General features: G+C 44.1%; 5 protein-coding genes, 1 long non-coding RNA gene and 1 pseudogene across 9 annotated transcripts; 5 read left to right on the forward strand and 2 right to left on the reverse strand.

Moving 5' to 3' along the window:
• Window positions 1–9,366: 9,366 nt before the first annotated feature.
• Window positions 9,367–10,318, forward strand: LOC308351059 (olfactory receptor 10V1-like; the record flags this gene model as incomplete). Its single annotated transcript, XM_080816542.1, is given in 2 exon segments — window positions 9,367–9,375; window positions 9,377–10,318. Coding segments are annotated over 2 exon segments (951 nt in total).
• A 7,039-nt stretch (window positions 10,319–17,357) lies between these two features.
• On the forward strand, window positions 17,358–47,999 carry PATL1 (PAT1 homolog 1, processing body mRNA decay factor). 2 transcript variants are annotated; one of them, XM_080816485.1, is made up of 19 exons: window positions 17,358–17,480; window positions 19,559–19,670; window positions 26,559–26,776; window positions 27,070–27,150; window positions 27,737–27,931; window positions 28,872–28,973; window positions 29,427–29,516; window positions 29,735–29,955; window positions 31,177–31,266; window positions 33,921–34,101; window positions 34,578–34,701; window positions 35,393–35,490; window positions 36,048–36,107; window positions 37,145–37,293; window positions 39,008–39,167; window positions 42,589–42,744; window positions 44,838–44,929; window positions 45,029–45,178; window positions 45,488–47,999. In XM_080816485.1, the coding sequence occupies exons 1-19, from the start codon at window positions 17,466–17,468 to the stop codon at window positions 45,507–45,509; spliced, it is 2,316 nt and encodes a 771-aa protein (XP_080672611.1). In that variant the 5' UTR covers window positions 17,358–17,465; the 3' UTR covers window positions 45,510–47,999. The 2 variants fall into 2 exon arrangements, with proteins under 2 accessions (XP_080672611.1, XP_080672612.1); XM_080816486.1 differs by lacking the exons at window positions 17,358–17,480; window positions 19,559–19,670; window positions 26,559–26,776; window positions 27,070–27,150 and adding an exon at window positions 28,313–28,386 and having other exon boundaries at window positions 27,900–27,931.
• An 18,074-nt stretch (window positions 48,000–66,073) lies between these two features.
• On the forward strand, window positions 66,074–99,895 carry OSBP (oxysterol binding protein). Of its 2 annotated transcripts, XM_080816483.1 has the most exons (14): window positions 66,074–66,487; window positions 71,030–71,238; window positions 73,726–73,976; window positions 78,279–78,477; window positions 78,710–78,812; window positions 79,137–79,191; window positions 79,373–79,504; window positions 84,505–84,750; window positions 85,027–85,147; window positions 93,853–93,956; window positions 95,429–95,524; window positions 96,291–96,472; window positions 97,224–97,444; window positions 97,541–99,895. In XM_080816483.1, the coding sequence occupies exons 1-14, from the start codon at window positions 66,126–66,128 to the stop codon at window positions 97,681–97,683; spliced, it is 2,424 nt and encodes an 807-aa protein (XP_080672609.1). In that variant the 5' UTR covers window positions 66,074–66,125; the 3' UTR covers window positions 97,684–99,895. The 2 variants fall into 2 exon arrangements, with proteins under 2 accessions (XP_080672609.1, XP_080672608.1); XM_080816482.1 differs by having other exon boundaries at window positions 97,224–99,895.
• Window positions 99,896–102,496: 2,601 nt separating this feature from the next.
• Window positions 102,497–102,805, forward strand: LOC308351193 (U6 snRNA-associated Sm-like protein LSm3; annotated as a pseudogene). The gene has a single exon. The product of its transcript is annotated as a U6 snRNA-associated Sm-like protein LSm3 (transcript).
• Window positions 102,806–111,259: 8,454 nt separating this feature from the next.
• On the forward strand, window positions 111,260–113,203 carry LOC308351196. Its single transcript, XR_013967559.1, has 2 exons — window positions 111,260–111,754; window positions 112,517–113,203. It is a non-coding gene; the product is annotated as an uncharacterized lncRNA (long non-coding RNA).
• A 14,862-nt stretch (window positions 113,204–128,065) lies between these two features.
• Window positions 128,066–129,016, reverse strand: LOC308351186 (olfactory receptor 4D9-like; the record flags this gene model as incomplete). The annotated part of the gene is made up of 1 exon (XM_080816649.1): window positions 128,066–129,016. The coding sequence occupies exon 1, from the start codon at window positions 128,999–129,001 to the stop codon at window positions 128,066–128,068; it is 936 nt and encodes a 311-aa protein (XP_080672775.1). The 5' UTR covers window positions 129,002–129,016.
• An 8,956-nt stretch (window positions 129,017–137,972) lies between these two features.
• Window positions 137,973–138,908, reverse strand: LOC308351113 (olfactory receptor 4D9; the record flags this gene model as incomplete). Its single annotated transcript, XM_080816594.1, has 1 exon — window positions 137,973–138,908. One exon carries the CDS (start codon window positions 138,906–138,908, stop codon window positions 137,973–137,975), a length of 936 nt encoding a protein of 311 aa, XP_080672720.1.
• Window positions 138,909–142,848: the final 3,940 nt, after the last annotated feature.

The raw sequence follows: 142,848 nt of genomic DNA on the forward strand, positions 1-142,848 counted from the left end.
AAGGAATGTGCTGTTGATATGAACTCAGTGTACGCGGAATTAAAAATCTTAAACAGCTTTCTAAGCTCTAGTATGACATTCCTGTTTTAAGAGTGCAATATACTTACAGTAATAATGTACTAGGCACATTTTCAAATACTATCTAGGCCTCCGGATTTTTTAACTCTCATTTCTAAATTTGCCAATATAAGTTGCTAGTGGAGGACATAGCGCCCCAAATTTAATATTTGTTAAAAACCAGGTGCGCCTGGGTGGCTCAGTGGGTTAAAGCCTCTGCCTTCGGCTCAGGTCATGATCCCAGGGTCCTGGGATCAAGCCCCGCATCACGCTCTCTGCTCAGCGGGGAGCCTGCTTCCTCCTCTCTCTCTGCCTGCCTCTCTGCCTACTTGTGATCTCTGTCTGTCAAATAAATAAATAAAATCTTTTAAAAAATATATTTGTTAAAAACTTAAGGTCTACAGAAAGATAATTATCATATGATCTCCTGATATGTTATTAAGAAACAAGACAGAAGATCATAGGGCAAGAGAGGAAAAAATGAAACAAGATGAAACCAGGGAGGAAGACAAACCATAAGAGGCTCTTAAACTCTGGAAACAAACTGAGGCCTGCTAGAGGGGAGGGGGTTGGGGGATGGGGTGGATGATGGACATTGGGGACAGTATGTTTTGTGGCAAGTGCTGTGAATTGTGTAAGACTGATGAATCACAGACTTGTGCCCCTGAAACAAATAATGCCTTAAATGTTAATAATTTTTAAAAATTTAAAAAAAAAAAACTGAAGGTCTACAACGGCATAAGAAGGATCACTGTCAAATCTAGTGATGGCTTCTATAAAACAGAGATATTAGAACTGGTAAGCACTGAAATGCTCAGAAAAAGTTTGTTTCCATGGAAGCAAGAGGTATAAATATTTTATAAGAAATTATTAAGACAAATTCCATATGATTTCACTTATATGTAGAATATAAAAAACAAAACAAATGAACAAACAAACAACAACAAAAGAGAAACCGACTCATAAATAAAGAGAACAAACCCGTGGTCGCCACAGGAGAGTAGAGATAGGGGGATGAACAAAACAGGTCAAGGGGACAAAGAGGTAGAAACTTCCAGTTATAAAATAAATAAGTCACAGGAACAAAAAGTACAACATAGGAAATACAGTCAATAATATTGCAATAACTTTGGGGGTGCCTGGGTGGCTCAGTCAGTTAAGCCTCTGCCTACAGGTCAGCTCATGATCCCAGGGTCCTGGGATGGAGCCCCTGCTCAGCAGGGAGCCTGCTTCTCCCTCTGCCTCTCCCCCTGCTCATGCTCACGCTCTCTTGGTCTCTCTATCTATCTCATCTTGTCTTTCTCTCAAATAAATAAATAAAATCAAAGAGAAAAAATATTGCAATAGCTTTGTATGGTGACAGATGGTGACTACACTTACCGTGATGAGCATTTGTTAAGATATGTAACTATCATATCATTATGTTGTACACCTGAAACCAATATATGTCACTGACATTTCAATGAAAAATTTCTAAATAACACTTTAAAAATTATTATACCCAGTACATATTTATTGTAGTTAAAAATTTAATTTTTCTATTATTTAACTTCAATAATTTGATCTGTATACTTTATATAGAATTCATGTTTGTTCTAATTACGACTGAGAAACAGTGTGCTCAGCTTAACTTTTTAACTTGAAAAAGTACTTTTTTCTACTTCAAAGAAGCTTTATAAGCCAAGCGACCACGAAAATATTCCTCTTCTAAAGTTTATATGATTAAGAAAAATATAGAATAAAAAAGACAAAGGGTGGAAAGAGAAAAGGTTACTAGAAAGTTTTAATAAAATTAAACCAAAAAGCTTAATTAATAATAAGCAGTAACAATTATAGTCACAATAATACAGACTAAAACTAGCTTAATATAAACAAAATAAACAAAACAGGACTTTATGTTATGAAATCTGAATTTCATCCCTGGCTCGAGCACTACCCATTACTTAGTCTGGGTGAGCTTCTACTGACCCGTCTGTAAAATGGGAATGATCACTTCAAGCTAACAAGATAGTGTGAGGAATAAAAGAGTAATGCAAAAGTACTTAGAAAACATTGCATATTATGATATGTGCATATTTTACACATACTTTACATTATTTTTTAATGACCATGTGTTTAAATCCACAAAAATTTGTTCACCTCTTTTTCTCCAACTTTCCCCTCTTTTTTTCAAAAATTTGAATTCAAATTAGTTAATATATAGTGTATTATTAGTTTCAGGGGTACCCCCTTCTTTAATAAAGAAAATTTTTGTTAAATTTTTATTTTTATTTATTTTCAGTGTTCCAGAATTCATTGATTATGCACCACACCCAGTGCTCCATGCAATCCGTGCCCTCCATAATACCCACCACCAGGCTCACCCAACCTCCCACTCCCTCTCCTCCAAACCCCTCAGATTGTTTTTCAGAGTCCACAGTCTCTCATGGTTCATCTACCCCTCCAACTCCCTTCTCCTCTCCATCTCCCCATGTCCTCCATGTTATTCCTTATGCTCCACAAGTAAGCGAAACCATATGATAATTGACTCTCTCTGCTTGACTTATTTCACTCAGCATAATCTCTTCCAGTCCTGTCCATGTTGATTCAAAAGTTGGGTATTCAACCTTTCTGATGGAGGCATAATACTCCAAAGTATATATGGACCACATCTTCCTTATCCATTCGTCTGGTGAAGGGCATCTTGGTTCTTTCCACAGTTTGGCGACCATGGCCATTGCTGCTATGAACATCGGGGTACAGATGGCCCTTCTTTTCACTCCATCTGTATCTTTGGGGTAAATACCCAGTAGTGCAATTGCAGGGTCATAAGGTAGCTCTATTTTTAATTTCTTAAGGAATCTCCACACTGTTTTCCAAAGTGGCTGCACCAACTTGCATTCCCACCAACAGTGTAAGAGGGCTCCCCTTTCTCCACATCCTCTCCAACACACGTTGTTTACTGTCTTGTTAATTTTGGCCATTCTAACTGGTGTAAGGTGGCATCTCAAACTCAACACACATAAAGAAAATTTTTAAGTCTCTTGAAAATAATGGTGACATTCCCCTATGGTGGTAGTGGTACTGAACCAATTTTTGAAAGAAGAGATAATAATGATTTAAGAAGTTTAAAGACAGGGGCACCTGGGTGGCTCAGTCGTTGAGTGTTTGCCTTTGGCTCAGGTCATGATCCACGGTCCTGGGAGGGAGCCCTGCATCGGGCTCCCTGCTCTGCGGAAAGTCTGCTTCTCCCTCTCCCACTCCCCCTGCTGTGTTCCTTCTCTTGCTGTGTATCTCTCTGTTAAATAAATAAATAAAATCTTTAAAAAAAAAAAAAAGAAGTTTAATTTTTTTTTTTTTTTAATTTGACAGAGAGATCACAAGTAGGCAGAGAGGCAGGCGGAGGTGGGGACAGGGAAGCAGGCTCGCCACTTAGCAGAGAGCCTGAAGTGGGGCTCAATCCCAGGACCCCGGGATCATGACCCGAGCCAAAGGCAGAGGCTTAACCCACTGCACCACCCAGGCGCCACCCCCAAAGAAAAAGAAGTTTAAAGACATAACCTAAAGATACGTCTACACAACTTCAGAATATAGGAACAGCAATGAAGTATGCCGTTAATCCAAAATTTTGCCTTCATCCTACAAAATGTCAAGGGGCTTGCCTCAAAATACTCAAGTATTCCAGAGATAAAAAGTGCAGCATAGGGAATATAGTCAATAACACTGTGATAATGTTGCATGGTGACAGATGGTGACTACACTTACAGTGGTTACAGAACTGTCCAATCAGTATGTTGTACATCTGAAACTAATGTAACACTGTTAATTATACTTCAATACAAAATAATCAGATGTCTGTCTGATTCAATTTCTCCACTCTTCGTTAGATATATTACTTAGTATGTTTTTTCTTTATGAAAAGGACACCTTTTCATAAGGTGTAAGTAAGGACATCTTACTCCGGGAGAAAGACTATTCTGGTTGTTGGTTTTTTGGCTTAATGACACTAACAAGGAAAATAACACCCAAGAACTATTTTTAAAACAATTGAGAAAGGGGTGACTTCATCAAGGCAAACTAAACTACCCATGAAACATAAGTCAAGCCTTTAAAGGCTACTACACAGTGAATGATAAAGGTTGTTTTTCTTGCTTTGAATTTCTAAGGGCTATAAACCCCTGTTAGAGATGAAATTTGACTAGATTGCGAAACCCTTCTAAGACACCAGACTCTTAGGGTTAAATGCCTCCCTTGAACTAAAACACAGCAAGGTGCAAGATTGCTGAAGAGACACCGTGCTTGACAGAAACCCTGGATGGTGAGTGTGGCTTCAGGGAACAAGGAGCAATGACAAAGGTCTGTGCCACAACCTGGCACTTGTTTGTGGACAGGGATCTGGGGACACCCAGGGGAGGTTGGTCCCAAAGATCCCTGCAGAAACTGTAAAAGCTTGAGGATTGAGGGAAACCTTTAGAAATAACACTTGGATTAGAAGATAGTTCCTCCTTCCAGAGGAAGGTAAGTTCTCAGCCAATTCCAGCATCTCTCTTTGTTGCCTTGTAGGGCATCAGATTCCTTACCTATGTGCTTAAGAGCCAACTCTGAAGATTATAGCAAAGGCAAGATACCAACAGAGTTTTTGATAATAAGATGATTCTAATTAACCATTAGAATAACAAATATTCTGTCTCTGTCTTTGGATTTTGTAACATCTGTAAAAGTCTGGAAGACTGGCTCTACCAGGAAAATTTTGATATATGTTTTGACTTTCTTTCCAGGTAATTAGTGACTTACAGACCTGCCATTTATCATGGGTCCTTGTTCTCACAATTTAGTCCACGTGAAGACAGACAAAGGGGATCAAAAGAGCTTCACTATGCATCAAACAATGAACATTCCAGTTTGGGTTAAGAGCAGAAAAACATCTGACAACTTCAAAATGAACAGAACTGGGAAGCTATGCATCTAGTCACAAGAATGGCAATGACTATTTCATGGGCAAACAGGCTAACTCCTTAACATACCATTATTTAACATAAATCTGAATGGTCCTAAGGAATGAGGTGGGAATTCTTTTGGTTCCAGCTCCAAGATTCAAAATATTCTGGATAAGTTCCCTACTTTTTTTTTTTTTTTTTTTACCTCTTATGAGGATTGTAATAAGGCCCTACATTGAACTACTCCTTACAAGAACATCAAAATATCCCAGACAATGCTATATGCTCTCCCTTTCCCTCGTATATACCAGTAAGAAACCCTTCATTCATGCATGCATGCCTTCAGTCTTATATTTATTGTCTCCTGTATTCCGATACAATGATAGGTGCTGGGTGTACAATGGTATGCATGAGATATGAGAGCCATGAGCCCGTCCTTCTTGGAGAATGTGAAATAACAGAAATACAATATTAATAGCCTAAGTCATTGGTTATAGTAATTAAAATTCAGAAAGGTCAAGATACCCTGGAAAATTTGGACAGACTTGGAAATACCTTTTTATAGTCACTGGATTTCCTCACGGGACTAGATTGTCCTGGTTCAAATTGGAGTAAAGACAATGCCATACCAATGTACTTACACTTTGTCCTGTGGAGGTAAATCAGATGCAGGAAGACATGTAATTGTACAGAGAGAACTAAAGCAGGAAAACATGATCATCAAAGGTTTTTATATCAGAATAAGAACTCATGTTATCTATGGCAAGACGCACACGGGGCCATTAGTACAACTTTTCAAAGATCAGTTATGGCAATAGCTAGCCTGGAATGACACCACCACTAGATGCTGTATAAATCACTTTATAGTCCTTCTTTCATTTAATCCTTACAACTTTGTGGGATAGATGTTGATATAATCTGCATTTTGAAGATGAAGAAGTGAAGTGCATAGAGAGAAACTTTTCAAGGTCACACAGATGGTAAATAGCAGAGACAGGGGATGGTGCCAGGTCTTCTCAACTCTGGTCCTCAAATTCTTAACTCTGCTAGGCTTTCCTGCCAATTCTGTGGACCAATCAGTATTGATGAAGTTCTAGAACCTGGGTGAGGTTCGGTGGGCTGAGGTCCGGAGCCGATGACCAAGAAAAAATTCTTGAGACATCTTTGGTGCAAAATGGTGGTTTATTAAAGCACGGGGACAGGACCCGTGGGCAGGAAGAGCTGCTGCCCCGGGTTGTGAGGGATGGCAGGTTATGTACCCTGCGGTTGGGGGAAGGTGAGAGAAAGGGAGGTTTCAACGGAGCTTTCATATGCTAAAGGAGGCCTCCAAGGCGCAGGGATAGCAGAGGCTTGATCAATGTTGTCTTTTGGCAAGCCATTAACATCAAGATGGTTGGGAGATTCCTGGTGGAATGTCATAATCCTGCTATCAAGCATCTTTGTTAGTGAGATTTAGGTATAGAAGAAACCTAACTTCCTTCTACCCCAGCCTCCTTCAGTTTTGTTTATGGAGGGGAGGGTAACATTAAGGCTTGAGGAACTGAGTCATTTGCCTCTGGAAATTGTGCTATTGATAATGTAACGTCTTTGTTCATAGATCTCTAGGACATTTGTAAATCAAGGGAGACTCCTGTCTTGCAGGATTGTGAGTTAACTATTTGTTTTGGCAGTCAGGGGTACCTGAGGAATGCCACACACATCACCGAGGGGAGCGGATGGAGAGGGGGGTGCAAGGTGCCAGCTTTTGCTTTGTCCTCAGCCAGCCTCCTGCTCCCTCATCAGTATGACTGTGTTTTTAGGAACCAGGGATTGATGCTTTTGGTGCCTGTAAACACTGCTTTAATTCTGAGATAATCTGACCTCCTTTGAGGCTAAGCCAAGTCTCACCAAGTTTCACTTGAATTAGTAGTATTTTTAGAGTAGCCCCAACTGTATAAACCTTGTAGATTCATGGAATTAGCTAGAAATTCTGAATAGAATTCTCTTTATCTTTTCCTATAGCATCATTAAGAACATTCTTCTATAAACTAAGAGCCTTACCCTGAGAAAAGCCATTTGCTGGCTTGTTCTGAGTTCCCTGGGATGTTAGTGACAAGATCCTAGCTAGCTCACGGTCCTGCAACAAGAATCAAGGTAAGATTTGAGTAATCATTGATAAGTACAAGGAGATCTAAATGCTAGTCTCTCTTCCACTTCTAAACCCCTGAAGGATAATGGGTCAGTTAATTACCTTTTCTGTGCCTTAGCCTCAAGATGAAGGTCTTAATAGCTACCTTCCTACCTGCTGGATATTTTAAGGCAATCAAATGAGATAGTGGAACAGAAATACAATGAAAAGGCATAGAGTGGTCTATAACAAATTGTCCCTAAGTTGCTATAAGACATCTAGTCGTTCTTCAAGGTTTATTTCCGGGTTATGTCACTTTTTCCTCCCCTATGCACAATGCTCTAAAATGTTCCCCTTTTAAGGGTTCCTAGGCAGCTCAGTTAGTTAAGAGTCTGACTTTTGATCTCAACTCAGGTCTTGATCTCAGGGTTGTGAGTTCAAGCCTGGTGTTGGGCACCATACTGGGGGTAGAGCATACTAAAAAAAAAAAAAAAAAAAAAAAAAAAAAAGGTTTTAAATTAAAAAAAATTAAATATTTCCTCTTTTCAGGGCCTGAAAGAGAAGTTGAGTTGATTCTGGCAAATAAAATCAGGTAAGGTGCTGCTGACAGATAAAATGGCATTATAACGGACTCTCTTCATTTACACTCACACCCCCATGCATCTTAGCTCACATTTAGCTGGGTACATTTTTCATTTTACCAGGAAAAAAAAAATAATTTTATGAATGAGAGTCTTTACAAGGCCTTTCAACTCCTATCCGTATGGTAAATGTCTAACCTTACTTCCTGGGGGGAGGAGGCTGACCCAGATCCAAGCAGTAATTAACAAAACCGTCGGAGTTTGGATGACTTCCTATGGGATGACTGTTGGGTAGAGGGTGTGTTTATGGGTGTGGCAGTAACTACAAAGAAGGTGAATCAAGGCCTGGCTGTTTTAAATCCTTTACCCTCCTATTGAAAGTCTATTCTAGCCCAATGTACTGCCAGTAGTCTAGAGAAACTCTACATTTGGTACTTGGTCCTCTTCAGTGGTGAGGCCCAGAGGAGGGCAAGGCCCAGACCAGAAATGTACATCAGTCTAATCCTCAAACAGAGATTCAGGAAGATGGAGAGAGAGAATTATCTTCCATATATAGGAAAACAGTTTGAGATTTGAGCACTGAATTTATTTGAAGTCAAACTAGTAAGTACTAATAAGATGCACAAATTTTCAGTGATAATATTTTCTAACAAAGGAACTACGCTGCACCCAGCTTGTAAGAGGAATGTTTTCTTCCCATGAACCCTTAAGTCACACTTTACAAGACTATGTGCTCTGCCTAAATGAAAATCTACCCAGGTTGTGAAAAACTTATTTATTTATTCATTCTACAAATGTTTATTGGTCACTATAGTAGGCATTAGAGGGGGAGGAGTAAGATACAGTCCTTATCCTGCAAAGTTCATATATCTATGATAAATAAGACATACATAAAACAAATTATCACAAAAAATAGAATAAAAGAAAAAATTAAAAGTTTGTTTTAGAAAGGTGTACAAGATATCGTACTTGATACTTTCTCTGCCATATGCAAGAATGTGGACATTGTCCATTTATCATAGTGGGAAGAATTTTCTAAATGTTTATATGGATGCTGTTTCTAAAACTGCTGTACTTCTCTTGACTCTTGGTTAAAAACACAGGGAAAGTTTGTAAAAGGTATGGGGTGCTTACAGTTAAGGGCCAATGTACTAGAAGGCTCAGAGTTTTTTCAGCAATCACAAAGCAGTTATGGGGCCATCATGCTCAGTGCTGCTGCACTGGCCCAAGTTGACCTCTTTTTTTCTGTCTAGGAACCTAACCCTCAGAGAACAATGGAGCATTGTTTATATGGGACAATATGATCCCAATGTATATTATAGGACTTGGACTCAAGATCATTATGACTCCATATTTGACAGCCAGTATATTATCGCCAGGCAACATGTATGTTTAGAAGCTCAGGGGTTATTAGTTCAGCTGGTTCTTGCAAAACAAAAGTGAAGTCAAAGTCCTGAGCTCAGTTGCCACATGGGGCAAATTAACTTGGCTCTTACTCAAAGTGACAGGCTTTCTAGTTAACCTGAGCCAACTCTCTTGAAAATGTGAGCTGGCAAACACAAGCAAGACTAGAGAGCGACGTGCCCAGTATAAACTCGACTTCAAGATTATTAAAGCTAGAGGTGCTAACACAGTATCACCTTCATCCTAAAGCTCAAAGCACTTTCTTTCCTAACATAATTTTTCTTTTGTCCTAGAAAACCTGATGTGCCACTTTTATGGGGGATGAAAACCAAACCACAGACATCCAGTTCCACTTTCACCCATTTTCGCCCATCCTGGAGATACAAATACTTATTTTTGTGGCCTTCCTGCTGATGTATATCGGCAGTCTCCTTGGTAATGCCACAATCTTCCTCACTGTCTGGGCAGAGCGTTCACTTCACACTCCCATGTATTTCTTTCTGGCCAACTTGGCAGTTCTGGAGATCTTCTACTCTTCCACTGTGGCTCCTCTCGCTTTGGTCAACCTCCTGACCATGGGGAGAATACCCATCTCTTTCACTGGCTGTGGCACACAGATGTTCTTCTTTGTCTTTCTGGGCAGTGCTGATTGTATCCTCTTGGGGATCATGGCTTATGACCGGTTTGTAGCTATTCGGGATCCCCTGCGGTACACCCTCATCATGAGATGGCAGCTGTGTGGCCAGCTGGCAGTGGGAGCCCTGGTCCTTGGCTTCATTCTAGCCTTACAACTCACAGCTCTGATTTTCCACCTGCCATTTTGTGGCCACAACAGGATCACTCACTTCTACTGTGACGTACTCCCGATCTTGCGGTTGGCCTGTGGAGATACTCGAATGCAAGAAGCCATGATCTTCATTGTCAGTGTTATCATCCTTACCATTCCCTTTTCCCTGATCTCCATCTCCTACATCTTCATTGTGGCTGCCATTTTGAAGATCCGCTCTGCAGAGGGGAGGCACAAGGCCTTCTCCACCTGCTCTTCTCATTTGACTGTGGTTCTCCTCCAGTATGGCTGCTGTAGCCTCATCTATCTACGCCCCAGCTCTAGCTACAACCCAGAAATGGGTCGTGTGGTGTCTGTTGTCTATACCTTCGTCACCCCTGTCTTGAACCCCTTGATCTACAGCATGAGGAACAAGGAGCTGAAAGACGCACTAAATAAGGTAATGAAAAGACGTTTGCTGCACTAGGAAATGTGGACTCACATAAATGATAACTCAGAAAATGATAAACTCAAGGGAACTGGTTGACTACTTCCTCAGGCCCCAGTTCCTATTTCTAGCTCCTGAAAGTTAGATATTAACATTTAAAATAAGAGAGAGTAAATTCTTGATGGGCAGGTATTTTGTTTTGTTCACTAAATCTATCCCCAGTGCCTAAAAGAGCTAAAGCAGATAGTCAATACCTGTTTTTTGAATTGATTAATTCCTTCAAGTGATGTCAAAAGACATTCTATTTCTTTGTTATCTCCCCCACAAGGTTATATACTGAGATTTGCTGCTGGCATTCCATAAATACTCACAGAATAACTACAAGAGGTTCCCTTTAAGAGCACTAATAATTCTTCAAGTTTCTACTCATAAAGCCTTATTTTTCTTCTTTCCACTGAGTCTTGGGAAATGTTTATTGTGAGACCTATTATTGTTGAAAAGTTATAAAAATAATACCTGGTATGTAATAAATATCTGGAACATATCATCATTTTGAAAGTGTAATTGGTGATGCTTCAAAATCATAAACAATATCTTCACCCCACTCAGAATGGGAAATTTCAAGAAGGGGTCAGAAACTAATGGTTATTTGGCAGAACTAGTATGAGAACTTCTTTCCTCTGTTCTTGCCAATCTGTCTTGCTATGGTTCTTCTTTTAAAATAACATTTTTCCTAGGTGCCTGGGTGGCTCAGTTGGCTAAGCAACTGCCTTCAGCTCAGGTCATGATCTTGAAGTCCCAGGTTTGAGTCCCACATCAGGCTCCCTGCTCAGCTTGGGGAGTCTGCTTCTCCCTCTCTCTCTCTGAAAATAAAATCTTCCGAAAAAAAATAAGTAAAATTTTTCCATTTTTAAGTATATTACATGCCAATTTTAGAAAAATTGGGAAACGTATAAAAGTAGACAGAAGTTAAAAATCATTTCTAACCCCACCAATTAAAATAAACCTCAGATAGTGTTTGGGTACTTTATACATTATGCATATTATATTTTGAGCTTTGGTTCCCTGCTTCATTCTCTTAACTTATAATATAAACATCTGCCTTGCTGAAGTAGCCTTCTAAAACACGGCTGTCATAACATTTCCATTTATTCTTATTGGCATTTAAACGGCTACCTATCTTTCACTATCACAAGTATCACTGTGGGTGATCTTTAAATATGATTGTTTGTTAACTCTAATTACTTCCCCAGGGTTAAAATACTTTAAACCCCTATTTACACACACACATTGCCAAATTGCATTTCTGAGACTACAAATTTATACTCCCACAAACTATTTACAAAGGTATTTGCCTTATAAATTCACGGTCAACACTGGGTTGACTTCTTTCCTTTCCTCCTCCTTTCCATTCTTTCCTCCTTCACACTCTCCCTTCTTCCTTCCTTTTTTTTCCTGTCCTTAGTTTTTTCTTATCCGCCAATTTGATGGCTTCACAATCGCAACTGTTAATCTTGTCTACATTTATTAAATTCATCTTTTTATATATTCCATAGCTATTTAAAAATTTTTGTAGGCTTTACTAAGATGCTTAAAGAATTTTAAAATCTATTTTTAAGTTTTTGTACTTTATTCAACACTTTCCCTATGTGCTGAAAATATTTTGAAAGTTTATTTTATACATATACTACATATTATATATACTATTTATATATATTATGTGTATATGTTATTATAAAATTCAGTGTTCAAATTTTTGTTTTGTGATTTTTTCATTTTTATGGTAAATAAATTCTGAAAATTTATCCTAAAATCATACAAATATTCATCCATATTTTATTCTTGCTGCTTTATGTTTAAAATTTACATGGAACGTATTTATCATTTTGGAATTTAATGTGTTGTATGCTGTGCTGTAAGGTTTTAACTTTTACTTCAAAATAAATAACCAATTGCTTCAGTATAATTTTCAAATCATATTTTCTTTATCCATTGAATTGAGACATCATCTTTATCACATAGTAAATTCACTTTTCTGTCAAGTTCTACTTCTTGGGTGCTTACTCTGCTCCATAAATTGGTCCGTATATTTCTGCACAAATACCACCTTATTTGTACCACTGGTATTTTATGATCATCATCGTATTAGAATCTATTTATCTTTCCAGAAATTTGTCATAATTAAAAGCTTTGGAGTCTGCCTTCAAACAGGTTGTGGTGGTTTCAAAAAATCCTTTGATATCCCTCCCTTTACAAGTCAAGCCTGATCCCCCTCCCTTTGAGTGTGGGCTATACTCAGTTAACTTATTTCTAGCAAATAGTACGTGGCAGAAGTGATACTTATGACTTCCCAGACTGGGTCATAAAAAATACTGTAGCTGCAGCCTCTCCCTTATTACTCTGGGAGAAGCTGCCACGTTCTGAGAACAGCCAAGAAGCTCCATGGAGAGATCCATGTGGAGAGAAACTGAGGCCGCTTGCCAACAGCCATGTGAGTAAACCATCTTAGGCACACACCTGCCTTCAGATGACAGAGCCCTAGCTGACGTTTTTGACTGCACTTCCTGAAACACTACAATCCAGAACCACCCTGTTGAGCTGCTCCTCCTAGAATCCTGACCCTCCAAAGCTTTGTAAGATGAGTGATTTTAGTTTTCCGCTGCTATGTTTTAGAGTAATTTTTTGTGCAGCAATAGATAAAATAGCCCCCATTATTGGAATGAACCGACGAGCTGCATTTTAGGGGGATTCTGCATGCACATGGCCTACGTTCCACCACGAAAATCAGGGCATGTCCTTACCAAAGATTTTATAAGCTCCAAAACTGCAAAAATTTCCCAGATGTCCTTTGATTCTGTGCCAACCTCACAAGCCATCATATAAACCCAGGTAGCGGTGGTGGTGATGGTGACTTTTTAAAGAGAGGAAAAATACCTGCCTTGTAAGATTTGACTTTTGTTTCAAGAGATTTCTTGGCTCTCTTAACCAAAAAGCCTTGTCTCCTAACCCTTAGCCCCAATTTTCCGAAATGACCACAATGACATATCCCTTCCCACATGCTCTCCTCCCACTGTGACACTGACACTCTTTCCATCCAGAGGTGAGGTCCATCTTTCTTCCCCTTGAATCTAGGAAACTAGCAGAAGTGATGCTATGTCACTTTCAAGACTAGGTCATGACAGGGGATATGCTTCCAACTGGCCCTCACGGAACATTTGTTCTTGGAACCCAGCCACCAGGCGGTGAAGAAAGTAAGAAACCACATAGGAAGTCCACATGTTAAGTGCTGAAAACCCCTCGGAAGTCTCAGCTGACAGCACCAACTGCCAGGTAGTAAGTGAAACTTCAGATGGTTCCAACACAGAGTCATTCCCAGCTTCAAGCAGTACTATGTGATGCCACCTGGAACAAAGATGAGCTGCTCCCCTTGTGTCCTGATCGAACTGAGATTCATTGGCAAAATAAATCATTATTGTTGTTTTAACCACTGAATTCAGATGGTCCGTTATGTGTATCGAATAACTACAACATTCCAAGTTAACCATCAAAGTCCAAAATATCATGTGTTTTACATTTTAAGTTTCCTATCTCGCTAATAGAGGGAACAAAAAAAAAAGAATACCAGAATCCAAGCACCTCTTCAATCAAGTGTCCTGACTTAAGTTGTTAGCTAATGGGTGAGGGAAACAAGTGTGCCTGAATTCTTAAACATCACTGTATATTTTACATCAGGCTTCTGTGTATGTAATAGAATGCCTCAAGACAGTTAATGGTGTTCATGAAACCTTGACTAATTTTCACACTTTGTTGAACAAAACTTTTTCTTTTGCAAGGTTTGCCCAAAGGAAGAGATAGAGCCAAGTTCCCTCCAGTATAGCAGTCTCCACGGAGAGCCTGAAATCTCTCTCTTTCCCCAACTGTCTCAGGAAAAGGCCAGAAACCTGAAGCTTACCTGCCTCCTCTCATTTAGACATGGGGAAATACAGAAGACCCGCTAGTGCCAGAAACAGATTACCACTGAGCCCATGGCACAGGGGACACCAAGGTGTTGGACAGGGAGTTAAGCTTTTCAGCTTTCACAGGATTTCCTCCCTTACTCCCTACTCTTCTGCTTAGTCCTCTTCTACCCTGCCCATTTCCTTAGCACCAGCTGTTGCCAGTAAAATGGGCAAGGATATATTCTGAATGGGATGCTGCCACCTGACCCTGTTCCAGTAATTCTATGGGAACTGTTTTAAACCAAGGCAAAGAATCAAAAAATTGAAATCTTGCCATTTGCAACGACGTGAATGGAACTAGAGGGTATTATGCTAAGCGAAGTAAATCAATCAGAGAAAGACAATTATCAAATAATCTCTCTGATATGAGGAATTTGAGAGGCAGGGCGGGGGTTGTGGGGGTTAGGGAGGGAGAAAATGAAACAAGATGGGACTGGGAAGGCAGACAAACCATAAGAGACTCTTAATCTCAGGAAACATACTGAGGGTTGCTGGGGGGTGGAGGGGAGGGAGAAAGTGGCTGGATTATGGACATTGGGAAGGGTATGTGCCATGGTGAGTACTGTGAAATGTGTAAGCCTGATGATTCGCAGACCTGTACCCCTGAAACAAGTAATACATTATATGTTAACTAAAAATAATAAATAAAAGAAATAGTCGCACAAGAAAATGGATTGTTTTACCTCAGTTTTTTAAAAATAATGTATAGAGCCTATAAATACCAAAAGGGATTATTTGTAGCTTTTGGAGAAAGGACAGACAGCGCTAAAGAAAACTCAGTGGCTTTATCTAACTGATGTCCTCTCCCATCTATCAAAGCCTCTTCTACCTACCTGGCATGTAAGAGACTTTTTTGTTCACCCACTCAAGGGACACTCTCCAGAGACATCATACCTTATCTCTAAAGAATCACTTGTCAAAAAAACTTGTATCCTCCCCAACTTAATAAAGGATAACATTACACAACTTTTTAAAAAAAAATGCATTATTCTCTTTAGGGAACTCTCAATCTCCTTCATGAACAGGTATTAGGTGAGGGGAAAAAGGACAATTTTGTTAATCCAATGACACCTTGACTTCTGCTTAATTACTGCTTATTCTTTCTTTCTTTCCCAAGTTCACCCACTTCACTTATATTCAGACTTTCCTATTTTCCTTTATAAACTTCTTTAGCTATATCCTGAATCTCTTGATATCTTTTATCACTCAGTTCTAAGTAGTTTCTGCTTGCCATTATATTTTCTTAAGTAGTCCATGAATTAGAGATGTGTTTCTTTTTAACATCTGATTTCTAACACAGTGATGAGAAGACATGGTTTGTAAACATTTTCCATAAAGAGCCAGTGAGTAACTATTTTAGCCTTTGCTTGCCGAATGGTCTCCAGTCTAGTACTCATCTCTGCCTTCCTTGCCCTAAAGCAAAGACAATTTATAAATAAATGAGAGTGACTGTATTCCAACAAAGCTTTACTTAAAAAGGCAGGCAACTTGTCTGATTCAGCCAAGAGTCATAGTTTCCAACCGCTGGTCTATAGTACCAATGCTTTGGTCATTGTTAAGACTTGCTGTTACCTAATACTGTTTTGTAATGTTCAGTGCATGCCTGAAACCCAACAATCACCTTATTCTCTGGCTGCTACTCTTCTTCAAGGTTCAGGCCTGGCCCACGCAAGCACTTGCTTTTGTTAAACGATCACAATGCTTCAGATACTAGGTTTTGGAATCAGAGTCCCCAGCTGACAGCATTGCCGCTTGCCATTGGGTGGTTTGGGGCAAATTACTTAACATCTCTAATCCTTTGGTTCCTCACGCACAAGAAAGAGAAAATAATAGTACCTACCTCGTGGGGTTGGCATAAGGAAGGATATAATGAGATAATCCATATACAGCACCTAGCAGAGTGCCAGGTAGACCTCAATCGTTATTATGCCATTGAACCACTACTGTGAGGCAGGTACCATTAAACCCATTTCACAAAGAAATTAAGGCTCAGAGATGTTTTGGTAACTTGCCCAAATCTGATGGCCATTGACAAAGCACCGATTCCCACCCAAAACTTCTATTTCCAAATCCAGAGTGTCCAGACTCGGGGTCTGATTAGCATGTAAGGAATTTACTGTATGCCATTCCTAGGCCAGGCTGCATTTTCAGACACGCGGAGAAAGGAGTTGCGAAATGCACAGGAATTAATTCTTCGCGGTTGAAGTTTAGTCCTTAGGGGAAAAGAGTGAGTTCCATGAGCTCTAAGGGGCCGAAAGGGCCTGGGCGGTGCCTGCACGGATGACGAACCACCAGAACCCAGACAAACTCTTTCCTGGGCTCGGTCCGCTCCGGAGGCCGTGTCCCCCAGCGGCGCAGCCGGGGTGGAGCTCGGCGGCCTCGCTGACATTGCTGCCCACGGCCGCGCTGCCCTTTCTGGCTCCCCCGCGCCACGTGCCCCGAGCGCCTGGCGCCTAAAAATATCACCCCGGTTGAGCCTCCCGGAACGAGCCTCCGCTTTTTAAAAACCCGGCGCCGTCATCACCTCGAGACACATAAATCACAGCCCCGACCTGCTGTGGACTCAGCGGGTGGCGTGCCGCTCACAGCGGCGACGAATTCAGCCCCTTTCGAGGACCTGCACCTGTCGGGTTTTGCCCCCTCCACTCCGCGCACAGGGTGTCTCGCCAGGACCACCGAGCCCCCCGAAGACCGCGCTGGTCGCTGGAAAAACAGCCCAGGAACCTCCATTTCTCCCAGCCCAGAATCGGCCTGGGACTCTCTAAAGCCATACCCTGTGACAATCACAGGGGTTTTCTCCGCCCCGTCGGTGACGGAAAACTCGTGACTCGGACCTGAGCGCTGGGCGGGCGCAGAGAAGCCGGGGGCGGAGCTGCGAGTCGGGCTCGCGAGGAAGCCCCCGACGGGCGGCGCGTGCGCAGTCTCTCTCCACGGGACCTCCTTCCCGCCGCTGAGACTAGGAAGCGGGACGCCAAATCTGTCCCCGCGCAGCCGCCGCGCCGGGCGCCGAGCGGGGCGGCCGCCCTCCCCGAGGCGCGCCTGTGCACGTTCCCACGCACGCTCCGGCGTACGGCGGCGGCCAGGGGTCGCGAGCCGGTGGAGGACCCGCGCGCGGAGGAGCCGGGGAGTCAGCGCTTCTTCCCTCCCTCCCCCACTCCCCTCCCCGCTCCCTCCCCCCCTCCCCAAGAATGTTCCGCTACGAGGTGAGCTCTTGCGACCGGAAGTGACCCCTCCCTCCCTCCCGCGCCCCCTTTCCTCTCTCACCCCCAGCGCGTCGGTCCCGCGCCCCTGGGGAAGGAGGGGGCTGGCGGCGGGACCCAGGGGACCGAGTAGAACGCGTGGGGCCTGGGGTCGCGGGTTTAATCCGAGGGCGGTGAGCCGGCTGCAGGGGGCGGGACTGTCCTATCAGTTGCCACTGGGGAGAGTTGGCCTCTGTTTCGGGGTGGGGAGGGCCCGTTAAGTGCTGTAACCAGGCCATCCCCCACCCGCACCCCGGCAGGAGCCGCGGACGGGAGAGCGTTGCACCCATCCGCTGGCTCTTCTTGAGGGAGAGTCTCCCGGGAAAGCCTAGAGACGCGTTTCCCGCCCTGGACCCGGAACCACCTCCTCTCCAGTTACACACACACCCGTGCGCACGGGCACCCAGCGGGTCAGGGGGGGCCTGGACTTGCCCTTTACTGGGGCCCGAGACGGTTTACCAAAGAGGGCTCCGAGTTGGGAGGGGGCGTGTCCCGTAGAAGTTCCGGGCGAGGGGAACGAGATGTGGGTTTGGTGACCATCCCGGGAATGTAGCAATAGTCGAGAGTCCTACCCCTGCCACTAACTCGCTGTATGACCTTGAGCTACTCCTAGTCTCTGGACAGAAAGTTTCTAGACTTGTAGACTGAAAGGGCTGCTCTGGGTGATCCCGAAGAGTCTTTCTAATTTAAAAAAGCAGTGATTTGGTTAAGTTGATCTTGGCGATTTGGAGGGGAGTGCCGCCGGAAGCTGCCTCTGCTGTAGAGGCTGTTGCATGCCTGCTTTGTGGAAGTTTGGAAGGGCTTAAGACGGGGAGAATGGCCTTTTGGCCTAACCTTGCCTTTGGGAAAGCCTATTTAAGGAGGTTGCCTGGCAAGGTGTATCACAGACCTGCTATTGATGTGTGGTATTGTGATTCTGAGTCTTTGAAAATTGGGGCCACAGGTACTTGATTCTTGATAGGAATGGTTCAAGACCAAACTGACTCGATGTAAACATGGAGAAAGATGATGAGGTGTGGTAGGCAGAGTTTCCAAAAGAAGAGAACTTGGAAAATAAATCAGTTGAAAACTGAAAAGGGGGGGGTGGTACTTAAAATAGAACCGACCTAAATTGTTGTGGTGATAACTAGCATTGTTTAGCAAATCTACAATCTTTGCCTCCCTTAATCCTTACACCTCTCTAAGGTATTGTCCCTTTGTTGCCACTCTGAGCAAATGCAGAGCTGGAGACACACTAGGTACTTAGACGTGTTTAATGAGTTAACCAGAATATGACTTAGCCAAGTTTGCACCACTTATAAGAATGGGGCCACAACTTGAACTCACCATATCATAGCTTTTCCAGAGTTCACTTAATTGGGTTTGAGATTTTAGCTTTCTGTTTCATCACCAGAGTTTGGGCCTACAGAAAACAGAAGGTGGGAAATGAAGAGAAAGCTTTAAGAGGACATAATAAAATAGTTGAAATTTTGACATGAAAATGAGGAACATGATACTTTTGAAAGATACACATAAAACTCAAAGTAATGATAAAGTGTGCATTTTGAGTTGTCATTACTATTCTAACCAGTGATGTCAAGAAAGTTGGGGGCCTAATTTCTTGGTTGCATGAAGAAATACTGTTATTAGATTCTTGATAGAGAAATGGAGTGTTTCGGAAAAGAGAAACTGAAAGAAGATACTGCCATTTTTCAATGTCAGGGAAATTGGAGGTAGAAAAAATGATGTGTTTACAAGAGGTCATAAGCTATTCTGATGATTAGGAAGACAAAATGAACATTTTTTTAAAAGATTTTATTTATTTATTTGAGAGAGAGAGAGAATGAGAGAGAAAGAGAGCATGAGAGGGAAGAGGTAGAGGAAGAAGCAGACTCCTCGCCAAGTAGGGAGCCGGATGTGGGACTCTATCTGGGGACTCCAGGATCGTGACCTGAGCCGAAGGCAGTCACTTAACCAACTGAGCCACTCAGGCGCCCAAATGGACATTTTTTAAATGAAGGTGTGAACTTCATGAATAGCTAATCTCTTTTCTCTTTTTTTAGTCTTTAGAGGATTGTCCTCTGGATGAAGATGAAGATGCATTTCAGGGCTTGGGAGAAGAAGACGAAGAGATTGATCAGTTCAATGATGATACATTTGGGTCAGGTGCTGTTGGTAAGTGACATCTTTCTCTTTTAATGTCATCTAGGTCTCTTGTTCTTCCAGTGTTCTCTTTTGTAAGTGCTTTGTCTTAGTAGGAATAACTACATGCACAAATTTAGCAAAATATTCTATTCTCAGTCTCAGAATAGTTCAGTCTTCACTGGAAGCATCTACCTCAATCCCCTGGGCCCCTTTTTTGCCTCATTTATATATAAAACCAGATGCTTTCTGAGCCCTGTGCCTTCTGGCTATATTATCTATAGCTCTAGGTTGATGCTCTAAGGTATGCAAGTCGTTAGACAAGTAGACATTGTATAAAGATTTAAGATAATCCTAGAAGAAGGAAATTTTTATTTATGGAACATGTAAGTTTTGGAAAATTAGTAGACTAAAAGAAAACTTGGCCTTGGGTGTGTATGTTTTAAAACTCAGTTAACCATTGGTGTATTGCATGACCCCGCTATTGCCTTACATAGTATCTTCAATAAAATAAAAAACATTTTGTTCTAAGAATTGTGGTGATAGGAAGTCTTCATAAGTTAGAAAAGTGCTCGCACAGATGAAAGTTTCCCATCCCTAGATATAGATAAATATTTCAGGAGTTAGAAAGGGCAAACAATTAAAGAGTCAGGCTAAACTTAACATGGCTCAGAGTTATAATAATCTAAAATGGGAAACTTAGGCAACAGATTTATATGATAAAGTTTGAGAATTAGAGATCCTTAAGCAAATATACTAATAAAATGTATTTCAAAAAAAAAGTAGGTAAGAGTTAATGCAAATATTTTTGCTTTAACCGTTGGTGTAGAAAAGTAGCAATAAGAATGTTTCTGTTGGGATGTGTAAATCTGTGTGATTTCTTTGAAATCAGCATTTCTGTCTATGCAACAAATATTCAAAGTTAAGTAGCAAGAGGAAATTTCACAATAGTGACTGATCTTGAGATGTTTAATATCAAAAACAAAAGGTTTTAAAGGTGTGAAAGTGGCTACTCGTTTTGCAATGATGTGACCCACTTGAATTTATTAAAACTTAGACCAAGTTGAATTAAATGGAAAAATGAGAAAGCATAGTATTTTTAGTCAAAGTTTACAAAATTCGGTAGAGATTAAAACTGCCGCTCTCAGGAACAGCAGGAGAACCACTTAAGGTAGAAGTGAGACTGATTACAGAAGGAAACCAAAGACCTCTTGGATCATAGCCATAGTTTAGGAGATGAGATCCTCCAAGAAGATGACATGATCTAAGATGCTGTTCTCTCTCCATGGAGATCACTGGGAAAGAGATGTTGACTAGAATTGCAAATGCAAGAAACTGATGTGAATTGCAAATTGTATTTGGAAGTTAGTTTAGTAATAACCTATAGCATACAGTAGAGGTTACAGACATTGTGTGCATGTTTCTAGAACTTCTTTTGTCTTAAAGTATTGTACTGAATGTTACTATTTTTTTAAGCAAATTCCTCAGTTTTAAATAAAGTTGGTGGGATTGATTTGTAGATACTATATTAAAATGAGACAGCATACTAAAATGTCCTCAGTTTTGAACCTGGACAGAAGAGTAATAGTTTCATCTCTTCTCATTGACTTCCAGCGTGCTATGAACAGTCTTTTTAGCTTCTGTGTTCCTCACAATTTAGGGAAAATATTGTCTTAAAAGGACATTAGAGTGTACAGAACTGTATATGATATGATGGGAAAAAGGAAAAGTGCACACACGTTGAAAAAGCCCCCAGGGTTATACTTTAAAAGAACAGGTAGCAAAAAGTAAAGGCAGTGAAATAGCATACGGTTAGCCCACTTTGTACCCTAGGGTGTAAGTGATTAAGAAAGACTTTTCTTGGTCAACAAAGTTTGTAATGGGGAAAAGATGTCCAAATATGAATCTTTATAATATACACTAATTATAAAGTTAAAACCTTAGGAAGAGAGAGCACACGTGTGCATATGAGTTGGGGGGGAGGGGCAGAGGGAGAGAGAATCTTAAATAAATAGTCTTGGTGCTCAACAGGGAGCCCAGTACAGGGCTCGATCTCAGGACCCTGAGATCATGACCTGAGCCGAAATCAAGAGCTGGACACTTAACTGACTGAGCCACCCACGTGTCCCTCAAGTTAAAATCTTAATTCTTCAGGGGGCACTGGGGTGGCTCAGTTGGTTGAGTGTCTGACTTTGGCACAGGTTGTGATCTCAGGGTCCTGGGACCAAGTCCTGTGGCTGGCTCCCTGCTCAGTGGAGAGTCTGCTTGGTCTGCGTGTCCCTCTTCCTTTACCCCCAAACTCCCCCCCACCTCCGACACTCATGCTCTCACATGCTTGTGCATGCTCCCTCTCAAATAAAATCTTTTTTTTAAATTAATTCTTCATAATATCTTGATACAAATATTGTACAGATTTATTTATTTAAAAAATTGCTAAGTCAGCCTGTGATTTGTTTAATGCACCGTATAGGTAGATACATAGCTGGTGTGAAGAATTTAAATCAGGAGGTAAAATGTCAGACCTTGGACATATGTTATGGTTTGAGAGTTAACTCAAAAGAGTGAGTGTCTTGAATGATACTTGTTAGTAGTTATTTTAAGTCACTGGCTACTAATGCTCTGATGTCATCTTTCCTTAAGAAACTAGTCCTTGTCTTCTGCATGGAAAAATGTTTACATCATCTTAGAGCAGTAAATAGCCACAGTAATCTCAGCTCATTCTCCAAAAATATAAAGTTTACACTTGCAGAGTGCTTATTATCTGCTAGGCACCATTCTGAATGTTTTATATTTATTATTAATCCTCACAAGAACCCTGTGAGGTAGGTACTGTTATCCTCATTTTAACAAATGAGATAGAAGACTGTGAGAGAGGCGAAGTAACATAAATGCAGTCAGGGTAAACTACCAGTTATGTTTAAACAGTCCTTGAGGAATCTCTGAGAATCTCCTGCCTCTGCTTGGAAGAGCCCCCCATTGTTTCCACTTCCCTTCTATTGATAGCTGCTATAATCTTTAGGGACTTAGGTTGTCTTAAAATTAAATCACCTGTACTGCCTTTTCATGTGGTATTTATTCAGAATTACTCCTGAGATAGACAGTGGGCGGGGGTGGGAGGGTGGGAGGGTGGGCGTGGCTAGCTGTGGGTGGATTCAGCAAACCGTCACATCAGGGTAGAGATTAATTAGTTGAAGGAAAACAAAAACTTCTTTTTCTTCATTTTTCTGGTATACCTTTGCCTACCCTTTGTTATTTTGACCATTGTGGATCAGGGTCAAGCTTTGTTATATCTGAGTAACTTTATTTTTAGGTCATTCGAAAAAGATATGAGTGAAGTATCCTCTAATAGTAGGGGCTTGTGATCTCTTGACATTGCTTCACATGAGTTTTCACAAGAGCAAGGAAAACCCAAAATGATAATGATGGGATTCTGTGGCTTAGATTCCTTTGCTTACATCGTTCAGACGGTAATAGTTAATTCACAACTGAGCCCTTCTCGCAGAATACGGCTATTTAACGAGTGTTTTTTTAAATTAAGGACAAACTGTTCATCTTTGGTAGGCTCTGACAAACTTAGTAAGCATGAGTATGGGAGGTGGTGAATGAAGACAACACAGGTTTAAGAATCCTTCTGCATTAGAGCAATCCACTAAGAAATTAACTTTTTTTTTTTTTTAAGATTTTTTAAATTTATTTGACAGAGAGATCACAAGTAGGCAGAGAGGCAGGTAGAGAGAGAGGAGGAAGCAGGCTCCCTGCCAAGCAGAGAGCCCGATGTGGGGCTCGATCCCAGGTCCCTGAGATCATGACCCGAGCCGAAGGCAGAGGCTCAACCCACTGAGCCACCCAGGCACCCACAAATTAACTTCTTAAATTAGGGAAATAAATGTTTAAAAAAATCCCCTCATTCAGGATTATAGAGTCCCCATTTTTTTGGCATCACTGAATTAGTAAAATTACAAAAAACAATCTGTCCTTTAAAACGTACTCAGCTTACTCTTCCTTAGCAAAGATGACACAAATATTAATGTCAACATTGATTTTTTTAATTTACATTTAAGTAAATTACAAGTACATTAAAATATACCACAGTGCCCAAAGACTAGACAGTGATTCCAATCATACCAAATTATACATCTGGAAGTCTCCCTTCCCTTGTGTTTTGGATCACTAGTTTTATTTGATACATTGTTATAAAATAAAAATCATGAATTTTAAAAGGGACTTAAGCTACTTAATAAATATTTGCATAAGATGTTAAGATATATTACAGTATTAATCATTACATTGAAAATTTGCAAATAATCCAAGTTTCCATCAGTAAGGGATAAGTTAAATTAGTATATCAATAGAACAGAATTTTAAACAGCATTAAAAAGATTGAGGTAATGTTATCAGTAGTTACACGCAAGTGTATATACATGAAAAGTGTCCAAGATGTATTGCTTAAATAAAAAGAAACAAGTTGAACTTTATAGTTTGCATTTTGAAAAACTTAACATACCTGTAGAGTTCTGGGGAACTTTCTAAGTTACATATTTGTGTGATGTTTAAATTTTTCATTGATATGATCTTCTTTGTAAGCAGGGAAAAACTTAATATTAACAAGTTGTACATGAGCCCCTCAGAAAATTGTCAATAAATCTAAAGAATCTCTCTCTCTCTTTTTTTTTTTTTTTAAGTGGCTACCATTTATTATAACCTTGTTGTATACCAGACATCTTTCTCTTTTCTTGTTAGGGTGCCTCCAGCTCTTCTTTCCTCTTTTTTTTAATGAGGTACATAGAAAAACTATGTGAGAAGGATTGCCATTGAGGACACTTGCAGAAAGAATGCTGTGTTTTTATGTTAGTTACAAAGAGAATTATCAGGGCACCTGGGTGGTGCAGTTGGTTAAAGGTCTGCCTTCGGCTCAGGTCATGATCCTAGGGTCCAAACCATCTAGTCCTGCCTTGGGCTCCTTGGTCAGTGGGAAATCTGCCTCTCCCTCTGCCTCAGCCCCTGCTTATGCGTGCTGCTTGAGCAGTTGCCGTCTCTCTGACAAATAAATAAATAAAATCTTTAAAAAGAGAGATAAAAAAATTTTAAAAAAATTAAAAAGAGAGAGAAGAATGATCGCTTACCATTTTCTGTTGAATTTTATAGGGCATAAAGAATGAACTAAGAATAAAATATATACAGATACATTGGGTTTTTTTGGAGTTTGAAAGTCTTGCACGGTTAGATGAGGTGAAGGTAGCATTAAGATGAAAAGACTATTTAGGGAATGTTTCCATGAGGAGGGAAAGGTATCTGAATTTGAATGCCAGAAGGGGAAAAGCATTGAGTCGAACTTTTGCAGTGGACGCAGAATGGGGGAATGAGATGGAGGAGCCCTGGAATGACAGAGTGGTGGGAATAAGGTCTGGTTCTAGAGAAGCTGACGGAGCTTTGTGAAGATTTTTACCTATGCTATAGCAGGACTCCAAAATAATGCTGCGTCGGCATCCAGAGTGAGAAAACAAGCCAGTGCTAGAGCTACAGACCGTATAGGAGTGTGCGGGAATAGCGAGGGCATTGTCAACATGGAAAAGGACTGGACCCAGCTGCGGGTCGCCACCACCTTTGCCCTGGCGTTGCTGCAGTAGCCACCCGGCAGGCCTCCATGCCTCCGGTGTTTCTGCTCCTTGTCCCGCCCACCCCTCACATACCAAATCTGTTCTCAGTACAGCAGCCAGACTGTTTGTTTCAGAAAGGCCACATCAAAGCCTCCAATGGCCCCCCATTTCAATCAGAGTGACCCAAAAGGCCCAGAAGGAGCTCCCTCCTACTACCTACTTGGCCTCACTCTTTTTTCCTGCTCTTCCTCTTTGATCGTTCCAATCCAGACACAGTCCTAGTTGACTCTCAAAATTATCCCTTGTCTTTAAGTCCTTTCTACGGACTGGCCCTCTATGTGGAATACTCTTCTCCCAGATAATCCACACGGCTAACTGTCTTACCCTTGAATCTTTGCTCAGATGTCACCCTCGCAATGAGGTATACCTCTGTCTGTCCCATTTAAAGTTTTCAACCTGCTTTTCCTCCATATACCTATATAGTATTTCATCTTGTACAGTATCTAAGTTACTTATTTGTTATGTTTATTATCTGTTATCTGTCTCTTCCCTGCTTGAAGGAAAGTTGCAGGAGACCAGGGATCTTTCTGTCTTTTGTACACTGATCTATCCCATGTGCCTGAAACACATAATAGGTGCCTTAACACATAATGGGTGCTCAACAATTATTAATTGAATGAAATGAGTAGATTTGAGAGTTCGTAAAGAAGATGGCAGGTATAATCTAAAAGAACATGTATGCTAACGCGGTGGGTTTTAACTTCCCTTTTTTGCCTGATATGTCATAGAATCTCAAAACTAGGGATGCCTGGGTGGCTCATCAGTTAAGTGTCTGCCTTTGGCTCAAGTCATGGTCCCAGGGCCCTGGGATCAGAGTCCCTCCTTGCTCCTTGCTCAGTGGGGAGTCTGCTTCTCCCTCTGCCTGCCACTCCCCCTGCTTGTGCACTCACATGTGCACGGTCTCTCTGATAAATAAATAAAAATCTTTTTTAAAAAAATTTAAAAAAGGCATCTCAAAACCAATGAGCTGTTGTGTACATACCTATCACCGGCTTAGAAACTGTTTTCAGAATACAGTTTGGATGCCATTGGTAATGTATTAAGCTGTCCCTCTAAGTGTTGAATTATATTCCTGGTAGGATGTTATTAGTCCTTAATAGTGAAAAGCCCACTTTCCTATGACCCTTAGTTTAAATCTTATTTTGTTTCTCTCAAGTGGAAATTTACTATCTTCTGAAGTTAGAATTACTCATTTCGTTAACAGGAGAATTTCATCCAACTTTTAGTCTCAGTATAAACTATGTTTCTTATGATTTTCTTATAGATGATGATTGGCAGGAAGCGCACGAGCGCCTGGCTGAATTGGAAGAGAAGCTGCCGGTGGCAGTTAATGAACAAACAGGCAACGGAGAAAGGGATGAGATGGACTTGTTGGGTGACCATGAGGAGAATCTGGCAGAAAGGCTCAGTAAGATGGTGATTGAAAATGAGCTAGAAGATCCAGCTATCATGAGGGCAGTGCAGACCAGGCCAGTTCTGCAAGTAAGTTACTCTGATCTGAGAACTATAGCCGACTAGTAATTAAGGTGAAGTCCTGAGCTGTGCCGTTTTGTTTCATCGGCTACCCTGAGAAGCTTGCATATACCATAGAAAATTGTCGATATAATTCCTGATCGTAGCAGGTGAAGAGGGGAGTCAGGTGTCGTCTGGAGCACTGTAATTTCATCTTCTCAGGCAGTTGAGACTCTCTCGGAGCCTTGTTCATCGAAAGCAGTTAGAGCGTCCAGAAACCTCTCACTGCTCCAGACTTTGTGTATGTGTTTCCTTTTTTGTAGCCCCAACCAGGAAGTCTGAATTCCAGCATCTGGGATGGGTCTGAAGTTCTGAGGCGAATCCGAGGGCCACTGCTTGCTCAGGTGTGAAACATTTTCTCCTTATACAAATTCCTAGTATCCGAAAACTCCTGTCTTGACCCTTTCCTTACTGAAGCAATGTGTTGATGTATATCATTTGCTGTTATTATGTTGATTACTTAACCTCCTCATAGCTGTACCTGTTAATTGTACATTTATTTACTCAGCCTTCATGCAATGTTCATTTGTGCTTTATTTTGAAAGGTTGAAAGGGAGCCATTAGAATTCGAATTTGTTAGCTTATAATTCAAATTGCTTAAGTCGTTTCTAGGCAGAACCATAGGAATGAAGAACAGGTCAGTGTCTACCAGTGGTTGGAGGTGATAGGAGGGGTTGTCTGCTAAGGGACACTACAACAGGAGTTTGGGGAGTGACAGAACTGTTCTGTTCTTGATCGTGGCAGTAGATCCATGATATGTATTTTTCAGAATTCAGAGGGCACCCCAAAGAGAGGGAATGTTACTGGATACAAAATAAAATTTAAAAATAATTTCTCAAGATGCTTTTGGCATCTGTACAGATAATTAAACATTTGTTATGGACTAATTTTCTTCCCTTTTTTTTTTTTTTAAACTATTTCATCAATTAGGAAATGCCTACAGTATCTGTATTAGAATATGCCCTGCCTCAGAGGCCCCCGCAGGGTCCAGAAGATGATCGAGACCTTTCTGAGCGCGCATTACCACGGCGGTCAACGTCACCTATCATTGGGAGTCCTCCTGTTAGAGCCGTCCCCATAGGCACCCCACCTAAGCAGATGGCTGTACCCAGCTTCAACCAACAGGTACCTCTCATTAACAGGCACTCAGCCCAGGATATTGGGAATCTGGGCAAAATTATTTGGGAAGTTGGCGATGCTGGGAGGAGGGTGGAAGTTTTGGGTAGGCGTTAGATTAGAAAGAGAAATAGCCAATTAGAGGAGAAGTTAGTACAAGTAAGAGACACCTTCCCTAATGCCCTTTTCTGGTGCTGCTCCTGTTGCTGCTGCCTTTTAACTGGGGGAGAAAAAGGGTAGTTAACCACATTTAGTGTATATATCCTTTTCAAAGTGTTTTGCTGGCTGCCCACAACATTGGCAGAGAGGTAACTGAAAGCTGGGGGGAGTGGGAACACACAGCATTGTCCACATCCCTTTTTACCTTTAAGATATCCCTGCTTTCCCTAGAGCCTGTGCAGTCCTGTTCCATAGACTTTCCTCCACCTGAAACCAGCAGCTGAAAAGGAAGGCCAATTTGGAAGGTATGGGGGGAGGGTTGGTGTTGGTATGGCCCTAGTTAGGCTCAGTATTCTATAAAACGGTGGAGTCCCAATGTATCACAAAAGAGCTGAGCATGGCGGCCATATCACAGGGGCTTCAGAATAGGACTTAGTTAATCCTCCAGCTTTCTTATCATTCCTTCTCCCTCGCTGCTACCAAAATAATATCCTCTTGCAGAGAATTTGCAAGTCAGAATATCTGTTGGTACCTCCCTCAGATAGCATGGAAGGGTGGGGATAACTGGAGAATTAGCTAAATCTTCCTCAGTTACAAGTGGCACGTTGCTTGGTGTTTACGAGAGGAAGTGACCAAAGGTTCTAACGTGAACCCATAGCCGTAGCAATTTGCTTAGAAGTAGGGCTTTGCATTGAGTTCTGTGTCTCTACCAGTACTCGAGGGGAGGGAGAGTAGGTGGAGGAAAAACTGACTTCATTGAGTGTAGTTGTGTATATGTTTGTCCTGATAGATCCTGTGTCCGAAGCCTGTCCATGTCCGGCCCCCGATGCCACCACGTTACCCTGCTCCCTATGGTGAGAGGATGTCTCCAAACCAACTCTGCAGTGTCCCGGTATGTGCCTTCACGACCTAATGAAAACGTACAGCATATGGTTTCTGATCACCATTAGTATATAGAGGTCTCCTAAATTAGGTGCGCTTATTATAGTCTCCATACTTGAATTTCTACATGTTATGGTCCCCAGGTCAGAAGACATGGTTTATCATGTTCAGTTGTTTCATACATGAGCTTTTTTTTTTTATCTTTAAGAATTCACACCCTGCATGGTCATCTGGTTTCCTGCTAGTTCAGTCCCTCATCCTACTGCCTCCTTCTTCAGCTTACGTGATCATGGTGCTTCCTGATGTCTAGCATTGCTCTCTTTCATATTCCTTCCATCGACCGCTTTTTTATATCCAAGTTTTTTATATCCAAGTTTATTCTGCATTCCTACTAAATTCCTTTATATCGATTTACAAATTTCACAGAATGTGTATAATTTTTTGTCTTTTTTTTTTTTCCTAGAACTCTTCCCTGCTTGGTCACCCTTTCCCTCCTAGTGTTCCTCCTGTTCTCAGCCCCCTCCAGAGAGCACAGCTTCTTGGAGGAGCACAGGTAAGCCTGTGATGAGCCCAACCCATGAAGAGCTCTCTTGCTTTCCTAACATTCATAGGTAATACCTCTCTTTGCTGTTAATCAGTCTCTACTGCCTCTTATTTTATTCCTTCACTTTTTCAAACAAAGTTATTGATGGAAACAGTATTCACTTTTCTGTGGATAAAAGCAAGAGGCTTGCTGATTCACTAAATCTGAGATCTTGTCCCTCTTTCTAGCTACCGCCTGGACGGATGTCTCCCAGCCAGTTTGCACGGGTCCCTGGATTTGTTGGTAGTCCGCTTGCTGCCATGAATCCCAAGTTGCTGCAAGGGCGAGTAGGGCAGGTGCTTCCCCCAGCACCTGGCTTCCGTGCCTTCTTTAGTGCTGCGCCCCCTGCCGCTCCGCCGCCTCCGCAGCAGCACTCCCCCGGCCCAGGGCCTCACCTGCAAAACCTAAGGTGTGCAAACTAATGCCACTCTTTACCCATCAGTCGCCCAGGGCTCTTTATCAGTGAGGCTTCCATGTCTGCAAGGGATGTGTTTTGAGATGTTATTGGATCGTCGTCTTGTCAGACACAAAAGTGTTTGACAGTCTCCAGGCATTCTTATGAATTAACATTTTCCTAAAGTCACGTGCTTCCTGTGTAATTTGCATATTGCTAATCACCCCTTTATTTCTTCTAACATTTCTTAGGTCTCACTTTATATCCATTTTATAAACATCCACGTGCACAAAGTGCTTATTATTTAACAAGAATTACCAAATGCTAAGGACCAGAGGTGTAGATGCTGAGAAGTCAGCTCATCTCGGTGCTAGCCAAGTTGCTCACTTCTAATCTGGTTTCATAATAGGGGTTCAAGTTTCTGCTTCTAGTGAGATTGTATTTTATTACATGTCATATAGTATCAGGATTCCTCAGAGAAACAGAACCAGTGAAGTATTTGTACAAATACACACGTACATATGTATATATGCACATACATTTTTCTTTATATAACGAAAAGATTTATTTTAAGAAATGGCTAAGGAAATCCATAAAGCAGGCCAGAAAAGTGGAAATTCAGATGAAAGCTGAACTTGCATTCTTGAGTCTGAAATTTGTAGGTTAGGCTGGCAGGTTGGAAGCTCAGGCAGCACTTCTGTGTTTCAGGCTTGAGGCAGAATTGCTTCGTGTCTGGGAAATAGCAGGTTTTTGCTCTTAGTGCCTTCAACTGGTTGGGTGAGGCCCACCCACATTTTCAAAAGTCCTCTTTTTCCTTATTTCTTAATAACAATATCTAGACTGGTGTTTGACCAAACAACTGGGCACCATAGCCTATGGCCAAGTTGACATAAAGTGACTATCACACATAGATTTTCAGTGTGATTCCCAAATAGTTGAAACTAAACACATTAAATCTTTTGAGACTTCTGTTTACAGTTAGGAGGAAGAAGAAAATAGTTACACTGCTTCCCTGCGAATTCACTCAGATTTTATGGTCCTCTTCTTAGGAGTTGAGAATTAGTCTTTGTAGAAGACATGTAAAAGTACTACAGTCTTTTCCTTCTGAAAGATCTGAGGATAGACTTGAATATTCCCTTGAGTGCGCTGTGTGAGGTTAGCTTGTATTGACAACATTCTCTAAAGCTTCAGATCACAGAACAACAGAATTAAAAACCTTTCCCTTTTTTTTCTTAGATCTCAGGCCCCAATGTTTAGACCAGACACGACTCACCTCCATCCACAGCACCGTCGGCTGTTGCATCAGAGACAGCAGCAGAACAGAAAGTAAGGACTCATCCTGCTCCTTGGTGGTTTCTTAATTCAGTTTTTTATTTTGACAGTGTAACAAGGTGCTACTTACTTAGTTTACTTTTTAAGTAAATTTAATTAGTACTAAGTTTATTTTACTGGTAAAGAAGATCATATGTGCTGTCATTTTATGCTTTTGATACACTAGCTTTATTTATTTATTTATTTTTTCATTTTTGGTGGGGGGAGAAGAGAATCTTAAGCAGGCTCCACACCCAGGACAGAGCCCCACAAAGAGCTCGATCTCACAACTCTGAGATTATGACATGAGCCAAAATCAAGAGTCAGACGCTTGAACAGTTGAGCCACCCAAGTGCCTTAATACACTGGGTTTAAATGACAAGATTTTTTATCAACTAATTTCTAAGATTCTATACATCTGTTTATCATACATCAGAAATATAGATCTGATTTTTTAAGTCATTTTTATACTCTTAACTACCTTTGTTTATCACCTCAGCTCAGAGGTGACTTTGAAATATAATGGCTAGGTTTGTATTTCGGTCTTACGTAAAGCCAGCAGTCACTCTGTTTTTGCCTGTAATCTAATCTTTATTTAACAGATATAAATATGTACTTATGTGTGCAGCCCCGGCTGCATATCGGGCACTGTGGTAGGTTTGGGGGACTGAAAGAAGAACGAGGTATGTCAAAGTCCTGCCTTCATGGGGTTGACGTTCTATAATCATTTATAAACCAAAAATAAGAAAATTAAACATAAGTTTGAGGTTTCTTTAACCTTCAGTTTTATGGTTCTATGTGTGTAATTCTTTCTTACTTTCAAAGAAGCTCTAGAATATTTTTTGCAGGGGAAGAACAACATAGGCTCTTAAAATAAGACACAAAAAGTGCAAACCATAAAGGAAAAGATTAATAGGTTTGTGTTAAAATATGAAACTTCTAGTGCCTGAAGTTAACAATATGGTTTTATGTATTTGAGAACTTCTAAAGAGGGGGGTTCTCATTTATATAAAGTGTTATATTACCACCAAAAAAAAAAAAAAAAAACAATGGGAGATACAGAAATTCTGGTGGGTGTTGAATATATCTATTATCTTATGTGTGGTGATGGTAAAGTAAGTGTTTGCATGTCCAGACTTATAAAATTGTACACATTAAATGTGCACAGTTCTTTGTTATGTCAGTTACACCTCAGTAAAGCTGATATGACTTTGCTTATATGTGGAATCTAAGAAGCAAAACAAAAGAACAAAGGAAAAAAGAGACAAAAACTCTTAACTATAGAGAACAAACAGATGGTGACCAGAGAGCAGGGAGGGTGGGGGATGGGTGAAATAGATGATGGGGATTAAGAGTACAATTATCATGATAAGCACCAAGTAACATTTAAAACCATTGAACCATTATATTGTACACTTTAAACTCAGAGGAGGAAAAAAAAAGATTTCAAACTTGCTTATAATCAGGAAAATACAGATTAAAATTAGATAGCTATTTTACATCATCAGACAAGTAAAATTTGAAATGTCTCAACACTCATTATTGGCAAGAATATTGGTTAGTCTCAGCCTCTTGTAAGAGAATTTGGCAGTAAATAATAAGGTTGAAAACATGGATACACCACATGCCAGCGGTTCTTTTTGGTATATACTTGGCTATGCTGTCAGCACAGATAAATGAAGAGCGTAACATTGAATAAGAACCAAGGGGCAGACGTAACATGTCTAGTAGCATTTATATAAAAGTTAAAGGCACACAGAATAATACCGTATAATATTTAAAGATGGATACATGAGTCATGAGTCTTAAAAACATTGCAGGGAGGGGTGCCTGAGTGGCTCAGACGGTTAAGCATCTGACTCTTGGTTTTGGCTCAGGTCATGGTCCCCAGTTGTGAGATCGACCCCCACATCAGTATCCATACTCAGTGTGGAGACTGCTTGAGTTTCTCTCTCTCTCTCTCTCCCTCTGCCCTCCTTCCTGCATGTACATGGGCACAGAATGTCTCTCTTTCTCTCAAATAAATAAAATATTTTTTAAGAAAAAGAACATTTCAGGGGGAGTGCATACAAAGTCAGGATAGTGGTTCCTCTGGTAAGGAAGGGAGGCAGGAACCCAGGATCCAGACAAGGTGCAAAAGGGCCTCAACTAAATACAACAGTATGTTGCTTTAATACTCCTGTTAAAACCCTGAGGCAAATTGGGACAACTAAATTTTTTTCTTTTTTTTCCACTAAGTCTGGGTGGTGGATAGAGGAATGTTTATTGTGGGCTTTTCTCTATATTTGAAGTATTTCATTATTTTAAAAAAAGTGTATAGACTGTGAGTCAAATTGGCCTGCGTTCACTTCTCTTTGGCCTCGGTTTCTTGTCTACAGTGGAGAAAATAAAACCGCCGACCTCTTTGGGTTGTTGCAGGGCCTAAACAGAAGTCCGTGGGTGAGAGTGCACAGTACAGGTGATGAGGCACTCAGGTCTCTGGGTTATTTCTTTCAGTGTGTATCGCATAGCTCTTTGTTCTCCAACATGAGTAAGATTCAGTTCTTTTCACTTTGTTAACGAAAGCAAAGTGGAATCTTTTTTTAACCGGCCGGGCTTGTTCCTGTGTTGTTACAAGGCCTAATGAATACTGTGACTTAGAGTGAATGCGCCCCTGTGTTTGTTTTCAGTCAGCATCGAAGTCTCAATGGTGCTGGAGACAGAGGAAGTCACCGGAACAGTCATCAAGACCATCTCCGAAAGGATCCCTATGCCAATCTCATGCTGCAGCGAGAGAAGGATTGGGTCTCTAAAATCCAGATGATGCAGCTGCAAAGCACTGATCCCTACCTGGACGATTTCTATTACCAGGTAGATGACCATTCAGTCCCTTACTCTGGGGAGGCGCTCAGAGAGATACTGGTAGACTTACATGCTGACAGAATCTGCTTTTGATGTAGTTTTCAATTGGGTAAGAATTGACTAAGCAAATTCTGTCCTCTTCTGAAGCTGGAGAGCCTCTCACTGTTCACTAGAAGGTTTCTATGTTTGCCTCTTATTCTTTACAGAGGCTCTCGGGCCAATGTTTTGAAATCTCTTTGGCATCAATAATCTGGTTTTCTCAGTTAAACATATTGGCAGTCTAACTTTAAAGATATTTTCATTGATGTTGGGCTTTTCTGTAGGCTGGGATTTTTTGAGAAGTAAATATCTGGCAGTCTAGCAAAAATTAAAGATCGATGCATATGTAGAGTCCCAGTTGTTGCTGCCGCCAGTATAATCATGTATGATAAAGAGCAGCCATACTCTGGGCTTGTGTTGCAACTGAAATCATCTTCGTGTGGTAGAATTACTTTGAAAAACTGGAGAAACTGTCAGCTGCTGAAGAAGTACAAGGCGAAGGCCCGAAGAAGGAGCGCACCAAACTCATTACCCCGCAGGTGGCCAAACTGGAGCACGCGTATAAGCCAGGTAAGGCCCTTATCCCTAGGCCCACGATAAAAGAAATTCAACCTGCTGCCCATACGATAAATAGAAATAACTGTGGAGACGACTGGATGCAGACGTTCAAAGCTCATTCGTAAGGACTATTGTCCTTAAATGCAGAGGTCTGCCTTTATTGCGTGGAATGAGTGGTTTAGTAGATGGACTTTGTAAATCCTTCACTGCTTGGGATTCCTTAACTTCTAATTTTTTTTTAAGATTTTTATTTATTTATTTGGCAGAGAGAGAGACAGCGAGAGAGGGAACACAAGCAGGGGGAATGGGAGAGGGAGAAGCAGGCTCCCTGCAGAGCAGGGAGCCTGATACGGGGCTTGATCCCAGGACCCCGGGATCATGACCCAAGCGAAAGGCAGACGCTTAACGACTGAGCCACCCAGGTGCCCTGAGATTCCTTAACTTTTTAAAATGTGTTATAATTTCTATATAATAATTTCTATATAATTTCTATCCCTGTAATAAAAGGGAAATACTTCAGATGTTTATTACCATTGCAACCAAAAAATGGGAAAAGATAGATTTGGGTAAGAGATCATATTAGATACATAGATTTCTGTACTGAACCATTAGACTGTGAGGAAAGAATATAGACCACAAAGGTCTTAGAAAGCTGCCTGCCTACACTGCTGAGTTACTTGTTGAAAATGTTTTGTCCTTACAGTGCAGTTTGAGGGCTCTTTGGGAAAGCTTACAGTCTCCAGTGTGAATAACCCCCGAAAAATGATCGATGCTGTTGTGACGTCTCGGAGTGAGGATGACGTAAGTGTCAGCACAACTGTGTGTAAAGAGACTCTGGGTTGTCACAGGTGCCTAGGGGTCACTGTGGGAGGGAATCAGGCACAACGAAGTTTGTTGTGTGACTGGGAGCTTCCCCACCACGTGTCCCGGCGTTCTGGTTTCCTGCAGGTGGGCTGAGGTGCTGACACGTTCCTCTCCAAGGCAGCCAGGCTAGACTTGGGGTGGCAGGAGTCTTTAAACTGGGTAACCGGCTGCAAACAGCACTGGGTTATTCATTCCAGTTTCAAAAACTACCATTTTCTGTGTGTTTTAAGATTTTCCTGTGATTATCTGCATCTTTACTGCATTCTATAATTACCTTTTGCCCACCTGTAAATTCAGTTTAATAGTCTGTGTGGGTTAATTCAGTCTGTTCTATAACCTTTGTCCAGTTAGTGTTGGTTTAGATTATTAACTTTCGAAGAGTTAAGATTTTTTTCACAGTATTGTCACAAATGGAAGTACATATGCATACTTAGAAAGTTATTTTTAACAGAAGTGAAGAATTCACACTGAGTAGTCTTGTCTTTTTTTTTTAGGAGACAAAAGAAAAACAGGTTCGGGACAAGAGACGAAAAACCCTTGTCATAATTGAGAAAGTAAGTTTAGAATTTGTTGCTATAGTTAGTTTCAAATAAGGAACTGTCACATAGATGTGGTATGCAAGAAATGGAAAAGTGAGCAGTCGGTGTTCTGTGATTTTAATTAGTGAATATGTTGTTCTTACATGTCTGTTATGTACCAGAGCACACTAGAAAAGAGTGTGCCGTGCCTCACCTCCGGCCTCGTGGAAAGAACACTACAGTTGCAGTGAGAAGTCTTGGGTCTTTGTCCAGGCTTGGTCAGTTAACCACTAAGTGTTTGGGAGCAGGTCACCTTTCTAAGAAAATGAGAATAAAAATTACATTGTTCCACCTGTGAATTAATTGAGTTAATTAAGTCAGTTCACAGGTATTTACTGGATATCCCCTGGATGCTGGACACTGTGCTGGGTGCGAAGAAAAATGTGGTACTCTGTAGGCAGTTCGTTTGTTAAGTGTAAATACTGTGTGTCTAGGCTATAGGCATGGTGAGGAAGAGCACGGAGTATGGAACGAGGCTGCAAATCACGTCTTCTGCATTTCTAACTGAGTCTGTGACTTGAGGCAAGCTGCTTAACCTTTCTGTGCTGTCCTCATTTTCTTTGTCTTCAACAGTGGAGATGATAACGTCATCTTTTTCTGACTGGGTTGTGGAGAGTGTCTGGTGAATGAGTATAAGCGTAGTGCCTAGAACAGTGCCTGGCACCCAGGAGTAAAATTACGACTGTTTATAAATAGAAGGCATCACTTGAAGCAGCGATGCAGATCGTTTCTGTTCTAATGCTATTCTTGCTGCTGGAAGGTTTGCAAAGGGTGTAATCATTCACTGTCGTCACCTCCTGGGTTAGTGGTCAGGAGGGACAACAAACAGGGAGGAATTCTTTAAGTTCTTTCATTATGTTTTTCTGGATTCAAAAGAGCACCTTTTTCCTCTGTCTTACTACAGTTCGTTTTCACTCTTTTGTCTTTACCTGGTGGTCTTAAACTGTGAAATTGTTTATCAAATACTCTGATCCTGACCCAGCATGCTGTGGCCTGCTTTGTGTCTCACTTAGACCTATAGTTTACTCCTGGATGTGGAGGATTATGAAAGGCGGTATCTCCTAAGTCTAGAAGAAGAGCGACCTGCCCTGGCGGATGAAAGAAAGCACAAAATTTGTAGCATGTATGACAACTTAAGGGGGAAATTGCCTGGACAAGAGAGGTAAGAATTGTACACTTGGAGGGACATGTGAGACCAGCTGGACTCCTTACTTGGCTGACCTGAGCTTTCCACATTTCTGTCTTTTGGATATCTTCCTTACCATCCCAGGAAGCTCAGAGTCTATCCTTCCAGCCTAACTCAAATGCCGCGTCATATAAAGCATTTCATAATCCTTCCCAGCCAGGAAAACAATCTCTTTATTCCGGATTCATTTATTTGACACCTACCTATTCACTCTCTGAGAGGGACTATCCTGGGCACTGGAGACAGAGCGGGGAGCATGATTTGGTGTCTGCTTTTGAGCCTATAGGTTGTACTTCCTTTGTGCTTTATTCCAGCCTGTTCAGCCTTTTAATCTTCATGTAGTCTCTTCTACTAAGTTGGAAAGTACAGACTTTATACTTTCTTGGAATTTCCATAGAATGCTTATACACTATCGTAGCCAATCAGTCTTCCAGTGGGGACTAAGCTCCTTAATGTATCCTTCTATCTGTATCTGTCATCTGTCCCACCCAGGATCTTGCAAACAGTAAATGTTCTATAAACCCCAAGTGTTTATTTGTTGAATGCAAGAGGACTCTGTCCCGAAAACTCCCTTTCCTTTGCCCATGCAAAAGAATTGGTGATTCTTCTAAGCCAGGACACACACAAACCAGAACATAAGAATAAACCCCTTCTTTTCAACACACCATTTCTGGAGTCAGGTTGACAAGCAACTGGTTGAATAAATGTGGGCTTTCCTTAACTGGGGATGTTATGGGGCCATCAAATCAACGTAGTTGAAGTATATCTATTGAGATGGAAAATTGTCTTAAGAAGTTGTCTGGTGAAGAAAGCCAAGTACAAAGCCATATGAATTCTCTGGACTCTTTTTTTTTGTTGGTTTTTTGTTTTTGTTTTTGTTGAAAAAAATACACAGTGAGTGAGCACGCAGATCTAACAAAGGTTCTTAAAAATGGTAGCAGTAGGGACACCTGGGTGGCTCAGTCAGTTAAGTATCTGCCTTTGGCTCAGGTCACTTGGGATCAAGTCCTGCATCAGGCTCCCTGCTCCGTGGGGAGCCTGCTTTTCCTCTCCCTCTACCACTCTCCCTGCTTCTGCTCTCTTGTTCTCTCTCTATCATACAAATAAATTTTTGAAAAATTAAAACAGTATAAAGTTAATTCTGAAATGATTGTTTTTATATTCTTTTTGCTTATGTATGTTTTCAGATTTTGCTGTATCAACCATGTTGTTTGTCTAGTTATATTTTTTTTTTTTTAAAGATTTTATTTATTTATTTGTCAGAGAGAGAGAGAGTGAGCACAGGCAGACAGAGTGGCAGAGGGAGAAGCAGGCTCCCTGCGGAGCAAGGAGCCCGATGTGGGACTCGATCCCAGGACGCTGGGATCATGACCTGAGCCAAAGGCAGCCGCTTAACCAACTGAGCCACCCAGGCGTCCCTGTCTAGTTATATTGAACTTAAATGAACATCTGTAGTTTGAACAAGTCTATTTAATGTACGTCCGTGAAGACAATTTTCTACATTTGCGAAACTTGAAAAATGACTTATTGTTGGGTAGAGAGTTGGAGAAGTAATTCCCATTATTTTGTAGCACAGGTCATCATAGGGTGAAAATAAGCACAGCATGTTCATTCAGTAACATGTAAGAGGAGAAAAAGGATGTGTTAAATAGTTCTTGCTGACCTAAGTGAGCATTTCCTTCCCCTGCAGGCCAAGTGATGACCACTTTGTACAGATCATGTGTATCCGAAAAGGGAAGAGAATGGTTGCCCGTATTCTTCCTTTCCTCTCCACAGAGCAAGCAGCTGACATTCTCATGACAACAGCCAGGAATCTCCCTTTCCTTATCAAGAAGGATGCACAAGATGAGGTGATCCCTCATGTGGGACTTCTTTCCTTTGGGTCTTCATGGTTGATAAGGTTCCTAGAATCCAAATTTCATTCCCTCCCCTCTTCCTGTTTCTGTTGTTTTGTCTAAACTTCAGCAGTAGGATTTGACTGTTTAAAGCAAAACTCTACTCTAGGACTATACTTTCAACCCCATTTTTGCTCTAACAGACCAAGTTCCTAAACTGAGGAAAGCAGTAATCCTATCGTATTTGTCATAGTCATGAAGCTGTGTTGTGTATCAGAATTTCTTGGGAGGCAGATAATTCAGCCCTACTCCAAACATTCTGAATCAGAATTTACAGAGGAACGGTCAGGGCTTCTGTATCTGTAAGAGAATCCCCAGCTGAATCTGATGCTTACTAAAATTTAGAGATGTATGGTCTTGGTTACTTTGCTGGATGTAAAGTATTCGTCTCAGGAGCTTAACATTTAGCTGCAGATTTAGTTTAATAGTGTGCCACAGGAATCAAGTCAGTGCTTGTAAATAACGTTTATCGTGATCTAAACTGGGCTGGACTTTGAAACATGATTTTCAAGTTTATAAGTAAACTCTTGGGAAGAATTGCTCTCTATTTACCCTTGTCCCAACACTTGAAAGATTAGCGCTATTTAGAATCATTCTAGAAGTTCAGAGCAAGCAATTGAAAAGGGTAGTACAACAGGTAGTTACTACTCAGTGTGAGGTTCAGAATATTGAAACTTACGAGAGTGAGCCTCTCACAATAGATGATGCTTAATCAATAACCAGCTGGTGATGATCCACAGAAAACATGATGCCAGGATACAGTGTAGGTGGTATGACATGAAAGTTGGAAATTACTCCTTCTGAAATCATAGTGAGTTGAAAAAGTCCTTTGAAATTGTAGCACCGGCAGAAGAAATTAATGCAAAGTTGAGGCCTCATGTGGAAAAGTGAATTGGGATGAGACAAATATGTTTCTTAAATATCTTTAAGAAGGAAAAACGGGTTGGAAGAAAGTTTAAGAATTTGAGGTTTATCCTAGAAAATGGAAACCAGACAATAACCGGCAGCTTCCTTACAGCGTGTAGATTATTGTAGGTCATGGGGTGGACGCTCGGTCCTAGAGGAACTCATCAGTGGAAATAAGTTTGGGAAAGCTTTATTCATTCAGTAAATATTTATTAAATATTTATTACACGTCTATGTACCAGGTGCTGTTTTGGGTCTTAGAAATATAGCGTGTAGGGCTAGGAGCTTGGAATTCAAAGACGCCTGCCTTAGTGGAAGGGCCTGCTAGTGAGGAAAACTTGGTTAATTATAAGGGCGGAGTTTCTACCTATGTGTGTTAAAGAGTAATAGACCACATCTCTGAATACCATTTTTTGAAGCAATAACTGGTTGCACGTCTGAGGCATAAGATATACAAGGTAATCCTGGAATATCTTGTGCCAGAAAGTGAGGAAGCTAAAAGATCACTAGGGTCCCACATGAAAGATGCACAGACAGCTGAAGGGACTCCTGTTGGCCAAAAATGGGATCATTTGCTTCAGAAAGAAAAGTTACAGTGGTGGATTGAAATATATCAGATATTTTTAATTTAATGATACAAAAAATATTTAATCACCTTCAGAGATTGCGAGGCCATCAACTCATTATTCTGAAAATGGGTAAATAGGGAAAAGACTCAGACATTTATCCTGCCTTTTCATTACAACTAAATATGATGGTAACCAGAAAGTTGATAATAGAAAGTTCTTCCTAGAAGAGTTTCAGCTAATAAATGCAAAAGAAATGATAAAATTAGAAAATCTCCTATTTATAATACCTAATGGAAAAGCAGTCGGTCAGTCAGTCTGGACAGCAGTCCTTACTGGTGCAAAAGGCATCAGGTTAAAGGTGAATGGGGAACTTTATGGTGGTTGGGGCAGCAAACAAATGATCACCGTCTAAGAAGGGGGACAGCCAGACACTGTGTGCTTCTTGACATAATGCAGGAGTGAGCACACAGATCTATCCGCGATGTTTTCTTACCCTTGCCTTCCCCTGATGAACTTAAATTTTATCAAACGTCTGATTCTAACCATCAGTTTTTATTGGAAAGACAGAGGATAGTAGAACCTGTTAAGCGACACCACAGAGGTGCAGTTAGCCAGATCCAAACTGTGGAATGTCAGCAATCAAATAGCATGAGAAAAGAAGATAGGCAGTGGGCAAGGCACCAGCTCACAGATTTTGAAAGCCTTACCAGCCAGATGCTATGTGTGGGTCCTATTGGAATCATGATTAGAATAAATCAGTTGCTAAAAGATCTTTTTGAGACAACTGGAGAAAATGAATATGGAGGAGCTATTAGGTGATACTGAGGAATGGCTGTTAATTTTGTTAAGTGAGAGAATTTGTTAGAAATACAAGCTGAAGTATTTATGGATGAAAGGATAGGATATATAGGAGGGACAGATTTAATTTTAATAAGATTGGTAGAATGTGGATGATTTAATTATTGAAGCTGGGTGATAGGTACACAGACTTCATTATACTCTTATGTATGATTAAAACTGCTTTTGTTGTTAAAGCTTTGTTTGTTTAGAGTGGTAGATCACTAAAAGTCTACTCTCCATCTTTGAATGCCATCTGAAGTAAAACCAGCTGTCACTTTTTGTACCGTGGGCACTGAGTGCTGGAAGTACCTTGATTTCCTTTCCTGTGTTACAGCCTAGTTAACACTGGTAGCACTGTGTTTTAACCTTCCAGTCTGGGCCTCATGACCAAAAGGATTGAATGACTCGCAGGCCAGAATTCAACAGCCTTGGATTCTGGTTCTCACTACTAGCTATGGAACTCTGAATGCCGAGCATCTGCTCACTTAGCTTGCCTAATATCTGCAAAATCTATCATTTTCTACTTCCTCATTGAGCCTGTATAAAGATCAGACAAGAGCCAGTTAAGTCTAAAAGTACATCAGGGTAGTTCCGCGGCGCTCAGGATTTACCGGTCTCAGAGTCCTTCTCACAGTGTATTGACAGTCCCAGTTTACTCATGACTCCCCACTCAGCTGTAGATCCCTGCAGGCCTGGGCTGTTTACCATTTCACTGGAGCCCACAGTGCCTGACACACTGTAGACATTGAAATATTTGTGGGATGAATCCAAATACTGCTGTTTTATCGTGAATCTTGCCATTTGAGAAGTGATTTTATAACCTTGGTTCACACAAGTCATGTTTCCTGTGCAAATGGAGTTTTAAAAGTTCTCAGTAGACACCTCAGAACCCATTGTTGAGACTCGAGTAGTACCTGCTAGACTTGACAGCCCTTTTGTGTTAAATCTTGCCTGAGGCCATTTGAGTGTGCCCCTGGGCATCCTCCTGTCCATGCCCATTGATGCAGGCTGACTGAAGTCACAGTTGCCAGGAAGTAATGCTTTTCTTCATTTTTTTGTAGGTGCTGCCATGCTTACTGAGTCCCTTCTCTTTGCTCCTGTATCACCTTCCGTCAGTGACTGTCACCAGCCTTCTGCAACAGCTCATGAACCTACCTCAAAGCGCAGCTGCACCAGCACCCTCCAACCCTCACCTCGCTGCTGTGCTCCAGAACAAGGTGCTTGCACCCTCTTAGGTCCCTGAACTTGGCCATCCTTCTAGATTTGAGTTACAGATACAGATATTGGCTGCTGTGGCAACTTGTTAAAAAGGTTTCTTTCAGGAGTGCCTCGGTGGCTCCGTGGGCTAAGCGTCTGCTCTTGGTTTCAGCTCAGGGTCGTGAGATGGAGCCCTGTATCTGGCTCTGTGCTCAGTGCAGAATCTGCTTAAGTCTCTCTCTTCCTCTGCCCCTTCCTCCCCTTGTATGCGTGTGCCCACGCAAGGCCTCTCTCTCTGTCTCAGTCTCTAGAATAAATCATTCAATCTTTTTTGGAAAAGGTGTCTCTCAGCCAGGAGTTACATTAAGCGCCTAGTGTCAGAGGCTAGAAATAAGTGGTTTCAACAAAATGGGATTTTTCTGTGTCTCACATGGAATGGCTTTGGCATAGTGTCCATGTGTCATCAGGGATATAGGCTCCTTTGGCTCGCCTTCTCCACAGCCTCAGCAGTGGCTGTCACCCTCATGACCTCTCCGGCTCCACTCTGTTTCAGGAAGAGAGGTGCCTACAGAGGGGCCAAGCATGCGGATTAGCTGTCTGCCTTGTTGGGACGTTTTCCAAGAGCTGTAACTGACAACTTCTATTTAATTTCAATGGCCAGGTTTTCCTCATGAGCCACACGTAAGTGCAGAGAGGGCTGGAAAACATCTTTGAGTTCACACCACTGTAATCTCAGATAAAATCCAAGTACTGACGTGAGGAAGGAAACAGGTAGCCCGCACTCTGACTTGTAAGACCGTAAATAGGAGAACATCCAGTCCCATGTTTCATCTACGTCAGATCACGATCCAGAGACTTGTTGGGGATGCGTAACATAGAAGAGAAAACATGAGCTTTCAGAGCAGCTTTCCGTTCCTTGCCTGCCAGTCTCTAGGTTTGTGACACTGAACACATTCTTTCACTTTGCTGAGCCAGTTTCCTGACTTGTAAGGGAAGGTGACAACGGTGATTTCAGAGCTGTCCTGTTACTCAGATGAGCCTACGGCTGTGATAGTTCAGCGTAATGCCCTTCCTCATTGGGCGCTTGTGTGAGCACAGTGAGAAAGTCAAGGCCTCTTTCCCCCTGACACCTGAAAACCTGCCAAAGCAGGACTCAAGGGCAGCTGAGAGGTGACAGAGATGGGGTTTCTGGAGTGACAGGCTGTGGGCCTTCTGTGTTACTTGGGCTCTGAGTTTAAGGTTGAGAAAAGCAATAGAAAGCCACAAGGTCAGACAAGTGATTGTATGTGCAGCCCAGTGTTGTTGTTCTGACAATGACATGAGGGTTCTCCTCTGTGAGGGGAGCTCAGAAACGGGGGTTCCCTTCAGATCCACTGTTGCTGTGATTCATACGTTTAATCTTGTGCTACTTGTCCCTGTTTGTGTTCCGTTCTGTGCCCCTTTAGACCACGTGTTTCCTGCCAGTACTGCCCATTGAATAAAACAAATCTGTAATCTCTAGAGCAGGTTGCTTAAATTTTAATAGTCCTATATATATGAATGTATCTGTGTATCCCTTCTCTGCTTTGAACGTCTTACATAAAACTTTATCTGTCCGCTAGGGGTGTGTTACGGAAATTTTGTTAAGGGAACTTTTTTAGGAGATTCAAGGAAGTCTCTTCATAGCCTAATCGTTTCAGTGACTTCTCTTTGTACATTTTCCCACCAGTCTTCCCATCTTTTTTCTTAATTCAAAATATCAACCTATTTAACGTTTTTTCTTTTTCTGTGAACTTTAATGTTCTGTATCAGAGTTTATCTTCGACTTTTTTTAATCCATTTCTGTTGTAGTAAATACAAGAAAAACTAAGTCCCACATTACCTATGGCAGGGAAAAAATTTCATCTCACTTTGGGGTGGGGGAGCGGAGAGGACGCTGGGCCCTGGGATTTCCCCTTTTCGTTGGTGATGCTGTTGCTGTTCTGCCTGAAGTAAAGCCAGGAGAAGGACGCGACCTCCCCGCTCATGGTCGTCTGATGTTTGCTGACGTCAGAGTGCAGCAGCGGGGTCATTGTGGGCTAGTGCTGGTCGAGGATCAGGAGCTGAGTTGGATTCCGTCTCTCTCCTCTTATAGTTTGGCCTGTCACTGCTCCTCGTCGTCCTGAGCCGTGGGGAAGACCTCCAGAGTTCAGACCCCGCTACAGAATCAACACAGAACAACCAGTGGTCAGTCCGGGCTGTGTTTCTTCTTTCACATTCTTTTAGATCATTGTTTATTCTTTTTCTCATATTGTTCTTATGTGTCGTTAACGGTTTTTCTTTCAGGACAGAGGTGATGTTCATGGCAACCCGAGAACTTCTGCGGATTCCCCAAGCAGCCCTGGCCAAGCCAATCTCTATACCCACAAACCTGGTGTCCCTCTTTTCTCGCTATGTTGACCGACAGAAACTGAACTTGCTGGAGACGAAGCTGCAGTAAGTCTGAAACAGGAGAGTTCCACATCTTACTAAAGTTGGCACTTTAGACATAATGAGGAAATCAGGGGCATAAAACTGAATTTAGTGGAAGACATTAAAGACTTGTATCAACTACGTGAGTATCTACTAGATACGAGATGCTGTACGGGGTACAGAAGCACCCTTGAGTTCAGTAAGGAAAGGTAGAGACATGTAGCTGTTTTGTTGAGAGAATTCTAACAAGGGTGTAACTTTAATGCAAAATAATTGCCTTCTGTTTTAACTCATTTATACAAGTTTCCTTTCTCTCTTTCTTTATACCCATAGGCTAGTTCAGGGGATCCGATAAAAGATCTCCAAATGTGTCCTGTACCTCCTTTTGGCTGCCACCTGCACTGCCGCCTCACAATGGAGTGTTTTTAATGAGGGAGGGAAGGTAGCTTATTTCCCAGAGCGTCTTGTGGGACCGATTCCTGTCAACGGGTCGGCTCTCAGTGCCAGATGTTTCCCCACTGCTCTGTGGAATTTGGCTGGGTGATACTTCGGCTGGTTCCTTCTTACCTTCTGTGTTACAATTCTGCATGTCCTGCTTTTCCTCAATTCTTCTGAATTTTGCATTTTCTTTGCCCTAGAGACACAAATATAATCTCTCCCCTCTCCCACGCCCAGTACTCCAGTTCAGAGTAGATCGTAGCCTGCCAAAGGATTCCTTCCCTCATCCTGTTAAAGTCTTCTTCCATTGCCCCATATTAATACAACTATAGGAGAACCAATTAAGTAGAAACCGATATATATATACACATACATATGTACGTACATATGTATGCACACACACCCCCTCCACACGTTCATGTGGTCTCCAGAGGATCCTTAAAGAATGAGTTTTAGATTGAGAAATACATAGTCGACACGTCCCTCCTCTGAAATCAAACCAGCTGATGTATTTTTAATCTGTTTCTAGTCCATCTTGTAATTAATTTGGTGGGTTCTACTTGTTTTAATATAAATACAGGGTATGCAGCACATTAATAAAATCAGAACTCGTAATTGGCTGACGCCCAGCTCTAGGCTGAGAAGTCCTTTATCTCCTCCCCGCCGTATTTCCTTTGTATCTCTCTGCCTTGGCGATACGGCACACGGTTAAGCCCTTTTCCTGCTACAACTACAGTGCACTTGAGCCTGTCCCCTCCAGGGCGTGCAAGGTTGCCCCAGATGAACCGGACTTAGAGCCTCCTTCCACAGTGTAGTGTTTGCACACTCGCTCTGTCTTCCTGAGACGTCAATAAAGCCATGCTTTTACTTCCCGCTTCCCCATTTTTATTTGGTGTCCTGGGTAGCAACCTCCAAAGGTAACCACGGAAGCTCAGTTCGGCTTGCTTTGCTCTGCAGGCTCCTCCACACCACAGGCAGAAGTGCTGCCCTTCCCCCTTGTCTCCAGGTCCCTCTCCCAGGCAGCCAGGGGCCTGGCTCTCAGTCCTGGCAGGGACAGCCCACTGTGGTCCTTTCCACCCGTCCCCCTCCTCTGCAGCAGCCGAGCAGGACAAGGGGTTTGATCTCCAGGGATTACAGCCCTCCGGAAAACTTAATCACAGTCAGATTCACATGACTGTCCTGTTGATAAACTTTTTGCTATTCTCACCTTTTCGAATGTTAGTGAGGGGACAGGTTATGATATTTAAAGAGAATCAACATTTTGCACAAACATGTCTCGTACAACAGTATAGTCCTCCATTATAACCGGCTGTCCTTGCTCTCCATCTCTGTCTCTCCCCATTCTGGAGCCCCAGCCCCGCCAGCTGCTCCCGGTGACATGACCTAGCTTCCCTCTGCCCTTCCCTACTGACTGTTTCCACCATGCGCCTTTCCTCCCTTCCCCTCACAACTGATCAAGTGAATACTTGACTATTATTTCTTCCTTTCTGTGCTTTATCTTTTTTGTTTGGTTCTAATTAATAAAAATTAAAGTTTCTAAATTTACATTTTTATAGGGTATTGTAAATAAAAACAAATTGTATACTTGAAGAACTGAGTGCCTGCATTTCTCCTTGCTACTTGTCTGAATGTGATTGCCATTGTGTCTCTAGCCTGTTTTGACGGACTGGCAGACGTCTTGGTGTTGGGGACAGACGAGGATTTTACTTTTATACTGTCGTAGGCGAGACAGATCAAAGACCTTATGTTCACATGGTGACCTTCCTTGAAAAACCTAGGTGCTTTCAGTCCTCCTCCGTTTCCCCCCAACTACAGAACTAGACTGTGAAGCGTGGGGACACACCGTGCAGTCCCTCTGCATCCGCGGCACCTCCCGGCACATGGGACTCGCCGAGGCTTCAGAGAGCCTGGCCAGCTCTGCCTCGCATCGCGTGGTTCATCTTCTCACGGGATGGGGAAGTGTTGATAATTCTTCGTAGTAAATTTGTGTTATTTCAGACGGGGGTGTAGTTTTTACTCTAACATGCTCCAAATAAGAGACTGTGCCCTCTCTCCCCTCACGCCGCCATCGTGTGTGCACTTAATTCTTCCTCGCTGGGTCTTCTCGTGAGACGTTCAGGATCAAGCGATTTCTGGCCAAAAAACAGAAACAGAGTCATCCCATGCCCCAGTGGGTTCAAATGGAAGATAGTACTAAAAGCTCCTTCCCAAGGGCACCTGGTGGCGCAGTTGGTGGGGCGGGCAGCTTTTGGTTTCAACTCCGGTTGTGATCTCCTGGTTGTGAGATAGAGCCCCGCGGCAGCCTCCTTGCTCAGCAGGGAGCCTGCTTCAGAGTCTCTGTCTCCCTCTCCTGCTGCCCCTCCTTTCCCACCCCCGTTCACACTCTGTCTCGCTCTTTTCTCTCATAAATCTTAAAAAAAAAAAAATCAGTGAATATAATCCTCTAAGAAAAAGGAGACCATATTAAGTAGTAGGTAACAGAGCTGTGATTAATAATTTTTATAAAGGAAGATGTAAGTGAGTAATATTGAGAACTTCACCCTTACCCATAATAGAGAAATAACAAATAAGGTATTTTTTCAACCTATCAAATCAACAAAATCTTTAAAAATAATGCTAGTGAGAGTTTGAGACTGCCACTCATACTGGTAGGAGAAATTATATTTCTGGAAGTGCTTTGGTCACGTGAAGACCTTCAGAAGTTTTCACAGCGTCTGACTAATTAATTGGGTTTTAGAAAGATTCCAAAGGAATGGGGCGCCTGGGTGGCTCAGTGGATTAAAGCCTCTGCCTTCGGCTCAGGTCATGATCTCAGGGTCCTGGGATCGAGCCCCACCTCGGGCTCTCTGCTCAGCAGGGAGCCTGTTTCCTCCTCTCTCTCTGCCTGCCTCTCTGCCTACTTGTAATCTCTGTCAAATAAATAAATAAATAATCTTTTTAAAAAAAAAAAGAAAGATTCCAAAGGAATGATATGTATATAATGAGAAAACGATGTGGCGAGGGGAGGTTATTATGTTCCTGTTGGTTACTGGTGTCTGTCTGTCTCCAGGTGATGGGAATACGGGAAACTAATATTTGCTTTTCAGTGTTTTCCAAATTTTCCATAGAGAAAACACATTGCTTATATTTTTGGGAGAAATATTTTTAGGAAAAATAGCATTTAAAAGAGCTCAGTTAACATGGGAAAATACTAAAAATACAATGTTAAGTGTATGTAGATGTATGTATGTGACTTAGTCTTACAGAGGGGAAAAAAATGGGGAAAAGGTGACAAAGTAGCTGTGGTGACCTTTAAGGGAAAGGTGGCAGGGTATTGTGTCAGGGGGTGATTGCTCCTTTCTCCGTATTTTCCAGTGTCTTCAGTGACCATGCATTGCTACTATAACCAAAAGGGTGATTCCTCTCTAAGAACTAAAAATAGTAGCCTTCTGTTTCTAGTGAGAAAATAAGTCACAGCAGGGCAGAAGCATCTGATCTAGTTGTGCTTGACTTGAGCCAAAGGGTTTGACTTTGCAGCCCACGAACATGCTGCATGAGAGCAAGGCAGTTACCTGAGAACTGTGGCCCGGTGTTCCGTACTCCGTAACTGAGATGGCCTACCAACTGGGGGGGGGGCGGAGAACCGCTTCAGTAAGCCCGGGCTGAAGCTCCCAGCAGCTTCTCATTTCCTCTAAGCTGCATTTTTTCCAAACTGACTTGAATCAGGAAGGATGCCAGGTCCATCTCCAGGAAGATTAAGTGTCAGCCAGCTGGCTTGCACCGAAGTTGTCCTGTCCGTCATTAGGAAGGCCAAGACACGACTTTCTGAATTTGATACAGAGAACTGGATGCCATCTACCGTCTGCTTTTGGAGGGCAGGGAAGTCCACTGTGGGAGAAGTGAAAGTAGGGAGTTGAAGGCAACTTCTGCTTTTCCTCTGTCCAGCCACGTTTTAAGTATATTAATGTTGTGACCTTTGAGAAACTACCGTGAGGGTGTTTAGGAAGCAAGTCTTTAATCTGAGGAATCAGCATCTTAAAATCAGCTAATAGCATTGTTTTGGCGTTTTTCCTTCTTCCTGCAGAAGCGCAGCTGTAAATCGCTCGCAGGTCTCCTAACAGCCTCTGCTTTCCGTTTGCTTCGTGACTTGCACATAAGGCTGTTCTGTGACTCCGCCAGCTCCCACCTTAGCCAAGTTGGTTCTCTGAGGCAATATTACCCTCACTCAGACCTGAGGGTTGGGAAACTTCTAGAAGCGACCTAGGGAATCAGTGGTGTATGTACTTGGCCAGTTATGAATACGCTGTCTTAAATTACTTAGATGTTAAGTCGATCTAAAGAAGTGCAGAGAAATCCGCATATAACACAGGAAAGTGTCAAGATTTCACAATCCTGGCCCCAAAAACATATTGATAGGGACGCCTGGGTGGCTCAGTTGGTTAAGCATCTGCCTTCGGCTCAGGTCATGATCCCACGGTCCTGGGATGGAGCCCCACATGGGGCTCCCTGCTCAGCAGGGAGCCCACTTCTCCCTCTGCCTGCTGCTCCCCCTGCTTGTGCTCTCCCTCTCTCTCTCTTTCTCTCTGGCTAATAAATGAACAAAAACACACTGCTAACCGTTCAGTATATTGTCCTCCAAGTGATTTTTTATGCATATACATCTGTAATTAGAACTATAGATACTCTTACCTTTTTTTCACATGATACATCATGGATATCTTTCTATGTCATTATATAAGAGCTCCCCTGTTTTGTTTTTTTAAGATTTTACTTTTTTAAGTAACCTGTATACCCAGCATGGGGCTCTAACTCAACCCCAAGATTGAGAGTCCCGTGCTTACTGACTGAGCCAGCCAGGCGCCCCCAGCCGCCCTTTTTAACAGTCGTGTAGTGTTCCACTGTGTGCCATTGCACCATGACTTATTTAACTGCTCCCCTATTAATAGGATTAGATCTTCAGATACTTCTCGTCATTGTTCATCCAACAGTGCACAAAGGTGATCACCTTATAACTCTTTTGTGGTATACAAAGAACACTCACCTTTTGGAGTAGGATGGGCCGCTCTGCGGGTACACTGCCACAGCTGTGTGTAGCTCAGAAGACCGTCTCCAGCTGGTGAGGGCTGACAGTGGGATGTTTTAGGCTGCTATGTCTAGTGACCCGGCCACTAGAAGGCCCCTGTGCCTGGTCCCTGCTCTATCCAAGAGCAGTGGGAAAGCTCCAGGCATTTAAGGACACATCTGCAAAGTCTTCTGATGGGATCTTAACGCCTTCATTCTCAGTAGGCAAATCAAGCAGTTGCCTCTCAGGAACATCAAAGAAGGGGGTGGTTGAGGGGGTCGTTACTGGGGCCAGCTGCATTATTGTAAAGATCAGAGTTATGGCTGTCCGGCATCCGTATGGTCCTTTACTGTAATAACTTGGTCTGCCTGTGCGATGCCTGTCAAAGTGCATTTTCCCACACTCTATCATGACAACCCTGAGGTCAGGAACAAGCTAGTAACCTACGTCAGGCCAGGACCAGCAATGCTGCAGGCCCGGTGGTGACAAAGACAAACGGAGGCCCCGCGCCACTGCAGCCTGAGGTCTCTGGAGGACACTCACAGGTAGTGACGGGCGCTCCGAGAACAAAGGTCGAGGGAGTCGAGAGAGGGGAAGACAGTTACTCGAGACAGTGGTCAGGAAAGGCTTTGACGCGTAGGTGCACGAGTGTGACAAGAGGACAGCGGTGCGAGGGGCTCAGAAGAGCATCCGAGGCAAAAGGAAGAAGACGGCCGAGACCCTGAGAGGAGAATGAGAAACTCATGGACCACAGGCGGCTGAAGTTGCTGGAATGAAGCAGGGATAGAGGGACCACACAGGGCCTTGAAGGGGTTTGCTTTCATCTGCAGAGTGTTTGAGGAAAAAGCACAAAACAAGGCATGATCCGATTTGTGCTCGTGAAAATCACTGCAGCTTGGAGATGGAAACAGGCAAGAGAAGGGGTCGCTTGAGAGAGGGCCTCACAACACTATTCCTGGTCTGCAGAAGACGAAGCCTTTAGCAGGCAAGGTGACCGAGAGAGTCATTTTTTTTAAATTAGGTCTAGGACAGCGCTTACCTCCTGGGAGCGTTTAGGGGAATGGGATTCAGATAAAGTTGTAGGACACCAGTTGTTGGGGGGTGGATTGGTGGGTGTTCGCTTTACTAATGTGCTTCACAGCTTTTGTGTATCGTTTTGTGTATCAGCATTCAGTATCTGTTAGGGACCAAATTGTGTCCCTGGAAACTCACGTTGGAGTCCTGACCTCCAGGGCCTCAGAATGTGGCCGTATTTGGAGATGGTGTCTTCAAAGTGAAGAGGTTAAGTGAAAAATGAGGTCATTAGGGTGGGCTCGAACCCAGTATGGCTGTCCTTTTAAGAGGACATTGGGACATGGGCACAGAGGAAAGGACCATCTAAAAGTGAAGGGGAGATTTCAGAAGAAGCCAGTCCTGTCCATACCTACAACTTGATCTCAAACTTCTAGCCTCCAGAATTGTAAGAAAATGAATTTTCATTGTTTAAGCCCCCAAGTCTGTGGTCCTTTGTTACAGTAGCCCTGGAAAACTAGTAAGTAGAGGTGTCAAATATTTCATCTTTAAAAAATTTTAATTATCGGGGTGCCTGGGTGGCTCAGTCATTAAGCATCTGCCTTTGGCTCAGGTCATGATCCCGGGGTCCTGGGATCAAGCCCTGTATCGGGCTCCCTGCTCAGCGGAAGACTGCTTCTCCCTCTCCTACTCCTCCTGCTTGTGTTCCCTCTCTCGCCATGTCTCTCTGTGTCAATTAAATAAACAAAATCTTTTAAAAAAATTTAAAAAATAAAGTAAAAAGTTTTAATTATTTTTAAAAATCCCGTGAGGTAGTAGAAGAATATATATCAAAATGTTAAGAACGGCCATCTCTGAAAGGTGTGATTATGGGGAGTTTTCATTTTCTGTATTTACATTTCTGAAACTTTTTTTTTAATTCTTTTTTTAATTAATTAATTTGACAGACAGATCACAAGTAAGCAGAGAGGCAGGCAGAGAGAGAGGAGGAAGCAGGCTCCCCGCTGAGCAGAGAGCCCGATGTGGGACTCGATCCCAGAACCCTGGGATCATGACCTGAGCCAAAGGCAGAGGCTTTAACCCACTGAGCCACCCAGGCGCCCCCCATTTCTGAACCTTTTATATCTTTCATAATGAATATAATAGGGGTTTGTATTTGAAGGAAAACAAAGAGAGCATGGACATGACTTGTCCAAGATTGCGGTGAGTTGAGAAAGAAAACTTGAATCACGTGTACAATCATTTCCCATTGCTTCTTCATTAACACACAAGTAAGCAGACATACTGTGTGAGACATCCAAAAATTGCTCCTTGGAAGGGAACCCTTTTTTCCCTCCTTCCTTCTTCTTGCTGCCGAGAATGCAGTTGTGATGGCTGGAGCTCTGGCTGCCACCTTGAGGCAAAAGGTAATATCAATAGCAGAGAAGAAAGAGTCAGGCAGAGTCTCTGAAGACTTCAATGAGCTACTCTACCAATTCTGAGCTGCCTGCCTACCTCTGGATCTCTTTTATATGTGAGAATAAACTCTTATGTGTTTAAACCAACATAAATGATGTCTTTCGCTTACAAATAAACCAAATCCTAATTATTACACAGTTTTTTCAGTCATTTCATATTAGAGTCAAGTTACTGAAGGGAAAAGCAATATTGAATAATCTTTTAATAATTTATCATAAATTGGAGGGATGGCAAAAATGGTATCTTTCCTGGGAGTAACAGCGGCAGGACCAGGCTGATGATACTTTTTAAAAATAGAAGAAACTATGTTTATTTTCTGTTATCAAAATGAAACCAAATGTCATGTCGTTTTATTGATGACACTGGCTGCAACTGTTTGAGTTGTTTCTGTTATAAAGAAGAGAAGAGTTTTTATGGCACCTGTGGTACAAAGGACAGCCTGCCTTAGCTGTGGGTCTGTTCAGGGCTTTGCCCTTACAAATTACCTACTTGTCCAAGTCTTTTTCTCCATCTGTAAAAGGGGGCATACAGCAGCTGGGATTGTGACAAAGAATAAATGCAATTATATTTGTGAGTGTGCTTAACAATCAGTAAAAGCTGTGGGGCGCGTGGGTGGCTCAGTCACTTAAGCATCTGCCTTTGACTCAGGTCATAATCTTGTGGTCCTGGGATCCAGCCCCTCATCGGGCTCCCTGCTCAGCAGGGAATCTACTTCTTCTCCCTCTGCCCCTCCCCACCCCTGCTCGTGCTCTCTCTCAAATAAATGAATAAATAAATTAAAAAAAAATCATGTAAAAGCTGATTCACTTTAATAAAGCTTCACACTATTAACACATTCCTGCATCATATGAAGTCCCAATATTTCTAGGCTTCTCTATGGCATGTCTAATACTCCCAAGGAAGTCTTGGGCCCCACTTGGGTTAGCTCTTCTGTGCTTCAAAGATAGTCTTGAATAATTAATAATTACAGTTAGCATGTACTGATCATTTACTATATGACACATTTCATTCATGCATTTTCATTTAATCCTTCCCCCAAAACCTTGAGAAATAAATGCTGTTCACATGGTCATTCGGAAACTGTTGAGAGGTTTAAGTAAATCCTCCCAAGATTGTATTCCCTTCGCATAAGCAGAACAGGGACCCCATTTGATCAGGGTCCCGAGGCAGAGTAACTCATCACTCTTACAAAGCCTCAGTGAGCCAATGCCGCCTCCTGCTGGGGGGTTAGAGATTTTCCCAGATAGTAGGCGGGTCCCATTTTTTAAGTATACAATTATTCCCTGTGGGACTGTCTACCAAACAGATGCACAATGTGGTCTTCCTTTCTAGGACCGACCTTGGTCACCCCAGAGCAGAGGGCTGAATGACCTCCCTGGAAGTTCTGTTGAAGAACCTGTTCTGATATCCTGGCATTTCCTGCCTCACTTTTGTGTCTTTCTACTTTCGGTGAATTTCATCAGCCTGCTGCACGAACGGGATCTAAAGTGGAAGAACAATGGGCTCAGATGAAGTACTTGCTCTGGGGAAAGTGAGACAGCCAGGCAGACCACTCCTTGGTAACCACAGCGAGAACCATTCATTCCTCTTTTAGACGCTCAATGCAGCCCCCGAAACTAGTAGGCATTAAGCATTGTTTGGACAAAGCGTGCACGAGTGGCTCTGACCCCCGTGACTCTACGGCAGTCCCAGTCCAGGCTTACCACCAAGGGCAGTATCTGTCAGGGGTCCAGCCTGCCTTGCCTTTCCTGTGGGTTGAGGGAACCACATAATGTGAGCCTGACCTATGGGGGGAAATGGTTTCCTGTTGTGGGTGCCCTGGAAACACCCTCTTTAGGAGCAGATACTCGATCCAGCTGCTGACAACATCAGTGGCTCCCGGCTCTCCGCTGAGCCTGTCTCCCTCTGGGAATCGCCCTCGCCCCAAGGGAATGCCTCGGGCTGGGCCGCCTTCTTGGGCGCAGCCTGGAATCAACAACGGACTGTGCTGTGCGGCGAGTGGCCCCAGCCACCTTGTCTCAAGGGCGGAAGCCTGGGATGGGCTCGTCACAGCCGAGTGCCTCTCAGGTCCGCTTCTCCCTCTGACCCGGTTTCCTCTGCCTGCTCACAGTGAGCCTCTGGAACGTGTGTACCTGCCCCCACATTCAATCCAGACTCAGCATCTCTTCTAGAAAGCTGCAAGTGGTCCCCAACTGCTGGTTCTCCCCTCTTGTGACTCCGGTGACAATTTTTAACAAAAATTGGGGTCACTTTAATCCCTAATCACTCCCATTACACTTTGAATAGAACCCAAACCACTCTGGAGGCCTGTGCCCCCCGCCCTTCATCCCTCCACCTCAGATACTGCCTCTCCTCTCCTCCTCCGGCCCTCACACAAGAGTGAGCATCTTTGGGGCCAGTCTATGACTCAGAGGGAGGGGTGTGAGACTCTTGATCTCAGGGTTCTGAGTTCGAGACCCACACTGAATGTAGAGATTACTTAAACAGAAAAGTCTTTTTTTAAAAAAATGACTATCCTGTGTGCCTGGGTGGCTCATTAGGTTAATCGACTGCTTTCGGCTGGTCATGATCCTGAAGTCCTGGGATCAAGTCCTGCATCAGGCTCCCTGCTCAGCAGGGAGTCTGCTTCTCCCTCAAACCATCCTTGTCTCATGTTCTCTGTCTCAAATAAATAATCTTTTTTTTTTTAAAAAGTACTATCTCTATTCATTCTTTCCTTCTCTAACTCCTCTCCAGTCCCCAGATCTTAGAGAGAGTTCATCCCTGTTTGAAACTGGTCACACCTGTTAATTCTTTGATTGCACCTCACCTGCCCTCCACATTACTGTGTATATGTATAGGATTACATCTTTTCTCTATGAAAATACTATATATATTCATTTCTGTGTTTCCTGCTTAATACCTGTGTGTTCCCAAGATCCTCCATATTCCACGAGGAGCGAGAACCTACTTGTACATTCACTATCCTGTCCCTAACACCCGGCTCAGGCCTGGAGATGTTCTAGCAGATGCTCAATAAACATTTGTTACATGGTGAATAGGCTAGGCTGTGTGCTACCCGGCATGCGGGAACTAAGGATGACAGACACAGATCTACAGGTCACATGCTGGAGGAACCCGCCCTGTAGCAGCTATCGTATGTGGAGAACACAAATGACTTAAGGCGAGACAACAAATATCACCGCAAATCCTTTAAGTCCTGCGGAGGGAGCATTACTTCAAGGCAAGGAATCAAAGGAGACGCTGTGCAGGGGGAATATTGTGCTGGGCATTGAAAGAAGGGGAAGCATTCACAGAGGCACCCATGTGGGAAAGCACAGGGCAAATGTGGGAACAGACATGGGGACCAATTTAACTGGAGCACGGAATACATCAAGACATTAGAGCAAGAGACTGCCTGAAAAGAAGTGACTACAGATTGTCCTGATTTGCCAGGCTAAGAGATCTGGGCTATATTCCGGAGGCAGCGGTGACCGACGATGACTCAACTCAGCCTTTTAAAACATTAAGAAAAATGCTCTTTTCAGATATACAAGTAGAAATAATAGTACAGTAGACACCCATATGCTTCTCACCAACATCCAACAGTTAACATGGGGCTCTATTGCTTTATAGAGATATACAGATACATAGAATAGATACACAGATATAAATGTGTGTGTGTGTGCATTCCAGAGTATGTATTACTTTTTCTTGGCTCATTCTTTCTTTTTCTTTTAATCTTTCTTTCCTTTTCTGAACAATTTCCAAGGAAATTACAGACATTATGACTCTTCATTCCCAATTATTTCTCCAAATATTAAAGGTGCTTTTCCTTCAAGGCATCAATACCAATATCACATTGAACAAATGTAGTAACTGCCTAACATCATCTAATACCAACCCTTTTTCAAATTTCCCCAGTTATCCCCCAAATCTCTAAAAAGCTGTTTTGTTTTGTTTTGTTTTTCAGAAGCAGAATCTAATTAGGTATGAGGTTGTGTCTTTCAAGTTTGTTTGTTTTTTTTTAATTTAGGGCCATCACCCCCTGGCCCTTTTTTATGACATCAATTTCCCTTAATCTTTAGGTCTTGTCTTCTAGAAAACCAGTTGTCTTTATAGAGTGCCTCACATTCTTGATTTATCTGATGGTCTTCCTTGGGGGTGTTGTTTAACTGGTTCCTCCAGCTCCTATAAACCAAAGGTTAGATTTGAAGGCTTGTTTGCATTCAGGATTCAGCATTTAGGGCAAGAAATCTTCATTAGCAGTGCTGTATACTTCATGCTGCAGCACACCAGGGACCTCATAAAAATATTGATTGTCCCAGGGTGAATGATGCTTACTAAGGTGGATAGCTGACTTAAGGTGGGAACAGCCAGGTTTCCCTACTATAAAAGTAGCTCATTATCTTTTGTGACTGACAAGTAATCTGAGGGATGTGCCTGGCAGCCCAAGTCACATTTTTGTAGCTGTTTAGTTTTAGCAAACATTTCCAAGTGCATTTAATCACAACAGCATCCCGGTAAGGTTTTATCCCCATTTAACAGAAGTGAAAACTGAGGCTCAGGGGGACTGCATGACTTTCCCGAAGTCGCAAAACCAGTAACTAGCAAAGGCAGGACACAAACATAAAGGGATTCACTTTAATTCAGTTTTATTTTTCTTTTTAAAAATATCACAATTAGGGTGCCTGAGTGACTCAGGTGGTTAAGCGTCTGCCTTTGGCTCAGGTCATGATACCAGGGTCCTGGCATTGAGCCCCGCTTCAGGGTCTCTGCTCAGTGGGGAGCCCGCTTCTCCCTCCCCCTCTCCCCCTGGTTGTGCTCTCTTTCTCTGTCAAATAAATAAATGAAATCTTAAAAAAAAAATTAAAAATCACAAATAATCTACATCTAACTGCAGATTTTCAAAGTGTATCCTCTCTCCAGAATTCAATAAATATTTCTCTCTTTTGTATCAACATTTTCTGAAAAAGAATATTCTTCACTTTCTTGATACCAGAGAGCACAATGCCACGGAAATGCAGTTTGTTTTACAAGGGCGTTACCGGCTATTTCTGTGTTGCGGAATTAAACTAGCAAAATGTAACAGGTGCTGGATTCCCCAGAGCTGAGTTTGTAACAAGAGTTCGCAACATCCCCATGTTCAATGAGCTACTGACTCTGAGACTTTCACAAACCTGTGAACCAACGCAATGATGCTAAAGCCAACCAGGGCCCTCTGGTCTGGAGGAGACACCCACCTGGAGCAGCACACAGAAAGCCAGGGCCTCTCAAGTTGATTTTCTCCTCATAGCGGGGTCAGCAGCCTGTGGACCAGAATGAGGAGTGTTGCCAGGTGGACTGGGGAGACCAAGGCCCTGAGGCTTCCCCCCATCCCATTCCAAGGATGCCCCTGGAGGCTCTTGGTCTCCTTACAAGAAAAAATTCGAGAGACCAGACACCCCAGGTGAGGGGTGCGAGCAGGAAAGTTTATCAGAGTGCGAGAACACTCTGCAGACGGGAGAGCCCATCGGCCCTAGCACACTGGCATTTGCGCTTCTACCTCTCCCTGACAGCTGTATGGGGAGGAATGTGACTGGAGGCAGAGGTTTCCTAGAAGCAGGATTTCATACTTTTTCTTCCTTATTTGGTCAGGGGTTTCCGGCCTTCTTTGTTAGCCAGCTTGGTTTCATATGGGTTTGGGGCAGTGGCCAGGACGGGCCTCCGACCTTCTGATGACAGAACTGCCCATGAATTCCCCTTTTCTGGTCTCTGGGTATTCTGTTAGAATCTGACTAGCTGCTTCCTCTAACATTTCTTCCTTCAAGGACTCTGGGCCCTTAGAATCTTTGAAGGGAAAATTCCCTTCATGCTGGTCTGGGACGTTCACCCTGCCTGAGGGTTCCAGAAGTCCTTGCTCTCTAAATTTCAGGACACCTGGATGGACAGTGGGGAGCAGAAGGAAGTCACGGGCTTGGGGCAGAGGGTGTTAATAGGTTTCATCTTTACGGGGGATGGGTTGGAATCCCTGGTGCGCCATCATTTGTTAATGAAATGGTGGGGACTCTGGAAGAGAAAATTTGACAAGAAAATTAAACAAACAAGGTCCAGAAGGCAAAAGTAACAATATAGCCACTAGTGGTCCTGAAAAGGTCAAGGATGGGGTTACAGGTGGGAAGGTCTTACGTCCAGCATCCCAAATATTAATAGCAGGATCAGCCCCTTTGGCCATTGGATGTAGCCATTAGACTGGGGCTTCTAATTCTGGGATGTTTTCTTCCCACCTGGCCAGTGGTGTTGATGTAGGTGCAACACGTTCTGTTAATGACAGCACATACTCCACATTGTTCAGCCAAAAAGTCAATGTAAGGTCAGCTTGTTGTTTGTAAGTACATTGGCCAAAGACAGGTATGACTTGGGAGAGATCTGAGAAATGCAATACAATGGGGAACGCTGTTATCCAAGGCTGCTGTCAGATTTCTCAGGGTGGTGCCATGATATGCAAATCCCCAAGGAGCTAATGCACTTCCAGCCAGCAGAAGGCCTATTGCCCTTCTGGTTCTGGCATGGGGTGGGCAGAATTATCTATGTGGATTCCAGGGTGCAACTGCCCCAATGTTTGAGGTTATCAGTGCACTGAAATCCTAGGGCCAATATGGGCTGAGTAAAGATGGGTCCCTGTGGATTGCGAGAAGGACGTACACGGATAAGGAGACAGTTGGTAGAGGTACATAAGGTCATGGGATAACTTGCTGTTCCTAGCTCCTGGAGCTGTTGGGCCCACAGGGAAGAGTTATTGTGTGTGCATTTGGGGAATCAGGGCCTCGCGCCCCCCCCCCCCGTATCCTAGGGAGTTGGAAAGTGGTTGTGAAGGGAGAAATTAAACAGTAATGCTGAATGGTGTCCAGTGAGGCCATGATCCAAAACATGGATGTATCGAGGTTTTACTAGAAAGCATGGAATTGGCACATACCCAGTGGGTGGCATTGTAATGTGTCAGTTATATTTTCTAAGCAGGCATGCCGCATTCCATGCCTGGAATACTGAATTGAGACATCGGAAAATCATCTGACGGTCCAAGGGTCACTGGCAAAGTGAAGTTCAGAGGCTGCCCCTGGAGGTGATGCTATTTGGCGGCTGACCCATCTTTCAGGTCTGTTTTTATGGGTTGAATTATTGGAGTTATCTGTAAGTGGAGCTTAGGAAATAAGCAGGGTCCACTACCTGAAATATCAGGGTGGTAGGAAGGGGTAGGTCAACACAGATTCAATTAGGGCTGATGAGAATCCCTTCTAGGGAAGGGGCACTGGGCCTGGTAGTATTTTTGGTGAAGACTTATTTTAGGAGAATGAACAGGATGAAAGAGGGGGTAAGAAAGATCTTTCTGGGGATGAAAGTGACAAATCCAGCAGCTGGAAAAGTTATTTCCCTTGGAGATTATGTTGGAACTCCTTCATGGATCTGCCCATGTTAGAGCAGTAATGAGAATGAGAAAAAATAAGACTTCTAGAGCCATATCTGAAGGTTAGATCCAATAGGAAAGATGTTTTTTGTTTTGTTTTGTTTTGTTTGAAGGAGGGGGGTGGCTTAAGGACAATAAGAAAAACAACTCAGAGGCCCAAGTAGACAAAGCATAAGAAAATCCAGAACTCCTAACGTTATAGCTTTTACACAACCATAAAGCTGAAACAAATGTATATATTAAATACAAGGGGAAAAAAACTACAAAACCAATAAATTCAAATTTATATTTTTTTTAAAAAATCCAGGCAATAGCTAAATGTATGAAGAAATATTCATAGTAGGATGTCAATCTTTTTAAGAAGTAGCGTAGATTTTCCACTGGCTCACGGGAATGGGATGGAATGTCACAGTTTTCAACTGTGGGCAGCCTGGACCCACAAGTTTATTTCTAGACAAATGAACCCAGCTCATTACACCTTAGAGCTTAGCTGCTGTTGGGTGCTAAGAAAAACCTGGTAGGGTCTCTACCACTTGGGGTTTAACTGATCTGAAGGTAAACCCTCCTTCCGTGTCTTTAATAAAACCATGTCTCATGGCTTGATCTGGGTAGAGACAGGCTCTTTCTTGGACACAGGTTAATTTTTATTGCCATAGTCAAGGATAGCCTGCTGAACCTTAGACTGATTACATGTTTTATAAATTTGTGAGCTTCTGAATCAAACAGCACATCTGCTATTAAGAAAGGCCTCATATAGCATTTCGCAGGGGCTGAGTTCGAGGTTCCTTTTTGAGGCCATTCTCATTCTCAAGAGAGCTATGGGCATGAGTTTGGCCAAGATTTGATTAACCCTCTTGACCTTTCTCAAGAATTGGGCTCTCCAGGCAGTGTGAAGGTGGTAATGAATTCCCAGGGCAGAAGACACTTGCTGAGTCACCCTTACAATAAAGGATGGGCTGTTACTACTCTGCTGAGACTTTGGAGGCCCAAAACGCATGATAATTTCCTTTAACAGAGCTTTTGCTACCTCTTGAGAGCTTTTTCTGTTCTAGCAGGAAGAGCCTCTATCCAACCAGTGGAAGTGTCCACAAAGACCAGGAGGTATTTATGTCCCTGAGATGGGGGTGTCTGAGTGAAGTCTATCTGCCAGTCCTCTCCAGGTTATGTGCCTTGTCTTTGGATGGGCTAGAGAAGTGGAGGTGTTCTTGTGACATAGGTTACAGATCCTGGTGACTTCCTTGATCACCCATGACAGGATAATTCCTGAGAAGACTCTAAGGAGGTTAACACATCTCTTTCCAAATGAGAAAAGTCATGTAGTCTCTTGATGATTTTCCATCAGGATGCCTAGGGAAGCATCACCTTTTGATGTCCACCGTCCCTTGGGATGGAGCTGGTAGTCTTTCTGCCGAGTCCAGTTTATTTTATTTATTTTATTTATATTATTGGTATTCTTTCTGCTGAGTCCAGTTTACTTCCCTCTTTGTATAATGGGACCTTTGTTGGAGGATTGGCTCATGAAAGAGTAAAGCTGGCTGTATTGGGAGTTTGGGGCCCTAAAGCCATCTTTTGGAGCTTTCTACAAATATCTGGACTGCCCTGACTTAAAAAATGAGTTCCCAGGACCAACATTCCCTCTGAGGTATCTGGATTGACACTGGTGAACTTTTGTGGTCCTTCTACAGGACGGGGCGGAAAAAGAGCAGGATTGTCATTGGGTCCTTGGGTGATCTCCCTCACCCTATCATAGTTTACTAGCTTGATACATCTTCTCATGCTCTCTAGGAGGCACAGTACCATGTGGTCCCTGAGGTCTAGTCCCTGCTGCCCAGGCTGATAATTCCAATTAGGGTCTATCTGACGTATGACAGTCATTCCAGCTGGGGTATCTGTTAGGCTGGGTAGCATGAAGTTTTTCTCTTCTGCCTGAGTACAGAATTGCTCCTCCGGATGGTAGCGATGAAACAGAATGACCTGAAGGTCCTTCCAGGTTAGATCAAAAGAGTGGAGTCAGGCTCCTGAATTCCTCAGTAAATTTGTTAGGATCCTCAGAAAACTAGCTTAGCACTCGTGGCACTGCCTGAGATCTAACATCAAAAAGGGGACATAGAGTCTTTGTGGTCCCCTAAGGTCCACTCACCACATCCTGGAGGGGGCAAAGGAACTTTTTCTTTTGGTCTGAGTCTGGTCAAAGAGGGTAGACTGGTTGCTAGGGTGAGGGACTTGTTGCTTAGGCTGGAGCCAATGGTGCTGAGGTATTTTTGAGGGCAGCTACTACAAGAATTCCTTTCTTGGGGCCAAGACCTAATAACCCCCCGCCCCCACTGTGCATGTTTTATATTTGTCAGGGGCATCCCTGAGGGCCATAAAGGCCTGGATGAAAGGGATCTCTACTCTTTTCTTGCATTGTATGGAAGACATCAACTTGCAATATGGTTTTATAGGTAAGACTATCATTTTCTGACCAGACCTCCCCTCTAGCTTATATGGTGGCCAAGCAATGTTACAAAAGAAAATGAGCATTTTCCTATTTAGGCTTTCTAATAGAAGCTGATCCCAGTGTCTCAAAATACATCCCAGGGGGGCATCTTTGGGGATAGAGGTGGAATTTCCCATTGTCTTCAGGGAGAGAGCTGACACCTGTAACAAGAAAAGGAGCAACTAAACCAGGGTTCCCATTACCAGAAGCCTGGAGTCCTATTTCCCTGAGGAGAGTTAGTTCTCTCTCTGAAACCTGATAGGATCTCAAGTGGTTACTCTTCTAGAAAGTTCCAATGGCGAGTGGCTGTGGGTGATCTCAGCCCACTGTCCATCCACCCCTGAAATCACGGCTATGGCCAGCATGCCGTGTGATGACCCAGCAGCCCTGACACCCCAGGGCCCTCACCTTTTTCCTGCACCTGCTGTCCCAGAAGTGATGGCCTTCCTGAAGACCCGACAGAAACGATGCCTGATAATTAACCCTGATGTCCCAGGATGGATCCTTCCAAAACGGGCATTATCACGATTTCAAGATCTCTGAATATCCCACCTCCCTTGCTCTGATATGCCTCTTAACAGCTGGTGGCAAACAACAGCTACCAAACAGGGATCTCTTGGGTGGTCTAAACATTTCTTGTCTGACCTGTTGATCTCTCCCCCACTTTGTGGGTAGTTCTGGTGAAACTAACCTCTATTTTCCAGTTCTCTTTGCATCCCTGAATTATTTGGGTTGAGTCACATTTAATTAAGTGGTGGATAAGGCATACCCAGAGGGAGAGATCTCAAGGGTCCTTTGCCAGGGAGTAAAATGGTTTATAGCTATTTTATGGTGATCACAGTTTGAGCTCGCAGTAGTGCAGGACCTCTGTGATACGGGAAAGGACATCTCACAGGCCTCCATGCCCCACCACCAACAGAGGAGAGTGCAGAAGAAGGTAGGAGAGGAAACAGTTGAAGGCAGACACTTTAAGCGGGTCAGTGTCCCATGACCAAGAGGCAGAGTCCTATAAACAGAGTCAGCCTGGGAATCTCAGACAGTCACCTTGGGACCAGGGAAGAGGATCTCGGTGTGCTGCTGTGTCACCTGCACGGGTGACCATGGAGCACTCTCTTACATGTCTCAGTCTCTCCCACCAGAAGTCTAAGACATCCAGAGCAGCTCGGAGCACTGGAGGATCAGTCCTACGTGTGCATACCCAAATGAGCCAAAGTTTTAATTACTAGTGAGATGCAAACCCCATGGGACTCTTGCACATCCTGAGAAATAATCTCCGACACTTCCATAAAACTTTTAGTCACCTAAGAGTGACTTTTGGCTGGAAGGAGCAAGTGTCCCTTGATTCTTTGGAGCTGAAAATTAATCTCTCATAAATGCCACCGGACCATCCGGTTCCCAGGTAGACCAGAGAGAGGAGAGCAAAGGAGGAACTCTCCAGCACAAAGACAGGCGAGAGCTGGAGGCTCACCAGGGTGGAGAGGGTCGCTCAATGCGCTGTTCCTTCCTTCTGGCGGGCTCGCCAAAACGGTGCCGCCCATAGACTGGGGAGACCCTGGCCCCTGTGGCCCGCGCCCAGCCCATTCCAAGGATGTCCCCGGACGCTGCTGGTCTCATAGCAAGAAAGAATTCAAGCACAGACCAGACACAGTGGATGAGCGGTGCAAGCAGGAAAGTTCATCAAAGTGCAAGCAGGTTCCGCAGATGCGAGCGGGTGGGCTCGAGAGCCGCACGCTCGGGGCTGGGGTTTCTATCCTTTACTGACAGGTGCAGTATCTATTACCTGCGGCGGGGAATTCTCAAAAGCAGGGCTTCCCGCCTTTTCTTCCTTATTCCGGGGGTTTCCAGCCTTCTTTGTCAGCCGGGGGGCCAGTCTGGTTTGGTCCGGTTTCCCGCGGCTGTTTTGGGAGGGCCGCCAGGTCGGGCCTCTGACTTTCTAACTGCGCTGGCCGCGATTTCCCCTTCTCTGGACTCTTAGAGCCTAACGAGCTGCCTACTCCAACACGGGCAGACGACCGTCCGGAATCAAGAGCTAAGGGCTGTGGTGCGATGAGGAGCAAAGCGGGGAAGGGAACTGGGAGCATCTTGGACCCGCGAAGGAACTGGGGAAGCGGTTTGTGGACGCCGCCGCAGTCCGGGCTTCCAGCTCAGAGCCAGCTGCGAGGTGGACGCCCTCAAAGAGGGCTTCCCACAGGCAGTGCCAAACTACCGAGACTCGCTCCTCCCAACAGGAAACGACGGATGTTTTTGACTCAGGAAGAGAGACTCCAACACCGCGCCGATGCGAAAAAACGCTTCTGGGAAGAGGACTCCGCTCGCCTACCCCGACGAGCAGGCAGCAAGCAGACTCGCCCCCAGGCGGGCTTCCCGGGTCTTATTGGTTGTCTCCAGTCAGCCCCTCTCTCAATTGGTCAGCACTGCCTAGGTCAATTGTCACAGACGCTATCCGGAACCAATCATCTCTAACCTCCACTCTGGCTCTCCTCCAACATGTGAGTGACGTTCAGACGAACCAATAAGATAGGGAAAGTGAGGATGTGAAGCCGAGACTCCGTCCCTTTTTCTTCCTCTCGTTCAGCAAATGGGAGCTAAGGCTGAGCAGCTGACACCAACCACCAATCCGTAAGGGCGGAACTGGGACGTACAGAAGAGTGATGGGAGGGGGTGACGTGGCAGTGACGGGATCATAAACTGAAATGAGTGGCGGAAACCCTGGCCAATCCGTGATCGAATTGGCCGGGCACTCTGCATTCTCGGGTCCTCCCGGAGCGCCGGAGACTCCGGGAAAGCACCAATGGGCTTGTACGTGAGTCTGATTGGCCTTCAGCTGAACCAGTCAGCGGCGTGCCTGCAGGACGCGTCCCACCCCGGGCTCTCACTGGGCGGTGTGGGATGACAGGCCCGAGAGAAATGCCAATGTCCTAGGGGTCCTCCGCAAGTGACGCTCAGGAGCACCAATCGACTGTCTCCTTCCCGGCGGCCGAGCCCTCCTCCCGCGGCGGGACTGGCGGGGCGGGGACGCTGCGCGGCCGCTGCTGATGCGCTAGCCGTGTGGGGCTCTCCGGGCGGCGACGGCGGCTCTCGTAGGCGGTTCCGGTCCTGTATCTCGGGGCGGCGGCGGCTCATGGCGGCGACGGAGCTGAGAGGGGTGGTGGGGCCAGGGCCGGCGGCCATCGCAGCTCCGGGCGGCGGCGGCACCGGTCCCCCCGTGGTGGGAGGCGGCGGCGGTCGCGGAGACTCGGGGCCAGGCTCCGGGGCCGCGCTGGGCACGGTGGCCGCGGCGGCGGCGGGCGGCCCGGGCCCTGGCGCCGGGGGAGTGGCGGCTGCGGGCCCGACCCCTGCGCCGCCGGCGGGGGGCTCCGGCGGCTCGGGCGCCGGGGGTTCGGGCTCGGCTCGAGAGGGCTGGCTCTTCAAATGGACCAATTATATCAAAGGCTACCAGCGGCGGTGGTTCGTGCTGAGCAACGGGCTCCTGAGCTACTACAGGTAACTGCTTCCGGGGCGCCGTCCCCCACCGCAGCCCACAGTCCCCGCGCCGTCACCCTCTGGAGCCGGCACCGCAGCCAAGGTCGCCCCAGGCCCCTTTTCGTCACCTGCGCGCATTGACAGCCCGCGACGCGAGCCCACCACCACGAAAGTGAACGCCCCGGGTCTGAGCCCTCCACCCGGGTTACCCGCCCTTGGTGCAATACCTTCCCCTCCGTCCCTGGCCTTTCCAATTGTTTGGAGAGCATCTACTCTTCCATTGTGTTTCCACCAGCACAGAGGTGCAGTGATGAATTCTGCAAGGAAGGCGCTGTTGTGGGTGCTAAGGGACGCATGTAGGAGAGCAGAGCCTAGGCATGGCTCTCCAGGAACTTGCTGTGAAAGTCCCAAGTCTTAGCTGTCTGTGCCCAGTCTCCAGAATTCAAGGTTATTAGCAGCCCTTGATGTACCCGCCGTTGTTCTCTCCACTTTCAGGCACAAGGACGCCAGGCACAGGGTGGCCTTGGTATCTACCCCCTGTTTTCCTTATCTCTCCCAGACTTGGCATATGCCTTCACCTTCTGGACAGCCCAGAATGGAGATGAGCACTCCAGTGCTGCTTTTATTCACACTGATCCCACCTGCCCCCCATGGGAATGGTTTAAGTGGTTTATCTAGTATTTCTGGGGTTTCTTTGGTTGGTTAGGTTTAAGTTTTATTAAAAGAAGAATGCATGTCTTTGGTATGATTACTTCTGTTCCACAGTGTTTGTTTTGGAGTGTTTAATATATATTTATGGTGACTCACAGTCTTGCCGTAAACTGCAGCATGCTTTTGGCTACTTGAGTTACTAGATATATGATACTGGATTTGGGAAGAGACATAGACGTTTTCCGAGTGCTGGACAGTTTGGATAGTTCCATTGACTCCTGACAATAACTCTGGGAGTTAGGAGATATTCCCATCTTACTGATGAGGAGACTGAGACCTAGCTGGGCAACTTTTCCAAGGTCTTAAGGAGTCAGGATTTGAAACTAGTTCTCTTCACACCAATATAACCTAAAACTCAGGTTAGTGTTACATCAGATAATAGAGATCATTGCTTGCCTATAGCAAGTACGTTTCTAGATCACAGTTACTATGTGTCCTTTATACAAAATATAATTAGTCTGTTTAAGGGAGACTTTGCTTAATAAAATGGCATTTCTAATTGAAATTTTTTTATAAAGACCATCCTGTTTGAGACCCCAAACGCTGTGAAGAACAGCTCACACTTTTTCTCTTCCTCTGCAGGTAGTCATTCTGCCACCAGGAGAGTTAGAGTGAATGAATCTCTTGCATCAGCTCTTAGAGAATTTTGAGGGGAAATTGAAGGTGGGAGTTGGAGGTTGTTGAAGTAAGAACACATTCTTATCTGGTCTCTAACAGTGGAAAATGCCTTAGCACATCCTCACTGCTTCAGCTATGTTGTGAATAGTTGTGTATGTCATTTGCATTATTATATGTTCAGAATTGATTTTAATTTTAACCCTCTCTACGTATTCATCCAGGATGATCAGTGGAGGTTTAGATCACAAGTCTGACATTTTAGTGTGTTCCAAAACTTTCCCCCTCCTCAAGTCCTGCTTTCCTGTTACACTGACCATCATTCTAATGTTCAGTTGATTCGTATCCTAACTTAGCTTGTAAGTCACTGTTAACATTGATTCCTTGTCTTCAGAAGTTGTGTCACAGTCAGCTGCAGGCCTTACTGTGTGGCCATTTTTCCTCATCCAAGTTCTTACCAGTTCCACTTTACAGGCCGGTTGATTCTTTGATCAGTTACAGACTTAAACAATGTTGATATTGGCTGGACATTAAGAACTTAAATGTTGCGGTCTCTTCAGGTATTTGCAATCACTTTTAACTTGTCTCCTTCAAGAGCTAGTGGCACCTGTCTGACTACAGATCAAACTCCTTCCAAAGCATACCAAATCACATATTGGGAAATGTGCATATGCCTGTCTTTGCCAGCTAAGATGGTCCCACCCACAAACCAACCAAGCAACAGGAACCAGGGTTATCAAATCTGTGAATCTGTGCACTGCCTTCAAAAATCACACTGAAGTACTTCCTACCAACTACACTGGTAGTTTATTCTTCTAGACAGGGTTCTTAGGGTTCCCATCTCCTTAGAGTTATTTAGCTAAATTGTCATTCCTCCCACTTTTTGTGTCTCTGTAACCTGTCATCTCCTCTATATGCCTTTTATAAAATGCTGTTTTCTTTTTAACTGAGGTCATGTATTTCTTAGACCCATCCTGTGATGAACCATCCCAATGGGTTTTAGCGGGCCACTTCCCTCTTTTTACCCATCCTCTTCTTCCTTACACACACAGGTACGTGGATGTCCCATTACTTAAAACCATAGGTAGAATCCCAGCTTTCCCAGACACATGGTGATAGGGCCATATAGCATTAATTTTCCTGACTAGCTTCCGGAGATTAACTTACTGTTGTGGCTGGCCTTTTTAGGGAACTTTCTAGACAGAAAGTACCACCTAATTGATACGTAGTGACCGAAGAACGTATCTTGCACTCCGAAAATCATATCTTTCCAGCCTCTGTACTAATCATCTATAAACATAGGTGTATCTGCCCAAACCCAAGAGCTCCTGAGTCAAGCCTGCCTTATTCCTAGGGTTCCTTGGTAGTTCTAGAACTGCTGTGGACTTATGGGATTTGAGAAACTCCTTAAGTTCGTGAAGATGACCCAGGCAGAAGACATTCGTATAAGCGTGTGGTGAAAAGTATCAACAGATAGTGAGGAAAGTGGTACAAAGTCCAAGTAGCACCCTTGGAGTAGAAAGCAAGGGTGAGCTGGTCTGTCAGCCGCGGGTCTGAAATTTGGCCTGCATTATTCATAATGTAACTGAAGCTTGGGGGCGGGGGAGGCGGGGGAGAGGAGGTAAGAATAGAAAAAACAGGGATTCACGTTACAGTGTAGCAGGTGCAGGGGGTGGAAAATGGCCCAGTCCATTGAGACCCCGCTGGCCATCCCATACTGCTCATTTGTGCATTTGAGGAAGAAAAACCAGTTTCATGTGACACACTGAACAATAGCAAATCTGTCTTCCTAAGCACAGTAAACAGACTTTCTCAAACATACCAAGTCTTAGTTTCTGGAGATGGGGTGTGTGTCATTTCTGGCATGCAGGAATTCTGGATGTGCCAGGTGTGTGGGGCTGCTTGGCGCCAGTGAAAGGGAAATGGCTCCGCTCTGCACTGTGGCAGTTGGCAAAGGACTTTGACCTCTGTATGTTCCAAGTTGGTCAGGGAAAACTGTGGTCTCAACATGCAGGTCTCTGGGCATAACCCAGCGGGTGGCAGGGAAATTAGCTCAGTCTGCAAGGTCTATGCAGTTGTGCTAGCAGCTTGGTATTTTCTGTGAAGTAGCTTGTCACCAAGTGGTGATGTAAAGTTCAAAAGTTAGGCTATTAATAGAACTGTCAGTAGAGATGGGGAAAATTTTTACACCCAGTCCTCTGAGAACAGATTTGCTGAATCTTTCCTAGCTATTAATAGGATGGCTTAGGAGTTCCTACCAATAGAGGTCAGTGGATCTTTGGAAAGAGCATATTCCCAAAAGATTATACTACCTGGTGATTCTTTTATGATTATTCTTTCTTTACTCCTACAGAGAGCTAGTTATTCCTTTCATATCATCTGAGCTGTAGTCAATACTTAATACCTAAGCATCTCAGTGTACCTTGCACTGATGCAGTAGAATTCTAAGCGTAGTGTGACAACTCTCATTTGGGCTGAGTTGAGGTGAAATGCAGCTATTCTTTCTCGGAGGGAGTGAGATTGTTATAAGAAATTTTGTTGTGTGAGTTTATAAATCACTATTTTATTTTTTTTTAATTTTATTTATTCATTTGAGAGAGAGACAGAGAGAGCACAAGCAGGGGGAGAGGCAGAAGGAGACTCCTTGCTGACCTGGGAGCCTGATGTGGGGCTCAATCCCAGGAACTGGAGATCATCACCTGAGCTGAAGGCAGATGCTTAACCATCTGAGCCACCCAGGCACTCCATAAATCACTATCTGTAACTGTTGACAAATCCATACACTAACACCATACACATTGCTAAGTAAGAAGTAATTCCTGACTACAAAAAGGTAATGAGGGAACTTTTTTTGGTGTGATGGGCATGTTCTACATCTTGATTGTGAAGGTGGTTACACAGTTGTGTACATTTGTCAAAACTCACTGCATTATACACTTAAAATTGCTGAATTGACATAGCCTTCCATGAAGGCTCTTTCTGAAAAGCCGAGGGTGAGAGGAACAGCAGAGCAATACAGTCTGACTCTGAAACACCACTTAATGGCTGCGAAAGGAAATCCCTGCTGATTGTTTCTGGAATTTTAGGGAGCCATGTGAGGGAAATAGTAGAACTTGCTGTTTCCTAAGGCTGCCGCATTTTCAAAAGGCTTAGAGCTATGAGAAGACAAAGAAAGTGGTGAAGGATAAACCACCCGTCCGCTTTCTACTTAAGCTGGTCTTTGTCTCATTATTGCAGGTCAAAGGCCGAAATGAGACACACCTGCCGTGGGACCATCAACCTCGCCACGGCCAACATCACCGTGGAGGACTCCTGCAACTTCATCATCTCCAACGGCGGCGCTCAGACCTACCATCTGAAGGCGAGCTCAGAGGTGGAGCGGCAGCGCTGGGTGACGGCCCTGGAACTGGCCAAGGCGAAGGCTGTGAAGATGCTGGCAGAATCGGGTAGGGAGCAGAGAACACCACGTGTGGGGAGCTTCCTGTTTGCGCCTCCTCGGCACATCCCTTATTTTATCCCTCACTCTCAGTCAGTTATCACCCATCCAACTGACTCAGGCTTGTCATCATCATGTGACATTTCTCCTGGAGTGGTGGCTTTCACCTGTCCACAGTTCTGCCCTGCGAGGTGTCTGGAGATGTTTCTGTGGTCGTAGCTGAGGGTTGCTGCTCCTGGGGGCATCCGGTGACTGGAGGCCAGGGAGGCTGCACGGGACAGCCGTCACAACGAAGAGTGAACTGGGCCCAAACGTCAGTAGTACCGAGGCTGAGAAGCTCTGTCGTAGAGGTGCAATGGGTGTCCTTTTGGCTTTTAATGCCATTTGGCTACCTTAAAATTTGGGGAAAGAAGTATTTTATGGCTAGGTCCATCTTAAGATCATTACAGCTTGCAGTTCGATTCCGTTGTTACTTTTTTTCTTTTTCTTCTGACATTTTCTTACCTAAGTATCTTCTGAGTTGAAACAGACAATCTGGGATGCCTGGGTGGCTCAGTGGGTTAGAGCCTCTGCCTTCGGCTCAGGTCGTGATCCCAGGGTCCTGGGATCGAGGCCTGCATCGGGCTCTCTGCTCAGCAGGAAGTCTACTTCCCCCCTCTCCCTCTGCCTGCCTCTCTGCCTACTTGTGATCTTTGTCTGTCAAATAAATAAATAAAATCTTAAAAATAAATAAATAAATAAATGAAAATAAAGAAACAGACAATCTTTATAGGTTGCCAGAAACCTTATAGGGGATACTGCCCATGAAAAATCTTTAGTTTGCCTTAGTTTCACCAGAAAGAGTGGTATACACATGTTTTGATATTTCTTCAAGGAAAATGGTGGGATTTCCCCTGCCCCACTTGTTGATAGTTTAAGCACCCTGAGCTTGTCCACTCAGAGCTGACTGGGATGGTCACCTGCTGGCTTTTGTTCATCTCTTGTTTTACTTATCTGCGGTCATTTCCCACACTGTATTTAAAACCTGGTAAACAGTGAAAGGAATATTTACTACATTGTTAGCTTTTTTGGTAACAGGTTATATTTTGGGTTTAGTCCTGCCTCTCGAGCTAGCAGATAGGGGAGGTCTTTCCTTATTTCTTTTGTTTTGATTTTAGTGCTGATGTTCCAAAGGAAGTGTCACTGCTAGGAAAGCATTTTGCAGTTGTAGGACTGATAGCGAGAGGTGCAGCATGGTCCTCTATTTGACCTGCTGCTGGAGGGTCGCTTAACAGAACACCTTGCATTGCTTTCAGTGCAGGGGTGGCTTTAGTGTCAGATGAATTTATCACAAAGTTCCTGAGCCCTCCTTTGGAAAAGGTAAATTAATGAGTCTTTTGGTGATGTGGACATTGCTTACAAAGAGCCAGACTGCAATTCACAACCCATTGCATACAGGGCTTACCCATCATCTATAGGATGGTGGTGGATTTGTAGTAATGATCAGGTTGGACTGGATTGGAACCCTCAAGCTTGAGTTACAAGGCTCTACAATTCATTCCCAATCCCAGAAGCCATTGAGCTTCTCCGTCCTGTCTTCCAGGGGTCATTGGTTCTGAGACTTCAGTGTGCATCAGAATGGCCTGGGCAGCTTATTCAAAATGAAGGTTCCTGGGCCTGGCCTCACATCAGCCAAATCAGTTTCTGGGGTGGGGCCAGAATGTTGGCCCCTTTAATAAGCCCAGGGTTGGGAGGGTGGGGAAATTGAATGTAGGTGGACGAAAGGTACAGACTTGTAGTTATAAGATAAATAAATACTGGGGATGTAACATACAACATGATGACTATAGTTTTGTGTTGTTGTTGTTGTTGTTGTTTTTAAGATTTTATTTATTTATTTGACAGAGCGCGTGAGCACAAGCAGGGGGAATGGCAGGCAGAGAGAGAAGAAAGCCCCTGCTCCACAGGGAGCCCAATGCGGGGCTCAAACCCAGAACCTGAGTAGAAGACAGATGCTTAACCGACTAAGCCACCCAGGCGCCCCTACACGATGACTATAGTTAATACTATATGGTATATTTGATAATTGCTAAGAGATTACATCCTAGAAGTTCCCATCACAAGGAAAAAAACATTTTTGAGACGATGGAGGCTAACTAAATTTATTGTGGTGATCATTTGTCAGTAGATATAAGTCAAATCATTATGCTTTGAGAGTGCTGTATGTCAGTGATGACTCAATAAAACTAGAAAGAAAAAGAAAAGCATGAGCAGAATAAATGCTTCTTGTTGTATGTCCCAGTGGGAAAAAAAGGAGGAACCAGCCCGGGTGTTTGTGGTGCGGGTGGGCTGTGGACCGCATGAGAGCCCAGTTGTCTGGTAACGGCAAGCTCTCAGTTGGTCACAGTGCCCAGCGCCGGGAGTGCTGGTTTAGCTGGGGACAGAGTTGGTGGGTTTCCAACTCACAGCTCTGGAGTCACGTAACCGGCGTCCTGTGATTCCCCTTTTGGCTGTACAGATGAGTCCGGAGATGAAGAGGCTGTGTCACAGACTGACAAGACGGAGCTGCAGAATACCCTGCGGACGCTGTCCAGCAAAGTGGAGGACCTGAGCACGTGCAACGACCTCATAGCCAAGCATGGCACGGCGCTGCAGCGCTCCCTCAGCGAGCTCGAGTCCCTGCGGCTGCCCGCCGAGAGCAACGAGAAAATCAAGCAGGTCAACGAGCGGGCCACGCTCTTTAGGATAACATCCAATGCCATGATCAACGTGAGTGCGGCTGGCGCCTGGGTCGCTCTTTCGTTCTTTCCCCCAGAATGTAGTTCTCCCCATGTGCCGTGCCAGGGACCATTGGAAATGAGAAAGCAGGGAACTGCTCAGGGGACTTAAGTTACATTGTTTGTTTCATGAACAAGACCAGGCCGCGCAGTTGGAACGACTTTCCTGCTCTGTTCACACGGTCCATGCCAACCTGAGAATTCGTTAGGAGGCCAGGGGCCCAGTCCTCCTTCTGCAGCCAGGAGGACATCTGATGGTGATGTTAGTTGAGTCCCTTAACCTCTCTGGGCCGCGGTTTTTGTTTATTTGTTTTTATCTAACCTGATCCGCTGGATCTGAGAGGTCTCTGTGGGTCTCTTCCGCTGTCGTGTGTGAGCTTCAAGTTGGGAGTCTTTCCGTCCTTTGCTAGTGTGTTCTGGCCTACAGTGTGGTAAGTGGGGGCCGTCCAGGTACTAGTGAGAACTTGATAATACTAGTTAGTCCCATCTGTAGTCCTTGATCCCAGGGGTAATTCTGGGTGATAAGACAGACTACTCAAATTTGGATACTTTGCTTTCAAAAAGAAGAGACCAGTGCTTCTATCTTATTGTGACTCCAGCCTCGGGTGGCTGTGTGGACCATGTCAGCTGCCTGGGTGCAGGGCTCCAGGTAAACTCAGAGCATGGCGGGCGTAGGGATGTATTTCAGAAACTGGGTGTTAGGTGTGAAATGAATACATGGTTTAAATAGTGCAGTTTCTCCTCTCCTGGTGACTGATCCTCACCTGGCGGGTTGTTTCAGTTAACTTACCTAGAGGAACACCAGAGGGTATGTCTTAAGGCAAGTGGAATGGGTATTCTGAGAAAGGGGTTACGCTGGTTTTGCCCCTGTCCAATTAAATGGGATGAAATTACCCTACCAGGGCCAGATTTTCCCTTGTTCAGGGAGCGATATAGTAAGATACCTGCTTAGAACTAGTTTAGTTCACATGGCTTCTAGAGATCAAAGGTCTTTTCTTGTGACCAGGGGAACATTTAGTTTTTCTCACTTAAAACCCCTTTGTTACTCAATAGGAAGTTGTGATAACCTTGATTTTCATATCATTTTCTGAAGCCTGCTTTCCACCCACCTTCTCTGCCTGCCTTTCTGCCTACTTGTGATCTCTGTCAATTAAATAAATAAAATCTTTTTTAAAAATTTTTTAAAAGATTTTATTTATTTATTTGATAGACAGAGATCACAAGTAGGCAGAGAGGCAGGCAAGGAAGCAGGCTCCCCTGCTGAGTAGAGAGCCTGATGCGGGGCTTGATCCCAGGACCCTGGGATCATGACCTGAGCTGAAGGCAGAGGCTTTAACCCACTGAGCCACCCAGGCGCCCCAAATAAAATCTTAAAAAAAAAAAACAAAAAAAACCTCTTGATAAAAAAATTCTCATAAAACTGAAACTCAGTTTGGATTTTTCTTTTGAAAAAAAAAAATGCTCATCTTTGTTCCTTGGGGCAGTTCTTCCTCCCCAAGTTGTAAATGTTCAGAGTTTGTGTCAAAGGGAATGATCCTTTGGCAATCAGAGGTAAGTTATGTGTTTTCATTCTGTTCTCCCCAGTGTACTGCCTATGCCTCCTTCATAGGTGGGTGTTGCTTGAAATGGGTTTTTTATCCTTGTGTTTTTTCCTTGGTATCTTTTCGGTGATAATGGCAAGGCCTTAAAATTAACCTGCTAACTTTGCATCCCCAAACAGGCAAAGTTTTATCAAAGGAAGAATACGTTTCGCTCAATTTCTTGATTGTTTAGGGCATAGCTATTCTTACCACCAAAGTGAATCTAACCTGAGAAATACATTTGATACTATTAGTGTATCCATTTGCTTATCCAGGAAACATCCGTGGAGCACCATCTGTGTTCTAGGCACTGTGCTATGGGATATAAAATAAATGTGGATACGGTCCCTGCCCTCAGGGAGATTCTTTAGTGAAAGGACAGAGAAGTGACAGATCATTATAGTGTGCTAGGTGTCATGATAGAAAGGAGCACAGGCTGCTGTGGTGTATCTAGGATATTGGAGGTGTTCAGCTCAGGCCAGGAAGATTACAAGATAGAGAAGGTAACTCCTCAACTGAGTTCTGAAAGACCAGAGAGACTCTTCCTATGAAAAAAGGCAATATAGAGCTTGGGGGCCTGAAGTCCAACTGCTTTGTCTATCTACATAACCTGCTTCCTCTGTGAACGCAATTCCTTTTCGGTAAATGGTGATGATACCAGTAGCTGCTCAAAGAATTGTTGAAAGGCTTCTATAGATAATTAACGTAAAGGGTTCAGCGAAGTGCCTGACATAATTGCCTTTCATTAAACTTGAGTTATGATCAGTATTCTTACAAGAAGTGAGGGAGAAGCACTGATCTGGATATGGATGTGGCTTACGCAGATCCCTTCCCTCTCTCCCAGTCTGAAAACTAATTGACTGTTAGAATAAGGAAGTAGCTAGAGATAAGGCTGGCCAGGGATTAAGTGTGGGGGAGGGGATGGGGTACAGATCCTACTAAATGGGCTTGGTAGAGTGGATTAGAAGGGGATAAGACCGATTTTGATGCAGGCTTAACTATAATAGCTAACACCTTATTGAACGCTTACTGCGAGCCTCAGATTTCTAAGTGCTTTACAGGTAAAGCGACAACTCTTTGAGACAGTTGCTGTGGTGGTTCTTTGTTTACATATGAGGCACAGATAGGTTAAATAAATCACTTGCCCCAAATTGCATAGCTAGATAGTGGGATGGAGCTGTGATTGAGCCCCAACAATGGAACTCCTCTGAGTCTGGAGGATGGAAAGATGTGTACACAGATCCCAGAAATATTAAAGAAGAATCAGTAGGACTTGATAATTGGAAGTGGAGAGGGAAGAAAAATGTAAGAATCAAGGGTGCCTCCTAGTTTCCTAGCTTGGGCAGGGGGAAGGGCCCTGGTACTGTTCTTGGTGTGGAGAACAAACACCAAATGGAGAGGTAGAGTCAGAAAAGGAACATGGTGAGTTCACTCTGGGACCCCGGGATTTTGAGATTACTTTGAATTATTGGATAGACAATTGGATACCCTGTCTCCATGAATGCAGAGCTGGAATTACTGATTTTGTAGACATTAGCCTATAGGCAAAGGTTGAAACCATGGGAGTAGATGTTTTCTGTTTACTTTTTAGTTTCTCCATAACAGGGCATAGACTTTTAAGCTTGCATTGCTTCCTTCCTTCATTATTTATTAAGCAGACTTTATCAGGCTCCTAAAATGTACAAAGCAACTAAGTTAGGAGCTGTATATAAATAAGATATAAATGGTGTGTTCAAGTTGCTTGGAATCCACCTGGAGAGACTGAAAATCAGTTACAATGCCACTGTGGATGGTATAAAACAGAAAGGGTGTGCAAAGTGCCATGGAAATGCAGAGGAGAGATTGGCTGCTTATGAAATCATCACATAAGAAGGAACATTTGCCATAGATCTTAAAGAAGAAAGAGGACTTGGCCAAGTCGAGGAAGTGGGTAGGAAAAGGCATTCCTGGCAAAGCAACTAGCATATGCTTGTGGCAAACGTGCCTGGGAGAGCAGGTCAGTGTGGCCCCACTGTCGGGCGCAGGAGCAAGTCCAGCTGCCTGGGGAGGAGGATACAAGGCAGGTGATGGCCACACCTGAAGGGCCCTTGACGTTCAACCCAATAGTTAGGTTCCCAGTGGGGGGCCCGTGAAGGGGGTAATGGGAGCAGGTCTGTGTTTTGTCTGTAGATCCCTTCTTTGATGCCTCATGTAGGCTTCTGGTTTTTAAGGTCAGTTGTTTCTCTTTGTGACCAAAATAAAAACCAGCTGCTTTCCCCCATTTTGATCTAATTCAGATCTAATTCTTTTCTCAGCGTCTGAATTCCTCAACTTTAGGTGACCTGAGTGTGGTCAGGAATGTATTGAAAGCAGTTATCCTCTGCTTGTCCTCATCTTTCTTTTAGTCAGTACATTGCTGCTTTTGGTTCAGTTCACACAGTTGGCCTTTGCGACGTTGCCACAAATACCTTGTCTGGGTTTACTGCCCACTCGGCATTTGTTTCGTCCTCATGACCAGGAATATGTAAAGGAACCATGACAGCCATGTCCAGTTTTTTCCCTGGGGCTGACCTTGATTGCATCACGGAGCTGGCTGTCCCTGATACTGTGGAATAAAAACGAGTCTTTCACCGTAATTTGCGAAAGTTCCTAGAATATGGTTACTTAACGGGCTCACAGAGGCCTGAGGGAACTCTCTGACTAGTTGGGTTGAGCATAACTCTTTTTCCATACAGGCCTGCAGAGATTTCCTCATGTTAGCCCAGACCCATAGTAAAAAGTGGCAGAAGTCCCTTCAGTATGAAAGAGACCAGCGTATCCGGCTGGAAGAGACCCTGGAACAGCTGGCAAAGCAACACAATCACCTGGAGAGGGCCTTCCGGGGGGCCACGGTGCTGCCAGCGAACACCCCTGGCAGCACTGGTTCTGGAAAAGGTAAGTCGCCTGGCTCTGGGGTGGCCCGTTCGCATAGGAGCCAGGTGGTTTTCTGCCATTGATAGCAGACCTGCAGACTCTCCAGGATCAGGGGCTTCTGTGCCAGGGAATTGGAGCTGTTTACTTCTGCCATGTGTTGCTGTACGGTAGTCGCAGTGTGGTCAAGATCCTGCTGGGCCGGGTTTTGGTAAATTGAGCCAAAGTAAACGAATGGCTTTCCTTCTCCTTGCAGATCAGTGCTGCTCTGGCAAAGGAGACATGAGTGACGAGGATGATGAGAATGAGTTTTTTGATGCTCCTGAGATCATCACCATGCCCGAAAATTTGGGCCACAAGTAAGTTGTCCTTGACTCCAGCCAAAAAGAACACATCAGGCCATCAGAGTTGAGAAATGTTTCAGTGGGACTGTCATAGTTGTCGGTGTTAACTAAGATCTGGACTCTTTCCCTCAAATGAGTGGAAAACTCACCTTTTTTCCATGAGTGAGTTCTCCAGAGATGTTTGAATTCATGCATATTCTAATCTAAGTATTGTCGTTCAGTTACCCGTTACTAACTTTGTGCAGTGTGCTTTGCACTCCACTTTGTAGAGACCTGGCGAGGACCAGACTCTAGCTGTTGATCCTTGTTCTAATTCCCATATGTTTCCCACCTATGTAGACGTACTGGCAGCAACATCAGTGGAGCCAGCAGTGACATCAGCCTGGATGAACAGGTAACATTCAGTTGGGAGCCATCGGATGGGAGACCTGGGCGTGATTCTCCAGGATTTGCTTGTAAAGCCCTTGTGAGAAACAGAAAATGCTCATTCTTTTTTAAGATGGGGGAAGGGAGGCATAGAAATACCGGCTTTTCTGTTCTTTGTGGGTGATTGAATGGCTTTGTTTTGCCCTTAGTACAAGCATCAGCTGGAAGAGACCAAGAAGGAGAAGAGAACTAGAATACCATACAAGCCAAACTATAGCCTCAACTTATGGAGCATCATGAAGAACTGCATTGGAAAAGAGCTCTCGAAGATACCAATGCCGGTGAGGCTCTTGCACACCTGCGCTCTGCCAGGAGGGCCTCTCGGGCCACAGTGGGAAGAGTGCTCCTGTGACAGCCCCACACACTTGAGAGGCAGTTCGTTCGTGTGTGGCGTGGTCTTTGTTACCCTTATCATCATAAAGTGTCCCTTAAAATTAGCTGCTTTAATGTAGTCTGTGGATCTGGTGTGTTTCCAGATCACGTCGAATCAGATGCATTTGTTTAATGACGTTGATGAGCAGATTCCTAAGCTCAACATGCTGGGGGCATGCATAGATAAATGCAGCATAGTTTGTGTTCAAAAAGCATGTAGTTTAAAGGAGACAGACATGAAAACAGGTAGAAAATTTTACTCTCTACGGTAGTGTTACGGGAAGTACTAGCCATACACAGGCTTGGGGAGCACAGAACAAAGACAGTCCGTTCTGTCTGGGAAGATGACGACCATCTCCATGGTGACATTGGTGTTTGGGCTGACCTCCCTGCCTCCCTTCCTGCCCTCCTCCAGTCTGTCCACACTGTTGCCAACATGGCCTTTTTAAAATCACAAATGTAGTCATGTCACTCTTTAGCCTAAAATCCTTAACTGAATCCTTCTTTGCTTTGAGGGTGGTCCAGATTCCTTAGTGGGCCTGACACTTCTCCCTTGGACCAGGCTCCACCCACACTGCTGATCTAGTCATTCAGAGTTACGTTCAGGTGTGCTAGAGGCATCTTGGTTTCTCCCCTTCAGGGCATTTGCGCAGACTGCTCTCTCTGCCCAAACTTTCATCAGCTCCCCGTGCACCCGTGCCTTGGCTAATCGCCTTGAGGATTCAGCTACAGCATTATGTCTGTTAGCAAGCTTTCACCCATGCATCCAGACCGGGTGAGAAGGCTCTCCCTTGTGTTCCAACAGGTTCCATTGCTCAGTCATTACACAAGCATTTACTGAGCTGCCTCCTGTCTGCCTGGTGTTATACCCGTGTATCAGTTATGTTTAGGATCAATTTAAAGAAACAAATCCAAAATCTGTTTGTCTAAACCCAGGGTCAGCAAACTGTGAGCCTCAAGGCCACCTCTGGCGGCCATCTATGCAGCCTGCTAAGAATAGTTTTTATATTTTTAAATATCTCAAAAGAATAAAAAAGAGGATAATATTTCGTGATGTAAAATTTATATAAAATGTAGATGTTAGTGTCCCGTAAGTTTTATTGGGACACGGTGATGCTCGTTCATGCATGTATTGTCCATGGCTGCCTTCATCCTACAGCAGCAATGTTGAGCAGCTGTGACAGGGGCCATATGGCAGTGTCATATGGGATAGTAAATATTTCAGCTTTGAGGGCCATATAAATATTTACTATCTGACCTTTTATAGAAAAAGCTGACCAACCCCTACCTTAAGCAAATACTAGCCTAAGTCATTCTCCTGTTAAAGTCCAGAAGTAGGGGATCCCGGGCTGGTACCATACTCCACGCTCTTGGGACCAGGCTTCTTTCTATCCTGTTGCTCTACTATCTGTGGCCTCGGTTCCTGGGTCTGAAGTGGCTGCTCTAGTGGGGCCCATCAGAGTCTCATCCCAGTCAGCAGGAAGAAGGGAAGAGAAGAGTACTTCCTGGAAATTGCATGAACTATTTTCACTTCAGTCTCTTTGGCCAGAACTTAGATGGCCACAGGTGGCAGGGAGGACTCCTACCTTCAGTGGCGTGGCTTACTTAAACACCGGGGGGGAGGGGGGGGCTTCTATTTTCTTGCAGAAAAAGGGAAGAATGGAGAGTGGGAATAGCATACAGAAATACGGAAAGTATTCTCCTCCCCTCTTGGGTCTTACGGACCAGTGTGTGGCTTCTACTTCTCCACAGACTGTGTTCCTCATGGGCAGAGACTGTGTCTTACTGCCCTTCATATCTTTGTTGCCTAGCCAGTGCCCGGCACATGTATATCAGTTAGCAAACGTCGAAGTCATTAATTAACTGGGTCTTAGACAACAAATTGATTCATAGGTTAAGTGTGTAGGATTTCTGTTAGAAAAGTGTTGACCTCCGGACAAGAAAAGGCCATGGGTTAGCACCCTGGAGACACACAAAATTACTGGTTTACTGGGGGCCTGAAAAGAAGCCTCACTTTTCTGGTGCCTTGCAGAAAGTAGTGGGAGGTGGGCTGGAAGGCGGGTCACTGCAGCCTCAGAAGTGCAGTTCTTGCTTAAAAATAACTTCTGTGTCTAGGTGACCTCTCTGTCTCCTTTACCATTAGTTCCTTGTTGACATTGCCACTAGGGGTGTGCAGTCCTGTACCTGTTTGCCCAAAGCTCAAGTCCTCGCCCTTTGCCTGCCCTGTGGGGTGTCACAGGAGAGCTGGTTCCTCCAGGCTGTTTCTCAGGTTCTGTGCCTTGGCTGCTGGCTGCGCTCCACCAGTGCAAGGCACCAGTAGGAGTTGTGGGGGAGGGCGTTGGTGGGGAGAGGAAGGGAGGGACCCTGGCCTTGCATTCTCCTGGGCAGCGCTTTGATGGTGGCCACGTGGCTCTGGTTTCCACTGGACGGGCCCCCTGAGGCTTCAGCTGCTGCTGGGTGCCTCTGGCCTCTGGGCCATGGTTCTACCACTTGCTTCTCTTTGTTCCTTCAGCGCTGTGCTCACGGCCTCCTGCTGTAGTGATCTCCAAGTTGTCTAAGTGTCTATCAGCTGTGTAATGAATTCCCTCCTTTCTTCTGCTTTAAATTCGCAGGTTCGTTTGTTTCCCTATTGGGCCTCTGGCTGATAAAATGACCAATATGAAAAGCTGGGTGCCTTTAGAGAAACTCTGGTTCCTGGAACAGTGATTGAGGGCCAGGGCTGCATGTGTGTAAAGAACAGCGAGGGCTTAAGGATGCACTGATTCCAGGCCCAGGATGTGCCCATATATGTCTTGTAGCCATCAGTGGAGCACACTCTTTGTCCCATGTTCCTCAACATGCATGGAAGCATTACTTCATGTTGCCTGAAATTCTGCCCATGAGAGATTTTGTCAGCATAGTTTCTAAGTACCTTCTGTAAAAAAGACTCCGAGGATTAGAGCTGTGTTAGTCCATTACCCCTCAGTGTGCATTTTTTCTTCTGCTGTTTTTCTCTTAAGTGTCTCTCAGCATCAAGAAGATGGTTTTGGAGGGTGGTGCCCTATTTTAGTTGAGGCAGGTTAGAGGAGTGCCAAAAGAGGAGTGTTTTGTTTTGTTTTGTTTTGTTTTAAGATTTTATTTTATTATTTATTTGAGAGAGAGGGAGAAGAAGAGGGAGAAACAGACTCCCCATTGAGTGGAGAGCCCAACGCGGGGCTCGATCCCAGGACCCTGAGATTATGACCGGAGCCAAAGGCAGACATTTAACCGACTGAGGCACCCAGCCACCCCCAAAAGGGAAGTGTTCTGTTGTTGGTCCAGTGACTCTGTGTTCACTGGGAAATTTTCACAGAGATGCTGGGTATATTTCCCAGAGAAAAAGCAGGCTGTAGCCTGTATTTCATTTTTTAAATGTATACATGCATAGACATAAACATGGCAATATAATGGGTATCTTTGGGTAATGGCATCTCAGGTAGATTTTTTCCTTTTTAAAGTTTGTTGTAGTAAAAAATTACAAGACACTTCACGATTGGGAGGGCAATAAATATTGGGGTACTATGTGGCTCAGAGGTTGGTGGGTAGAAGGTTGGACAAAAATGCAGAAAAAGAGGTGGGACCACAATTGTTTGTTTTAACTGAAATATTGCTCTAGGCCAGCTCAATCAATAGAAAGGGAATTGTTTTCCTCCTCCCTCTGTTCTTTGGATTCAGAACTCAGGCTAATGATATGCAGGCTTGTTCAGCGAGATTGCTGTATTGTAAAGCTATAGTAAGCTTTGTGGGCTAGCCTGGAAAGCTAACCTGTTTTTACAGTAATTTTTTGAGTAGTAAAGTCATCGTAAATCCCAAACAGTCAACTTAGAAGCTAACTCTTTTTCGGGAGATGGAGAGATAACGTCTCTTTTGTTCACTTCTCTCTCTACCCAGTGGGTAGTATAGGATCTGACACACATAAGGGCTCAATAAATATTTGTGGAATGCATAAGGGAACAAACGAACGAATGAACACCTCCCCTACAGAAGCACACATAAACTTGCTTCATCCTATGGTTGAGAGCCCTAAGTTGGCTCTGAAACTTGAAAGGCAGAAACACTCGAAGCCCCCAGTCAGCCCTGATCATGAGCACTCCTGTCCAGAACACAACTGCCCAGACTCAGAGAAGAAACCAGAATCCTGGCCTAAGGTAGAACTGAATCAGTAATTAGCAATTGAGGGATACTTGGGTGGCTTAGTAAAGTGTCTGCCTTTAGCTCAGGTCATGATCCCAGGGTCCTGGGATCAAGACCTACATCGGGCTCCTTGCTCAGTGGGAGTGGGCTTCTCCCTCTCCCTCTGCCCCTCCCCCTGCTCCTGCTCACTCTGTCTCACCACCCCCCCGACAAAATCTTAAAAAAAAAAAAATTAGCAATTGTCTCATCCAGGAGTAAGAAGCTAACTTTCGTAATGTTTTCTTTTCACCAGTCAGGACAAGCCTGTACTTAAAATTCACCTCCCTTTCTTTTCTTCCTCAAGAATTTTAAGTATCTCACTTCATTTCTGGGTATACTTGTGCTAAAATACATTTCTTCTTTTATTCGTTCTTTCTATACCTATTTGATGATGGTTTCCTGTGGGTGAGGCATCGATGGCTCTTGGATATGCAGGGATGAACAAAGAGGCACGGTTCCCATCTCAAAGAGCTTACAGTCAGTGAAGTGAATGAAAACATTGATTTATACAGCTCATCAACATGGGCAGTTGACCAGGGAGGGTGCATCGCTTGTAGGTTAGATCTTAGAGCCGGTCTCCTGAGCAAAGGCCTCTTTTCTTCCCAGTGATTTGCTTTATCATCTTAACATCTTGATATGTCTCTCTACCTGCAGAAACATTCAACTGTCTCTCATAGATGTGTGGGCAAAGTTTTTAAATCTGTTCTTTTCCTGACAGGTGAACTTTAATGAGCCCTTATCCATGCTTCAGCGCCTTACCGAAGATCTGGAATACCATGAGCTGTTAGACCGAGCTGCAAAATGTGAGAACTCTCTAGAACAGCTCTGTTATGTTGCAGCTTTCACCGTGTCCTCCTACTCCACTACTGTCTTCCGTACCAGCAAGCCATTCAACCCACTCCTTGGGGAGACTTTCGAGCTGGACCGATTAGAGGAGAATGGGTACCGATCCCTCTGTGAGCAGGTAAAGGGGCTTCAGGACTGGGACACATTTGCTTTGAAGAAAGGGACCGTTTTGGTTGATACCTCTAGGTGTTACTTTTGCAGAAATTCCAGTCCCTGTCATCCCAGACTGCTTTCTTTTCCTTTAGGGCTTCAACACCGGAGGCCCTGGTATTCACCTACTGTTGTGGGTATACAAATGTCAAGTGTGCATTTTGGGTGTTTCTCACCAATTCACAGGCAGAATCTTTTCCTTCTCCTCTCCTCCGTCTTAATTTGAACCACTGATTTCTCCAAGGTGAGTCATCATCCCCCTGCTGCTGCACACCATGCCGAGTCCAAAAATGGCTGGACGCTGCGTCAGGAAATCAAAATCACCAGCAAGTTCCGAGGCAAATACCTCTCCATCATGCCCCTCGGTAAGGCTGCCATCTGTGTAAGAAGGAAAGATTTTCTGGCTGGAAAGAAGTGGTCACTGGTTTGACAGTCGGAGACTGGAGGTCAGATTTGGGTACTGAACCTTAACTCGCCAGCTCTGGGCAGGTCATTTCACTTCTCAGCTGTCAAATGAGTGAGGAGGCATGAGATTCTTTAAGGGTCCATCCAGTCATCAGTGCTTCTTAGTTATATCTAATCTTTAAGTATCATTTTAGAATATAAAAACTGGCATGCTTAAAACTCTTTCTGTTAACCAGTGTTGTTGCCCCCACTACCCTAGCAATCAGCTTCACTCCATAAACCACAACTCCTGTGACTGCAAGGTTAGGTTTCTTGGGCGGTCCCTTCCCTTTTTGTCTCCTTTCTCCCCTCTCTCTTCCACCACTGGAAAGGTGAGGTATCATCTAGGTAATGGCTGAACTCCAGGTAAGAGGAAACTTCATTTAAAAGACCTTACTGGATTTCAAGTTAATTGTGCACCAACATCAAAAAGATCAGGCCTGGGAATAGGAATCCTAATATGGAGTATTAGAGAGTCTGTACTTTAGGGGAAATGAGGTTACAAAGTGTCGTAGTGATTCTCGAGGGTCTCTTGAACCAGAGCAGCCACATTTGGCTGTGCGTGTCCAGAAGAGTGAATGCTGAAAAAGATACAGAGCAGACAGACAGAAGCCAAGTAGCTGCCTAGAGACAGAGCGGTCAGTAACTGCCTGAGCTCCTGGTGGCCTTCTATTTCCTGGTTCTAGTCTGTCATGAGGTGTGGCCTTAGTGCTGGGTTAGAGTCATCTTCTTTAATAAATTCCCCTTTCCTCTCAGAAATACAAAACGTAGCAGGTATAGAAATGAGAAAGTGTCTAGAAAATAAAAATTAGCCAGAAAACAAGTGCAGGAATGTTTGTAATATATTAAAAGGAGAAAAGAAACAGGAGTGTTAGCTCTACTGCCTCATGGCTGATAGGCAAAAGACTCTTAGAAGAAAAGGTCACTGGGTGATTTTGGTCTTGATGTTTACTGAGGACCTTAGAAAAGGTTCAAATTGCTAACTATCTTTGATGCTAACAATTTCAGAAGTATCTGGTTAAGAGTAGTTAAGCTTGGGGTGTTCTAACCTGATGTGCAGAACTAGGATGTCAGTGGTCATATTGCAATATGACTTTTACCCACGGAGAAGTTAGAGGCCCCCTGAGGATCTCCAAAGGGATGGGTTATTTTTAACGCTAAGGAGGGTTGTATACATTTTAAAAGTAGCAATAGGGGTGCTTGGGTAGCTCAGTCGTTAAGCATCTGCCTTCACTCAGGTCCTGGCATTGAGCCCGTGTAGAGCTCCCTGCTCAGTGGGGAGCCTCCTTCTCCCTCTCCCTCTGTAGCTCCCCTTGCTTGTTCTCTCTCTCTGACAAATAAATAAATCTTTAAAAATCTTTAAAAAGAAAAGAGTCAAAATTTATGTACATAGTATTTATTTACTTGTTTTAAGATTTTTATTTTTTTTTTTATTTTTATTTTTTTTCCAGTAATTAGCAACTTTTATTTTGCCACCCAGCACCCGCTCCTTTTCTTCTGATAACAGTACCCTGCTTCCTTTTGGGACTGCGCCTCCCCAACTGTCAATCCAAAAGGTTTGGGAAAGGCCAAGGCACACCCCCTTCCAAAGAGCAGTCACATGACTCAAGCCTGACCAATGAGCGTATTCCATCCTCCTGGCCATAATAATTGGCTCAACAATGGGCGTGTGACCAGTGGTAATCTAATTAAAACCAACGCCATAAGATTTTTATTTTTAAGTAATAATTTAATAGATAATTTTCTCTATACCCAGTGTGGGGCTCAACCTCACACCCGGAGATCAAGAGCTACATGCTCCACCAACTGAGCCAGCCGGGGCCCTAAAAAGACACATTTAAATGGGTGTTATTTTACAGTGTTGGCGCTCTCTAACCCGAGGAGAATCACAATTAGGGAATATGAATGAAACAACTAGTCATCCTGTTGATCTCTGTGTCATTGACACTACGGGGCTCCGTGAATCTTGAATTTTGCTCCCAAGTGGCATTTTAGTAAAAAAAATTCTCCTTATATATTTTATTCATTCTTGTAGTTTCTACTTTTTGACTAGAGTGATTACTTATAATCAATTACTGATTAGGTAGGATTTATTTATATCTGCCATTTTTGTTTTTTGAGTTTTTTGTTTTTGTTTTCTGTATATCTTCTTTTTTTGTTCCTGTCTTCCTCTACTAGTTCCTTCTTTTGTGTTAAATTAGATATTTTTCTAGTTTACCATTTTAATCCTGTTATGTCTTTTACTATATTTTTAAAGATATTTTTGTAGTGGTTATCCTGGGTAGTATAGTTAACATCTAAGTATCTTGTTCAGATTAATACTAATTTAATTTCAATAGACACAAAAACTTGGCAACTATGTAGATCCAGTACTTTTTCCTCCTTTGTGTTTTTATTTTTATGTAAGTTATGTTTTATACATTATAATCCCATCAGCATAGTTTTATGACTTGCTTTATAGGTGTGTCTTTTAAATCATACAGCAGAAAAAAAGTTGCAAGCAAATAATACATTTATACTGTTATTTTTTTAATACTGTAATTATCATTACCTTTCTTGGTCTCTTCTTCTTTTTTTTTAAGATTTTATTTATTTATTTGAGAGAGAGAAAGAGAGAGTGGGCATGGGGAGGGGTAGGGGCAGAGGGAGAAGCAGACTCCATGCTGAGTAGGGAGCCCGATGCAGGGCTCAATCCTAGGACCTGGGGATCATGACCTAAGCCGGAGGCAGATACTTAACTAACCCACCCAGGTGCCCCTTACCGGTCTCTTCTTTTTTTTTTTTTTTTAAGATTTTATTTATTTATTTGACAGACAGAGATCACAAGTAGACAGAGAGGCAGGCAGAGATAGAAGGGAAAGCAGGCTCCCCGCTGAGCAGAGAGCCCGATGTGAGGCTTGATCCCAGGACCCTGAGATCATGACCTGAGCCGAAGGCAGAGGCTTAACCTACTGAGCCACCCAGGTGCCCCTTACCGGTCTCTTCTTAATGGAGATTTAAGTTGCTGTCCAGTATCTTTTCAGTTCAGCCTGAAAGACCTCCTTTAGTATATGTCTTGAAGGGAAGACCTGCTAGCTATGAATTCTTTTAAGTTTTTGTTTGTCTGAAATGTCTTAAATTCTTTGTTTATGAAGGATAGTTTTGCTGGCTATAGAATTCTTGGTTTGATAAATTTTTTCCTTTCAGCATTATTGGATATGTCATCCCGCTGCCTTCTGTCCTCTGAAGTTTCTGATAATCTTATTGAGGATCATGTAAATGTGATGCATCACTTCTGTCTTAGTGTTTTCCAGATTCTTGCTTTGTCTTTCAGTAGTTTGATTATGATGGGTTCTGGTGTGGCGCTCTTTGAGTTTATCCTGTTGGAGTTCAATGATTATGTAGATTGATGTTTTTCATCAGATTTGGAATTTAGGGCCATTATTTATTAACTGCTCCAATTGTGGGGTGTTTTTTGTTTGTTGTATGTTTGTTTTGTTTTGTTTTAGAGAGAGCAACCAGGGAAGGGACAGAGGGGAAGGGGAAGAGAGGATCCCGAGCAGGCTTCATGCTCAGTGCGGAGCCCAGTGCAGGGCTCGATCTCATGACCAGAGATCATGACCTGAGCCGAAACCATAAGTCAGATGCTCAACCAACTGAACCACCCCGGGGCCCCCTTAACTGCTCCAATTGTGAACACCACCTTGGGCGGCTACTGTGTTAAATAATTCTTATTGGCTGCTTTGATTGTCATGCCTGGGAAAAGGCTGCGTGAGGTGAGCAGGTGCTGAGTCAGGTCAGATAAGGAGAAGCCCTCATGCAGGAACCATCAGACAGGTCAGATAGTGACCATTCCTTGGAGATTGAACTGGGAAGCTTCAAACAGTCTGCTTCCTCCAGTGGTTGCTAGGCTGCTTGCGGGTTTTCATCTCTACCGTGACCGTGAGGCTGCTGGTTTTCAAGGCTACTGCCAAGCTGGGGAGAGGAGGATGGAAATAGGGCAAGTTAAAATGCCACAAAGCTCATTTTTCTTACTAGAATTCTGAACAAGTTGTTTTGGTTAGTTTTTGCCTAGTGTTCTTAACTCATTTTATGGAGGAACAGATACATAAAGTCCTTATGTGAGCATTCTGAAGTGCCTATCTTCCTTTTCATATATTTTAAGCACTTCAATTTTTAGATCTTTATCTCACTGTCAAGTCTCCGAGACACAAATATTATATAAAGGAAGGCAGTCATAGGGCTTTCTTTGTTTTTCCACTATCCCTGGGAGCTGGAAAGGATACTTTACAGAAAAACAGGTGCATCAGCAGGATGGGACATAAGGTTACAGTATTGGGGACTACAGATATTCTGAACTTACTTTGAACTTCATCTCTGGCCCTTACTAGCCGTGTGACCTTGGGGAAAATTACCTCTCTGAGCTTAGAGCCTTTGTTGTTAAAAGGGGGATATGGTAGGCTAAATAATGCTTCCCTCCTCCCAAAATTATGTCCACATCCTAATCCCTGGAAATTGTGAATATCTCACTTCTCATTGTGAAGGGAACTTTGTAGGTGTGGTTAAATTAAAGATCTTGAGATGGGGAGGTAATTCTGGAGTATTTCTATAGGCTCAGTACAATCATGAAGGTTTTTCTGAGAGGGAGACTGGAGAATCAGAGGCAGTGATGACAGAGGCAAGAGTGACGTTGGGAAGAGACCACAGGTCAGAGAATGCAGGTGGCCTCTGGTAGCTGGAAAAGGCAAGGAATGGATCTCCTGTAGGGCCTTTGGAGGGAACACAGCCTTCTGATGCCTTGATTTTAGATTTCTGACTCCCAGCCATGTAACAATCTTAACAACCATGTTGTCGTAAGCCGTAACGTTTGTGGCAGTTGGTCCCAGCAGCAGTAGAAACAAATACAGGGGATAACAGTACCCATAGCTGAGGTGTCAGCAGGTATTTGCGTGCCCACTGTATGCTGGAAACCGTTCTCAGTGCTGTGGGTATGTAATGGTGGACAAAAGCCACTTTGCCCTCACTTAGCTTGCATTCTTTCCTTTTCTTTCTTTCTTTTCTTTTCTTTTTTTTTTAGAGAGAAAGAGTGTGTTGTGAGTGGGAGGTGGGGAAGGACAGAAGCAGGGGAGAGAGAATTTCAAGCAGACTCCATACCCAGCACAGAGCCCGACGTGGGGCTCAATCCCAAGACCTGAGCCAAAGTCAAGAGCCCGTTGCTTAACCAACTGAGCCACCTAGACATCCCAGCTTGCATTCTTTTCTTAAGCAGACAAAAAAGTAAACAAACACCTAAATTATAATTATTGTCAATAATTATTTCATTTTATGTGGTGGTGATTCTATGAAGAAATAGAGCAAGGAGAGATGGGGGTGAGTGGCAGAGAAAGGAGTGGAGCATGTCTGTGGTTCCTTGGACAAGGTCACCAAGGAAGTTCTCTCCGAAGAGGTTACATTTGAGCAGAGACCTATCTAATAAAAAGAAGCCAACCTGAAGATCTGAAGAGTGTCCCAGCAGAGAGAACCCCTTTAAGATAAAGGCCCTTGAGAGGGGGGCAAGCACAGCCCACCCGAGAAGCACAAAGGCCACAGCAGCTTCCCAGAGCGATCCGAGCAGTTGGCAGGGGCCAGATCTTGTAGGGATTTTGTACACCAGGGAAAGGAGTTGAGTTTTGTTTTCATTGCAGTGGGAAGAAACGGAGAGATTTTATATAGTGCGGTACATTGACTTGACATGTTTTAAACAGATCGCTTTGCCCAGAGACTCAAAGGTGACTATGGTAGAAGCTGGGACCAAAACAGAGTTGTTAGCTTCAGGCAAGAGATGATGGTGGCTTTATTATTTTAAGTTTTTTAAATTTATCTATTTGTCAGAGAGAGAGAGTGAGTGAGCAAGCACAAGCAGGGGGAGCAGCAGGCAGAGGGAGAAGCAGGCTCCCCACTGAGCAGGGAGTCTGACATGGGACTAGATCCCAGGACTCTGGGATCTTGACCTGAGCCGAAGGCAAACGCTTAACAACTGAGCCAGCTAGGGTCCCTGATGGTGGTTTTATTTATTTATTTATTTATTTATTTATTTAAAGATTTTATTCATCTATTTGACAGACAGAGATCACAAGTAAGCAGTGAGGCAAGTAGAGAGAGAGGGGGAAGCAGGCCTCCCGTCAAGCAGAGAGCCCGATGCGGGGCTCGATCCCAGGACCCTGGGATCATGACCTGAGCCAAAGGCAGAGGCTTCAACCCACTGAGCCACCCTGATGGTGGTTTTAGACAGCAGTGGTGGTGGAAGAGGTACTGAGCAGGAAACTTAGCATATATTTAGGTGGCACAGATATTTGAAAGGTGGTTATGAAGATTAAATGAGCTAATATTTGAGGAGAGCATAGCCCAGTGCCTGGGACACAGGAGATGCCAGCAGCAGGGCAGCTGCCATTGCCCATGGTGTCATCGTCATCACTGCTGCTGCAGCCATCAGGGCTGTTTTAATCTCTTATACGAGAAAGACAGAAAGACACATAATTAGTCTTCTGTGCATCAGTGGTTACAGAGGGAGCTTAGACTTACACTGGTCCTGTAACTGTATTAGTCAATATGTATATAAAGATATACACATAGGGGCACCTGGGTGGCTCTGTTGGTTACGCGTCTGACTCTTGATTTTGACTCAGGTCATGATCTCAGGGTCCTGGGATCGAGCCCCGTGTCGGGCTCCATGCTTAGTGAAGAGTCTGCTTGAGATTCACTCTCCCTCTGCCCCCACACCTCCACTTGTACACGTGCGTGCACACACTCTTGCTCTCACTCTCTCTCTCTCTCTCAAATAAATAAATAAAATATTTTTAAAAAGATATACATATATGTATAGTTCTTGTATATATGTATAACTTCTTAATTATTTTGGATCTCTAATCACTTCTGTTCACCTCATTTTTTGGTTTGGTATGCGAAGTGAACTCAGAGGGACAAGAGAAGATTGTATCTCCTGAGTGCCCGTTATGTTTCAAGCATTTTACTGGGCAAATAAACAGTATTTACTGTACAACAAGTTGTGCTTATTCCAAGTCTACAGATGACAAAGCTGAGGCCAAGGAAAATTACAAATCATGCAGGATATATTACTCGAATGCAGTTCTTTGCTAACCATTCAGATTCATGCATACCCCGTAAGTCAAGGGCACAGGCTCCAGCAAGACTGTCCTCACCGCAGGGGCCAGCCACAAGTTTGGGGGTCCCCAGGCCCTCCGTACTTCTGACCAACTGGCTTTACTTTTGGTAATTTGCTAGGATGACTCATAGAACCCAGGAGAGAACTATCCTCACTATCATAGTTTCATTATAAAGGGTACAAATCAGGACCGGCCAAGTGGAGAAACACATAGGGCAAGGTCTGCAAGTGTCCTGCACTTAGAGCTTCCATGCCTTCGCCCATGGAATCAGGGCCCATAATCCTCCTGGCACATTGATGTGTTCACAAACCAGGAAGCCACACCAAGCTCCACTGTCCAGAGATTTTACTAGGGTTTCATTAGGTGGGCACGGTTGAACTGTTGGCCCCATGACTACACTCAATACCCAGGCCTCCTTTCCTCTCTGGAGGGAAGGGAATACCATTCCCAAGAGATCAGGAAGTCCATTTGATAGCAAGTGATTCAAGGCCCCAAGTCTTTAACACATAGTTGACTTTTCTGGCCTGGCTCATCCTGAGCATAAGCTATCCAGAGGCCCATCATGTTACCTCACTGACATAAACTCTTAAGGCACCATGAATAACAAGGATACTACTATCACTTGGGAATGTCCAAGGGTTTAGAGGTTCCCTCCCAGGAACCATTTTCAAAGTCAGGCAAATTCTTTATTATACAGCCCGGGGTCACACCTCTAATGAGTGCTGGATCTGGGATTCAGTCCATTTCTGCCTGATTCCAAAGCCCCTGCTCTATCCACTACTCCATTACTGTTAAGGCCCTTAGAAAAGTGGTTTACGTCAGGTCACACAACTAGTCACTAACAAGAGGGCCTGGCCCCCAGGCCTGACTACCCACGTGTGCTCCTTTCCGCAGTTCACTTTTATTTTTTCATGTTGGGGCAGATTTGACCTGTTTTTGTACATTTTGCAACTTGTGTGGCAGGCACAGTTGGTGAAAAGATTGGAGCTTTTGCTTTCATTTCTCTTTCTACAATTGCAGAATATGCTTCCTAGCTACGTGCTACCAGTTGTCATTGTTGGTCATCATTTAATTATAGTTCATTCATAAGTTTAAAAATGAAGTGAAAAAATTTGATCAGTGCTTCCAACATTTAAGAAGATTATAGGGGCACCTGGGTGGCTCAGTGGGTTAAAGCCTCTGTCTTCAACTCAGGTCATGATCCCAGGGTCCTGGGATCAAGCCCCACATTGGGCTCTCTGCTCGGCAGGGAGCCTGCTTCCCCCTCTCTCTCTGCCTATCTCTCTGCCTACTTGTGATCTCTGTCAAATAAAAAAATAAAAAATTAAAAAAAAAAAAAGATTATAAAGCCCTTTTGGTTTATTGTTTTCCTTTTAAAAGTAAGAAATGTTAATAGAAGAAAATCAATCCATTGTTACTTGTAGCGAACATGGTGGTATTATTCTAATACTTGTCTTAATTTGTGTACCTCTCTCTGTTTCCAGGTAGCATCCACTGTATTTTCCATGCAACTGGGCACCACTACACTTGGAAGAAGGTTACCACAACGGTGCACAACATTATTGTGGGCAAGTTGTGGATAGATCAGGTAAGCAGAGGTGCCCACAGTGTTCTGAAGTTCAGGAGAATATGTTCGTAGGTACATCTGTGCAGTATCAAGGACATGTGAACTGGCCCCACACTGTTGTTACTGATTTATCCATTTCTCCTAAGGAATTGCTCTCAGCCAGAAGCCCCACCCCGACCTCCCAAGTTTCTGTACCACAGATTATTTCTTATGAAGGACCAGTTTATAACATTCATTCTGTAACTACTCTACCAGGACTGTGTTAGCTACGATGAAAGTACAGCAAAATAATAAACACAACTCCTGCTCTTCATCCTTTCATTATTTATCAGACATGACTGCTAGGCAGAGGGCTAGGTCTTAGGGATACAAAGCCAGATAAGACATTGTCCTTCAAAGAGTTATTGTATCATTGGCGACAACGTGACAAATAGGTATAGATTGAAAAGTGTTAACAAAATATGCTAGTGTTAAGAGCTGTACTAAGGGGGCACCTGGGTGGCTCAGTGGGTTAAAGCCTCTGCCTTAGGCTTGGGTAGTGTGGGATCGAGACCCGCATCGGGCTCTCTGTTCTGCGGGGAGCTGCTTCCTCCTCTCTCTCTGCCTGCCTCTCTGCCTACTTGTGATCTCTCTTTCTCTGTCAAATAAATAAATAAAATCTTTAAAAAAAAAAAAAAGAGCTGTACTAAGATAACATCTAAATAATTGTCAATCTGCTCTTATAAGATGATGGTTGCAATAAATTCAGAAAAGAAAGGGAATGCTCTCTAGCAGTCAGGAAAGCCTACATGGTAGATGTGAGAATTAAGCTGAGGCTTTGTTGTTGCTGTTGTTTTGTTTCATTTTAGATTTTATGTATTTATTTTAGAGAGGTGGGGGCAAGCAAGGGGGAGGGGCAGAGAGAGAGAAGTGGGGGAGAGAGAATCTCAAGCAGATTCCACACTAAGCACAGAGCCCAATGCAGGGCTTTGATCTCATGGCCCTGTGATCATGACCTAAGCTGAAACCAAGAGTTAGTTAACTGACCAAGCCACCCAGGCGCCCCAAGCTGAGTCTTAAAGTGGTTTGGGATTTAGAAGATAGAGGAGAAAATAAAGTGTATAAAGGCCCATTATATGTAACCTTGTAATTGTGAGTAGAGTGCTTTGATTTAACCACAGAGTTCATGAAGGGTATGAGTGGGGGGTTGGTTGGGAAAGGTAAATTATTATGTGAATATCAGTATATGTGCTGAAAGGCAAATCTTGCCACCTAACATGGGACACATGATTGACAGAAAACCAGAAGGCCATTTGATCTTGATCCCAATCTGGAATACCAAGGTTCTGAAGGGATTTCATGGCTTGTTGGGGTCGGCTGAGACTGGAATCCTTAAGCAAGGGAGTCTGAAAGTATACGATGGAAAAGTGAAGAATTATGAGGCGTGGGGTCTGGCAGATATTCAAGTCCTCCGGTCTTAATAAAATCAATCCATGATGCTTTTTATTTTATAGTCTGGTGAAATTGATATTGTGAATCACAAGACGGGAGACAAGTGCAATCTTAAATTTGTTCCTTATAGCTACTTCTCTCGTGATGTAGCAAGAAAGGTAAGAGAAGTTGGAGTTTAAATGTTTTTCTTTAGTGTGTGTCTCTTAGAAAGCCTACTCTTTGGGGGCTGGTATAGATGATGGACCAGGAGATAGTCTAAACATATATCTCTCCTAAATATGTATGTGGTGATTTAAAAAAAAAAAAGGCGAGGTAAAGGAGAAAGTCAGCAGGAAGGGGGACTAGATTGCATTACCAAACCAAATCATTGTCTTTTCTGGTAAAGACATTAAATAAGAAAGTAAAAGTCAAGAGCAAGGAGAGATTGAAAATGGGAAACACAGAGGAAGGACCAATAGAAGGATTTCAGGAAGAAGGATGGGCAGTGTGACCGCTGTGAGGTCTAAGCGCGAGTCCTGTGTCAACACCATAGCGGAATTGTGCCATGCGTTTGATGGAGAGTAAAGAAGAGCTGGGGAGTTAAATCTGTTTGTGGCTGTCTCTGAAGAAAGAAGAAAATACCAGAGAGAAGAGAAAACCATAGGAAGAAGAAAATACCATAATTCTGAGTACCATTCAGATCCTTTTCCTGCATATATCATTGCAACGAAAATCCCTATACAACAAAATGATGAAACCCCAACTCATGGCTCATTTATTTTAAGCAGCTCAAAAAAGTTTACCAAAATAATTTTGGTGTTCCATGGTGTTTGTCGTAGCAGAATTTAACCAGTATTGACCATAGGACCTTTGTTTCCAGAATAGTCAGATAAGCTAACCCACAGTGAATGCTGTACTCCAAAGCCCTACTCTCCATCATTGTAGGTGACAGGGGAAGTGACAGATCCATCAGGAAAAGTTCACTTTGCCCTTCTGGGGACATGGGACGAGAAAATGGATTGTTTCAAAGTACAACCAGTCGTTGGGGAAAATGGGGGTGATGCTCGGCAGAGAGGCCATGAGGCAGAAGAAAGCAGGGTCATGCTATGGAAAAGGAACCCTTTACCGTGAGTATCAGTATGCATGCTGTCCAGGTAATACTTTGACCTCCACCTTGGAGCAGTACTGATGGCATTTCTGCCTGCCTTCCCACTTAATTATGTGAGGGATCAAGCCAGGGAAATAAGAACCTTTGGAGAGATTACCAGAAGGCCATCACCATATGATTTGGGTTGTAATGGGCCTTGTCAAGAAAACTGAAACTAACCAAGTCACATCTGCCAAAAAAAATTCATAATTTAGAGCAAAATGACTCAGAAGCAGCTAGAGGAGGAAGACGCCTACCACCTGTTAACAACTTAGCCCGAGACCCAGTGGCAATATAAAGGTTCCTGAGGTCATATACTGGAATTCGGAAAGAGGATGGAGGCCATTTGTCTCCTGTCATCTCCTATTTTCAGTCTATAGTAAGAGCCCAGATTATCCCAGAAGGAGGTTACAAAGAAAGCAAAGGAAATAAGAATAAGGAATTTTCATTCGGTAGAAGGTTTCATTTTTCCTAAGGCATTTCTTCCTAATCTCTGCTGAGCACAGCACAAGCCCAGCAAACTCCTGTAGCGAGTGATGTCCAGGGAGGGGATGGGGATGGTCCAGTCTGGGTCTTTGCTGCACAAGGGGAACCTGCCACCGTCTTAGAGTCTGTCCATCTGTAGAACAGCTTTGAGGAGGCCGTCTTTTGGCAGGGTGCTTGGTTGTTGCTCCTTAACAAGGGCCTGGGCTCTGGCGTCACCCTTCATCTTTCTCATCCTTGATTTGTAGGAAGAATGCGGAAAACATGTACTACTTCTCAGAGCTTGCTCTGACGCTCAACGCCTGGGAAAGCGGCACCGCCCCCACAGACAGCCGATTGCGGCCTGACCAGAGACTGATGGAAAACGGGCGCTGGGATGAAGCCAATGCTGAGAAGCAGCGCCTGGAGGAAAAGCAAAGACTTTCCAGAAAGAAGAGAGAAGCAGAAGCTATGAAAGCCACAGAGGACGGTAACGAACCCGTCTTCCACTCTCTCGATGGGTGGAGAATCATTTGGTGTGTTTCTGGCTCTCAATCTGTTTTTCTTTACCTGCTTTCCCTTTTAGGCACACCCTATGATCCCTATAAGGCGCTGTGGTTTGAGCGGAAGAAGGACCCTGTTACCAAGGAGCTAACCCATATTTATAGGGGAGGATACTGGGAGTGTAAAGAAAAACAGGACTGGACCTCATGCCCGGACATTTTCTGAAGTGGCAGCAATGAGAAGGAGGAGGATCCAAAGGAGAAGAGGACAGAGGATGTGCGGGAAAGCTGGCGTTTGGGACTCTGACCGAGCGCCTTCCTCCAGTTTGTCTGTCTTAACCAATCATTTTGTCCAAATCAATCACCAGAAGCAGACACCAGTGGTGGTGATTGGCTGGTTGCCTTAGCTGATTGAAACTGAAATCGACTTACTAGGTACCTGTGTGTGTGAGGGGGAGGCTTAGTGGCCGGAGCAGGGCGCTGCTCCGCTTCTGCAGTCAGGTGTTCCTGCTCGTCCTCCTCCCTCTGCCCCCACTTTAGGATGACGTCATTCACCCTCCCCTGTAGCATCCTGCTCAGCCAAGGTCTGCGTGAGGTGATGATTCGGGGGCATTTTGGTGCTGTTCAGAGCGAGAGCTGAATTTAGAAGCTCCTTGAAAGGAGCACGTAAGACTTAACCAATGGAGGCATCGTGAATGACCGCGGCGGAGCTTAGGCATGGCGTCACGAGATGGGGTCCCGCACGGGGTCAGTCTCATGGGGCGTCCGCCCCGAGATAACTACAGTATCAGGACAATTGCAAGGGGACTTGTTCTGTAAGATTGGAACATTCAGACTGACATTTCTTGGAAGTTTCTATCTTCATTTGTGTAACCTACCCTTCCGCTGTCCTCTCTCTTTGACAGCAACCGGAGGCCACTTTGGGAGTTGGTAGGAGGGTTGTGTTATCCTCACAAGGGAGTTTTGTGGACTTCCTCACACGGGGAACTTGTGAGAACATAAGGCAGGGTGGAAAAGACTGCTAGCCACTTTGCTTTCCCAGTTCCTCCACCCCGCATCCTTCATTGCCTTTCTTGCTCCTCCCTCCCTCTCTCCTCCCTCCTCTCTCTCTCTCTCTCTCAGCGCAATACCAGTTTGGGTCTGTGCCCCAGTGTGGAGCAGAGCATTACCTGTCCCACTCTGATATGTTTCAGAATTTGAGAGAAGGAGTTAATTTGAAACAAAAGTTTTCACCATCTCTCAAACCCCATGGACTGGAGCCACCTCTCGGAATAATGTGTTAAATATCTGTATATTATATATATGTAGAGAAAAATCTAATTTTTTTGTTTGATTTTCCTTCTTCCCATTAAGAATCTTGTTTTTTGATATCCTTTATCTCCCTGGGACTCTCTCTTGGACACACTGATATGGAATGGAGCCTCCTCTGTCTTCCCTCTTTTAGGGGCAGACAGACTCAGACCCTGAGCAGGATCACCTCCGGCGGTTACTGAACAGGGACTCAATCCCGGGTCTGTATCACGGAGTGCCCACTGCTGTCTAAGTTCTGGTCTCCTAATGACCTGAGTCTTGAAAATGAAATCCCAACTCTTTCCTGCCTTTTTTCCTTCTTTTGTTAGGAAGAGCATGGGTAGAGAGTCAGGACGGTAGTTTCCAGTTTAATTCTGCCTCTGCCCAAATCCCAGCACACACAGCTGATTCCCAAAAGACACTTCTTCCTAGGACGTGGGGCTGAAAGTGCTGTCACGTGGGGTGGGTAAGAGAACCACTCCTGTCAGGCCCTGGCTTCCTTCACTTTGTGTTCTGTATTTGTTTCAGTTGTCTTGTTCAGGAATCCACCCCTGTGCAGCCCACCCTTGGTTGAGGATCACAAATTGAGGTGCCTTCCTTGTATGCTTTCTGTTCGTGTTTTTCGTTTCTGTTCCTTAACTGCTGAGCCTCAGCCAGTGTGGGTCCTGGGGGAAATACCATTCCAGAGGAAGCCATCCCTGCATGGAAATTGGATTTATACTGGGTAAATTAGTACTTCTATTCCTTCCTCGCCATTCCTCCCTTCCTAGCTGTGAGGCACTTGAGAGACGGGCAACCACTGGGGAGTTTCCTCCTAAGACCCCCGACTCCCAGGCTAAGCACGGGATTGTGCTGGGGCTTCTTTCAAGGAGGCCCGCTAAGGCCGTGACCTTATAGGGGGCTTTAGCCAGAGCAGGAATTCCTCAACCAAACTGAACGTCTCTGCTTTATCCCCCACCTTTTTTCTTCCGCCATCTGCACTACATTTCCCAGCCTGATCCCCAGTCCGATTCCTGCTAATGGAGAAGCTCTGAGTCCTTCAGGTGAAATGAAGTCACATCAAGACAAAACTATATATATTTTCGTTTTTTTTGCCTTATTGTTTTTTTCCAAGAAAACTACTAAATTAAATAATTTTTAAAAAGCCATATCGTTTGTCTGATTCACTTGACTCCTACTAGATAACAAGTTGGGGGGGGGTGCGGCTGGAGAACCAGCCAGGTGCCGGTTCGTTCTTGGGAATCAGGCAGCTGATCTTTGTGAGCAGTTGAAAGAAAAATGGGGCACGGGTTTCCAGATGTCTCAACTGTTCGACAACATTCTCAAGGGCCTGTGGACAGAAGAGTAGTGTTGTGTTTTGTTTTTAAATTTATTTATTTGTTAGAGAGCGAGCGAGCACAGGGAGACAGAGTGGTAGGCAGAGGCAGAGGGAGAAGCAGGCTCCCCGCCGAGCAAGGAGCCCGATGCGGGACTCGATCCCAGGACGCTGGGATCATGACCAGAGCCGAAGGCAGCCGCTCAACCAACTGAGCCACCCAGGCATCCCCAGAAGAGTAGTTTTAACAGCCCTTTCCGCTTTAATGGAATGTAACCATCAGTGCCCTCCCCCCTTGGTATAGAGGAATGGTTTCTAGTGTTTTTGATGTTGGACCAATTTCACTTCAAAAAACAAAAGTTTTCTTGAATTTAATTTTTCTCGTCCATTTAGATTTTCAGATTCTTAGCTGTTCCATGTAGGGATTCAAATTCTGTACTTTGAAATATAAGCAATTGAGTACTGATTTGAAGGCCTTGGGAGAGAATTAAGGACTGGGAAGATGGTTGGTCAGTTTTTCTCTATAAAGTTCAGGGAGAGGGTCGGGGTGGGCAAAGGAATCAAAGGGGCCCAGAGAGGCTACACACAGGTCCTGCCCTGTGGCTGAGCGTCTGCTTCTGCGTCCAGCATGCTGAGTTAGGAATTCTGAACATTGTCCAGCTTACACTTGAACAATTTTAAGAGCTAAGTGTTAGAATCATCATGTGAGATACAGAGAAGGCACGGGGGGAAAAAAAACAACCCTAATTTAAATAAATTCACTAAGGTTACACAGCTGATTGATTAGTCACTGTGTTGGAATTCAAAGCTGGGTTTGTTTGACCCCCAAGTCTGTGACCCCTACAACCTTGTGTTCTAGGAGAAGCTGGGTTGGAAGGCAGCTGACAGTGAAGTCATTTCCTCCTCACATCAAGCAGTAATGCACACTTCTGTTTCCAGAGGCTTAGTGATGTGGGTAGCGCCACTTTGGAGGTCTGCGTGAAGGAAAGAGCATCCTTGAAGTTCAGCCTCCAGATGCCTTGATTTCTTAGGGCGGTCGTGTCCACAAAATAAGCTATGTTGCCAGAGGTGATTTTCCTAGCCTGGTTCTTGGGAAGGACACGCATCTGTTCAAGTCATTTGCCTGATTCACATTGCTGGGCTTGATGGTAAGTTTCAGGACCTTAAGGGGCTTTTTTCTAGCAAGCTAAAAATCATTGCAGTAGACACCTGCTGTTTCTAACAGTTATATCTGGCTACCTTGAATAGCCCTATGCCTTATAACTTCCTCCAACAGGGGCAGTCAAATGTACCTGAGACATTTTAACAATCCCTTCTTTAGTCCTTCCATAGGCTGCTATGACCTGATGGGTCGTGATGTGGATCCCCAAGGGCCTACCACACTCACTCATGATTCAAAATGATGACCCAGCAAAATTATAACCCTTGTCAGGGACCTCTGAAGTCCCATAAAAATGGTAAACCTTTAAATTTCAAGGCCTATTCTACTTTTGGCAAGATAAGTGAAAACCAACCCCCAAAGGAGATGTAGAAATCTTTGGAAGTTATTCACTATCAAGTATATACCCTGTGAAACTCTAAGACAGTCATCAAAGGGTAGAGCTTGCTTCTAAAAGTTACAAAGCTTTTGCCCCGTGATCTGTCCTGCCCTGTGGGAAGTATTTCAAGCCTCTCACGGTTTTTCCCTCCAAGTTCAGACAATAATGTTAGTATAGTCTCCTCAGGCCTTCCTCCAGACTAGCTTTTCGGTTCACATGGACCCCTCAGGCGAAGGAAGCAGGGCGGCCTCAGGAGTTATCTTTAAAGTCAAGAACTAGAAAGCTCGATCCTCTATAAATAGCTTTGCAGAGATCATACTTGAATTTAACCAGGTGATTTTAAAAGTTAGTAAAGAATCAGTAGGGCCCGAGATATGGTTTTCTCTCTCTCTTTTCTTTCCTCTGTCTCTCTCTCCTTTTTCTCTCTCTTGCAGCATTGACTCTCATTCAACAGTCTGTTATGTAACATACATTAGGGTTATGACAAGATATGACAAGATGACAAGAAAGAGCTCTGATAAACAGGCAATTACAGTCTGGTTTGATAAATGGTGTAAGAGCACTGGAGGGGGCCACCAGCCTGTTATTGGGAGTATGAGAGGGACAGGATAGAGGCATGTCCGAGAAGGCTTCTGGCACTAGGAGAATGTATCTGCATTAAAAGTTGCAGGCTTAATAGGGGTTAGGGAAGGGCAGTGTATAGAAAGCAGCATGGACCAAGATGAAGAAGAGCGAAGTCTAGGAAAGCATCCTGAGTTTGGATGGCTGCATGAATGGCTAGAGTTCAGAGTCCAGGAGGAAGCAACGAGAGGAATGAGAGGAAGCTGGAGAGAGGAAGGGCCCAAGTTCTGGAAATCTGTATACCATATAAAGAGAGAAGTTTTGGGTTTTGAAACATGACAGATGACATGGACCAGCAACAAAAACCAACACCGCAGTAGAGCCCCTGGATGTCATCAGGCTCAGCCCCGATGAGCGAATTTAAAGTGAAAGTGAGAAATGACAGAGAACTTCAAGGCAGATTACATGCTTATCATCAACACTTAAATGTGATATTGGGATATATGGAAGAAACTGTGACTACTATAGAAATTGATGAGGAAACATACAAGGAGATATATAAATTAACAAAATGGAATATGCTGATGCTTTTTGTCTGGGGAAATGGTGTCGTATTAGTTGCCCCTCCACTGAGAGTTGGCTGAAACAAAAGAATTTATTGTGTATGGAATATAAGAGATTTAGTAGGATTGCCTCTTTAAATGTAGAAGACATTCAAAAGAGAAACCTGTGCAAACTGTGGTATTAAGAAATGACCAAGGATTCTTCCACTCCTGAAATGAGTTGATTTGCAGATAACAAAAAATCCCCCCCCCCTTTTTTTTTAATTCATTCAGGGCACCTGGGTGGCGCAGTTGGTTGAGCAACTGCCTTTGGCTCAGGTCATGATCCTGGACTTCCAGAATCGAGTCCCGCATCGGGCTCCCAGCCCCTTGGGGAGTCTGCTTCTCCCTCTGACCTTCTCCTCTCTCATGCTCTCTCTCACTCATTCTCTCTCAAATAAATAAATAAATAAAATCTTTTTAAAAAAATTCATTCATATTTTAGAGAGAGCGAGCACAAATGGGGGAGTGGCAGGCAGAGGGAGAAGCAGGCTCTCTGCTGAGTAGGATCCAGTAGGACTCAGTCCCTGGACCCTGGGATCACGACCAGAGCTGAAGGCAGACACTACACTGACAGAGACACCCAGGCATTCCAGGTAACTCAAAAATTCTTAAGCTAAAGGGCATTTTAGTTTTTTCCAATCCTTTCAATAAATGTGATCACCAAGATGAGAATTCTTTTTTCAGGGATTGATTTGTTCTGTTGTTTTTTTCAGACAATTTCTGATTTTTTTTCCTTTAAATTAAATTTGATGTTTCTTCTTTTGACAAAAAAAAAAAAAAAGAAGAAGAAGAAGAAGTAGTAGTCTTGGTTTTTGCTCCCAACTAGGGAGCACGTGAAGGATTTTTAAGCAGGGTGATGTGTTCCAGTGTGGACTTACAGGCAGGAAGATAATGAAGAGGTTGGGGAAGATACAAGAATGAAGAGAAGTAAGGATTCCAGAAATACTGAACTGGAATGAACAGCACTTGGATCTGATTATAGGTGGAGAGCAGCAGGAGATGCAAAATTGTGAAACAGGAGGAGGTGAGATAAAATCAGCTTTGGGGGGGGAGGCCCTGGGTGGCCCTGGGTGGCTCAGTGGGTTAAAGCTTCTGCCTTTGGCTCAGGTCATGGTCTCAGGGTCCTGGGATTGAGTCCTGCATCAGGCTCTCTGCTCAGCGGGGAGCCTGCTTCCTCCTCTCTCTCTCTCTGCCCACCTCTCTGACTACTTGTGATCTGTCTGTCAAATAAATAAAAAAAAATCTTAAAAAAAAAATCAGCTTTAAGGGGATATGATTAAACCACAGCTTGCTTCTCAGAGTTTGGGAAAGGTCTCAGCCAATTCTACTTTTTGACAGTGTCTATATATTTGAAAGTTTAAAAATGCCAAGGTGGGGTTACAAAAATTGAGGTATATTTAAAAGATTTAGGTTTAGCAAACCGGTGCTTTTAACATACAGATGCAGCGACTCTATGCACACCTCTGGGGGTAACATGGAAAAGTCACGTTTGACTCTTTTACAAATGGCCTTCCTGTTCAGTTTCATACATTTCTTGAGTCCAAACACCCGAGCAATGTAAAATTATTTGTCATTTCTGGCTTATAAACAGAAGCTTGGCTTTATCACCTCTCTAATATTTGCTAAATGCTGACCTCCAGCTGAACTCATCCTGAGCTCTTTTGTGACAACCAAACAAATTAGTATTTCATTACGGAAATACAGAAAGCACCTCCAACAAGCAGCCGAAATAGCTCAGTTGGGAGAGCGTTAGACTGAAGATCTAAAGGTCCCTGGTTCGATCCCGGGTTTCGGCAGTGGTTTTAGATGCCACCATCAGTGGCATCCCTTCTCACTAGGTGGCACCAGTCTCATTACGACACAATCCCCACCGGTCACAATTCTCACCCACACGAACTTGGGGTGGACGCAGAACTACTCATTTCTTCTTTTCTTTCTTTCTTTCTTTCTTTCTTTCTTTCTTTCTTTCTTTCTTTTTTTTTTTTTTTTAAAAAAAAACCTCTCCCAGAGGGAGGACTGAAAACCGAAAAAGGGATTTATATCGTTTCTAAACTGCTCTGTATTAAGTCAGGCTCCCTTCGCTGACCTTGCGTCTGGCTGAGACCACGCTCTCGCTCTCCCTACGCACCGCGAGCCGCTCACTTGCTTCTGGATCGCTCCCGCCCTCTCGTTCCAGTTTCCCGCGACGTTCTAGGAGCTGCTGGCGCTGGGACCTTTCTCCGCGGGTCCGAGCCACCAGCGCGCCCGGGCCCGGCAGGGGACTTGATGGCCCGGCGGCCGCCAGCCAGATGCAGAGCGCAGGGCGCGGGGCTCGGTCCCGGGCGTGCGGGGGCTGGGTGGGGATGGCGGGCAGCCCGGGCCCCCTCTCGGCCAGAGAAGCCCTCTATTTCGGTTTGGTCCAGCTGGTTTAACAATAACAAAGACCTAGAACGGCTTTCGGTGGTGGTGGTGGTGAGTATGGAAAGCCCTTTCTGGTTCGTGTCTACACCACGGTTACCAAATCAAATAAAGGACGCCTAATTAAATTTGAATTTCAAAGAAACAATGAATGTTTTTTTTAGTATAAGTATATCCCAAATACTGCGTGGACCATACAAAGTACACACTCGTTTCTCAGAAATTTAACTTTAACTGAATTTGTATTTGCCAAATCGCAAACAACTATTGAGTATCATACCTACAATGCATTCGCTCTGAACGGGCTGCGCCCCCTGCCCCACCGCGCCCCAGCAAATATACTGAGAAACTACCGTCTGGACGATCCGGTTTCGGAACCCCTGGTAGGTTCTTTTTCTCAACATCTCGCCACATACAAAACGCGTTTGTGCCCATCACCGAAGCTGCCTGTGGCAGAGACCCCCAGGAAACGAGCCTCAGGGAATCGGCCCTCCTACCTGGCCCAGGCTTCCAGAGCTGTTTACATCGGCCTGGGATGGGGGTGGGAGGGAGGGGAATTTGGAGGCTCTGGGCTGGATCCTAGTATTTGTAATAGTAATAATAGTTGTAGTAGTGGGAATAATAATAGTAGTAGTAGTAGTAATAATAATAGTTGTAGTAGTAATAATAATAATAGTAATAATCATTACTGTTATATAATATATAATACATAATACATATTATTATAACAGTAATAAGTATAAAAATACTTACATATTATTATATAATATACACTATATTATTAATACTTATTACTTGTTAAGATGGTGAATAATACTTATTACTATATTTATTGATATTATACTTGTTAAGATGAATAATAATATTACTCATACTTACTATTACTTGCTAAGGTGATGAGTCACTCTGTCAAGATAGTGCAATGGAACAACACACACTCAGGGATGCCTTCTTTCTGGCTGGACACCAGGCTGGGACGTGGGGAGAGAGAAGGGAGATTCAGTTCTCATGTTCTAAAAACCCTAGGTGTGGTGAAAGGCAAAACGAGAAGTATTGCTTTGGGACCTATTTATGTGCCCTCCCCCTTCTGCTCGTCTGTGCCAATACATTAGCTGATGAGGGGCTTTGTCCCCCAATTCTTTGTGTTCTTGGGTGGAAGAGTGCATTTTGATGAGGGACTCTTGAAATCTAATGATGGCCAAAAGGAAGGAACACAAAATGATGTACTAATGCATAGAGGACTTCCAAGTTCGCATGATGTATGTCAGCATGTGTGACAGCGAGTTTTATAGGTCACCGTGGCTAGGCTGTGGTGTGGTGCCCGGTTGTTTACTCAAACACCAGTCTAGGTGCTGCTGTGAAGGTGTTTAGATGTGACGAACATGTAGATCAGCAGACTCTGAGTAAAGCAGATTATCCCCTGAAAGGTGGCTGGGCCTCATCCAATCACCTGAAAGTTTAAGAGCAAAGACTGGGGTTTCCTGACGAAGAAAGAACTCTCTTCAAGATGGCAAAGAGAAAACCTACCTAGGTCTCCATCGTCTGACTCAAGCCCGCAACACCAACTCTTACCTTAATTTCCAGTCTGTTGGCCTACCCAATAGGTTTTAAACTCGCCAACGCCCACAGCTGTGCACCAATTTCTTAAAATCTCTCTCTTTCTCTCAATGTTGGGCCTTCCCAGTTTCCAGCCCGAAGAGAAAAAAGTTGAATCCCCACGGGGTGGACTTGGGATCCAAGCAAGAAGTGCGAAGGTTGGGTGTTTCTGCCAGCTTCTACTCTGCCTGCCTTCTGGTTGTCCGTCTGTGTTACTAAAGCACACGTATTTTCCTCTATCAAAGCATTAGATTAGGAGGTTCTGAAAGGTTTACTGTCTGTCTGCTTGCCTGCCGGACCTGTAGTAGATCCGCAGTGTAGCGGAGGTGAAGACCAGGGATGGTGCGGGTCACCAGAAGGTACTTCCCAGGGAGGATGGAGGTTAAACGGAGTTCTCACAGACGCTTGGGACGGGCGGGGGGGAGGAATGAAAGGGAGGTGGTAGGCCAGTTCGAGGGAACAGCCTGCGTAAAGGCACAGGGGACCGAAAGGCAGCAAGGGATCTGTAATATGCAAATAGTGGCGTGTGCCGCCCAGAGGTGGGGAGATGCGGGTTTGCCCGTGCAGGGCGGCGGGAGCACGCGTGCGCGGAGGCCCGGCCAGTGGCTGCGGGATGAGGTGGGGTGGGGGAGGGGGTGGGAGGGGGGAGGAGGAGGAAGTGGGGGAAGGAGGGGGTGGAGCGGGGGCGGAGGGCTAGGGGCGTGCTCTCCAGGCCCGGGCGCAGGTCGGAGGTGGCTGCTGGCGCTTCTGGCCGGAGCCCGCCCACATCATCTCTTTTAATTAATACGCTTCGCGCTTCTTTTGAGGTGGGCACCTGAGATGGGGACCAGAACTGCGAAGGGGTGCTTCTCGGAAGAAGGGGTACTTGATACCTTTAACACTGCATTGTGGTTGCCGACCCCGTGCTCTTTGCTTTTAGGGCAAATAATATGCGTGGCGGGATGGGGGTGGGGGTGAGGGTGGGGGGCGGTGAGTAAATGGCTTCTCCTCCTTTCCTCAGGCTTTTGCAGAACTCAAGATTCATGTTTGCCAAGCACTTTCTAAATAAAACGGGATGCTTTTTATTTAAGAAATCTGCGTGCTGCTGCCAAAGAACCACCTGACACCTTACCCCCAGGGCAGTGGGTCGGAACTGGGCTAGATCACAGTCCGAGGAGGAGTCCCGGAACTCTCGCAACGAGGTTCTGTTAGCACGCAGCGCAGACGGTAACAGGGCTTTCTACCACAGCAGGGAAGTACTCTCCGCGAGCCCGGATAGCTCAGTCGGTAGAGCATCAGACTTTTAATCTGAGGGTCCAGGGTTCAAGTCCCTGTTCGGGCGAATGTTTTTTGTTTTTTTTTTTTTTTTTTTAAATTTTATTTGAGAGAGAGACAGAGAGAGCATGAGAAGGGAAGTCAGAAGGAGAAGCAGACTCCCCATGGAGCTGGGAGCCTGATGTGGGACTCGATCCAAGGACTCCGGGATCATGACCTGAGCTGAAGGCAGTTGCCTAACCAACTGAGCCACCCAGGCGCCCCAGTCTCTTTTTTTCTTAATAACTTAAAAATAAGAATAAATTTTCGTCATCCCGGTTGCCTTCAGAGAAAGGAGTAAAATCCTCGAGCGCGTGGGTTGCGAGTTCAGACGCTTCCGTGAAAAGCAAGGCCTCAGCGAGGACTGACACTGGGACCATTTGTGCAAAGGCCCTGCGGAAAACTTGCGGTGCACTGCTCCAGGTAATTAAATAGGCTGCTTTATTCTGCAACCACTAGGCAGGCCCCCGGTTCCCAACTACTGACTGCTGTATCCACAGGAAGAGGGAACAGATGCCTTCCAGGATGGCCCGGGCACCGCCCTCCATCGCTGTCTGGGGCCGTCCCCGCTGACCATATCTCTGGGGTTCCCTTCTGCTAGGTGCCTGCGACTATGGCGTGGATCTTGCACTTATACGCCACCTTTCTATCCTTCTAGAGAATATGTCTGCACTCTGAAAAGGAAGAGACCACCATCTAGAAACTCACGCACCAAACAGAGCAGTCCCCTCTTTAAACGAAGGCTTCTCTCTACCCTCCCCTTGCAAATTGTGACCCTGAACACAGGGAGGAGTTGAGGTGGACATGGCAGCTTCTGCTGTGGGAAAAAGAGGGTGCTTATTGGAAAGACTTCAAGAGGCTGGAGTGGGGCAAATCCTGATGTTGCAAAAACAAATTAAGTAAGCTAACAAAGGAAGGAGTTAGCTTCTGAAAGGTATTGAGGAAGTTGGGTTGTGGACACAAGAGAAGCTTAGGCACAGGTTCCTTGGGAGGTAGAGGGAAGGTGCATCCTTGCTTTGCTAGAGATTGACCCTATCACTAGGCAACAGAGGAGAGTCTGCATTGATCTCCTTAGCAGGATGGAGGTGTGGGTTGAGTCACCTGCCCTCTTAGCTGATGGATGGTGGTACCCGGGGAGTCCTGATTAGTGTGGCATATCCAGGATGGAGGGAGCCCTCAAGAGGGAGGCTGGGCCTTCACCCTTCACACTGGAGTGCCTTACCCGGAGCCTACACAGACCCACAATTACCTCCCAGTCTCCACTGTGCAGCTTCCTCATCAGGAGAAAGCAAATCAGAGCAACAGCATCCATCTTATGAACTTGTTATCAAATGAGGTAACAAGGCATACACAGTGCTTAGTAGAGTTTTTCCCCAAGGTAAACATTCAATATACTGTAGTTATTCTCATTATTATTATCCAATATTTAATATTGCTATTATTTTGAATCTAGGGAGGAATCAAAAGATACCTGTCGAAACAGTAAGGAACCATTCCAAAGAAACAGACTCCCAATAAGCCCAAGATCATAAGCCTATCCATATTCATGTGATTTGTGTTAGTTGGTATGTGCTGAAGGGACAGCAATGGTCACTGATCCAACTAAGAGCAGAGTGTACTCATTGGGCCAGTCAGGCTTCTTTCTTGAAGAAAGTGAACCAAGGGGTTCAGATGGCATCTCAGGGAGAGAAACAAGGTGAGGAGCTATGTCAATTTTTCTTCTCTTTGAGGGAGTCCTTTGGAAAGTGATCCAGTGCACTTTTGGTAACCTTGAAAAGTGAAGTGTCTTTGCTCCAATCATTTCCTGACTGAACAAGAACAGAGTGAGCTGGGACAAGGAGAGGACAGGGGTGGAGAGCATTACGATCTCCTGGTTCCTTCCTCCCTCCTCACCTCAAGGTCACTCCCTCTGTCTTTCACCAAAGAGGGAAAAGTAAGAAAAAAAAAAAAAAACCCTATGTCTGTCTTGACCAAGACATTTTGGGCTTTGCAGCTGGACAGCTCTGGTTCAGTTCTGTATGAGATCAGTTATTTCATTTAAAAATTATCATATTATCAACCTCAGGGCAGGGGTGAAGTGGGTGGGGATTGAATGAGACCATGTAGGTCATGTCCAGGCACACAGTAGGCACTTAGTAAGTGGTCCTATTTACTCTTATTGGGGAGGGCCCTGGGGAGAGAGAGAGAGAAAGCACTGGCGAGTAAGGAAAGGGTTAAGATGCAGGCAGGCAGAGGTAGGGGGCCCCTGACTAGGCTCTGAAACTATTCCTGGCAGGCCCAAGTGATAAGCCAGAGTGAACAAGAGATAAAGGAATAGACCAGAACACCTGGCCCTGGATGTTGGGGAGGGTTTTTTGTTTTGTTTGTTTGTTTGTTTTGTTTTGTTTGCGGCTACAGTGTAATCACAGAAAATGACCAAACCTCAAAGAATTAAGTCATTAAGGGTGTTCTCAATAGTCCTTGCTCAAACTCCAGGATGGTGCGAGGATCTCAAGGCCACAAGCCTCCCAGGCAGTTCTCAGTAAAAGATGGCCACCAAAAGCCCTCGGTGGCAACCCATTCCGGACCCCTCTCACTTCCCTTCTGCTCTCACCTTCACTTAATAAACTTCCGTTTCGCTTTACCCTTTTGTGTCCCCAAGATTCCTTCTTCGCCTCTGTGAGACAAGAACCCTGCAATCCTGTTAACATTAGGATAAGAATGCTAAATCTTCCTCCTAGGACAGAAATTAGTTTTCTCATTCACTGCTCTCAAAACCTGAGAGCTGTACACAGTATGATTTCGGAGGCGAAATTAGGAACTGAAAAGGCGAAGATAAGAGAAACGTGGTTTCTTTTCCTCTTTGCTTTCTTTTTTAAATTTCCCCTAACAGGGTAGCAAGGGCTCTCGTCTTCGCCGAAATAGCTCAGTTGGGAGAGCGTTAGACTGAAGATCTAAAGGTCCCTGGTTCGATCCCGGGTTTCGGCAGGGTTTTTGCCCACACGCCCCAGGACAGGACGAAAATCGGTTCAGTTGAATAGTCTCCCTCGTGCCTCCCGATGCGCCTGCGCAGAGGCCCTGCAGGTCTGCGCGTGCCCACCCCCCGCGCCTGCGCAGCGGCTTGGTTGGGTCTTGGTTGGGTCGGTGGGTGTCTCTTAGCGTCTGTTACCCTCTCCCGCGCTTGCGCAGCGGCAGTGCAGCCCTCTCCGCGTATGCCCTCCGCTGCGCGTGCGCACCGGCCGGGAGGGTTTCAGCGTCCTGGGGAGGCCACCGTGCTTTCATTCAGCACGCGAGACGTCCTGCGGCCGTGGGCCGGGTCTCGAGCCCAGAGGGGCGGAATGCCCCGCCCCCAGTGTAAGACCGCGCAGTAGGCTCCCAGTGCCGTCAGCTCGTAGGGCTCGCAAGTTTTTCTTGTGGGTCACAGACGTGCCTATGGCCTTAAAAAGTTTGTCTACACAGCCAGACCCGAAAGCCAGGGCCCCGTCGGGGGGTCAGAAATCTGGCGAAGGATGGTTCCCAGCCGGAGATGTGACTCAGAAGCACGTGTCTCGGTTTGAAAGAGCTCTTGGAACCTGTTTTCTCACTGCGCCTTTAATACACGGGGCGCGAACGATTGCTCAGGGCCAAACGCTGCGCGGTTATCGCCAGGAGCGTTCCTGTCAGGACTGACGACGGGGCTGCGGTTTTCTTGCTCATAGGTCTATTGAAGTTCCGCATAGAAAAGTAAGTTTCAAGGAAAAAATATCACAGGCAAAAAGTGACATTCCAAAGTTGGAAGAGAACGGTCCGAGCTTGGAAGACTCCTTAGGGGGCCCTTTGCGCATGCGCTAAGTCCACTGTGGGTAGGGCCATGCCTGGGTGGTAACCTGCCCCCACCCCACACAACCCAGGGGTGCTTTGCCTAACCCCCACCTGTTCATTAAGAGTGGTGTGAACACCGTCTCAAATTTGTTTTTGGAATTTAAAATAACCTCCGCCCGAACAGGGACTTGAACCCTGGACCCTCAGATTAAAAGTCTGATGCTCTACCGACTGAGCTATCCGGGCTCGCTGGGGAGTTTGTTTCCTTGTCCTATCCGCAGTCAAGTAGGGCACGTGTCCGCATTCTTTTCCTACTGAATTAACATCCCTAGTCCTTTTACTGACTTCCTGCGAGGTGAAACTGCAGAATCAAGCTCCAATGGGTGTTTGGCGGGATGGAATCCCTTCTCTCCCACCAGAGACCGACTGTAAAGAGAATATCCACCTGCCTCTTCTGCCTTGCCCGCGGGCAGCAACCCCCTCCCCGCCTCCACCTTCCCTCCCGAAAGAGCTAGCATCCTAAAGGGTCCGCCACCGGAGGAATTCCTTAGATTTAGGACCTCTCCGCGTGCTTTTGGCTGAGCAGCGGCATTTTTAATTCCAATGCTGGTCTTTGAAGAGTCCCGAAGCGTCTTGTGGGTGGCGAATTACGAATAATCAAGTTTCCACTAATCTATTCAACAGGCGTTCATCGAGGGCCTGACGCTCTCCAGCCTTTAGGCAAACTGAGGCTGCAAAGGCCCAGTCCTGGTCCTCAGTGCCGCGACAGGACGCGCTACCAGAGGCACCCAATCCAGCTCTTTGACGTTGGGAAACTGGCTTTGGCAGCGTTACCCGGCCGACACCAGAAGTAAGAGGCAGTAAAGTCTTCCCGGGGGGTGGTGAAGCCTGAACTGAGCTATGAATGGTGACGGGGCCCCTGTAGACTGGGAAAGAGTTCTGCCTGCTACAGGGTACCTTCAACACTTGTAGGATGGATCGATCTTTCCTCCTAGAATGTTTCTGCTGTGAGGCAGACACCCCCTGTATGTCCACAATGCCTGGCCAGTGGCTGACATAGATCAGACTCTCAAAACTGCTGTGGCATGAATGAGGGCCATGGGTCAAGGAATGCTTTTAGTCAAGGTTCCGAGAGCAGAATTTGTTCTTGGGAGTTTTTGTTTAGTGGAGAGAGGAGGGGAACATTCATGTCAAGGTGAATGACTTCCACAAATGGAATAGCTTGGCCTTGAAAAAGTTCTGTGCCACCTTTTTGTGCTACCCTGTTTTCTTTATGTTAAAGTGCTTATTGCCATCAGAAATTCTGTTTAGTTGCTAATTAATAAACCACTTCTTCCCATCACTCTGTGATGTAAGTGCTGCTAGACAGTGGCCTTGTTGGTGAGGACCTTGTCTTTTTCGTTGTCCTTATTTTTTTTTTTTTATTTTACTTTAAAAAAAAGTTTGCATTCCCATAACCTGAGCGTTTAGAACAGTCGTTGGTGCATAGCAGGATCTTAATAACTGTTGACTAATTTCAAAGGTTGAAGGCTTTTCCTACATAGTGTGTCTCCCCTCACCCTGTCCCCAAGGTATAGTTTTACACAGACCTTTCATTTCAGTTTTCCAAGCCATCAATTCTGAATTTGTTGCTATAGGTTCCGTTTCTGGTGAAAACATTAACATTCAGATTAATACATCATTGCCATGTATCCATCCAACATATCTTCTGACCCTGAGATCAGAAAACAGGCGGAGATCCCAAACTGTTCAGCACCTTTAAGCCTTCGGGAAATTCAGAGAGAATGGTTTTTTCTGGAAAAGCAGGGATAACCTTTACCAGAAGTGGGGTTCGAACCCACGAGGATATAAATCCATTGGATCTTAAGTCCAACGCCTTAACCACTCGGCCATTCTGGTACCCTTCGTGTTGATGTTTACTTTTATGCAACTTGACCAATACGGAGCTGCTATAGCTTCAAAACAATTAAAAAATTTTATTGCCAACGTAAAAGAACAATATAGGAGAGAAAAAAAAAATCCTAGTAACATATCACATCATGCTAATTTCTCCACCTTCGGTCACTAGAGACTCTGGGGCCCCCTGAAAGCGACTGGGAAGACTCAGGTGGCAGGAATGAGTTTCTTTCCTTTCCATCGCGGGGGGAGTGGGATGCGGAATTTTAAGTCGGTTAAGGTGTTTTTTTTTTTTTTTTTTTTCCTTTTACTTTGTCCTTTCCTTACCAAAACAAAAGCGACTCTGGTGGGACTCGAACCCACAACCTTTGAATGCCTTCATCTGTCTAGAAGTCCAATGCGCTATCCATTGCGCCACAGAGCCAGGCACTCGCACCCCCTCCGCGTCGCTTACATCAAGGCAGGCGCGGCTCCTGTCCCGGGACACTCGCCGCGGCCACGCCCGTCTTCCTTCTCGGACAGGCGGTGGAGCCGGTGCGGCCAAGGAGAAGCGTGGGTGGGAGCTGCGCGGGCAAGTCCGAGATCCCTCTGAAAGTGTCTCTCCGTAAGCGACAGCCGGGCAGCAACTCCCAGTCTCGGTCCACGTTAGAAAGAAAAAGGTCTTTGTGTGCAGTTCTTCCACCCCGGAGACCTAGTGCAGCGCGCGGTTCCATAGTGTAGCGGTTAGCACGTCTGCTTTACGCGCAGAAGGTCCTGGGTTCGAGCCCCAGTGGAACCAGGGGGTTGTAATTATGCCTTTTAGCGGTATTTTCAGGTTTCCCTTTGCCAGCCAGGTCCTGAATTTTACTCGGGGAAGCGAGAGGCGCTGCGGTTCCGCGTCCCGGGCTCGGCGCTGCGCCCGGCCGCGTGGGCTCTAGTCCGGTAGGCGCCCGCGCGGATCCGCCGCCGAGGCTGCCCCCGTGTGGCGGCTCTGGGGAAGTGCCGGCGGTCCACCCGGCGCCCGTCTCGACGCGCCTCTGCGCCTGCGCCCTCCGGACCACTGCAGTCCAGCCTCCCAGTGCCTGCGCGGGGGTCTGAGCTCAGTTGCTTCTTCGTAAGCCCTGCTTGGGCCATCTTTTAAAAGTTGCTGCCACCACTCAGTGGGGGGGTAGTCGGAGGGTTACCTCCCTCCCTTGCTGATTACTCCAACTCCACTGGTCTCATTATTTACTGGAATTGAAAATCTTTTTTTTTTTTTTTTTTTTTGCTGTTGCAGTCATTTTTATTTTTATTTTTTTAAATTTTTAATTTATTTTCAGCGTAACAGTATTCATTGTTTTTGCACCACACCCAGTGCTCCATGCAATCTGTGCCCTCCCTAATACCCACCACCTGGTTCCCCCAACCTCCCCCCCCACGCTTCAAAACCCTCAGGTTGTTTTTCAGAGTCCATAGTCTCTCATGGTTCACCTCCCCTTCCAATTTCCCTCAACTCCCTTCTCCTCTCCATCTACCCTTGTCCTCCATATTATTTGTTATGCTCCACAAATAAGTGAAACCATATGATACTTGACTCTCTCTGCTTGACTTATTTCACTCAGCATAATCTCTTCCAGTCCTGTCCATGTTGCTACAAAAGTTGGGTATTTGTCCTTTCTGATGGAGGCATAATACTCCATAGTGTATAGGGACTACATCTTCCTTATCCATTCATCCGTTGCAAAGAGGCAACCCACGGAATGGGAGAAGATATTTGCAAATGACAGTACAGACAAAAATCTTTTTGAAAAAGTATATGTACAGGGGCGCCTGGGTGGCTCAGTGGGTTAAAGCCGCTGCCTTCGGCTCAGGTCATGATCCCAGCGTCCTGGGATCGGGCCCCGCATCGGGCTCTCTGCTCAGCAGGGAGCCTGCTTCCTCCCTTCTCTCTCTGCCTACTTGTGATCTGTCTGTCAAATAAATAAAAAAAAAAAAAAAAAAAAAAAAAAAAAAAAAAAAATTAAAAAAAAAAAATAAAAAAAAAAAAGAAAAAGTATATGTACATGCTACGGAATTCAGAGAGCCCCACATGTCTTACAGTGATGCCTCTCTCTGACCAAGCTTTTCTCCTTAACCAAACGACCCGAGCTCCTGAGCCGGCTTCTCCACGAGGCCTGTCAACCTCGCCGCAAGGACTGGAACAAACAGCAACGCTAACATGGTTTTTAGGCATTCCCAAGGTGACGCTAGGTCCACTTGAAGTGCTGCTTGAGAGAACTGAAGGCTGCCCAATTTACTGTTGGTTTCAGCCAACACCTGAGCACAGGACCCTTGTCTCCCAACCTCTGTGGGAAGGCAAAGAGCCTAACTTTTGTTAGAGTTAAGGACCACGTGGAGTTTATGTGGACCAACCCCCCCGTTTCCAGATTTTTTGTAATTTTCTCTTCCCTGACTCTACTGAGCTCCGATCACACCCTTCCCTATTCCTTCATTCTTTAAAATGCCCAGCCACTCTGTACAAATCAACGTTGAATGCAGTTCATGCTGGACACTTGTCCCTCTTGCAATAGTGTAGTACTGATTAAAATCTGTGCTCTCCCTTTTAACTGGAGTCCAGCTTTCTCTTCAACACCTCCGACCTTTTAACCACTAGAAGTTTCTTTTGTGACCCTTCAGGGCTAGTCTTTGCATTCTCCAGTATAGGTGTGCCCTTCTTTATTAGCCAATTAGGATTTTCGTACAAAAGATAGCATACAGTAGGTACTATTCCCCTCACCCCAACGATATTCTGGAAACATTCTATGTCATTCAAAAGTCTGCTCATCCTTTCGCTTCCTGTGAATGGATATATCACGATTATTTATTCCATTTAATGAACCATTACAGACAGTGCTGGTGGTGGATTTCCTTGTTCAGTGGTTTTGGGGCGGATCAACATAAAGAGTAATAATAGCAAAATCTTGACTAGGTATTTCCCATGTGGCTAGGCAGGAGTCTCAGTTGGCTCAGGTAGCACTCATGATGATTGTATCATTGTCTAACCCATTTGGGAGATGTGGAAGAAGCATAGGGAGGGTAAGGGATTGCACAGGATCGTACTGGTCAGGGACAGAATAGGGTATCACCTAGGCAAGCAGGGTATTGCCTTTTTGTCTTAGAAAAGGAATTGCTGGGAATATATATGTTATATTTCTGTGAATATTGCTACTTTCACCTCCAAAGGGCTTGGACAATATTATACTCCCACCAATGTGAGAGTGCTTGCTTGACTTCAGTCTCTCTCAAATAAAAAATATTACCAGGCTTTTGGGTCTCTTTGCCTTTTGAAAGGGGAAGATGTTTTAATTTATATGTCTTTCATCAGAGTAAGATTGACTATTTATTCATGTGCTTAAAAAACATTCTCTTTCCTCCCTATCTTCCTTTTTCCCTCCTTCCCTTCCTTCCATCCTACTATCTGTTCTATCCTTTTGTCCAAATTTCTATTATATTGGTAATGTTTTCTTACTGATTTTTAGGTGCTTTTTATAAATATAGATTTAGATATGTTTCGCAAATGTATTTCCCAGACTTAGCATTTGCCTCTTAATTTTACTTTTGATATTTTGTGCAGAAATTTTAAAACTTTTAACATAGTCAAATTCCTTATCCTTTTGTTTATTTATTTTTGAGGGGGAGATTTAAATTTTCTTTCCTAGAAAATGCTTCCCCATTCTGAGATTATGTTCCAAAAATGATGCTATATTTCCTCCAGATTATTATTTACTTAAAATTTACCTGTTACACCTTTGGTTCTTTTGAAACCTCTATAACTGGGTGCTATGGTCTGAATGTTTATGAGCCCCCAAAACACATGTTGAAAGCTAATCCTCAATGTGATGGTGTTGGGGGTGTTGGAAAGTAATGAGAATAATACCCTCATCAGTGGGATTAGTGCCCTTTTATTTTATTTTATTTTATTTATTTGAGAGAGAAAGAGAGAGAGAATAGCGGGCGAGGAGCAGAGGGACAAGCAGACCCCCTGCTGAGCAGGGAGCCTGATACAGGACTCAATCCCAGGACCCTGAGATCATGACCTGAGCCAAAGGCAGACACTCAACCAACTGAGCCATCCAGACACCCCATGGATTAGTGCCCTTTTAAGAGAGTCCCTAGAAAGTTCCCTCATCCCCTCTGCCGTGTAGAACAGCAAGAAGACAGTGATCTATGAACCAGTGTTCTCACCGGACCAAATCTGCTAGTGCCTTGATCTTGGACTTCCCAAATTCCAAATTGGTGAGATAGATTTCTGCTGCTTATAAGCCACCCAGTCTGTGCTATTTTTGTTACGGCAGCCTGAACGGACTAAGGAACTGTGTAAACTATGAAAGAGCAACAGTAGGCCCCTGTAGAGGGATTTTACAAAGCACTCTGGAAGATTGGGATGCATAAATTAGTCAACTTGTGCTCTCCCTTTTAACATAAATTCCAAAAATTAAAGGTCCTGTCTGTTACATGGTCTTTAGGTTCAAGTTCCTTAATATCCTTTCCTTAGAACTTTCCAGAAGCTCTGCTGGTGTAGGTTTCCCCTCTGGTACTACTTTGGCTCATCAAACCACCTTCTGCTTTTCTGTGTCTCACAGGCTGGGTTCATTCCCTTCTCACAAAGGGCATAGCTTTGGGTGGTGTGGCAGACTATAGAAATTCAGCCTGTAGAGTCCAGATCCAAACTGTGGGTTCAATCCCTGGTTCTGTTTCTCTTGGTTGTGTGACCATGGCACAGTACATAACCTGCTGTGCTGTGTGACATTGGGTTAGTTGCTTAACTGTTCTGTGCCACGATTTCCTCTTCTGTAAAATGAGGATCAAGCTCAGCTTAAGATTCTGGAGAGGATTTAGTAAATTACTGTATGTAAAGCATTTCAATGAAATGCACATAGCAAGCATTTAACAAATGACATCTATCATCATCATTATTACTGATTTGGTGGATTAATCTGGTAAGTTTAGGGAGAACAACATGGTTCTCTCATAGGGACATTTTTAGAAAATGATAAGTGCTAAGAACATCAGCTCTTCATTTACTGGCCTCTCTTCTAGGCTTGCAGGGTGATGTAGGGAAGACATTAGGATTCAAAGCCGACAACCAAGAAAGAATTCTTGAGAGTCTTTGGTGCAAAAAGGTAGTTTTTTTAAAGCATGGGGACAGGACCCCTGGACAGAAGGAGTTGCATTGGGGTCATGAAGAGTGGCCCATTATGTACTTTCAAGTTGGGGAGGAGGGTTAGGGGTAGTATAAGCTTCCCAGGTATTTTGGAAACAAGATTTCCAGGATCTTGAGGGGGCTAGCTATTGTTAGGAAAGATCATTTGTTACTGTTTAGTAAAAACTCAGGCATGAGACCCCTCAGATATATATCGGTGGGTCATATGCTTGGAGGATGATTGCCAATATGTATTGGGGTCATAGGGGTAGAGAGAAAGGAATTTTCCAAACACAATTTTGTAGACTTACAGGGTATTGGGGTTTGGGCTAAGATTGCCTTTTGCCCTTAGCAAAGTATCAACATCCAGACAGTTGAGTTCCTAGAGGAATGTCACTCTGCCTGTTTCAAGGACTTGTCAGTGGGCTATAGGGAGCAGGGAAATTTAATAATTTTACTTCTGCCTTTGTTTCTTACATCACAAGGGACAGTCTTCTCCCTCTGTCTGTTCACGTTGTCTGTCCTCCATCTGCATCCTTGGGTCCAAGTTTCCCCTTTTCATAAGGGCACCGTTGTATGGGACGAGGGCCCCCCCTAATGGCTTCACGTTAATGTGATTATCTCTATCACAACCCCGTCTCCAAACAGGGTCGTGTTCTGAGGTCCTGGGGGTTAGGACTCCAACAGATGAATTTGTGGGAAGGGGGACACCAGCCATGGCATAACTTGTCCAAAGCAGAACATGCAGTGTTGCCCAGAAACAGGATCTGCCCTGTATTTCCCTTCTTGGTGAGCCAAGAAGGTGAGACCACCCAGCTCAGGTCTCACTCATCTCCTCCTTGGAGGGCCAGGCGGCATCCCGGTCTCCAGTCCTGTGCTTCTCAAAGGGACCAGAGCAACTTCTCTAAAATACAAATGGCACATCCCCCTTCCCCTCTCCACCCTCTGAGATGTGGTCTCCCTCTCCAGCCTGCCTCTCATCTCATTTCTTCCCTTCCCTGGTGCCTGGGGTGCCTTTCCTGGTGCTTCTTCCCACTTCTCACTGTCATCTTTGAAAAGCAGCTACTCCTGTCCTTGACAATTTGGAGACACTTCTGTCTGCTTTCCTGACTTCAGCCTGGGCATCTGCACAGCTGGAAACCCCTTCAGGTCCCCATTCAGTTCTGGGCATTAAGGCCCATGAGGTCAGGGCATCTTGTTAATTCTTCTCTCTTTCCCTCCCCCAGCCCCAGGTACTATTAAAGGAAAAATCATTCTGACACTTCTTAAAACAATAAGAAAGACTGTTCAGGCCCATTGCCATATGTGTCAAGACTGTTGCCAGAGGGGACAGAGACTGGGCTCAATTCTGAATACAGTAAAGTTAGCTGGAGACCTACAGCCATGGAGCAGGGCTGGGGAAGGGGATGGGTGGAAGATTACTAAGCAGAGACATCCAGGTCAGGGGATTCTCAGTAAACTGACATCACAAGATTCTTGGTGAAGGTGGGGCAGGGTGATCCAATGTCAAAAGCAGAGAATGAGGAATTTGATGTGATATTGATCAAAGGTGATCAGATGCCAGGAGTGGGGAGAGTCTCGCTAAACTGACTCTGCAGGATGGTTGGGAACACTGGGCTGAAGAGAGGTTGGGGCCGAGGTCCAGGTGTAGAGAAGAGGAGGGGGCTCTTGGGAGCCTGGCTCAAAGTCTGGCCGAAAGAGAGGCTTTGCTGGCACCCCACCCAGTTCCCAGTCTGTAACGGGCCCATGATTCATGCCCATTGCTTTTAATGTATTTCTGAGTCGTAAAAGGCCTTTAGAATGGTGGCATCTTAAAGTTTTACTATTCTTGTGAGTTAAATTTAATTCAGTTTCTTTTGTAACTTTTCCACCAAAGAGGAAGATCATCCTTTTTGGAGTTTGTCTTTCAAGCTTTTCAAACAGAGCACCCACTTTGCAGAGGAATGTCTTGTCAGAAATCTCTATATTTCAAGCTTCAAAAGGACAGGGTTTATTATAGGCCTGAAACTATCAGGTATTTTTTCTAGAAGATATAGGAGAAAACTGTTGCGACTACTGTTTAGGCAAAAAAATTCTTAGGACACAGAAAGTGTCCCTAAAATAAACAATAAGTTTAACTTCATCAAAATGTAAAAACAAACAAACAAACTTCAACTTGTCTAAAAATACTCTTAAAGGAAAAGGTATGTTACAGACTGGAAGAAAAATATTTGCCAAAGGCTTATCTGGTAGGTCTTGTATTGAGAATTTATTAAAAAGACCTCCTATAGGGGCACCTGGGTGGCTCAGTGGGTTAAACCTCTGCCTTCGGCTCAGGTCATGATCTCAGGGTCCTGGGATCGAGCCCCGCATTGGGCTCTCTGCTCAGCGGGGAGCCTGCTTCCCCCTTTCTCTCTGCCTGCTGGTCTGCCTACTTGTGATCTCTCTCTCTCTCTCTGGCAAATAAATAAATAAATAAAATCTTAAAAAGACCTCTTATGATGTCTTATGATAAGAAAACTAACAACCTAATACAAAAATGGTCAGAGATCTGAATAGACTTTTCACCAAAGATGATATATGCACGACAGGCAAATGCATAAAAAGATGCTCAACGTTATTAGTCATTCAGAAAATGGACAGTAAAATTACACTACACACTTGTTAGAATACATAAAAAACAAAAACTTAACGTTAACAATATCAAGTGCTGACAAGAATGAGGAGTAACTAGAATTCCTGAATGTTGCTGGTAGGAATGCAAATGCTATCGCCACTTAGGAAAGGAATTTAGAAATTTCTATAAAAGTAAACACACTTATTTTACCAGCAATTCTACTTCTAGGTATTTATCCAAGAGATAGGAAAGCATACATTTACACGAAGATCTATGTGTAAATATTTATAACAACTTCAGTCATAAATTCTCCAAAAACTGGAATCAGAAGAGATGTCCTTGACTGGAGAAGAGATAAGCAGACGGTGGTATGCCAGGCCCTGGAAAACCATGAGCGAGAGAAAGAAATGAGCTTCCGATGCACGTGGGAACATGGATGGATCCATTTCAAAAGCGTTATGCTGAGTGAGAGAAGCCATAAAGAAAAGACTACGTGATATAGGATTGCGTGGTTATGACTTTCTGGAAAAGGAAAAGTTACAGGCACGGAAGACAGACCGGAGATAGCATTCTGGAAGCCTGAGCAGAATTTGACATAATGTCCCAAGATCTCACACAGCTGAGGACGTTTTTGCCTGTGCAGGAAGAGGGTAGTGTGAGCACGAGGCAGCTTTCTGAGGTGATGGAAACACTCAATATTTTGATTTTAATGGCTGTTACGTGACTTTATATCTTAGTCAAATCTCATTGAACTATACACCTTAAAATGGTGAATATCCTGTGTATAAATCATACCTCAATGAACACAAAAGGTCGGGTTTATAGCACGGTGCAGGCTTTCAATAATGAAAACAGAATCAACAAACATAAAGAAGTACTTGTTGGAGGAAGGATGGAATGAAGTGGAAACTGGATTTCGGGTTGATATCGATAACAGGTTATTTATTTATTTATTTATTTGAGACCTACAGAGAGCACACAGGAGGGGCAGAGGGAAAGGGAGAAGCAGACTCCCCACTGATCAGGAAGCCCCACATGAGTCTTGAAAGGGGCTCAATCCCAGGACCCTGGGATCATGACCTGAACTGAAGACAGATGCTTAACCCAGGTGCCCCAAGGTTGATAGCAATTTTTTTTTTTTGGTTGATAGCAATTTTATGTGAATATAACTTTGTGGATAATTTTTGCGATCTTTTTCCATTTCTTGGGGGATCGTCGGACAATAGAAGCTGATGATACAGCAGGCTGAGTCACAGGTGTACCAAACCTCCAGATACAGAAGGGGTCTCTATGCAATTGTGTTTAAAGACACAGAAAAAAACGATTCTTCAGTCTTAATTTTTAAGAAGAAAAAAAAATCACTTTGTGGGGGGTGAGGAGAAGGAATATGGGTTCAGGACATCAGAAGCTCTACATCATTTTTCGGGCTATCCATGGGAAACGAGAAGTGAGACAGACTAAGTCAGAATTGCCCAGCAACTTGGTGGCTGCCCAGTGTAACTTGAGAACTAGCAGAGTCTGGAGAGTACGCTAGTCCCCCCTCATTCTGTGAATCAGGGGTGAGCAGGGTGGGCAGGCAGGGTAGAAAGTATAGAAAAAATCAGACACAAAGAAAAGATGAGGGGGAGGAGAGGAAGAGAGAAACAGTGGAAGCCTAGAGAAAAGGAAAAGAAGATAGAGGAGGAGGGAGGCAGGAAGAGGAGGAGAAAGAAGAGAAAAAGGAGGAGGAGAAAGGAGGCGTCACCGCGAAGGGAGGTGTCCAGTGTTCTTTGCAGTTACTTCCCATGTCGCTCATCGGTGTTAGTTTTTAACCAGCTTGCCTCTGAGCTTTCCGTCTTCAGGGCTGACCTCTCTTTTGACTAGTTGTATATTAAACAGAATGTAAACAATGACTGCTTTAAAATGGTTTGGTGCCAATTTTCATTTCTTTAGCCAAGGTGAGTGTTGCCTTTGACCTCAGTTCTTTCTCAAAGGCACATCGTTTTACAAAGTGACTTTTCCGTGCCATGAAGTTGTTCAACACACGGGGCTGAGGAGGGTATGAAAGCCCTGGTCCTTCGGGGGCTCTGCCATCCCCTGTTTTCGTGGACTTTCAGCCTGCTGCAATCTCCTGGTTTATCCAGGCCCACGGACCCCCAGGGTTTGGAACATGGCTCCTTGTAGTGGGTGCTTCGGGCCCCTAAGTGCTGACATCGGGCAGAGGCAGTAAAAAAGGGATCAGAGCAGGGTCTGAGGGTTTGGTAACTGGAACTGATGGCTGGGAGGCTTCACAAAGTCCAACCAGAGAATAGGTCCCTGCCCAGTGGTTTCCAAGCTCTTTTCACTGAAGCGCATGCTAATATCTGTGTTTTATTTACATCAAGACCGCTATACTCAAGTCCATATCCAAAATAAAGGTTTGGGGAATTAGTGCTTTTTTAATTATTTGAAGGATTCTGTGCTTTTTTATTCTCCCCTAGACTATTCAATGTCATTAACAACAGCAACAAAAATGCGTGTGCAGACCTACGGATGGCACAGGCCTTAGAGTTTCTGCGGTTTGGAAAACAGTGACCTGGAGCTGGGCCCCCAGAGTGTGGTGAGACAAAGGCCGCTCCCAGCAGGCCCACCCAGCAGTGGGTGGTTCCTGGTATCCATGACAACTCTTGAATCTCCCGGAGATGGTGCCTGAGACTTTGCATTTTAAATATATGGGTAGGCGATTCTATGCTCACCCAGGTTTGGGAACCACTGGCCCGGGGGGGGGGGGGGGTGGGGGGGGGTGGGGTGGGGGGGTGGGGGGGGGCGGCGTATCACATAAGCTGTTCCTGCCAGAGGTTTTCAACTCTGATCTGTGGAGCCCTGAGGACTAGAGCGGATGCCCCTCGGGGAGACATCTACAGAGCTGCTCCTCCTGATCTGCATAAAAGTTCACGTGCCAAGTCGTTTCTGCTTCGCAAAGAAAGATCTGAAATTTGGGGGAAAGAAAATGCATGTGATTAGGGTTTTGAGTCTTCATCTCCAGAATAAAAATCTCGGTTAAGTTCTGTCTGCCAAAGGGAGAATCATGGAAAGGGAATGGCTCCCTTTAGTGGAAAGGAAACGTTACAGAACACTTTGCTTCATAGACACTGGTCCTAATTCAAGGGGAGCCTCTTTAGAAATGCAGCTTCCCAATGTGGGAGATACTGAACAGTTTAGCAAAAACTTAAGAATCTTGTATTAGAATCCATATGTTGAAAGACTGTTGTCAAACGAGGCATGCTTGGGATGCCTGGGTGGCTCAGTTGATTGAATGGCTGCCTTCAGCTCAGGTCATGATCCCGGCGACCTGGGATCAAGTCCCGCATCGGGCTCCTTGCTTGGCGGGGAGCCTGCTTCACCCTCTGCCTCTGCCTGCCACTCTGTCTGTCTGTGCTCTCTCTCTCTCTCTCTCTGACTGATAAATAAATAAAATCTTAAAAAAAGAAAAAATCTACAAACAAGGCATGCTTGTCACCTCCAAGGAGAAGAAACTTTTTTTCTTGGGAAATGGATTTTAATGTATACCACTTGACTCTAGAGTACCCTAGCCTTTTTTTTAAGTCCTAATTCATCCATTTCATCCAATTAATTTTTTTATAAAGATTTTGTTTATTTATTTAACAGACAGAGATCACAAGATCACACAGAGATCACAGGCAGAGAGAGAGGAGGAAGCAGGCTCCCCGCTGAGCAGAGAGCCCGATGTGGAGCTCGATCCCAGGACCCTGGGATCATGACCTGAGCTGAAGGCAGAGGCTTTAACCCACCAAGCCACCCAGGTGCGCCCCCCCCCCCACTTTTTTGTAAGATTTTGTTTATTTATTTAGAGCGAGAGTACAGGCAGAGGGAGGGGCAGAGGAAGAAGGAGAGAGAGAATCTCAAGCAGAATCCATGCTCATTGTGGAGTCGGACGTGGGGCTTGATCTCAAGACCTTGAGATCATGATCTGAGCAGAAATCAAGAGTTGGCCACTTAACCAACTGAGCCATCCAGGTGCTTCTAAAGTATCATAGTCTTAGGGGGCCTGGCTGGCTGGGTGGGAAGAGTATGTGACTCTTGATCTCTGGGTTGTGAGTGTGAGTCCCAGGTTGGGTATAGAGATTATCTAAATAAATAAAGAAATCTTAAAAAAAATTAAGTATGGGGGCACTCTGCCTTTGGCTCAGGTCATCATCTCAGGGTCCTGGGATTGAGCCCTGCATCGGGCTCTCTGCTCAGCGGGGAGCCTTCCTCCCCCCCCACCCTCTGCCTACTTGTGATCTCTGTCTGTCAAATAAATAAAATCTTAATAAACAAACAAGCAAACAGATAAATAAATAAAAGTACCATAGCCTTTTGGGAACACTATAATCAATTAATTGTCTTATAAAAATGTGTGTGTGTGTGTGTGTATTTTAAAATGAACTACATGCTATATATTTTTTTTCTTGTACTAAGCAGTCTATATGTAAGCACGAATATGTGTATAGACAGGAGACACACATACACACAAACATATTTTTTTTCTTGTGAATCCTCAATTCATTATTTGCCTTTAGAAAATAAAGACTAAATGCTAAAAAAAGTATAAGGAGGGGAAGTTTAATTTTTAAGAAAATCTTGACTTTTTTTTAAATAAAAAATGATTTGTAAGGGGTGGTAGGAGGATGAAGAAAATAGGTGAAGAGGATTAAGAGTTACAAACTTTTGGTTCTAGAGTGAATAAGTCACTGAGATGAAAAGTACAGTGTAGGGAATACAGTCAATAATATTGTAATGACCTTGCCTGGTGGCAGGTGGAGAGTACACTTATTCTGGTGAGTGTGGTTAATGTACAGAATTGTGGAATCACTATGCAGTGTATCTGAGACTAATATAACATTGTATATCAATCATGCTTAAATAATAAAAATTTAAAAAAATGATTTACAAGGAAGAAAATATCTACTACTGTTGACAAAAGAACATACTGGTTAGGGCAGAATATGATTCTGTATTCTGGTTCAAAGGGAAGTTTGAACTGTTCTTGCTGTTTTTGATACATGAGTGATTAGATATAAAAGTCAAGGCTGAAGTCAAAACTGAGGTAAATGGTTTTAATTCTAGGCAGGAGGCCATAATTACCCCCAAAGAAGCAAATGCAGATTTTTCAAAAGATCTTCCAACTTTAGTAAAGCACCCATGGGTCAAGGATCTGGCATTAGCTAATGTGAATTTTGTTAATAATGTCTGCCTTGCTTTGCTGTGCGGAAATGTTCCATCCTTCTGTACCTGGGTCTCCTGGGCTGCCTTTGACAGCCTGGGCTTGGACTCACCCCTCATATCCATGCACTGCAGCTTTCCTGTTCTACATCTCCTCTAGGAGGACACCTGGTGCCTTTGACTAGTCCAATAAACCAATCCCCTGAGAGGTATCACTGAGAATAAACTCAGAGATGCCCCCCTCTCCACCATCACCACCAGCAGCTTGCTATGACCATCCAGAGATATATCTAACTTCTAAAGTGGTGGCATTCTATCTAACTTAACCCTATGAGTTATGTCTAACTTACAAAATATTCCACGAGCAGGGATATGGGGCCAGCACCAAGGGAGGAACATGAGGCCGTGATAGAGATGTTTGGGATTGGCTGTATTTTGGAGCAGGTTTCCCTAGCTTGCGTTTTTCTCAGAATCAGGCTATATAAATGGCTCTTTACTTCCCTTACTTCACACATCCATCAGAGATTGCATGGGAGATAAGACTGAGATCCAAATGCAATCAGAATTTTAGCTAACTACCAACTTCATCTATTTGCTTGACAAATTAACAGGTTGTCAGAAGACCAACTCAAATATGATATTGTTTTCTGTTCTCTTAAAAAGGAAGACTGGATAATGAAAAGTCATTTATTCTTCAGCCTTTGCTTCTTATGGGCTTGAGTCAGGCACATTCTAGCAATGGGCACAGGATAGGATTCCTTTTTCTGGAGGGCTGGTTGGAAATCAATGGCTGGAAAATGATGTTGAAATTCTTAGAGGGGCCTGAAGCCTAAGGTATCTACTTCTTGGTCCGATGAAGACATGCGAGCACCTTTCGTAATACTACAATAGAGGAGAAATTTTTATGGATGAGCTTATTTCAGACCCTAGAAAATCCAGTATGAGGCAGCAGGACTAGTGAAACATGCACTTAGCTGAGGCTCAGATATCTCAGATCTAGCCGTGCCTCTGCCATTCATTAGCTAGGGAAACTTTGATAAAGCATGAAACTTACCTCAGCTTCATAGTCTTAGGGTGCCTGGCTGGCTCAGTGGGAAGATTATGTGACTTTTGATCTCTGGGTGGTGAGAGGTAACTTTCTCTCAGACCTTATTTCCTCACTTGTAAAGCTCACCTGAGGTGTTTGGGTGATGTAATCTTTGGAGTCTTATTAAGAGCTGACAATTTATGGGTCTGAGACTCTTAGTTGTCAGCAATCTCACCAAGATAAAACCTTTCAGAAAAGATTGTTTCAGGCCATCCTTATTAAAGGATGCTGCTGAGGGACAAAGGGAGAACTTTGGTCACAAGATTGTCTTCTACTGTGTTGTGAGAAAATACTTTTCAGTTTTGACTTTCAATATAGATTTCCTAGCATCTATTCTTTTTCAGAAGGTCCAAGTCTTCTCCTCAGTCTCCTCATGGATGACTTCATCTCCTGGTTCCTCAGGGTGTAGATCATGGGGTTCAGGACAGGGATGATGACCGTGAAGGTGATGGAGACAGCTCTGTCCATGGGGAGGGCAGTGAAGGGCCGGGCATAGACATAGATACAGGGCACAAAGTGCAGGGTCACCACAGTGATGTGGGAGGTGCAGGTAGAGATGGCTTTCCTCCTGCCCTCCCCAGCGTGAGACCTCAGCATCATCAAGATGACTGTGTAGGACACAAGAAGGAAGACAAACCATAGTGTAGAGATCAAACCATTGTTGGAAATCATTAAGACCTCAAGAGCAAAGGTGTTGGTGCAGGCGAGTTTGAGGACCTGGGGGACATCGCAGTAGAAGCCATCAACAACATTGGGTCCACAGAAGGGGAGGGGCAGCAATAGGGAAATCTGCACGATGGAGTGGACAAAGCCCCCTACCCAGGAGGCCACAATGAGGGCAGTGCATCGCCCCCTACTCATGATGGTCACGTAGTGCAGGGGCTTGGAGATGGCCATGTAGCGATCAAAGGCCATGACAGAGAGAGAAAAAATGTCTGCCCCACCGAGAAGGTGGAAGAAGAACATCTGAGTGATGCAACCATTGAAGGAGATGGTCTTTGTCCTTGACAGAAGGTCCACGAGGACCTTGGGAGCAGTGATGGAGGAGAAGCAGATGTCTAAGACCGAGAGATTGCGGAGCAGGAAATACATGGGGGTGTGAAGGCGGGACTCACAGGTCACAGTGACCATGATGAGGACGTTTCCCATCACAGTTGACATGTACACCAAAAATAACAAAGGAAATAAGAGCAAACTCAGCTCTCGGGACTGGGTCAGTCCTTGAAAAATAAATTCTTTCACTCTGGTGTAATTTCCCTGCTCCATTGTATCATATTTTTTCTTCTTCAACTACCTGGGGAGAAAATAAGAGTGGATTTCCAAGGGAGGTAATTAATCGAAGCACTGAAATCAGCATGCTATTAAATTCTTATTAAAATTTTTTACAGTTGCATAATTTTACATATTCTATATCCTTCTTGAAAAGCCACTAGGTGGTCTGAGAAGTGAGGAGAATAGTTTTGTTTTGCAATGAATACTCCTGTATCTAATTGTTAGGAAGTTGGAAACACACAGGGGAGAAGTATAAAACACAATCTCATGGAAGCTTAGAGAATCTTCTCTCATACTGTTCCACAGTAGACAATTTGGCATAGTCTGTGCAAAATTTGATAGTACTTGATGATCAGCACTGTTAAGACAAGAAAAAGTTTCCAGTTTGCTCCCCCCCCCACCCCGAACAAACAGGTTTGCAGCTGCTAACACGATTCGAGCATATGCTGCTTTTGGTTTCAGTTTTTCTTCTCTTTGGTGTCTTCTTCTCTTTTGTCCATGGGACTTGGCAAGTGATAGCTACGGTCCCTGCTCCTCATAATGCCCTTGGCAAAGACTTTATCACCCAGGTCACAGGACAAATGTCTTTTTCTTAGGCTCACTCCCTTCTCATCACCTACACTTGGATGGCACGTCCTCTCATCTCACTATTTGCAAAAGCTTCAGTTTTGTGCAAAAATCACAGATTTTAGAACCAGTATATCTGAATTTGAATATAGAATCTGTATTGAGTAGGTAGCTCAATTCATAACTGACTCTGAGTTTCTGTTTATCATCAGTGAAAGTGGGTATAATCATGTTTGTGTCATAGGGTTGTGAAGTTTGAATGGATTTGTTTCATTCTTTAACCTGAGTTCCTGCAGACCACAGGTCCCTTCACACAGCAGCTGCTGACATTTTGCAGGGCCCGTCTTCTCTACCGCATTATTTGGGAGATGCTGTTACACTTTTCCTACGAAAGATAGTTTTTTGAAATAATTACAATGAGGACCAAATGTAGCATTTAAAAAGCAGATATGTCCCATACAATGGAATATTATTCAGTTCTAAAAATAAATGAGCTGTCGAGGCCATGGGAACAGAGTGAACCTTAAATGCATATTGCTAAGTGAAAAAAGGCCATCTGAAAAGGCACACACTATATGACTTCAACTATATGGCATTTTGGAAAAGGCAAACTGTAGTAGAAAGATTAATGGTTGCCAAGGGCCGGGGTGTGCAGGTGGGGAGGGATGAGTAGGTGAAGCAGAGGGGATTTTTAGGGATTTTTATACATGGCACCATGCATTTGTCAAATCCACAGAACACACAACACTAAGAATGAACCCTAATACAAACTAAGGACTTTAGTTAATAAATAAAGAGAATATTTACAGTAAGCACTGCTTTAGGCGGCTTTTGCAGTTTTGTCAACTGCTTACAATAAAATCGCCCTTCGTAGCTCGCTTTCTCTTAAAAAAAATCAGCTTTGTTAAGGAGTAACTTGCATATAATAAACTGTACATATTTAAGGGGCACAATTTGATGCCTTTTGACATACATGCACCTGTGAAGCCATCCCTACAATTAGGATAAGGAACATCTCCATTCACTCCCTGTGCTCTGGAGAACTGTGGAATTCTTGGCACATAATGACTCTGCCCAAACCTCTGCACCAAGACAGGACCCAAGTTTATCAGGCTCTGGGGCAGCAGAGGGCTGCGTCCTCAGGATATCCCCAGCCTCCCGTTAAAATGCCTATCTGAGAAAGCACAGAGCTGCCAGGAGAATTTACTGTCTGTTCCAGCTGACATGCGGACATATAGGCCCCTGACCTCCCTTTCTCAGAGCATTTACTAAAAAGGGCTTGCAGTCATGAACATGTATTTCTTGCAATGCAGTTTTTCTCAGGCACCTAAGAACTGTTCCTTTGAACGTGCTTATCAGGAAGGACCAGCCTCTGTCTCCTTGTCTACGCAAGGTCAGAATCTTGACTTCCCTAACTGCCGGCTAGCAGACAGAACAGAACTAGTCTCAGGGATGCTGACCGGCCCCTTGCCATCTTTCTCTTCCCGGACCCTCTCCTTTTGCTCATTTCTGTCCAGAATGCCTGCTGTTACCATTGTCCAAATGAAGATGGAACTCACTTTTTCCCCAGCTCCAAGTACTTACTGGCCCTTGTCATCACTTAAACTAATGGCCGGCGCTGTTCAGGTCTGACACTGCTTTGTGCTCCTTCCCTCAGTATTCCGTCCACACTGATGCCAGGCCAGGCCTGCTGTGAGGGATGGGGCTCTCTGCTCTCACTGGATTTTCTCTCTCATTTTCTCTTCAGAACAGAACTGCTCCTTCACTAACTTTCCTTTTTCTTTCCTTTGAAGCCCAAGCCACAAACACTCATTTTCTAGGCTTTCTGCCAATGATCTAGTGACCCATCAGTAACTCTCAGAGAATTTCATTGCCTTCAAATCTTTTTCGTTTTTAAAAGGGCCAGACATTTTCTTCAGAGTAAAGATTTTGAAAAATATCTTAAAAATAAAATGGTCAGGGGGCGCCTGGGTGGCTCAGTGGGTTAAAGCCTCTGCCTTCGGCTCAGGTCATGATCCCAGGGTCCTGGGATTGAGCCCCGCATCGGACTCTCTGCTCCGTGGAGAGCCTGCTTTCTCCTCTTTCTCTGCCTGCCTCTCTGCCTACTTGTGATCTCTGTCAAATAAATAAATAAAATCTTTAAAAAAAATAAAAATAAAAAAATAAAATAAAATGGTCAGAACACATATAGTGTTTTCGAGAAAGCACGGAGGATTTTGTTTTGTTTTTACTTTGAACTATGGCATGGAATAATGTGATGCAAAGGAAAGACACCAGGTTGGGGACAGGAGCTCCAGTTGCCTTCACGGATCAACAGTGGAATCCTTAAGGGCAGTGAACTCCAGGAGGGTCAGTCCTATCATCAGTGAAATGGGAGCATGTGCTGCCTTAAGTCCTTTTGAAAGTAGGCGAGGTCTGCACAGCACAGAACAATATTAAGTGGATCCATTGATCTGGGTAATTTCTAGACCTTTGGAGCTTTAATGCTGAGTTGTTTAAAATAATATAGCCTTAATTACCTTATGACTAGTCAAGACTGTGTGTTCTGCCCATTGCCTACCAACAGTTGATAATCCCAATTAACCTCGGATTGTTTCTTGATATTTAACTATAAGCTGACTGGTGGTGGCAAGAAAAATTGCTGACGTCAAGAATTCCCAGGGGCAGCTGGTCGTAGCACCTGAGAGAATGGGCTTTGAAACCCACATGCATGAGGGTCTGTGCAGATATTATTCACGAGCATGACCAAGTCATCAAAATCATCAAGAAATACCCAAAATGTGCTCTTCTGAACACCAGAAGGTGCTCTTCTGTGCAAAAAAGGGGTGTGGAACTAGAAACCTAACACATGCAGAATGGGAGGATGACAGAGAGCCCCAGTGTATGGATATGTCTGCTTGGAACAAAAAAGAAGAAAGAAAACAGATAAGTGTCATTTATATGTTGGATTTTGTTTTTCTTTTTGGCAAGAACAAAGTCAAGATCCCAAAGTTCTTCTTCAGAATCTTGCCTGGGTAGAGCCACCTTCATAAAGCAGGCTTACTGGGCAGCATGGAATCCCCAGCTTACGGGAACCCCCAGCCCCACTGTCCAGCACACATTGCTGCCCTCCTTTCCGTCTCTTTACAACTGATTTCTCTGTATGCTCTTCAAGCCACCTTCATCGTATCAAAGAATGTGTTCCTCTTCTTGTCATCACTATGGTTTCTAGCTTTAATATACATAATAGAATATACAGGAGCATTATTAATATTCAAAATGCTTTTGTAATTCACAGTGACATTTCAAAATTGCCGGGGCATGGCCCCATATGCACAGACACACGAACACACCTCAAAATGAAATGACCTCATTAAAGGTCCCAAACTTGAATTCCTACCTGTTAGAATTAGAGCTGGCCATTCGGCTGCATACACTGACCTTAGGAGACACTGTCAAGGAATATTCTCCTTTAAGGCAGATATGCATCTGAGGGTTGGTTGGGTCAGGATCTTCTTTCTTCCTGTCAGAGGCAAGGGGCAGCTCCAAGAATTGTCTCTGTGTGGTACTACCACAGTCCTATCATGTTGCCTTGTGGTGCCCCTGACATGAGTACTGGTCTCTCAGCCCCAGAACCGGCAGAAGCTCACCAAAGGGAATTATTGTTGGATGTGGCTGCTAACTCAAATAGCCAGACTTTTCCTTTTGGGACGAAGCTCCCTGGAGTGTTATTAAGAACTCATGCAGTGGAGGACACACTTTGGTTTTGCAGTTTTCCTAATGTAGGGGAGGAGATGACTCCTCCTAGACCTTGGGCTTAGAGCCCAAATATCTTTGCCTGAAGGGCTTTCAGGGGACAAACAGGAGTCTGCCTCCTTAAGAGGTAGGAACTCAGGGAAAATGAACAGAATTCCCAGTAGAGTGTATTTCAGCTCAATTTTTTCCAACTTATTCCAGTTTTTTTTTTTTTTCTTTCTAGGCAGATGGTTTGCTTGTTGTCCTATTGACATACATCAGAAGCATCATAAAGATTGGGAAATTCATTTCTCTTTGTTTTCCACCAAACTTCTCATATGAAGAGGGGATATAAGCAGATAAAAGATATGTTGGTACTATTCATTCATCAAATATCCAACTGCAAAATATTTATTGAGCATCTCCATGTTCTGGGCCCTATGATTCCAGAGGTCCTAAAAGCAGAAAGTTGCAGTTTGCTTCTTATCTCATTCCCTATATCATTTTGGAAACCTTGTCTCTCACCATAGATCTATGGATGGTCTCACTTGGACACTGCATACCTCCAAATGAAAATGTCTATAGTAGGGGTGCCTGGCTAGTTGAATTGGTAGCTCCTGTGACTCTTGATCTTGGGGTTGTGAGTTCAAGCCCCATGTTGGTTGTAGAGAGTACTTAAAAATAAAATCTTTTAAAAAAGTTGATCTGGGGGGTGCCTGGCTGGCTCAGTCAGAGGGCTATGTGACTCTTGCTCTTGGGGTCATGAGTTTGAGCCTTGCATTGGGTATAGAGATTACTTAAATAAATAAACAAAAAAAACTGAAAAAAAATTAAAAAGTTGATCTGATCTGATCATTTGATCTAATCATTGTTATTAATAAATAAATTCTTCTCTTGCTGTAGCTGGCACTATTGTCTGCTTGTCTCAAGGGCTCAGTAGCTCTGAATCACCTCTGACATTCCTCACTACCCATTTTCTTTTGTCTCTTGTAACCTTTTCTGAATAAATTAATTTTAATTTTTAGGTTTAAAAATTAAAAATTAAAATTAATTTTTAGGTTTCTTTCATAATTTGCAATAGTTTTTCATAATTTACTTCTAGAACTTGCCAGTCTTGGCCCTGATATTCATGCTCTTGTGCAATCCCTTCCTCTTGTGTGTGGAGGGAATTTAGTGACTTGCTGCTAATGAACAGAGTACAGCAAAAGTGGTAGGATGTCACTTCTAAAATTAGGCTATAAAAGACTGACTTCTATCTTGCTGCACACTCTTTTGCCTTGATTGCTCACTCTGATGAAGTAAGCTGCCATGTTGGAGTGGTCCACATGGCAAGGACCTGAAGATGGGCTCCAGCCAACAGCCAGTCGGGAACTGAAGCCCTCATCCCAATAGCTCATGGTTCTGGCCAGCAATCCTATGAGTGAGCTTGGAAGTAGATCCTTCCCCAGTGAACCTTGAAATGAGACAATAGTTCCCATCTGACACATTGACTATCACCTTGTGAGAGACCCTGAAGCAGAAGATTTAGCTAAGCCATGCCTGGTTCCCAACACACACAAACTGTATTGTTTCAAGCCACTAAGTTTTGGGGTAATATGTTATGGAGTAAGAGGTCACTAACCCAGTGCTGAACTGAGAGTCTTCTTTATTGAATAAGAGCTATGTTGAGAACTCTTTCAAACTTGAAAGAGTTTGACTTTCTCAGAGAAGTCCAGAATGACAAGATCACTCCTAAACTAGCTGGTTTGCATATATTGATATATTTACTTGCTTAAAAAATACTGTGGGAATTTAAAATCAACTTTCCTTATATAGAAAAAAAGTCACAGGTGGTAGGACCAAGCATATTAACCTGTGTAGGATAAGCTAGAATCAGTTTATTTGTAATAGTTATCTAAGGATATGGCTCTACCTGGAGAAAAATATAGATTAACCCAAGTAATTATGTGATGTCATATTGCAAGAGAAGTAAATTTAATGGCATTTTCATGAGTTCAATTGCTTTTCCTCACTGTGTTTGATCAGATTGTTTTGCATGTCTAAACAGTCCAAGGGGAGCTTCATGGGCACATTTTGCTGGGTTGCTATCATTTGTAGGATCTTGTACTGGGGAGCATAAACTCTGATTGTATACATCTTTGGTTACTTAAAATTCCACCCAGTCACAAAGGTTTTGCTCAAGGTGAAGTCAACATAGAGGTAGAAAATAAAAAAGAGGCATCATTGTGAAAAGTACATAAGCTCTGGAGAACAATGATGCCAGAGCAAAGATGGAACCAGGTAGTATATGGTCATTTGGTCTGAAGATGGATCTAGCCTAAGACAAATTTATGTCGTTATTAGAATTTTAATGCCTGGAGAAGCGTGTCTAATATTGGAAAATAACTCAGAACATTTTTGAGTGGTAAGAATGGAACAGAACATGGGAAAGGACAATCAACAAAGAAAAAGACAATCATCTCTGTAGGATCTTCTAATGTATTAATAAATGTTTATTTACAATTAGCTGATGGCAACTATGGGGTTAGGTGAAGGTTGTCTTCTCTAAGGGTGTCTACCAGGCCAATCTTATCTGGGCATTTTACTCCAGTGTTTTAGCTTTTGGGACTTGATATTCCAGTTTACTGTCACTCTAATTTCCAGGATTACCTTTACCTTGATTCCCTTCCCCTTCCTTTAAATTTAATTTCCTTTCCTCAAATTTCTTCCATTTCGGTTTGGTTCTCTGTATCTAAGGGTCCAGCACTACTTTCAGCACATCTACCCATTAAGAGAATCCTTTTAGAGACAAAGTCTAATCTTTTTGATCTAATCCATCTGTGATTTCTTAACACAGAATCATAGGTATGGAAGAGATCATTAGAGTTCACCATTTTTCATGTTCTCCTTTTCTTTCTAGGAATAGAGCTAGATTACATTCTCCAGATTCCCTTGCAGTGAATTGGGATTATATGGCCAAGGGCTGGTCAATGGAATGTAATCAGAAGTGGAATGTACCACTCTAAGGACTGGCCAATAATGACCCTTCCCCTCTCCCCACAATTCTTTACAACTTTTTTTAAAGGATTTATTTATTTGAGAGAGAGAGAGAGAGAGAGAGAGAGCATGCATGCCCACGGGGGAGGGGCAGAAGGAGAGGGAAAGGGGAAGCAGATTCCCTGCTGAGCATGGAGCCCCATCCAGGGCTCAATCTCATGACCCTGAGATCACAACCCCAGCTGAACCCAACAGTTGGACACCCAACAAAATGAGCCACCCCGGTGCCCCTCACCTCTTCAGATTAAGAGGATTCTTAATCCTCTCTCCCTTTCTCCATTTGCTGGATGAATGGAGAGATTCTTAGGACCTCGAGAAAGGTGGAGCCCAAGGTAGAAGAAGCCTGTCTCTCTAAATGATGGGTGGAACAGCTCTTTCTAAAGACCAGCGTTGGCCTGTGCCACGAGCAGGAAATACATTTTTACTCCAGTTATTAAGTACTTTGGTTTTGGATGTTTTTGTCACAGCATTTTATCTACTCTAACAGACAAGTGCCAGCTTCTGTGGCTTGAGCTTTGTCAGGAAGAAAGACATAGTCTAGTTAAATCAATCAATCCCAGCAAAACATCATTTGGATTGTTAGGTAAACCTTCTCCAGTATCTTTCTCATCTCTTTCATTACAAAGACTAGCAAATTCCCAGTTTCAATGATTAAGCCTTCATGTTTTTTATGACCCTTTCTTTACCTTTTAATGGATTGAGTGGGAAGTGTTAAAAAGTTGTGGGTTCCCTATGTGCAGAAACAATAAGGAATTTGGGCCTGACTCATTTGTGATTGGGATAATCCTGCTATACAATGAGGAGTCAGTTTTTTTCACCAGGGGAGAGCTTAGCATCTCTATTTGCTTAAGCCTTGCCCAGATCCAGGTGAGCTGTCCACAGCCTTTACCCATCACTGTTATTTCTTGATGAATGCTCCCACTCACAGCATTACCTCCTTCTGTCTCAGAAGAAACCATGGCCTTGAAGTGATTTGAGGATCGTCTCTTCCCAATAGACATCATGGATTTGCATCACTTAAGGGACCACAAATGGAGTTCCACTTTTCTGATTTTCCTTGTAAATGTCCACTAGTGGTATTCTCACTTCACGAGTGCGCTACTTCATGGCTATGTTGAGCTCACCGTTGCACAAACATGGCATATTTTTATACCAGTCTCTCCCCATTGGTAATACTGGTTTCTTTTCTTGGGTTGTGTTTTTCTGTCTCTTCCCCTTGAAAAGGTCTACTCACCAGAAAGTGCCTTTTGAAACTCTCAGGTAAAGTGTCTGCAGTATTCCCACAGCACTTTGCTCATATCTTCATTAATGCATTTTGGGGTATGGCTCTAGGAATGTGACTATATTTAATCTTTTTTCAGCAATCTGAATCCTAGTACTGTCAAGCACATTATGTGTGCTTTGTAAAATATTTGCAGAACGAATTATTGAAAGCGAGTAATGGAAGTGATGAATGAGCTTCACCTTAAAGCAGTGTCACCTGGAGGCCCTTAGCACGTACTATACTATAGAATCCACTTCTTTGAGGACTCCATGATATCCACAGGTACCCCTTTATTTTTGGCATTAAAGTGATCTCTTTCCATTTTGAGAAAGTGAGGTTTAATGTCTATACTTACCTTTGGGAGCTATCTCATTCTTACATAACTTAAATCCTTTCTGAATGCCCTAGTCGTTTCTTTAGTCTCCTCATGGCTGACTTCATTTCCTGATTCCTGAGGGTGTAGATCATTGGATTGAGCAAAGGGGAGATGACAGTGAAGGTGACAGAAATGGCTTTATCTGTGGGGAGGGCAGTGAAGGGCCGGGCATAGACATAGATACAGGGCACAAAATGCAGGGTCACCACAGTGATGTGGGAGGTGCAGGTGGAAATAGCTTTCCTCCTCCCCTCCCCAGCGTGAGACCTCAGCATAGCCAGGATGACTGTATAAGATATGAGGAGAAAGAAGAAAATAAACCAACTGACCAATCCATTATTGGAAATCATCAGGAGCTCCAGAGTGAAGGTGTTAGTGCAGGCAAGTTTGAGGACCTGAGGGACATCACAGTAGAAAGTGTCAAGAACATTTGGTCCACAGAAGGGGAGGGGAAGCAACAGAGAAATCTGCACAATGGAGTGGACAAAGCCGCCCACCCAGGAGGCCAGCACCAGGCTAGTACATCGTCCCTTACTCATAATAGTCATATAGTGAAGGGGTCTTGAGATAGCTATGTAGCGATCAAAGGCCATCACAGAGAGAGAAAAAACATCTGCTCCTCCCAGAAGGTGGAAGAAGAACATTTGAGTGACACAGCCATTGAAGGAGATGGTTTTTCTCTTTGATAGAAGATCCACTAGGACCTTGGGAGCAGTGATGGAGGAAAAGCAGATGTCCAAGATAGAGAGATTGCGGAGCAGGAAATACATGGGGGTGTGAAGGTGAGCCTCACATGTCACAGTAACCATGATGAGGAGGTTTCCCAGCAGAGTTGTCATATACACTATAAACAAGAAGACAAACAAGACCCAGCTCAGTTCTCGAGACTGGGTAATACCCAGGAAAATAAATTCTTTCACTCTGGTATAATTTCCCTGATCCATTGGGTCACAGATCCTTTTCAAGTATATGTTTCGAAGAAATAACAAAGCAGTTAAGGAATGTGTTATAACATCTACTGTTGTCTTTTCTGTCTCTTGACTCTTGGTGTTTTCCTTGGGAGGAAGCTCTTTTTCTACACATGTGTCGTGCCTGCAATTCAGCATGCCACCAGTAGGTGGAAGATTATCTGGGTTTTTGACTCCCGTCATCCAAGCTGATGGTTTCTATCACAAGGGTCACTGAAATACAGGTAACAGGTCTGTGAACTTATTCAAATGTACTTTTACAATACAATCTGACACTTAAAATAAACAATAAGCATAAATTTGACTACACGAAGAATTTTGTTCACAAAAACACTATCACAAGAATTAGAAGATAGTCTACAGATGGGATGATGTATTTACAATATGTATATCTGAAAAAAAAAATCAAGTCCAGAATATATAAAAAAAAGTCTACAAATCAAGAGGGAAAAAAAGATGACAACTGGATCAGAAAACGGCAAAGACATGAACCAGAACTGCTCAAACGAGAATATCCAACTTGCCAGTTCAACTTGATTAGTTATCAGGAAAATGCAAATTAAAATTGCAGGAAGAAACTGCTACATACACACCCACATGGCTAAATGGAAAACGATCAGAAATGCCAGGTGATGGTGAAGATGTGGAACTGGAACGCTCATACAGTTCAGAACACTGTGTGAAATTGGCAGAGCCACTCTATGGTCAGGGTCTATCTGCTCATGCTGTATACGTATCTCATAGGATGGAGACAGGTACCTAAGAACATCTCTTCCACTCCTAGGAAGTCTGTATGCATGTCACATGCAACACAGGACATATCCTACAATGTTCACAGCAGCACTATTTGTAATTGCTTCAAACTGGAGAAAGACACAAACACCCACCAACAGTAGGAAAGATAAATTGTGTTAAATCCACACAAGACACCAGTGGGAATGATCTACACTGTGTGTAATGGTATAAATGAACCTTGTTATGTTTATAATGTGGAGCCAGATTATCCAGGCACAAAGGAACACACACTCTCTTATTTTGTTCACAAAAAGGATAAAAAAGATACAAAATGAAAGGAAACATGAGGGAGGTTTCTAAGGTGCTGATGATGTTCTGTTTCTTGATCAGGGTGATTGTTATAAAGGCATATTCAGCATGTGTGAAAATTCATGCTGTACATTCAGCTGTACGTTCATGGATGGGCATTTTCTATATGTATGTACATCATACTTCCATGAAATGTAAAACATAACAATCCTGTGGTGATTATAACATTTTAATCTCGTACTTAAGGAATGAATTTCATTGAAAGTGACATTAAATGGACCACTCACTTTCACAATAGTTACTTTTAGAGTTTTGCAGTTGTAGCCTTTACCAGGTACAAACTGAGGGTTGCCTTCTTATTTTTCTCTTACTTAGAGACTTAAGGGCCTCCCAAATCCTTGTATTATGCAGACTGGCCTGATTATGTGTATTATTATGTATACAACTGTATTATGCAGTTCTTTCTCTGATTCTAGTTTTAATTTCTGCATTTTTTTCATTTTGCTCTTCTAATCTTAGGGGAAAAAAAATCCTTAACTGACCACGGTTCCCCATGCAGTACTCTCTTTTTTCTCCCATAGAAACACAAGATAAGAGCTCCCTCCCCATTCCATTATCATTTGTTCCAATTCAGCTCAGTCTCCCTGTCTTGGGAGTCTAGTAACAACATGGAGTGACAAGAATAAATGTTCAGCATAATGCCTGCAAGAGACTTCAGGTCTCCAGGATCCCAGAATTAAGAAATCCCCTCACCATATACTCACCATGGCTGGAAGGTGGAGAAATCATTTCAGGAGGAGTCTGATCAATCTGGGCGGCAGAAGCATATTTTAATGGATGACAGCAATCCACTCTAGAATATTTCTTTTGGATACTGGAATGATAAGTTAACAGGTTTCAAATCTTTTGCTCCGGAAACCACTGCAATAAGCCCGAGTTTTCTATGCTTCATGTCCTCTCCCTTCCTCCCTTCTTTCTTGCTCCTGTTTTTCTTTACCATATCCATTTTCTTTATTTTATTCCTTATATACCATTTTCATGACTGTATTAGGATTCACCTAATCTATACATATATACATATAATATAATATGTAGAGTCGGTTAAGTGTCTGCCTTCAGCTCAGGTCATGATCCCAGGGTCCTGGGATGGAGCCCTGCATTGGGCTCCCTGCTCAGCGGGGAGCCTGCTTCTCCCTCTCCCTCTGCCTGCCCCTCTGCCTGCTACTCCACCTGCTCATACTCTTTCTCTCTCTCTGTTAAATAAATAAACAAAATTTAAAAAAAATTGTGTATATATAATGTACATATATGTGCCTACATACATATATATATGTATGTGTATACACACACACACACACACACACACACATAAAAGGAGAATTATTATGAAGCATTGGCTCACACCAGTATAGAGGCTGAGAAGTCCCATGGTCTGCTGTCTAGAAGCTGCAGACCCAGGAAAGCTGTTGGTGTGAATCAGTCCTAGTCTGATGGCCTGAAAAATGGGGAACCAATGGTATAAATGTTGAGATGAGATGTTCTGACTCAAGCAGTGAGGCAGGAGAATGGGGGCAAATCTCTCTTTCCTCCACCTTTTGTCAAACCATTCAGATCCCCAAAGGATTGGGAGATGTCCACCTTAGCTGGGAAGGGCAAGTCATCTGCTCTACCAAGTCCACCGACTCAAAAACTAATCTCATCTGGAAACACTCTCACAGATACACCCAGAAATAATCATTAATCTGGGTACCCCGTATGCCTTCAAGTTGGCATAGAAAATTAAGCATTATGATGACAGGTCGCTTTTTTTTTTGAGAGAGAGTGCACATGCACACAAGTGATGGGGGGGAGGGGCAGAGGGAGAAGGAGAAGGGGAATCTTAAGCAGGCTCCATGACCAGGGAGGAGCTTGTCATGGGCCTTGATCTCACCACCCTGAGATCATAACCTGAGCCGAAATCAAGAGTCAGATGCTTAATCACCTGAGCCACCCAGGCACCACTGAGATGACCTTTTATTTATTTATTTTTAAAGACTTTATTTATTTATTTGACAGACAGAGATAACAAGTAGGCAGAGAGGCAGGCAGAGAGAGAGGAGAGGAAGCAGGCTCCCCCACCGAGCAGAGAGCCCGATGCAGGGCTCGATCCCAGGACCCTGGGATCATGACCTGAGCCGAACGCAGAGGCTTTAACCTGCTGAGCCACCCAGGCGCCCCTGAGATGACCTTTTTGAGGGAAAGGCGACTCAAACATCTGTCCTTTCTTTAAGAAGTTTATGGTGAAAACAGTAAGAGTGTTGTAGCTTGTGGAATCAGTGGACAGAAAAGTGAGGCGGTACAAAATCATGGCAGATATACACAAAAACCAACCCCATTTGGGCACGTAATGCTTGTAAATCCTGTCTGCCAGTCAGATGAACAGAATCGCCCCACACTTGCCTTTGGGATACACGTGGGTGGATCAGCTGGAACGCTTAGCCATTTGGGTTTTGCCACTTCCTAGCTGGTGTGACCTTTGCCAAGTTACTTACTAACAGTCCTGAGCTCATGATAAACGTGAGATTCACAGGGCATGGCTTAGCGTTATTTCTTAGCCTGCACCATTAGAGTTCATCAGCAATACGATGACAATAAGACCTACCTACAGGATCCTTCTAAGGAGTGGGTGAGATTATATGTCCATTTTGGAAGCGGCTCGGGAAGCTGATTCTGCTAGCCACTACTCTGTGTCACCAGCCTCGGGTGACGGCTTCTTCCTTACACATGCCAGGTCCACAGGCTTGTCTGAGAGCGGCTCATCTTGCTGTTGGTTCAAAGCCCTCTCTCCAACATTTTGGGGTAAATTTAATGTGCAGTCTTTTCTTTGGTAATA

Source organism: Martes martes (genome assembly GCF_963455335.1).
Source record: "Martes martes genome assembly, chromosome: 10".
NCBI classification, from domain to species: domain Eukaryota; kingdom Metazoa; phylum Chordata; class Mammalia; order Carnivora; family Mustelidae; genus Martes; species Martes martes.

What these genes read in the sequence shown, in the direction of transcription:
- OSBP (XM_080816482.1), top strand. Translation starts at nt 66,126, where the DNA reads ATGGCGGCGACGGAGCTGAGAGGGGTGGTGGGGCCAGGGCCGGCGGCC. An exon ending in CATCCAATGCCATGATCAAC is followed by an intron (nt 73,977 to 78,278) that starts GTGAGTGCGGCT and finishes TTTTCCATACAG; the next exon opens with GCCTGCAGAGATTTCCTCAT. An exon ending in TCTCGAAGATACCAATGCCG is followed by an intron (nt 79,505 to 84,504) that starts GTGAGGCTCTTG and finishes TTTTCCTGACAG; the next exon opens with GTGAACTTTAATGAGCCCTT.
- PATL1 (XM_080816485.1), top strand. An exon ending in GAGGGCCACTGCTTGCTCAG is followed by an intron (nt 27,151 to 27,736) that starts GTGTGAAACATT and finishes TTCATCAATTAG; the next exon opens with GAAATGCCTACAGTATCTGT. An exon ending in CCTCACCTGCAAAACCTAAG is followed by an intron (nt 29,956 to 31,176) that starts GTGTGCAAACTA and finishes TTTTTTTCTTAG; the next exon opens with ATCTCAGGCCCCAATGTTTA.